Raw genomic sequence first — 126,607 nt, 5'->3', positions numbered from 1 at the left:
GAGACAAGGCAAGGGAGCTGTTAATGCAACGTGATCCAGTGGGTCTTGCCCTAAAAATACCTCGGGGCAAAAGAGTAGCAGCTATGTCTATTTGCTTAATTACCTGGTGATCAACAATTTATTTTTCTTCTTTGGACAACAGCTGAGGTCAGACAACAGCAATTGGAGGAGAATTAACCATTGTAGATATGTTTCAAAAAATCCTAATTGATTTTTCAAGTAATAGAAGCTCATAGATAATCTTATGTTAAAAAATGTGACAGCCATGTTGATTGTAATTTATATGTAAAGCTTACTCATAGACTAATGCCCTGACTGGTTTTAGATTTAGATCACTACAAGAGAGCCCAGCTAGTGTTATAGTCACCTGGTTCAGGTGGACAGTTGTAGAATCTACTAGAGAGTCGAACAAGTTGGTTGAACCATGAGAAAAGCTGAGGTGCAAATGACCCTGAAAAAGGGGGCAGATGAAGCAGGGGCCCCTCCGAGTCCCATCATACCCCCAAAACGGTCCAAAGCGAGCCCAGAGCAAGTTGTTCCAGAACCTCGAGGACCTGGCTATCCTGCCCCATCTCCACCTGTTTTTGTACGCAAAATGAGGAACGCCGCGGTGGGGACAGGCTGTGATATCCGTCTCAAGGTGACTGTGGTTGGAGACCCCCAGCCCTCTCTCTACTGGTACCACAACGATGACCTCCTCAACATGGAGAACCAAGAGTATGGGGGGCTATGGATTAGGGATTGCAAACCCAGTGATGCTGGTCTCTACACCTGCATTGCCAATAATCACCTGGGAGAGGCTCGGAGCAGTGCCGTGCTGGCTGTCTTGGATCTGGGTGAAGGTAATATCAGCAAATACACTCCAAATTCCACTTGCATTTAGGCTAGTTGTCTAATAGAAATAATTTAGCTGTTTCTAGATTGAGTTTGTGTCGGTCAAACAGTAAGAGCAACAAATAATTCATTAACTTTTGTATTTTTTGAAGTAAGTAGCCTGCCAAGGTGGTTGTTGTCATAGTCACTAGAAATCTATTTCATATCATTTCTAAGAAAACTACCCAGCATGCAATTGTCATCCAAAAGGCCCAGCCCCCTTGGTGATGACATAATGCAGGTTTGTCTAATGTCCGATTCTTCTGCTGATACATAAAATGGCAATATCCTATTAATATCTGCATCTTTATCAAATGATTGTTATGAAAGATTAATGTGACTTAGCTCTGAATTTTTGTTCAAGTATGTCTGTAAATGTCATGATTGACTTCATCTAAATATTTCATTTTATTGACTATTATTTAGGAAAAATACAGGAAGCACAACACTTAAAATATACAGTGTCTTGAAAAAACACAATCAGATATTCAGTTTATATATGTACAGTTAACAAATGCAGTCTATAAATGAAACTCAGCAGACACAAGATGTCATTTGTGCACTGCATTTCTACATTTTTCATACATTTTCTACAACTAGATACGCAATATTTTGCCTATGAGGTGTGTAGCTGTTTGAGATTAGAATATATCAGATTTTCACCGTGCATACTGAAATAAATCATTGTTTAAACAGATACTGCTTTTGACAGATGTAGTCAAAGTGAGTCCCTGAGTGTGTGTGCAGTCAGATTCCTCAGTGTCTAACCAAGGATGCTCAGAAGGCCAATGCAGCATGCATTCTGATCAGCAAAACCTCTTTCTATGCTTCTTATCGTCTTCAGCACTGATCTAAATTCAGCTCACCTGAGTAGTTTGACCACCTCAGCTGCTTTGAAAAATGACATTACCGGCTCCTCAAATATGCCCTTCATATATCAGCTCGAGCACTTTGTCACTTTTCTGCAGTGCTCAGCATATAGTGGAAGCTCTCTTCAATTTTGAAGTGCCTTTTCCTGCTGATAGAATATATGTGACACGCACGGAGATGTCAAAACTCATCGCTGCAGAATACTGTTCAATCAGTTAAACATAAGGGGAATTTTGGAAAATGAAAGCTTTCTCTGATTTTGTGGGGGGGAAAAGACTGTGTGCTTACATAACAATCCCTTCTGATGTCAAGCAACAACCGTCCTTTTGGAAACCTAGGACAAAAATTGTGGGCTAGGAGTTGTGATGTCTGCAGACTGGATGGCATGATGGCAAGCATCCCTTCTAGTTTAGGCAGCGTTTCTGATCCTTGAATAGAGTCCAACCAGGAGAGAATCCATTGAGTATGTGACAGAACCCCACCACCTCGCTTCAGGAAAACTAGTAACAATTTATGCTCGAGTCAAAATTTAAGTATGACTGTTGGAAAAATAATTGAGCCTTTCCTCTAAATTTTAAATGCTTTTGTTATGAATGTAAATGACCAATACCAATGAAATATGGAAACCTGCAAATAAAATAATTCTGCTGTTACGTGCTTTCTCTGCTTTGAGTTATTAGCATAGTTGTTGTTGTTGACAGAATAAATATGTTGCTTTCAGTTTTTAGAGTTCTCTAATTGTGTCAACACTTCACTTAAGTATTACAGACGTCAGAGCAGGGCGGCTGCCATATTTAGAAATACACTGCAATGGAGAAGTGCATTTCAAGTGCTTTTTCTTCATACCTGCATGATGCTGTGTATTAATGTTTGCAGCCATAATATTATGGTTTCATGTAAGCAGGCAACACAATTATAAGTAATCAGTTTTCCAACTTGCAGCAGGACAAGAGCTTTGTTAGCATTCATAGTTTGTGAGGATTATGAGTCCATTGCTATTTGGAAGTTTCCGTTTGACACACCATTTTAACCTTCAGTTTGATTCAGCTCTCTGCTGCTTTGCCATGTGCGTAGTCTACAGCTGTCACATCACTCAATGATACTGCCTGAACCCTTTCTCTCTCTCTCTCTCTCTCTCTCTCTCCGTCTTTGAAAATGTCTCTCTGTCCCGCCCCCCTTGTCCAACAACTCTCCCTAGTTATTTATACAGTGGAATGTGCCAGGCCTTAGATTTTTGTGATGTTAGCAGGCCAGCATCTCTCCTGTTACACAGGAAGACATCACTGCTAATTTTAGCCCAGCCCTGTATGACTTCCCCCGCCTTCACCAATTGGAGAAAGGGTCCAACTTGAATCCACATCATCTGAAGACACAAGCATAAAATGTCTGCTACATGCTGTATGATGTCCTGCGTCTTCCACAATCCATATTATTTATGCAGTAATGTCTCAGCTCTCTTTTGAAATCTAATGGTGATTGATCATATCAGTTGTTAGTTGCCTATTTATACAGTATTTATTCATTTGTAGATGTGTTTTTGGCCAAAAGATGAATATAAGACCAACATTTACTCTCTTTTTTAGCTTAGTTACTACCACTTCCTGTGTAAAACATTAAACTCTTAGCTGTTAAATGCTGTCATTTGGGGCTGGTGAGGTGGTTGACAGTCAGTTTCTCAGAGCTTTCTATATTGTAAGTTTCAAGTGTAGAATCAAACAATCAGCTGGAAGATGCTAAGACACCGTAGAGTCAGGTTATGATTCTTTGTAGGTTTGTCACTAAATGACACATTGATCTATGTATGTAATCATTTGACATGATCAGCTTGCAACCTGCATTAATGAGATTTTTTGCCCATTTTTGGACCGCACACTCAAGCCATAAACATGACGCTGACATTACCCTTTGAGGTGATGTGGCAAACCGGTTAGCAAACAGCTGTCTTTTGACAAATTCAGCTGATGCAGAACATTAACTTTCATTCTGAGCTGTGTTTCTAGAAGTGCACAGTGAGACTGAGCCAAACAGCGCACTGCAGGCTGCAAATCTAAAATAATCTTCAAGATGCTGAAAAGCTGCGCAGGAAGAAACTGCAGGGTTTTGTCGATTCAGCTCAGGAACTGACTGATAGGGATTTCATGAAGAAAATTATAAAGCCTGTCTAAAGGGGGCAGAGTAATTATACTGCTTGGCAAGGCTTATTTCTGGGAACTTTAGATGTTGCCACTGAGTGTGACTGTGGCCCCTTTCCAGTGTGTTTGGATAGTTTCCTCAACGTGTTGTCTTCCTCCTGAACTGTGAATGTGAGTGAACAGGTGGGGCCACAGTTACTCTGTGGAAATCCCCTACACCGCCATGTTGCTTCAGTAAGTAGATCAACAAATCATGTTTTTTCACTAGACAAGAAATCCTGAAGGGGTTTTGTAAACTACTCATAGGCTGTTATGTCTGAATTACAGCCACTCTAAGCAGTCTTTTTTGCATTATTAGAGGTTTATTGTTTCTGTGGTCATATTTTTTATAAACATAATAGTAAAGGAATAACCGCTCATAACAAATAGAGAAGGGCATGGCTATGAGTAAATGTGGTTGAAATACTGAAGTCTGTCCCAGGCCTTGAATTATTAAACCTCACAGACACCAGCAGCCATGTTCTAAAGCGTGGATTGAAAAGTAACTCATACATCAGTATTGTGTTTGATAAATGCTTTACGTAACAATGTGATGTGATAATGGTGGCTGTTTTTATTTATAACCGCCTCTCTTGGGGGTTGATTGTATGTGATCCATATTGTTCCTTAAAAAACACCATAAAGCATTTTGAAAAATAGTCTTACAAGATGAGTTTTTACCACACAGCTGAAACCTAACCACAACAGAACTTCCTCATACTTGTTTGCGTTACACAAACTAAGCATGCAAGCGATGTTGTTAGGTTCCTCCATCTGTGTTGTAGCTTTATTTCCCTGGACTTTGACAGACACAGGTGAATTCAAGCAAGGCTTTAACGAACATATCATTTATTCAAGACAAAGCTGATTTTGCTGCAGCTCCATGAAATTAATTAATGTCCACTTTTTAGAGACAGAAATCATTTTTATCTGAAAGAAATGTACAAGCCATGAAGTCAAAACAAAACTAAAACCAGTGTGCTGAAAGAGGCAGAACATCTCCGTAAAGATGACAGGGACTTCAGAACTGGATACATCCCCGTGGGCCCAGGAACCCATTTCACATTTTCATTTATCTGTTAATAAGAATTTCTCATTAATCCTTATTCGTAGTGTTGTAGCTTGAATAAATCATTCAAGCAGTCCATTACCATAAGACACCTTAGAAGAAAAGCTCTATATACTGGCAGCCTCTGCATTCATTGTTTTGTCACCAGCAGGGTAGAAAAGCTGTGAAATATCACATAGATGTAGGCAGTCTCATATTTTATACGGTTACATGCACTTCATCTAATATGGACTATTATTCCAGTACATAGCTTTTGTCAAAGCATGCTGTGACTAACAGGAAAATTTCATGTCATCATGAACGTTGAAGTCATTCAGTATATTAAAAAAAAAGTCCACATAAGGTGCAGCTCCCAAAGAAACAAAAGGCGCGCTCCACGACCTGACATTACATAATCAACAGACCATGTAATTAAGCCCGTAGGCATCTGCATTTATGGAAATTATGACAATCATTTCATTGTTTTGTAGCTACAACCATTGGATAGATGAATTGTTACTTCACCTGTAACCTATAGTGTTTTTTTTTAGCATAGGTTTATTTATTTAAAAATGCCAATTTTCACCACATTCTGGCAGGGTTATCTTTTCCTGAGCACAGTGTGATTCTCTGTGAAGTGAGATGTCCTTTTAAAGTGTCGCTATTTCTGTGCAATGATTTATGCTCTTGGTGAAATGGAGAGAAAAAAAAATCTTAGATACTGAGCTATTCAAAATACAGCATGTAGCAACATTCAGAGAAAAAAAAATCAAGCATTAGCAGCAACTGAAATGATCACGTAGAATATTACAAAACCTCCATCATATTTTAGACGTACAGCAGTGAATACAGCTTGCGTACTCAGTCTGAGCAGCCAGTAACACATTTTGTGTGAGCGAACAGTGTTCCAGCAATGCAGAGGAGTGAGGAGGTCCCTTTAGCTGTTGCAGCGATTCTCTCCCTCTCTGCCGACAACACAACATTGGCTCATTACACCAGTTGAAGAATAAGACACAGACACATGGGGAGGAAGGGAAAAATGAAAAATGTCAACCAATGCTGTAGAACACTGATCTCAAGAGGGCTGGATCACTCCCACTGGTTTTTCTGCCTATCGGTGTGCACTGCCTGTGGGGTGGAACACAGCGGGGGAAGATGCTCACACTGTCGCTGGCTATTGTGTGGACAGAGGGGCTTCCTCAGAGTGGATGATATGCATTCAACAGACATTTCCACCTGCGGATGGAGGTCTATGCTTTATGCTTTTCAGCAATGGATTCTCTCAGAAGAGCTGCTGAGACTCTGACTTGTTATATAATGGACCAAAGTGCCTTCTTTTCATTTTTTCTTTGCGTTTGACTGAGAAGCTTTTACCTGTATGTAAGCAGAGTGAGAGTATATATCAAGTTGAAGCTTTTGCATCCACACTGCTGATATCTTCATAGAAAATTTCCATATTTAGGCGTGTAGTAATGGCTCGGAACCCCCAGTGTGTATCGGGGAATACCCTGCTGCTGAATGTAAGCCAAGACAAAAAATACCTGTCGAGGACATACCAACAGTGGCCATGAAAAAAATTCAGACCAAAGAAAGAATCAGGCAAGTGCTATCTCAATTTATCTTTCTCTTTATTTTCATTCTGCTCTGGCTGGACCATTTGCTGTGTATGGAGCATAAAACCCTGTAAAATATTCCATTTGAAATGTTGCCTGAAGCATTTTATTAGCGTTACAGCTGAACAACCGGCCACACAATGTTTTCTCAGCTGACAGTTTCAGATGCGGTGGCAGTGCTTAAGGGAGCTAAAGCTACTCTCCACTCTCTTCATTGAAAATGACCAGTATTGCTGTGCAATATAATCATTTTGGTCATGAGAAAGTAGCCTTAAAATTCTGATATAAAAAGATCACGAATCTCAAAGCCACCTTGCTGAGCTTTGAAGCAACTTCAGAGAATTGCAGAAAACTTTCCAAGTTTCACAAAAATGATTAGAAACAGCACTATGGCGTTGGAGGGGAAAGTTCTTAATTCTGTTATCACACTTATGGTTTTCTTTGTTGTTAAATAGTGTCCAAAGGTATCTTGAACACTGTATTAAAGCAGATTATTATTGTTGCTGTAGTATAGTATAGTTAGTATAGTATTTTGAACATCATATAGTACTGTATGTGTGTGTAGATATTTGATCAAATTTGAATCAGAATCTTGAATGAATATTTCAGGCAAGATTTATTTCCTTCTTCTCTTCAAGATTTCACACTGACACTGCGAGGTTGTTCTCACCAAAATATACTTCTCTTTTTGGAAGCTGTAACTTGAGCTTTGTGGTTTTCTGCAGGATTACAGTCACAGTCACAGGTTTAAGAACCTCCACTGTCCTGGGACTGTAGTGGGTTATTTATAGTAATACCCAATGCAGTCTCTTATCGTGTATCACTGCCTTTACAGCCATGACAGACTAATTAAGCTGTGTGATGCCTAGTCGCTTCTGCTTTGGGGAGGAGTCCTTTAAGGCGGACTTGAAAAACCCAAACCCTTCATCTCAAGAAGATGATCATAATCGAATGTGCTACCAGGGTTGTCTGATAGAAAATCTTATGATCACTGGCAACTAATTAAATTTCAGCAAAATTCACTCTGTGTATCGATTAGGAAAAACAAACAAGCATTATTTTAAATGTATATTTATGATCAATAGGTTCTTGTCTTCTTTGACTCCTTGCCTGTTGCGCTCCTGGATTTCTTAATGGATTATCACCATCAACTGTATGGACAACCAGACAGAGATCTGTTAATAAAAACACTGCTCCATTGCACTACTAGTGTTCGACTACATGCTAGTTGTATAATGTATATAGTACATTTTTTACTAGTTATGCAATCTAAAATATACAATTATTTACACAAATGTATTGTCAATTATAGTCATACTGCATCAAAGTCAGTAGGATAAATCTCATGACAACTGTAAACGCCTGTGCAAAATGTACTGACTGTCTTTATAGTTTTTTAAAGCATGACCATAATCATTCACAATAATTATGGTTATTATTGTAACCGTGATGACAAAAGTCCTGATTGATGAAAACACTTCCATTTGTTATTTCTGAAGAGCAAACAGTGCATTTTATTTAACAGGTAAAATGTACATTTGTGTCACTTTGGTATGTGAATGCTGCTTGAATATTTGAATCTGGGATGAAAACTGCAAATGCATATAAATGCTTTGGGGAAACAGCTTTAAATGCTATGTAAAATGTTTTATACTGTGTGAAATAGACTCATGGTCTTGTTTAGGGCGCATTAGCAAACATTTGCATCATAATTACAAACAACTTTATTAGATATCTGTACGCTAATCTAGATAAATTTAAAATAAAGGTTTTGTTACAAATATCCAAAAGAGTTTTACTTTGAAATTTAAAAGGTATTCATTTGACATAAATATTGCATGACTGCAATGTAATTTCGCAGTGTAACTGAATGTAGATTTCGTAATTGTAGCGAAAATGAGCTTGCCACACAGACAATATATAAATCATTTGAAGAAAAAAAGTCACCAATGTTCAGAGAAACAACCCTCCTGTGTAATATACTAAAGATTTTTTCTTCACAATGTTTCATACAAGTTTTTTAGCTTTTCTCTGTCACATTCAGTAGAACTGACATTAGCCTATTGTGTTCTTTTACTGCAAGGGAACAACAGATAGACTCTGTTTTTATAAGCAATTCCACCTACTGTGAAGCAAACACCTCATGAGAGCTGCTGGGAAGCCAATGACTCAATAGTGCTTTCTATTTTGAGTTGTACCGATGACTGAATATTCTCTCATTCTGAGAAGAATACTCAAAGCTGTCAGCTGGAACAAATTTTTAGGATTAAAAGGATAAAATAAAACAATGCTGATTTTTTCAGAAAAAAGACTGTCACATTTGTATTTATTTTGCTCATGTATTGCCTTCCTCCCTTTCATCTAATAATATACAATCTAACAAATGGAATGGAAATCTAAACTTCAGCTTGAAGAAAGTTTATTTTATCTTGGACATACATCGTTTTAGAAGAGCTTATCTGTTATACCTGCAATGTATATTACACATATACGATCAGCTAGTAGTAATTATTGCCGTGATGCTTCTGAGCGAGGTTTTAGAGATACAGCCAGTGTCAGAAATACTGTTTTTTCAGTGATGCAATTAAAATGTATCTTCTCCAACATGCACTGGAATCATCAGTTATCCTTCACCAAACATCATCAAAGTGTCAACTAAAGAAGATCCACTGGTTCCTATAGTAACAGTGTGCTCTCTTTGCATCTTCTGCTGCCACTATGGAAACACTGTTTTCCATTAGTGCTAAATGATCAAATATGGTAGAATGTTTCATTGAGTCAATGGTTTTTAACACTCCCTGACTGTCTCTGCACTTTTTCCAAGTAGCATATTAACTTATACGTTTTTTCTCAGCAAATGCTGCTCTTCAGAATTTATGCAGTTAAAATGGAATTCAGTGACAATTAGTGTCCAATTGTTTGTACATTTTCAGATTCCGAAACAACAGAAGATGAAGGGGGAGACCAATCTGAGACCAAAGATAGCGGGGATGTTGAGGACCAGGCTGTGCATACAGGTAAAGGCAGCTTCACAGTTTAGACTCCCATTATCACCACAATATTGTAACATTTATAGAACCTAATTTGAAATATAAAATGTATTGCTCCTTTGCACTTTAAGCTGCGTTGTCTGATTTTTGTTTTGTTATTGATATTTTGTGGGGCATGGGAACAACTAGCATAGGCATCCAGGAGACACAAAGAACGGAAAGCTTTTATTTGATAAGCTTACACCGATCAGGCGTAACATTATGGCCACCTGCCTAACATTCTGTTGATTCCTTTTATGCTGCTTAAACTGCTTGATCTGCAATGTTTATGTGGATGGTACATATCAGAGATTCACATGAATATCAGGGCTCAAGGTTTCATTGCATTGTAACAGTTTCGATTTTCACTGTCCTTGTAGCTCTAATTTTATGTCCAGCCAACTTCTAAGGAAATATTTGGTTCTTTAGGTCCTATTTCTCCACAGTGCTTACCAGTCAGTTTCTAGTCTCCTCCTGCAGTCAGTAAAGGTTTCATGAGAGCAATGTGCTGTGGAATTGAGAGAGCCTGTTGTCACTATGAGCAACACCTTTACAATTACTTCTGTGATTGTCACTGTCCTGTCTTTTGCTTTTATGATTCATCTATTTATCTCTTCTTTTACATGAAATAGTGATGGACAAAGGTGCAGAGGATGACAATAGCACACAAGGACATGAGGATCACTCTAACAGGCAAGCAAGAAACATGCAAATAATCCTAGCATTTTATAAATAAAGACATTGGTGTTTTACTGTATCAGTGGACTCAAATTTTATACTAAACTACAGTTGTCAGCAAGTTGTGAATTACTAACCGGCTACTGACTCCAATAGAATTTGCTTTAAATCTTCTATTTCAGACGCCAATCAGAGGATTTTTCAAGAGAATCTCCCCCACAAGTCCTCCCACCCCCGTCGCCAAGACTGGTCAAACGTACCTCCACCTCTCCAATGCCAAGTCGTTCTGGTTCAACTACTCCTCTCAGCTTGCGGAAGAAAGTTGTTGTGCCAACTGAATATCAAGACACAGTGCCTGGGGAATTTGAAGAAAAGGTTAAGCAGCCAAAATCTGTGTCCCAAAGTAACACTCAGGACTCCCGACCACAGACTCCACTAAGTGAGTACTCCCGGAAAGAATTTACTCTTAGACCCTCGCCAAAGCTTACAAGGGCAAGCTCAAAGGTTTTTGAGAAGGTCCGTGACTTAGAGGAAAGGAGACGAAGTCTTGATATTCCAGAAGGTTCCATTTCAGGAAGATCCTGGGCAGGGTTCAATCGTGCTGGGTCTGTAGATTCAGATGATGGAGGAAGCCGGTTGGGAATCTCGAGAGAAAGTTCAAGGGAAGATCTTCGAGAGGCTCTGAAAGAGGATGCTGCTGAACGGAGATCTATGTTTAGACAGAGAGCTGCCTCATTGGAGGACAAACCTCGTTACTCCCAAAAAGTTCAGGACATCGAGAATAAGTTCACCGAGGAGCTCCAGCGCATTAAGAAACTTGTCGGAAAACCTCATCTGAAGAAATCGTTTTCAACTGAACAGCTCACCCTAAAGAGCAAGCAACGCCAGCCTTTTAGGAAAATTGAACCTATTCCCCCACAAGTCCTACAAAAGCTCCAAGAAAGAGAACGTGTCCAGTGGGCAAAGGAACAGAGAGAAAAGGAATTAAGTCAGCAACCAATGCAGCAACAACAAACACAGCAAGAACAGCATAAATCCCCACCCCAAAAGACAGCTGGTTCAACAACTGTAACGGTTAGTAGATTTGGAGAGGTTGCAGGTACCCCAGAGTCAATGCAGTTATCTGACTTACCTGGACAACGGTCAGTAAGAGAATTAAATAGAGTCAGTCCAGTTACAGAAATCATTCAGAGATCATCGTCACCAGCATTTTATCATCAACAAAGGGAAGGTTCGCCAAGCAGAAATGTTGCAGAAATGACATTACGTAAGGTTGAACGAAGGCCACCAAGTCCCCTTGTACAAAGAGTATCTCGGATGCAAGAATCCCCACACATCCAAGACTCTCTTGTGCCGACAACACAGAAGGATGAGACTTCGGGGAGAAAGACGCCAATAGAAGTAGTACTAAGAAAAATTGAAAACAGACCTGAAAGTCCACTGGTACAAAAAAGGGCTATCATTGTGCAAGATCTTTCTCCTCAGCTGCCTGCAAACCCCCCAAGAACACCAGTTACTCCAACAGAAGACATCTTGGAAGTGGAGCTTTCTAAAGCAGCCTCTAAAATACAAGTCCCTGCAATTGTTGTTGAAGATGAAAAAATGGAAGAGGATGTCCCTGCAAAAACAAGTGAGCCTCATCAGAAGAGTACACGTGCCAAAGAGGGACAACAGCAGAAGCCCAAAGGGAAGAACCGCCGCCCTCGACCCTTGTCTCCAGAGTTAGGTTAGATTCATTGTGCTTTTTTCCTTAAGCTTTCTGTGTCAGTGTGACGCTCCATTCTGTTTGCTTTTCATGTTAAATCAAACTATATTCTTTACCAGAGTGTCTTATGCTCTAGTGTGGGCAGAGGAAAATGACTTCAGGCTTGTTTTTTTTTTTTGTTATAATGTGCAGATTCTTCAGATGATTCTTATGTGTCTGCTGGAGAAGACCCAATGGAGGCTCCTGTGTTTGAGTTTCCCCTCCAGGACACTGTAGCATCTGCTGGTGCAGATGTGCTACTAAAGAGTATAATTGCTGGAACCCCTATTCCTGAAGGTAACATGTTGTACTTTGTGTTTTAACAGCAAAACCCTTAAAGGTGACATTCAATCAAAAGATTTGCAAGGGGATTAATTTTTCTGTCTTCTCTGTTCAAGTTACTTGGAGTAAAGACAACACTGAAATCACTGGAATTGCAAATTATGCAGTCAAAGTGGAAGGTGAACGACATACTCTGCTCATCAAATCAGCGAAAACAAGTGATGGTGGAAAATTCTGTGTAACTGCTGTTAATCAGGTGGGCAAAGCCTCCAGCTGTGCCACACTTATCGTCAAAGCAGGTAAGTTTGACTTCAGACACATCAGATCACACATAATTAGGTATATATGGTACTGTGTTTTGATGATTCACTTTTTTCAATCTTACATGATTTGATTAATGTTATTATGCTGAGGTGAGCCTATTACTGGCTTGGTCAGTAAAATGTAGGTTTTTATTGTGTGTTTACCAAAATCAGAGTTATACAGTTATTACAGAAATCAACTTGAATGTTGTGTTTATAGTTTTAATAGTAGTCACACTGTAAGATCAGTCGACCCATTTCACTTGGATAAAGTCAGTTATTAAAAGTAGTTGTAGTCTCTCAGAATGGAACGTAACATGTATTTTTTCTCCTTTAAATTAATTTAAAAACAGTCCATTCAAAAACAGGTCAATGTATTAACAATAATTTTCACTTTGCGCTAATTATTTGAAAAGCCTCTTTTCTACATCATAAAAAGAAACATATTGTTGTCTCTTCCCACACGGGCATTGTGTTTCAGCTGATTTCTCTCCTGCTCCCTTGTCATTATCTCTCTGAGCAAAATGTGTGTGCCATATATTCCGGCTGAATAACCTCACTTATAGTTACCATAGCAACTCAGAGGCGAAACTGAACCTATAAATTGCCCACTGAGGCTCACTGGCTCCACTCACTGTGAATCCACTATTGTTTGGATTTCACATTTGGCATCTCAGATTCTAATTATATTTTAAGGGGTTCTTTGTTTTTCGTAATGCATAAGCTCTTGAACTCCTGTGTTCTCGTTGAGTTAAGTCTCAGTAATAAAAAATAAAAGTTTGCAGAGGCAAAAGTACCGTATTTGTACCAATGATTGACTTGATTGTAAGCTACACTGTATCAGACAGTAACAGGAAACATTATGGTACCTTTTTGCTTTAACAGAGTCTGTGCAAGAGTCAAAGGGAAACCTGGGTGTGCCGATGGATATTAGCAGCCCTATTACATCTGATGAAGAGTATCTCAGTCCCCTGGAGGAAGCCATGGATTACGGAGGGCCAGAGCCAAGGCGAACTATTGATGCACGATTCAGGAAACCCCCTGCATTCCTGGTGAGACCGCTAATCTACTGCTGATCTAATTCACGTTCACCTTCAGACTTTAATATGTTTAGCCTTTACCTTTAACTGCATTTTTGACCAGACTTTTGCAAAATACTGCATGGAACGGTGTTACTGTATGTATAGGTCGTCGCTGATTTTATCAATATTAATTTTCGTGTCTGAATGTATTATCTGCTGTGTGATCATTCCATCAACACATCTGTCAAATAGAACTTACATGTAAAATGCATCTTTCAGCTTCTAATGTGCATTACATTTTTAACAGGTAACAATGAGTGATCAAGCTGTCATTGAAGGACAGGAAGTCACCATGTCTGTCCGAATAAGTGGACAACCCAAACCCATGCTCTATTGGTAGGTTCCCTCACTTCATCAGACTACTTAAAGTCATTGTTTGCATGGGACATGGAAAGGCTTTCCTATAATCACAGATCTTAAACAAATTCACTCGACTGCATAGTTTGTTTTTGAGCATGCTGCTTTGATCATCTGTCAAAGGAGGTGGAAGCATTACGTGTATTGACTCTAGCAATCTTCAGGATAACAGAAACAGTCTTAATGGGGAAATAGAAGAAGGACATGCTTTCTGCATTTACTACGGAGCAGCTCAGGGCCCAGAAACACAAATCTGGCTGAACTAATCAGCACTTACAACAATCAGGAATTCACGTGCGGTGCTGAGACTGTCCAAAAGAAGAGCTGATTGCTTTTTATTCCCCCTTCACAACCATCAGGTCTTGCAGTGTTTGCAGAACACTTGCTTATATGTTCTGCCAGCCACTAGTTATTAATTGCTTTTGTTAACTGCAACAGCAGCTCCAAATGATAATATAAACGATATAACAAACCCCATGAAAGGCCAAAGCCTGATGTAATTTATTTCTATGTGCCATAGATTTTAGTTGTTGAGAAACTCCTAAACCCACACTGCAGAGGCACACTGTTAACCTGCCGATGTATTCCTTCATGAGCACGGGCAGTTTAATTGATTTTGAGCCAGTGTCATATGTTAATACTACAATCCAATCCATTCAGCAAATTTTCTAGGCGCAGTACTGTTTGATATCAGGTTTTACTTGGTAATTTCCCCCTGCAGTTTACAACAAAACATGCTGATAGAGCAATACATTGACATTCCATCCGAAAAAGAGGTGTTTTTTTCAGGCCTCCCCATTTTACTTACATTAATGCGACAATGTAGCATTTTTACTCTGTAGTGAATGAGGCTACTGCTTTATGAAAAAAATCTAAATTAATTTGAACCAAAAATGATGGCTGATTGCTTAAAATTCTGGATTCAGACAAATTATCACAGGTAATGTTACATAATGAAAAGTGACAGCCCTGGTAGGGAAGTTTGAAAGAACCGAGAAATAGGTGCGTTGGTTCTGTTGTTTTGTGGGATTTGCTTGATGATGAGATAAAGACAAATATAGGATATTGCCTTATTCTTTAATATAGCAGACAATAATAGGTTGAATCATTGAGGCAGGTTCTGACATAAGAGTTAGTCATGAGTCCTAAGAGACAATAGCAGAAAAGACAATCCTGGACAATGTATTCCACCACCTACCTCTTTCTTACCAGCCCAAAGAGAGCTGATGGTAGAAAAAGTGTGCACTTGGCCATCGTTCATCACATACATTACATTTAAAAAGCTCTGGATGCTTACTGTGTGAGCGATTTACCTCTTTTCTTCCTTTCAAAACACTAACAATAGTTCCCTTGTTTCTTCTCTTTGTAGGCTGAGAGACAGAGTCACAGTAAAAACAGGCCCACGTCATGTCGTATGTGAGACAGAAGACGGCACTTTTGTAATGACAATCAAGTCGGCAGTGAGGTCAGACTCTGGGATTTACACTTGTAGGATCATTAATGAGTATGGGACAAAGCAGTGTGAAGGAAGGCTGGAGGTGAAAGGTATGTTTGATTTTTTTATGTCTCATGAATTTGTTTTTAGTTGTTGTCACTTTTAAGAATGTAAAAATTCACATTTGACTCTTGCAGTGACTATTTTGTTGTCAGTTTTGTCCAAGTGACTATATTCTAAAGGCATTCATTGTGACCTGTAATTATCTCACAGCATTACGGTAAAGGTATCACTTAACAGCACTGTTCAGAAAATGTCCTTTATTTATCCCCAGCACCGCCAGTTGAGCCAGGTTTAGCTGTCATCCGGCCGGTCAAGGACATTACAGCCAAGGCTGGTGATACAGTTTTGTTTGAGTGTCACGTCATTGGACCTAAGGACACCGATGTAGACTGGCTTGCAGATGGGAAGCTGATCCAGCCGGCATTGCTCAACTGTAAGATGCACTTTGATGGAAGGAAGTGCCGACTGCTGCTCAACTCTGTACATGAAGATGACAGTGGGACATACATGTGCAAGCTCAGCACAGCCAAAGGTTGCTCTCAGGAACATCTATCACAATAGCTGTGATTACAAATGAAAGTATTGTATTCAATGTCCTTTCTGTCTCTTCTCCTGCTAACGGTATTACATTTTTGCTTTTCAGAGGAAGTGACTTCATGTGGCAGACTTAAAGTCAATCCCTCCTTGGAACCTCTCTTCACTCGCAAGTTAGATGTTTTAGAAGTGATTGAAGGGCGCAATGCTCGATTCGACTGCAAAGTCAGTGGAACGCCATCTCCCAAGGTCATCTGGAGTCACTTTGGTAGGACCATGCATTATTGTGGTGTCAGGATCTTTATTTGATATGTGAAAAAGTTTTACACTTTCACAGTTACCTGTCCATCCAAATTATCTGTTAAAATTGTTTTTAGGATTCATAAATTGTTGCTAGCTAGGTCTATGACATAACTTTCACCATAATATCTGTGTCTTCCTTGTCTTTGTAACCATCTCTGTTGTTAATTTTTGAATTTAGAACACAAGTTATAATTTAACTGACATATAAATATAGTCTCCTTTATCTTTTCAGACCATCCACTCATAGAAAGTGAGGACATTCGCATTCTTCAGGAGGGCGGCCGCCATTCTCTGATCATTTCTCATGTGACCAACGAGGATGAAGGTTTCTACACTGTCACAGCCCGCAACCCTCACGGCGATGCAGAGAGCTCCGCTGAACTCTACATACAAGAGCCAAGGCCAGCCATCTCCTCACAGATGTAAGAGTGTGTTGTTTCTTCTCATGGGTGCTTCCTGAACTTTTCTACATTTTGGATTACAGAATCCACTTACCTTTATTACTAGCTTGTAGTAAAGTCTGTTGGTATTTTTGACTCAACATTAGGGCGAAACTTGAGAAAATGCCATCCATCCCAGAGGAGCCAGAGGTCCCAGAGAACGAGGTGGAGCGTTTCACCATGCCTGACTTCATCAAACCCCTTTATGACCTGGATGTGATCGAAGGAAAGGAGGCTGTGCTCAAATGCAAAGTGGCAGGTTTGCCTTACCCAACCATCGTCTGGTTCCACAATGGCAAAAGGATTGAAAGCACAGAGGACAGAAAGATGACACAGTGTAAGGTTTTCAAAATGCATTAACGTTCACCTGATATCTACTGTTATGCACCATTTAGAATGTATTCCTTTAATTTTTCATATTTGTAAACACTGCTGTTTAAAAGTTTGGGGTCACCCCGAAAGTTTCATGTTTTCCATGAAAACTCACACTTTCATTCATATGCTAACATAACTGCACAAGGGTTTTCTAATCATCAGTTAGCCTTTCAACACCATTAGCTAACACAATGTAGCATTAGAACACAGGAGTGATGGTTGCTGGAAATGTTCCTCTGTACCCCTATGGAGATATTCCATTAAAAATCAAACAATTCCAGCTGGAATAGTCATTTGCCACATTAGCAATGTCTAGACTGTATTTGTGATTAATTTAATGTTATCTTCACTGAAAGAAAACTGATTTTCTTTCAAAAAATAAAGACATTTCTAAGTGACCCTAAAAATTTGAAAGGTAATACATATATGCAACACTTTAGCAGCATCACATTGCTTCTACCTTGCCTGAGGTCACCTTCAGAATACTAGGTTGTTTTAAGCAGCTGAATAAAAACCCACTGCATCTTCCATCTTCTTCTCTCTGCAGTCCGTGATGTCCACAGCCTGGTCATCCGGTCTGTGTGTCATGCTCACGGTGGCGTCTACAAGAGTGTCATCTCGAACAAAGTAGGCAAGGCGACCTGCTATGCTCACCTTTATGTTACAGGTGATTTTCTTTTCTTCTTTTTGACATGCCCTTTAAGGAAAGACACATTTTGATTGCATAATCATGATCAATAATACATAATAGATCCATGCATTCTGTACCAATGCCTCTGGCAATGCCATATCAGTGAAATATGTCTCTAAATCCATCCCTGTGGTTTTCAGACATCCTTCCTGATCCGCCTGATGGCACCCCAGTGATAGAGTCCATCACTGGTAAAACCATTACCTTAAGCTGGAAGAAACCAAGGAGGCTGGACCCTTCCATTGGTATGGGAGAACATTAAACAGATGTTTTTGCTCCTCACATAAGACAAGTAAATCGTATTTAAAGGTTTTATAGCTAATAATAATGCAAATACATCGAACATAATACATCTGAACAAAAGTTCCTTTCAGACATGCACCTGACTGCAATTTTACATATCACTCTCTTGTTTGAATAATAACCTTTTTTTCATACATGTGACAGCAGCAATATAAATTTGGACTTCTCTGTATCATATTCAATATGGAACAAGTCTGTATTCAATGTAATTAGACTCATGTAAAGACTGCAGCTGTGCAAGGTGCTGGACGTTAACAGAAATAAAGAAATGTACACCCTCTGGAAGGTCATTCTAATTAATCATACCAATCTTCTCCTCTTATTCACAAAATCAACTCAATAAATGATAGCACACCATGAACGAGCCTAATTTAAAGCACTGAGAAGGTTCTTTTTAGATATATTTGACAAACTGTACTGCGCATATTACATAAACTCTAATTCTAGATCAAATTCTATAAAAAATAAAGTCTTCTTCAGAAATATGAACTACAAACTAGTAGTTTTGGGGCTTTAAAATAGTTGTTTTTGTTTTGTGGTGAAGCATTTTGGATCAAAACCCTTTTCTTCCTATCAGATCCCAGCTCCCTGATGTATGCCATCCAACAGCAAGCCCTCGGCTCCATCCAGTGGATCATCATCGCTTCTGGCCTGAAGGAAACCACCTACACCATCAGCACTCTCTCCAAAGGTGTGCGCTATGCTTTCAGGGTGCTGACAATCACCTCCAAAGCCTTCAGCAAGCCCTCACCTGCCACCGATCCAGTGCAGCTCCTGGACCGAGGTAGATCCAGGTTTTTAGAGCATCTATTAAAGCACCAGTGTGCATTACAAATTAATTAAAATTTATCTGTGATTTTTCTACAGGACCCTACCTTCAGGAGGCTCCAGTGATTATTGATAAGCCAGAAATTGTATATGTAATGGAAAATCAGTCAGTGACAGTCCCTGTTACTCTCAATCATGTCAACGCTTCAGTCATCTGGAAAAGGTATCTGTCTTCTTTTGTCAAGTTTATTTTAGTCTCAGAAAGTGAATTACACATGTTGAAGTATAATTGCACAAATTTACTGTCCAGACATTTTGCTGCTATATTTTCTTGAACACAAACTGTATATTTAGATAACTGTTTTTTTTCTCAGTCTCACTGAAGGAAAAATAGGTTTAGAGACAACACTGCAGTTGCATTTGCAGTGGAAACATTACATCAGTGCAATTACCGTGATTAATGAATTAGTTTGGTATGTTGCAGTAAAGTCCCCACCTTTAATGCCTGCTGCATTGCAGGATAGTCATAATACATAAATACCGTATGACAGTGCATACAAGCAGCTGTTTTATTCCGAGTGATTATCAAAGATTCCAGAGCAGTAACAAAAAACTCTTTTATTATGTCCTGACTCACACTCACGCAAGTGCCAAATATGACCACTGACAGATTGTTGCCCTCCTACATATACACATATTGATCCTGGTTTTGAAATACACTTCTTCCCAGGAGAGGAGTGATCCTGGCCAGCAAGCCAGGCCTGTACGAGATGACAATGCCAGATGATGACCAACACACACTCAAGCTGCTGAAAGTGAAGAGCACCGACATCGGAGAAATTTTGTTTGTGGCCTCCAACAAGTATGGCAATGACAGCTGCACCTTTAATGTGGAGATGGCAGGTGGGCACAACGTCTATCATTATTATATCTATAAATCCATTTATCCATCTAAATGCCATCTAGCTTTGTATTGTGTCTTTGCGTTTCAACAGCACCGCCAACATTTGAGACCATTATGGAAGACTTGGATGTTTGTGCCGGGGAGACTCCTCGCTTTGCTGTGGTTGTGGAGGGCAAACCTATTCCTGATATCCTCTGGTTCAAGGTTTTTATTTATTTATTTTAGCTGTATATTGCAATGAACCTGTTTGTTTTGTAGAGACATAATATTTTCACATTAGTTTTCAGCTGATTGCAACTATAAATAAGGAATACAGTGGACTAAATTGGGAATTCACCTTAAACACATTTTGAAGTTTTTGTGGTAATTATTTGCTTTCAGAATGACATCCTGCTGTCGGAGAGCAGTCATTACACATTTGTGTACGATGATAATGAATGTTCCCTGGTGGTCCTAAATGCTCGTCCAGAAGACTCCGGGGTGTACACTTGCACTGCTAGGAACTTAGCAGGATCTGTGTCCTGTAAAGCTGAACTCACCATTCATGAAGGTAAGAGGTCAGTCAGCCGGACTGACAAAACATAATTTCATTGCTGCACCAACAATAGAATGAACTCACATGAATAAGCATCCCATGTACGCCTGACATATGCCTCCCCAAAAATGTAGCCATATGTGCGGCAGTGCAGATCAAAACTGTGAGTGGTTTGCTTGGTCCTTAGCAGTAGTGTGCTTACGAAGCATGTCAAATTATCTTTGTGAAAATCAGTATGCTGCCTTTACATGATGTATTGATTTAAGCAAAGATAATGCTTCTGCGGGAATGTAAAAAAGTATCATATAATATGTTGTAATTGTATGTGACTCGGTCATAAGGCAAACGCAACAGCAAGGCTTTGCCAGTATAGCTGTGTGTCATTTTCTAGCTTTCCTAGTTCTACCAATCTGTGCATAGATTTAATTAGCTGTGATGTCTTTGCTTCTGTGTCGGCTATGGCATCAACTCTGATTTAACATAGAACTATAAATCAAACTTTACATGTAGTTATTTACAGTTGAAAGTGCACTAATTGTTCTAATTAATACTTGCTGATTACTGCAGCTAAAAGTAAAGAAGATCCGATGGATGATGAGCAGACTATTCTCAGGAAAATGCGCAGACTGACTGACTACTACGATATCCACAAGGAAATTGGAAGGTAAATCATTTTTCAGCTCACATTTGAGATCCTGTAAATGCAATATAACACGACAAAACCACTCTCTGCACTGGAACCTGCTTTCAGTCAATGTCCAAAATGACATTATATTTCTTCATCCCTTCCTGCCTCTGTTGTGCTACTTTCATTTTATTTGAAGTTATTCGGAATTAGAACAAAAACTGGGAGCTAAGGTTGAAATGATTATTTCCTCCTGATTTCTTTTCTCCAGAGGGGCATTTTCCTATGTGAAACGTGTGACCAAGAAGGCAAGCAAAATAGAGTATGCTGCAAAGTTTATCTCCACACGGGCCAAGAAGAAGACATCTGCTCTGAGGGAGATGAACCTGCTTTCCAAGCTGGACCAAGAGAGAGTCCTTTACTTTCAAGATGCCTTTGAGAAGAAGAATGCAGTCATCATCATCACTGAAATGTATCCTTGTAACACAGCTATAACATAAGGGTTAGATGCAGAACATACGATTTCTCGTGGGAATAAAAAAGGAATGCAGATTTGATGAGTAAAATGCTGACATGTTGCATTTCGAAGAAGATTTAAATATTCAGTTCATCAAGTGAAATAATAAATAATCAAAGTTTTGAATTAATTAAACAATGCTTTTGAAGTAACATAAAGAATACCCTTAATTAATCTTTAAAGATGCCACGAGGAGCTGCTTGACAGATTTACAAGGAAATTCACAGTAATGGAGTCTGATGTAAGTCCTGTGTTCTGGGACTTCACACATTTAAGGATGAATTTCAATTTGCTTTTCAAATGTATGTAATTAATGCATTTGGGACCATCAGGTACGCTCATGTATAAGACAGCTGCTTGAGGGAGTGGACTACCTTCATCATCTAAACATTATACACCTGGACATCAAGGTAGGACCTCATCCCATTTTGTTTATAAAAAGGTTACATGAAAATAGCTTTAAACAACACTGGAACTGTTTTTGTTGTTGTTTTTACATTTTGCAAATGATGATCCAAAATACATTCCGATGTTAGAACATATCATTCATTCATTTATTTTATTTAGCCTGAAAACATCCTCATGGCAGACCCCCATGGTGATCAGATCCGGATCTGTGATTTTGGTAATGCCATAGAGCTCACACCGGATGAAGCTCAATACTGCAAATACGGCACACCTGAATTTGTTGCACCAGAAATTGTCAATCAAACTCCCGTGTCAAAAGCAACGGACATATGGTAGCTATAATGTACAACCTATTTTTAATCTTTCTTGATCTGCTCTGTCTTAAAACCTCCTTTTTTTTAACTCTTCTCTTTACTTTCCTAGGCCAGTTGGAGTTATAGCATATCTGTGGTGGGTAAAATTAGCATTATTATTGATTTTATTTATTTGTTGAATTTATTCCACAATTTTTGACACGTTTGCCTGTTCAGGACAGCCTTTACTTTTTAAAAAAAATGTAACTATTTGTCTCTGTTGGTAGTCTGACAGGAGTTTCTCCATTTGCTGGGGAGAATGATCGCAGCTCTGTGCTGAACATCAGGAACTACAATGTGGCCTTTGAGGAGAGCATGTTTTCTGACCTTTGCCGAGAGGCTAAAGGTTTCATCATAAAGCTGCTGGTAGCTGACAGGCTGTGAGTAACACCTCTGCATATCTATTAGACTTGATCTTTTAATGTAAAATCACTGCATAAAACACAGATGATATTGATTGCAGCAACAGCCCCAGGGTATTATTTATAAGTATATTAAAGGAAACATTTTCTTTCAATTATAATGTGGAACATCCTGACACTGTTTCCAGAGGCTTAACCTAGATATGTTAGAATATGTGTACCATGAAATTGAATTGTTTCAATACCGACTGGATGGATAACTGTCTTTGTTTAGTATGTGTCAATAAACTTTACATAATCTGGAAATGCGCACAAATGCAAACAAAATCTGTAACACTGAGGTGATTAGGTTTGTCAATTCAATGTCAGTACTGTTAATATTCAAAGGTTTTTATTCTGTGTTTTCAGGATTTCATTTGAATTATATTTCTCACATGGTCTGTGTTGTATTTTTAAAGGCTTTTTTTTTATAATCTGGTAATTTTCCTTAATTGTTTAAACCAACATGAAAGTTGTATTGCTGTCATACAGTCACAACTGTGGCATTTTCTGCAAGAGGTTGTTACAGGTTACTCTTTGAGCTTTTTTCCTCATATACCTTTTTTGAACAAGTAAACTGTTAAATCAAAAAGGAATGTCATGATGATGAATTTGTTTCAATATTAGATGCTTAGGTGTGTTCCTGATTTGTATATTTTAGTTTATCTAGTCCCTGTTGGAAATTCTCCTACTGTCCTCTGGTGCTCTTCATATCACGTAAATAGCTGAGACTGCAAAGTTGAGTTAGACAGTGTAATGTGTGTAGAAAAACAAATAACTGAAATATCCCACAATTTTCTTTTAGGAGACCCGATACGCAGGAATGTCTCAGACACCCCTGGTTCAAGGTAAGGAAAGTCAGTAGTATGTAATGGTATAGTGTAAATCATTCATAACTTCTTTAACGTGACTTCCACTTGACAGGGCTAAGCAATGTTCTATCCCTAATTTCCTTGTCTTAATTTAATGTCTATTTATTGTATAGACACTTAGTAAGGGGAAGGCCATCGGTACGGAGGCTTTAAAGAAGTTTGTATCTCGCAGAAAATGGCAGGTGAGGATGTTTGACTTCTTACTGTTTTCTATATTGCACTACATGCAGAATACATTTTAAAATTATCACATTGTGGTTCTTACTGTGTCACATTTCTGCTTTTTCAGCGTTCTCTAATCAGCTATAAATCCAAAATGGTCATGAGGTCCATACCTGAGTTGCTGAATGATTCCTCCAGCCACATCTCCATCGCAGTTCCTAGGCACCTTAAAGAGGGTTCACCTGTCCCATCGTCATCCTCTGATTCTGATGAAGACATTGATGAACTTCCATTTATCCCAATGCCACTTAACATGGAATTTTCAGGATCAAGGATGTCATTAAATGACATTCAGACCAGTGAACAGGAAACAGGGAAGCCGAATGAAACAAACAAATGGTCTGGACCTCCTGTTCAGGCCCAAGAGCCAGTGGAATGTGACCCTAAAGAAAAAGACAAGGAAGGAATTGAACTGGCAGGTAAAAGCCGCCAAAGAAAAAGATCATCACAAGACAATGACAAGGGTTCCTCAGACGAAGAATCCCCTGCTGAGCTGCCCCAAAAGTCAGAGCTGACTAGAAAACCATTGAGAAGGGGTTCAAGTATGGAATCTGACAAACCAGAAAGTGGACGACGCAGGGGAGAGCTAAGACGTGGCGGATCAGCTGACAGTGCATTGTTGCTCCGGATCACGCCTGAGGAAGGAGCTGCAGAGGGAAACCAGGAGGATGGCAGGAGAGTTCTCAAGAAAGCTGTCTCTATGGAACTACCAAGGAGGAGCACCAGCCCAGGGACTGCCAAGATGAGTCAAGAAGACTATGCTCTGAAACTGGAGCTAATGAGACAGCGACTGCTTCGTGGTGGCTCTGTGGACAACAAGATGAGTGGACTGAGAGGACCTCTGTTGGAAACATTAGGGATGGGAGATGAAAACCGTGCGATATCCTCCGATCGCTACTCTCGTACCGCTCGTTTGGGCCCACCGCCACTCACTAGAGCTGCATCCAGTGATTTCCCAAGGGATGAAGTTCCCAAACCTAAAGTTTTACGCAAAAGTACTTCTTTCAGTCAGGGGGATTCAGAACCTATAGCTTTACACCGTCGGTCAGGAGCTCCTCTGGAGATTCCCTTGGCACAGGTTGAAGAGAGAAGGCTCAAGGAAGCCATATCTATGTCTGCTCTAACGGAGCAAACTAAGTTTGACTCTCGCCCAGTGACTCCAAGGGAACCGTCACCAAAACCGCCAACTCCAGAGTCTGTTATGCAGGAAAGTCCTACCAAAACAGAGAGTGTGGAATCCTTAATGGAGAAGGAGACAAGGACTGATGATACTATAAATGAAAAGATGGATGGGCTCACTACAGACAGTAACTTTGATGAGAGATCCAGCACTAGTGGTTTCTCTGAGAAAGACATGAGTATTTCAGAAGAACCAATGATTGAATCAGAGTCTATGGGCCAGAGAATTCCTACACCTCCTCTTATGGTCCAAAGCTCTAAACAAGAAGAGAAAATGGAAGAGGATGAAGAGGGAGAAAGGGAGAAAGAAGAAATAGAGTTTATGAAAGAAGAAGAAGAAAGAGTTGACAGCATTGATGAATCAAATAAAGAAAATGTAGAGGTTTCTGTAGAACATGTAGAAGAGAAAGTAAATGTCCCTGTGAAATCTTCTGAGATGACCATATCCACAAGCTCAGTTATGGTGAGGCCAACACAAGAATATACCCCTCCACAAGGGAATGTTGTCTCAACATATGTAACACCCTCACCTGCTTCTAAAGTTGTTCTTCCTGATGGAAGAACTTCAGCATATGCCAGTATTATGCAGACCATCATGGTCCCTTCACTTCAGCCTTTTAATGACCCACCTTTGGGCCCCTCTACACCTGTTGTAGTTCCAGCAGCTTCATCATCCTTAGTATCAACGGACACATCTTCACCGACTGGCTTATCCTCTGATTACCCTGGTCCATCGAAACCAGTCATCGTGTCAACCACGGAGCACCCTGCTGTATACTCTAGGGTAGCATCACCAGAAATGATTACAAAAGAACCCAGTCCACCAAAGGATATCACACATTCCTCATTACAACAAGAGCTCTCAGCAGGAGCTGACTTTGAGGATATTACGTCTGAAGAGGTCTTTGAAGCCCGCTTCAAGAAACGTGAATCTTCTCTTTCAAGAAGTCTAAAATTTCTGTCACGGTCAAAGAATGATGATAGAATACAAGCTACTTCATCAGATTCTGCAGAGCCAAGTGAAGAGATATACAGACCAAGGCCAATTGGTGCACCATTGGAATTTGCACCAAGGAGACTTGAAGAGAAGTCAAAGTCAGTCCAGGACCTGCGTGAAGCTCAAAAGGACCAAGGCTTTATGAGAAGACTCTCTATGCGATTGAAGAGAACTCCATCGACAGAGCGCAAGGATGAAATAACAAAAGAAGAAGATTCAGTCGCTTCAAGGCGTAGGCTTTCTTGGACTCTTGGCAGAAGAGGGTCTCAGGAGAAGAAAGATCTAGAGATGACACGAACAGATGGTGGAGGTGATAAAATGGTGGAACAGGATGAAAAGGAGCTGAAGAAGCCTAATGAATCACCAGTGTTGGCCATGCGCAGGAAGATTGAATCAACAGTGGCTGAGATCTCCACAAGAATTCGAAGCTACTCAGAGGAAAGGAGAGCATCAGAGGAAAAAGACACAAAGAGGACACCCATTCTTTCCATGCTTCGTCGTTCAACATCAGAGAGCCGTGCCATGAAGGGTACCAGTGTTCCTCAAAACCAGCTGGCGTCTCAGGCCAGTAATGGTGCCTCATCAGAGTCTATAGACTCTATGTCCAGCCTTAAATCAGATACATTAAAGGGTAAGGGGAAATACTTTTTCTTCTTGACTTGACTTTGACCAGAAAATTATCAGTCGCAAGATGAGTTATGAAGCTGTTGATTTTCTTCCTGTGAAGGTGTGGAAGTTGAGCGCAGGTCCCGCTGGGATCGCTGGGGCCTGACTAGAGGAAGGCGAGATAAGACAGTGTCACAGCCTGACATACCAACAGCCATCTCTAGAGAGAGCAGCTCCTTACGTTCACGCCAGTACTCCAGACTGGCATCTGGTACGTCATACAAGTGTATACGAGACAAACTCGCGACGGCACTGTGTCAGGCAGGCTAAAAAGTACTTGAAGAAATAGTTCGACATTTTAAAAGTTAAATTACTTTCCTGGCTAGATAGGAAGGCTATTCTTTTTTTTTTGTCTATTAAAAATAACCTTAGGGACACCAGCCGGATAGCTAAACTTAGCAGACAGACTGGAACCTGTTCAGCTCATTTGCTTCTGTTGCTGCTGTTGTCAGAATGCTGTAGTCAAGCAACCAGTGGAGATTCTATGAAATGACTCCCAGACATACCTGCTAATAATAACAGTGTGATGTTTTCGCATCTTTTCCTGCATTAAACAAATTAGGTATTATGTGTTCATCTGCACAAGACAGGCTAACTCTCCACTATTTGTCTTTATGCTAATCAGCTGCTGGTTGTTGTTTGATATATAAATGTATTTCATTCACACACACACACACACACATATATATATATATATATATATATACACTGCTCAAAAAAATTTAAGAAACACTTTTTAATCTAAGTATTGCATCAAATCAGTGAAACATGTGGGATACTGATCTGGTCAAGTAAGTAAAAGAGGGGGGTTTCAGTCAGTTTCAGCTGCTTTGGTGTTCATAAAGTTAACAACAGATGCACTAGAGGGGTAACAATGAGACAAGCCCCAAAACAGGAATGAGTTTACAGGTGAAGGCCACTGACATTTTTTTCTTTCCTAATGTTTACTGACTGTTTTTCACTAGTTTTGCGTTTGGCTAGGGTAAGTGTCACTTCTGGTAGCATCAGGCGATACCTGGACCCTACAGAGCTTCCACAGACAGTCCAACTCCTCCAGGATGGCACATCAATGCGTGCCATTGCCAGAAGGTTTGCTGTGTCTCCCAGCACATTCTCAAGCGCATGGAGGAGATTCCAGGAGACAGGCAGTTAGTCTGGGAGAGCTTGACAAGGCTGTTGAAGGTCCTCAACCGATCAGCAGGACAGCTATCTGCTCCTTTGTGCAAGGAGGAACAGGATGAGCACTGCAATAGCTCTACAAAATGACCTCCAGCAGACCACTGGTGTGAATGTCTCTGATCAAACAATCAGAAAAAGATGTAATGAGAGTGGTCTGAGGGCCCAGCGTCCGCTGTGCTCGCTGACTGGCACCGTGGAGCTCGGCTGGCATTTGCCATAGAACACAGGAATTTGCAAGTCCACCACTGGTGCCCTGTGCTTTTCACAGATGAGAGCAGGTTCACCCTGAGCGCATGTGACAGGCATGAAAGGGTCTGGAGAAGCCGTGGGGAGCGTTATGCTGCCTGTAATATTGTTCAGCATGACCGGTTTGGTGGGGGGTCAGTGATGGTCTGAGGAGGCATATCCATGGAGGGACGCACAGACCTCTACAGGCTGGACAATGGCGCTCTGACTGCCTTTAGGTATCAGGATGAAATCCTTTGACCCATTGTCAGACCCTACATTGGTGCAGTGGTCCTGGATTCCTTCTGGTGCAGGACAATGCCCAGTCTTATGTGGTAAGAGAATTCATGCAGTTCCTGGAGGATGAAGGAACTGATACCGTTAGCTGGCCCCCATGCTCACCTGATCTAAATCCAATAGAACACCTTTGGAACATTATGTTTTGGTCCATCAGACACCATCAGGTTGCTTCTCAGACTGTCCAGGAGCTCAGCGATGCCCTGGTCCAGTTCTGGGTGGAGATACCCCAATACACCATCTGTCGTCTCATTCAGAGCTTGTCCCGGCATCGTCAGTGATGCATACAAGCACATGGAGGCCAAACAAACTACTGAATACCATTTTGAGTTGCTGCCAAGGAATTTCAGAAAGATGGACTAGCTTGCCACATCAGTTTTTCACTTTGATTTTGGGGTGTCTTGAATTTAGCCCTCCTGGGGGGTTGATAATTTTCATTCCCATCAAACAATGTGGTATCTTTTAATTCCCAACACATTATCCAGTCCATATCAATGCTAATATCCAGTTTGTTTTCCCCCGTATTGAAATATGATGTATTTTCAAAGTGTTCCTTTAATTTTTTTGAGCAGTGTATATAAAAAAAAAAATATATATATATATATATATATATATATATATATATATATATATATATTTACTTTTCATGTTATAGTATTGATGTGATTTAACCGGTCTTATGTCTTTTGTTTACCAGATTTCCCTCCAGTATTCCATATTAAGCTGAGAGATCATGTCTTGCTGGAGGGAGATCCAGTGACTCTGAGCTGTCTACCAGCAGGAAGCCCCCACCCACACATCACCTGGGTTAAAGGTAAGCATGTCTAATGCAAACAAAGCAATATTAGCTCACTGAGACTATCACAGATGGATAATCAGAAACACTTTACTTTCTACTTGCAGTAATTTCCATAAATATTTTTCAGTCCTTGAGAGCAGAGACATATTTTGCATAGCAATTCATACTAACATGGTACCATGACTTGTATATAGTGCAAATAAATGTTCCTGAATATACAACCTGAGATTCCTAATTATTGTACCTACAGTCTGAACCCATTCTGTGTCTATATTCAGATCTTATTAGTGTTGACCCTTTAACATGTGTTGTAAATGTAAAAATATATCTTCATTCTTACATCTCATAATAAAATGATAATAGAAAAGTCAATGCACATATGTTTTCTCAGACAAGAAGCCCCTTGAGATTGATGCCAGGATGAATATGATCGCCTGTCCTGATGGCCGACAGCTACTGATGATCATGCAGACCACCAAAAAGGATGCAGGGGTCTATGAATGCGTTGCTACAAACCCACTGGCTGCTGTGTCCAGCTCTTGTACAATATCACTTGCTCGTAAGAACTGAGGCATTATTTGCACAAAAGCATATCAGTTCCATGTACAGTACATACAGTATATATACATGCTATGTGTGCATATGTTAGAGTGCAGTTTTATAAATAAGTTATATAAATTTGTTTGTTTTACAGGCCTGCCAAATCGTCCTGGGACCCCTGAGATTCCTCAGAAGTATAACAACACAGCGTTGGTAGTGTGGAGACCCTCAGATACCATGGCCCCTTGCACATACTCTCTGGAGAGGAGAGCAGAGGGTCTGTGTTTACAATTCATTCATGTTTAATTGTTTATTTTATCCAGATTAATTTTCTAATATCAACAGGATTTTTTCAGGGATTAGAAAGACCAGAGCATATGCTTTAGGGTCAGACTATATTTGTAGAGTAAAGCTTACAAAGATTGAATCCAGAATCTTTCTCCCAAATCAGCTCATAGTCTTTATGTACTGTAGGTATTCATATGCCTGACTATACAACTTATCGATTAAAATTTTACTCAGGCTTACTAAACAACAAAACTGTTCTGAAAATTAAATCATCAAGAATATATTTATATCTGTGCATTCCTGTTTTACTAAACACTTCATTCAACACTGCTTATAGGTGAGACCAACTGGCTGATCGTGGCCACTGGTGTGGCAGACTGTTACTATAATGTGACTGATTTGCCAGCTGGGGGCTCCTTCAGGTTCAGAGTGGCATGTGTGAACAAAGCTGGCCAGGGCCCATACAGCAACCTCTCAGATGTCGTGAGCTTGGATGCCTCAGGTAAATACTATGTCAAAAAACCTATTCAGATTCGAGTGTATTTTTTATAGGGCTATCAAATCCACATAAAATAGCACTGTATGTACTATTTATACTGCATGGGCATTCTTCAAAAAATACACATATTGAAAGGATTACATTTTTGTATTTGTTCTTCTGTCATCATAGGTTGTTATGTTTTTATGTGTATTATGTTTTTGTCTGGTGATAATGTAGATTACAAATGATTGAACCTTACTCCCTTTGTGAAAAGGGCATCACTGTGTTGCAAGTGTTGTATTCATCTAGTCAAGTCTTTGATGAGAATCCTCTGTCTCATTATCCTCTGTTAGAACCAGCTAAATCTACTGCTACTGTAGTGGTCAAGACTGTTCCTGCAACTACACCTCCTCCCCCCGTGGTAATGATGTCATCCATGAAAGTGCCTCCCATTAAGCCAGCTCCGACTAAATCCACTACTGTGTCAATTGCCCCATCTGCCCCTCCCTCAACTTCTGCTCCTGCTCCATCAATGGCTAAATCTGCCTCTCCAGTAACCATCAAACCTGCTGTGCAGGTTGATCCCAGCCACCCTGCTGTTACTCCCCCTGCTGCTACTACATCCTCCACTGAACAAGCTCCTGTTCAGGCCCCGACAACTGTTCAACCTACGCCAGCCAAAGCCAAGACCACCATTAGCATCAGTGTAAGCAAACCCCAGACAAAGCTGACACCTCCGCCTGTTGTTCCACCCAAACCTCAGAGTCCTGCACACACAGTTCCTCCTAAATCCAGCACCCCTCCTTCTTCTGTGCCACCATCTGCACCTGTCATCGGGAAACCTATTTCATCCGTACCGATGTACGTGCCAGCTGCAACAGCTCGCGTTACTCCGCCTTCTCAATCTCCTTCCACCCCGACAACTACCACCACCTCAGTCGCTCCTGTAACCATCTCCCCACCTGTGGTGGTGGTGCAGAGCTTGACACCAGTGCTGCAGGCAGGGGACAGCCGCAGTACTCCGTCTGGACGGGTCACACCGTCAGGACGGGCCACACCTTCAGGACGCAGGACACCACTGGGCAAGCCTGGAGATGGATCTCTGCGCCAGGGAGTTCCACAGAAACCTTATACATTCATGGATGAGAAAGCCAGGTAAGGATTAGGGGTGGAACAAGACTGTAACTGACAATCTGTGAAACAAAAATAACTGAAATGTGAAGTTGGCAGTGGTATAGCTTGATGACAGGATGATATAGTTACCATGTTAAAAAAAAACAGTACAGCTAGACTATAAGAAAGCTGATGGAAAGATTTACTGTGTATGTTTAGAAAAAATTAAAAATAAAATAGTTTATGTTCAGGATTAAATATATTGAAACGTGGCACATTCAGTAATAGTGTTAGTAATACTAGTGTGTTTCGATTTAGATTTTTTTTGACCATGCACAAAAAATATCATTGATATTAGAGATAGTATGCGTAGCTATATCTTTATAAGTCATTGTCGGCGCTCCTACCTGATGAATTTATAACACATCTTTATGACACAGGGGTCGGTTTGGTGTGATCCGTGAGTGTCGGGAGAACGCCACAGGGAACCTCTTCATGGCTAAGATTGTTCCATACGAGGCGGACAGCAAGCAGGCGGTGCTGCAGGAATACGACATCCTCAAGTCTCTTCACCATGACAGGATCATGGCTCTGCATGAAGCTTATGTCACACCACGCTACCTGGTCCTCATCTCTGAGTACTGCAGTGGGAAGGAGCTGCTCTACAGTCTCATAGACAGGTGAAGCAGCATTGAAAAACTGGTTCCTGGTGTGAATTTGCTCAATAGAAGCACCATTTTTAAAGTTCTTTTTAGAATGTATGAATTTTCACCTTAAAATACCATACCAGAAGTGATTTAGCAAGATGTTTTCTGCCTTCTCTCAGGTTCCGTTACTCAGAGGATGACGTGGTGACCTATATCGTGCAGATCCTCCAAGGTCTGGACTACCTTCACACTCGACGCATCCTCCACCTGGATATCAAGCCGGAGAATGTCATTGTCACCTACATGAACATCATCAAGATCATTGACTTTGGCAGTGCTCAGACATACAACCCTCTCTTCCTCAAGCAGTTCAGCCCTCCTATTGGAACACTGGAATATATGTGTAAGAGTTTTGTTTTTCACGGTTCACTTGGACAGCATTGGGTTTATTTACTTATAAAAAGATGGGACGTAATATAAAACGTCGTCACTTGTGAATCTGCCAGACTAAGTCGGTATGAAATGTCAGACAGCCAAAGTTAGTGATTTGTGAACATAGTGGAGCATTCAGGAGACAAAGAGCAGTAGTTGGAGGAGACCACAGCAGAGCTAAAGGAAGAGGGAGCATTGAACTTGAATTTATCAGGTAGCCATACAGACAGCACTAAATCAATGCTAATGCTGTTCTGTAGCAGACCGATGTGTAAGTGAGTGTCTTTTTGCCAGCACATGAGCCTTGTCAATTTCATAAGGACTGTGTTTTATTTTGAGCTGTGATCAAGAACTTTCGAGACTGTTCCTACAAAAAAATCTGATTTCAAATTTGGCTGCTTTCCACTTTGAAATAGTCTTCTTGTCCAGTGATATGACGTTTGCTCCCTGGAAGGCCTGTTTTGACCATTTGCAGCTGTGCATTTGTGATTTCACCATGGATTTCAAACTTGCAAAGACATCAAACTCTGCATCAATATAACCCAGACATCATGTTAGAGATAGCTGGGTCAGTTTTACTCAGAGACCAAGCAGCCATGGATGGACCTAGCATCTTCAGGTTTAGGCTGAAGAAGGCACATTTGGTTTAAAGTGCAACCAAAAACCCGTTTGCTTTGTTTAACATTCAGTTATTTCATGCCAATGTGCAACCACTCAGTGTGTTGAAGAGTTTAGCTGCACCATTACAATTGACTTAATCATCTTGTTCAAAAATTAGCTCAGATTGAATTGTTGCAGTTTTTGACATAATGGAGGACATCCAGATAGTGCTTCACATGCATTCCAGACATAGCAGGAACACAGAGCTGTGTATCGCAGCACAAGAAGACTACTTTAAAAGAGATATCGGCCAAATTTAAATCCTGAAAGGTTTTCTTTTTATAGACAGTCTTCAAATCTCTTGATTGTACTCAAAGGAGCTTGCTGCATGTACCCATGTGGCCAAAAAAATATGAATTATCCATGTACTGAAAATACTGTTTAGTCAATTAGCCATTTATACATTGTATTAAGACACGAGTCCTTCAATATCAAAGCTTAGTTTATTCATTTACACAAAGCAAATACCACACCACCTCAGCCTTCAGTGTAAGTCACTCTGCGTCTCATTCCAGTAATAAGGTTCACATTCTGATTAACTATTGAATTGAAATGACTGCTCCACTAAATAGTGTTAAGGTCAGTCCCCTAAAGGATAAAAAATGAAGAATTCACTACAAAACTTTTTTAAGATATAAATATTATAGCCATTGTATGCACTGACACTAGCAGAATACAATCTATGTGAGCCTAACTGGGAAGACTGAACAAAAAAGTTAAGTATAAATGAAAGATTTGATTTCTTGTTGCTTTTGAGTTTATATAAATGTTCTGTTAGTACCAATCTTCATTAATTAGTGTTTTTGAGGAGATTTATGTAAGTGTTTTCTCAGTGGGCGTGCACCAACTATGAAAACAAAGGAGAATTAGAAACTAGGACCAAGCATTCACACATATTTAGTTAATGTAACACAAACACGTATACTGTGTCAGAAGTCACAAACTGTTGTAAATGTAGTATAAAGTCTATTTGCAGATTACAAAAGCTGCACGTTTTTCCTTTCTTCCCCTTGTAGCTCCAGAGATGCTAAAAGGGGATGTTGTTGGCCCTCCAGCTGACATCTGGAGCGTGGGCGTACTGACTTTCATCATGTGAGTACTGTTTTCACAGCTTCCACCCAGCTAGTTTTCTTTAAATAGAAATGTTTTTTGTGTTCTTTATGTGAAATAAGGCATATGGTTGAAAAGTGCCAGCTGAATTTGTATGTGCTACAGTTTTGCATGATAGAGACATCTTGCTTCTCCTCTTATGCTGGTTTAATAGTACGACTAATCTAAAGTAACTTTTATTGTGCATTGTTGATATGTTTTGTTTATGTCCTTCTGATTTTCCAGGTTGAGTGGCAGGTCGCCTTTCATGGAAAACGATCCCCAGGAGACTGAAGCCAGGATCCAGGCGGCAAAGTTTGACCTCTCTAAACTCTACCAGAATGTGTCCCAAAGTGCCTCTCTGTTCCTCAAAAAGATCCTCTGTAGCTACCCTTGGTAAGCAAAGAACATTTGTCCTCTCTCACACCATCTGTCATCAAGTTTACAGTCAAATAAATTGTTCACTTGATACAATCTGGTCCGTTCATTTAGTATTCATTTAGAATGATCTCCTCTCTTTACAGAATACTATATGAGTCCCATATTTAAAAATCTTGAATTATTTATGTTTCAATGTCATTGTCATCAGGGCCCGTCCATCCATCAAGGACTGCTTCAGTAACTCCTGGCTTCAAGATGCCTACCTGATGCGCCTTCGGAGGCAAACTCTCACCTTTACAACAACCCGTCTCAAGGAATTCTTGGCCGACCAGCAGCGTAGGCGAGTGGAAGCGGCCACCAAGCACAAAGTTCTCCTGCGCTCCTACCAGAGCTCGCCACAAACCCCCACCAGCCCCACCACGCTAAGCGTGCCAACATCACCCACCACACCTGTCACCCAGTGAAAACAGGCTTACAAACACCAGTTGGCAGGACTTTGTGGGGCAGGGTGGGCGAAACGAACATCCTCAGAGCGGGACAAGACTTTAGGCCACGAGGTGGGGTGATGCCTTCAGGTCTGAGTTGTCGAACTTGGTCAGAAGAACAGAAACTCTTGAAACCAGCAGTGGCTGAGATCTACAGATACATCATTTCTTTTTCTTTTGTGGTTCTGAAAGAGGATCTTAAAAAAAATGCTTTCATGCAGAAGGGAACTCTTACAAAGATGCAAGAGCCTGACTGCATTTTATAAAGCGTGAACCTTGTTCATACAAGGCTGGAAGTTGTCTTCAAGTTAGTACCTCAAGGTTTGTAACTTTGCATACATTTTGGATTAATTACATCCTTTCTTACTGTTACCTCTACACTGATGAGAGAGGACACTCTAATATAGTGTAGTAACCCATCACGAAAGGCCTAAAGTTGCAGTTATAGAGTATTGATGTAAAGTTTTGTTTAAGAGAAGAATTAAAGAGTTAATTAAATTCCAAAATAGTCCTTAGCACAACTTCACGACAAGAAGTGCTCTACAGAACTCAATGTAAATTCTGAAACAACTGATGCCTTTGTCATTGGAGCACCTCTCTTATCTCAGTCTCATATTCAGTTTTCTATTCAAATGTTTCCTGACCAGCTAAATGACCAGAATTTCATCCTGTGATGTCTAATTCTGAGTCCTTGAGTTACAGCAACCTAGAATGGTAAATATCGCTCTTCATAAACCCATAAACTGAATCCATCTTTTACTAAAGTAGTGTGCTTTGTGCTACGTGGGTTTTTATACTGCTGTAGCACCTCAGTGATTGTCAAGATTGTAGCAGTTCTAGAGAGGACTTTTGTTTTGATTGTTTTTTAGTTATCGAATTCAGAAGATACACCAAGGGCTATTAGGGTAGAACAGTTTAAATCTGTGCATTTTCCCTCGTGTTATTAAACAGGATAGTAATGAATCTGAAATCTCAAAATCACAATTTATTTTTAAGATTTTTTTACTAGATTGTCATCTTTGAGCTTCCATTCAAAACAATTTTTTCTCCCAGTGACACAGTGGGCAGCATAATTGTGTCCCTGCAGGGCTCCCAGACACTGGTTCCTTCACCACAGATAAGCTAGAAACCTGCTCACTGGCTTCCACTTAAACTCAACTCTTCCTCTCAGAACAGCGTAGTTATTTCAGCCATGCAGAGATATTTATTTGCTCATCTCTGAGGTGTAAAAAAACAGGTCTACAAGTTTTCAGAGTAGGTCCATGGCTGCGCATGAAGGAGTTTAACTGAGACACTAATTAAATGGAAGTTTATTCAGGGGATTAGTGGTAAACTGAATCACTTTGTGAACCCCCTGGAGACGTTGGGGTGCCTCTAAGTGCCGTTAAGGAGCATTGTCAGCATAAAACCAGCTGAGAAAGACACTGCTGAGTGTATTATTTTAGCTGTCATTTTCAATTGCTAACAGCGACTGCTTTGAAAAGGGCGTTTGCTTTATTTGTATTGATAAATTACAGTTAAATGGCAGTAACTTACAGAAATTGAATATAGTTACATTTAGAATTCTTCTAATTAGCATTAGATTGCCAAAGGTAATTTATTCCCCATAATTTAGTGTCATATTTTAGTTTCTAGGCCATACAAGCTAGCTAGACAGCATACACAATGATCCAAACATAAGTTTAATATAGAACAGCAGCCCCTCAGACCTTAAAACAGATTGAATAATAAACGTTTAAATCTAAGACAATCCTTTGCAACTCTAGGAAACACTTCTTACTCCATGCTCTATGTATAAGATATATTTAGGTAAATTAATCAAAAGTTTTTGTTCATCATAAAGAGAACGTAAATGGAAGAAGCATGACTCCTTAACTATTCAGAGAAAATACGAAATATTCGAGAACTCCAACTGCAGACCTCCCTCCTGAGGCTCAGGATATGTGAGCAGAATGAGTAGTTTTCTGTTATACGATGTAAACTTCACCTTAGCAATCCATCAAAGTGTGTTTCTGAGCAAATTTGAGGCAAGAAATAATCATTCCATCTGTTGGATCTTCCCTCACATTAGTCTACGCGGTCAAATTGAAAAGCTTGTTCTAAATCTTGTAAGGGAACGGCTCGACTTTCTTCTCTTGCTTGTGGGGGAACAACAAAGCAGAAGGGTAAAGCCCCAAACAGCTACACAGGCAAGATTCTATCAGACTAACTATACCAGGCCACACTGAAATTGGTATTTTTTTTAAAAATCTGATGGGGTTTACGGAAGTGGAGACATAACGATCAGGTGTTTCAGAGCTTATACTTCCCATGTAGTTTGAAAATTACTGGAAAGTTACTCATCCTCCCACCAGCAGGGGGCGATAATACCTGTATCAGCGAGGTCTGAAGTGCTGCAGTTGGACACTCTTGAAATATCCCCCAGTATTTATTTTGACATCTGTCCTCTGCCATATTTAAGAGTATATTCTACTGCATCAACTATCAATTTTTGATCTGCTCTGATCACATAAAGAAATGATTTTATATACAGTATATTGCTTTCCCTTTAAAGGGCAAATCCAGTTTTCAGACCAGCATGTAAATCATCAGATTTGTGATGCTGTTGCTGCCACATGCGTTGATATCGAGCACAGATTTGCACACTTAACACTCAAAGCATAATGCCTGCGGACAGTCTGGATTACCCTAAAGAAATATTCAGGAGATTCGAGGAGTCACAAATAGACACTGATGAGTTTTTTGGGTGATTTGAAGCTGCATCATACATCGAATCTTGAGTTCTTTTAATATGTGTATTGACTTACAGAGGTTGTTGGTAATGCTATGAAATTATTTTAGTAGTTCAATATATTCTAACGCTATTGCTAGATAAATACTGCCCTTTTTTCTGCAGCTCTTTGTCTTTTTTTGGCTCAGTCATTTTCCTATGCAGAGTAGAAGTGAACTAATCACAGAGGGAGCTGTTTTAAACTGGAATGAAAACATGCAAGATCAGCATGAGAATGCCATGTTGCATTCAATTCTAAATGTCTGTGCAATATCTTCTTTAGTCATATGAAATGAAATGGTAACTGTTTGTATGCAGACAACAGGGTTTTGAAAAAAGATGTTGAACGCTCCACATTTTGTATTAAAATCCTATGCCGTATTCTTGTGGAATGTGTTGCAGTGCCTCGTGATGGATATTAGACCCACAGAGAAAATAGTTTGTTAAATGAATGACTAGTTCTTTATTTTGACTCTATGAATGTGACTGCTTTGTGTGTGTGTGTTTCGCAAACTGTTTATTTATTGGGTGACTGTGTTTGTTACCGCTTCTGCTTTTTATTTGTGAAATTTCTGAATCTGGCATGGAAAAGGCATGACAGGTGTTAAGGTTATGAACAATAAAAGGAAATATGACAAAATATACGGAGGCAACGAGCACTTTGTTGGATGAAAACGTGGACCTGAAAGGCTGTAGCAGAACAGTGTCATAAACTTCACTATAAACCGTTCTTAAAATTGGTGTAGACATTACCACTGAATCATAATTATTGGTATTTTTATAGACTGTGCTCCTTCTGCGTGACCCTGAAGACCAGCAATTATGTGTTTATTCTCACCGGGGATGACTCATATTTCAGATTACTCCTTCTACTATATAAACAACAACTAAACTATTAAATGCTCCACAGATTCTCAGGAGTATTTCATGTGAATTCTATATAAGGATGGGAAAAGATCTCTGGAACATTTGTTGCACATCTTCAATCAATCTCATCATGTATTTCCTGTTACCCAAAGAAGGAGAATGAATATCTGGGTGATGAGTTGCCTTCATCCTTGAGGACCTACATAGCTCCTCCTGACCTCTACATATAAAGCATCAGGTCCTTTAGGTTTGCTGATTTTGCGGAGTGCATCTCTGAGAGGATCTCCAAGGTAAGATCTCCAAGGTAAGAGCTAAGGAATTTACTTCCAAACAAACAAAAACTGTTGGTAGTAATAGGAACAATTTGTTGTTAGCTTGGTTTTACTGTGTTCTATGTTAGCAGTAATCTCCTCTTACTGCTGCAGATGTCCAAAGCTAAGACTGCACCTCCTCCTGGGTGCACTCTGAACATCAATGATCCTCAAGTCCAGGAGGCTGCTATTCGAATCCAGGCCTCATATCGCGGCCACAGGTACCAGAATCTTTTCTTCCTGTTTACATCATAGACATTCAAGAACCTTTAGAACAGAATGTAAAGTGTATCATTGCATAAGGTTTGGATAAATTCCTCCCACACCTTTCTAATTCTGCATCCACCAATTTTTGTAGCTATGAAATCAGCAGTTCACCAAGCATGCCAACGGGCCAGATGTGTCCAGTTCACAGTCCCATTGGATGCCTTTGAGGGGAGGTTGTCCTCAAGAATATGACACTTACCCCATCAGAACAATCACAGACTCTTTCTGCTCTACACAGGGACAAACATTCTACCCTCTTTATACTTGGCATGGTTGCCATTTTTAGAAAGTTTGTGGAGCTTGTCCCTCATATCGTTTCTCATACAGGTCACGCAAAGAGCTGCGAGAGAAAGGTCCTCCTAAGATCCTGCAAGAGCTCAAAGATGTGGTCCTTGTTGAGGGCAGCGCTGCAAAGCTGGAGTGCCGAGTCAGTGCCTTCCCAGATCCTTTCATCGTCTGGTACAAGGATGGCAAAGAGCTGAAGGACGGTCCAAAGTACCGCTACGTTTTTGAAGACCCGGATTTTGTGGCGCTCGTGGTCCGAGACGGGGTTCTGACTGATCTGGGAAAATACACAGTTAAGATTAAGAATCCATTTGGACAGACATCTGGATCTGCCTGTATTCTAGTGGAAGGTGTGTACAGATTATGAGACTATTATATGAAGCAGACAGTTGTTTAGTTTTTTTGTACTTTGCAATGAAGCATGATTTTAAATTTTGTGGATTTGTCAAGGTTGGTAGAATCAAAAACATCTTAGTCTGTTTTGCAGATTATGCAGTGAAGGATTTCTTAAACAACCATCCAATATTATAACACCAACTAAACCTGTATCTACTGGCAATAAGTTGATGCTAATGTTTGTCATTGTTGGGAACTTTGTCAGAAATGCCTGATAAGAAGGTTTTCCATTGATTATGAATGTCTCTTATAGGACTGTAGTGTTTCATTTCTTCACAAAATCATATCGCTGACAAAGTGTTTGCTCCCCTAGTTCCTGCTAAAATTTCTAAAGGTCCAGGCAGCATCAAGGCCAAGAGAGGGACAACAGTGGTTCTCAAGGCTGAAATTAGCGGAGAACCTCCTCCAGATGTTGCCTGGCTCAAAGATGGAGATGACATTGATGAAGATGACAGGTGGGTTCACTTAGGGAAATCCTGTAGTTTCTGATCAGCCTGTCAGACGTAACATATTCAAATGAAATGATTCAGATCCTACTCCTAACAAATGGTGATAAAAACTTCCCTCCAGGCTATTCTTTGACGTTCGAGAAACCAACACAATCTTGACCATCAAAAATGCAAAGTCATCCGACGCTGGCAAGTATGAAGTGTTTGTGGAGAACAATCTGGGTACAGACCAGTCCTTCGCACGAGTGGACATCCTCTGATGAAGCCTCACAGCTGTGGTGCTAACGCCATGAACACGTTCTCTTACAGTTTAACTGGAGTAACGTTACATCCAAAGCTATACATAACTTAAACCATGCTCATGAGAAGAAGTAAAGGATTTATTCACGAAGATCTTGTTTTTCAGATTTCTTTAAGTGTAATAGTTCATTTGATGTTGCAAAAATGGCAAAGAATACATTAACAATTAAACAGACATGATTTTATTATGATAACTGGTTCACAATGATGCATTTTTGTTTATCATTGAGATAAGAGTTATTAAAAAGGTAGGTGAAAGTGGTCTTTTTAAAATAAGTAATCATTAATTTATGCAGTGGATCATTTGGTTGAACTGCATCCTACAGGTATCTTAGGAACAAAATGTTCATATGCCTATTGTAAATCCTTGATGCTCGGTTTATCACTTGTTGCCTCACAAGAGTCACTAAATCTATGAGCATTAGCATTTTGAGCACAGAGCCAAAAAGAAGAAGGCAGTATCACAGACTTTTGGTTGCAAGCATCTAGTGGCGATAAGAGAAACTACAGCTCAGCAAGTCAAAACAGGAAGTTCAGTACAGTATTATTCCACAGGTCATACACGCTGGACCAGGACACTCATTTACAGCTGTGTTTCACAGTGTTTCTGAGCTTTTAAGTGCAACAAATGTTTCCCTCTTGAATCGGATTGCATATGCCTATATTAACTAGTTGAATGCATTGCATATAGTCAAATCTCCTTATTACTCAGGAATAAAATTCTAAAAGCAGAAGAGAATTGGGTAAAACCACAACAACAAATATGATATATTTAGTAACACAAAAGGGGGATATGGAAGACAAGTGTAACACAACTTAAGATCAACAATAAAAATAAAACCAGATGTAAAAGAAAAGTAGATGAGATCAGAAAAAGAACTAAAAAAGAACCTTTACATAAAATGAACCTTTGAGAAAAGTCTTCTAAGATGATACTAGCAGCTACAACTCTGGGGACCAGCATCAGTGAAGCCTACTGTTAAAGAAGAAACTGATGCTGTGTTTATATAACTTTGGTGAAGCTAGATTGTAGGTGCAAAACACTGCTCAGTGTAACTTTTGTCCATCAGCTCCAGGCAGCAGATTTGTTCATGTTATTATAACTTAACTAGTTATCTACGTGGACTATTGAGTTATGAGATGTTATGTGAAAACTGTTTTTTTTCACAGACTCATGCATCTCTTCCTCTGGACTGTATAAAAAGATACAACAATCTCACCTCAGCTGACACCTAAAAGTTTCAACTCTCTTCTAGCTTGTTTGCTAACATTCTAGTCACAAGGCACAACTTTACATGCGATCATCAGCTGAAAGTCATCATAAATAACACAACTGTACTTTATTCTGAGCACAGTGTCTCACATTTTAGTCATTCCACTGTGAAATAACTTCAATGTGGAGCAATTAGGAGAATAAAATGTAAAGAATTGTAAACCGAGACACTGATGGGGCAAGATCTGAATAATGTTTCTGCAACAAACCTCTGTAAGTACTAAGGATGTGATCGTCTCTGTCCATATCAGAATCAGAAGCAAGCTTGCATACACAAGAAATTTGTCTTGGTAACAGAAAGTTACCTCGATTAGGCATAACATTATGACCACCTGCCTAACGTTGTGTTGGTGCCCTTTATGCTGCTAAAACTCTTCGGACCCAGTGGGAATCAAGGACTGACGTTGCCATGGGGGGTTGGGGGGTTGCTTGATCTGCAATGTTTAGGTAGGTGGTATATGTCAAACATCCACATGAATGCCAGGATTCAAAGTTTCCCAGCAGAACGTTGCATTATAACAAGATGATCGATGTTGTTCACTTCACCTGTCAGTAGTCATAATGTTGTGGTTGATCAGTGTACAGTACTCATGAAAAGTTAGTTAAACAAGAAGATATCAGCAGGGTTAGAAAGTGTCCATCCATCCACCACCTATACACTGTTTAATCCTCATAAGGGTCGTAAATGGAACCTTTCTCAAAGGTTCCATTTATGTAAAGGTGCTTTTCTAGTTTTTTTCTGATCTACTTTTGTTTTACACCTGGTTTTATTTTTTATTATTGATCTTGCTATATTACGCTTGTCTTTCACATCCCCCCCAATCTGAAATTAAAGTAATCTCACATTGAACATCATGTTGGGTTTGATGACTCTTCATGGCAGTGTTTCAAAAAGAGGAGAGTTCCTTTGATCTTAGATGTGGATACTTCACGTACTGTCCCTAACTTCCTCCTCCTGCAGGCCGGTTTCAAGGCGGCCCCCAACCTCAAAGTGGTCCCTGAACAAACTTTAGTAAATAATTAAGTTACTGCAGAAATGGAGGAAGATTGAAAAATGTTCGCTTTTGGCACAAAAAGCACAGAGCAAATTTAATGTCTTAGCGCGTTTTTGCACTTAATTTACACTCAAATTTTAATTGAAACTTCCACAAATTCCCCTTTTTGATCGGTCTAGTGGGTATTTTCCTCAGAACGTGTCAGTAAACGGACACAGCGTTAAACTCACAGGCGGTTCAAAGCTTCACATCCTGCATTGTGGCTTTAAGAACTGGGCTTCCTTGAAACCGTCAGCCCCCATGTTAGCATGGGCAAATTGATGAACTTCTACGATAACTACTTTTAGAAGAACTTTTTAAAACTCCTTTAACCTCTAAATCTCCCCGTTCTTCGCTCCTGTGCGCTTTGTTCCGTCGTCCTTTAACAGACTTTCTGCGTTTTTGCGCTCACTATGCGCAGACAGGGAGTGGCAAAATATCAATCTTTTTTTGTTTTTTTTCTCCCTTAACTCCCTCGAAGTAAGCTTAAACAGCGCCGTGTGTCCCTGTGAGTGGAACTAATGGACAACTCTTCGTCGGTAATCACGCAGGTCAGAAGAGACGACGAGGAAAATGCGGGGAGTCGCGAGGAAGGTGAGTTTGAAAGTTTTTCGGAGCTGCGCATGACGCACGAAGTGTCGGTCCGCCACCGTGTCACCATGTCAGCCCCGGTCTGAGGACACAGACCCGTGTCCCCGTCTCTTCTCACACACTCTCACCGGCTTCCTCTGTGGCTGAAGCCGGCTTTGCTCGGTCAGGTAGGCCGGAGCCTCGGAGCGAGCGGCGGAGAAGTTTTAGGAAGTGACAGGAATGTGGGTTTAAAGCACGCAAACAGAGTTTAGCCGAGGTGTGTTGCAGAGTTTTTAAGCAGAATGAAAGTTCAACTCCAGAAATAAAGCATTGAGAGGGGCGGGGTCAGTGTGACAGCTGCTGGTGGAGACTTTGATGCTGAGCTGCATCACTTTTATTACAACTCACTGTCGTACAAGGAATATGGTTCGGGCTGATGGTGTCAAACTCATTTTAGTTCAGGGGCCACATTTAGCTCAATTTGACCTCAAGTGGACCGGACCAGTAAAATCATTACATAATAACCAATAAATAACCACAGCTCACATTTATTGAACTGTCTTTTTACGAAACGTTGTGATCGAATTGGAATTTCTTCAGAAAAACAAGTTCAGTTTCAACAATATCATGCCTTAGTTTCTTATTTACACAGTACAACTTTCAGATCACAGTGTATCTACAAAAAGCACAAAACATTTAGCAACTGAACAATCCAATATTTTACTTTATGATCAAAACAACTTGTCAAGACGAGGAGTTATTTTTGATTTACCCTCATTTACACATCTGTATCCTGAGCACCACACCACATAAGCTAAAGTGGGAACTATAAAGAAAGAAGGTTAAGTTGTCCGCCTGTGTTGTAAATGTATTAAAGTTATACTTAAAAAATACATAAAAGTTGTGGCAGTACAGTAGACAAATTTAAAATAGCAGTTGCTTTTATTGAAAAATTGCAGTTCATGTCGTCTCTGTAATTTTTATACTTTGCAAATTATCCCGCGGGCCGGAGTGGACCCTCTGGCGGGCTGGTTTTGGTCCGCTGGCTGTACGTTTGACACCCCTACTTCAGGAATAAAGAACAGAGAATAACAAAATAACTACAGAGAAAATAGAGAGAGATATTTACACATCTAGAACAGAATATACACTACTGTTGAAAAGTTTGGGGTCACCCAGGCAATTTCATGTTTTCCAGCTTAAAAGCTCACACTGTTTTTTACGGGGGCGGCATGGGTCAGTGGGTAGAGTGCCCGTCTTGTAACTGGAAGGTTGCCGGTTCGATCCTCGGCCCGTTGAGCTCATGTCGAGGTGTCCCTGAGCAAGACACCTAACCCCTCCTGGTGGGTTGTGATTAGCGCCTTGTATGGCAGCTTCCGCCATCAGTGTGTGAATGGGTGAATGGGTAAAGCGCTTTGGATAAAAGCGCTATATAAATACAACCATTTACCATAATAACTGCACAAGGGTTTTCTAGCCATCAATTAGTTAACACCATTAACTAACACAATGTAGTATTAGGGGCCTTTTACACGAGGACCATCTTAACAGAAAATGCAAAAGTGGCGTCTTGTCATTTCACGTTTATACGAGCGGTTTTGAAGGAAATCTGCGTATATACGGTGACTCTATAGTGTGTGGAATCCGATTGGATATGCATGCCAGGCAGCTGGGTGGTGCTGTCATAAAACTCCGCCATGTCTACGCGCATGCTTACTATCTCCCTTTTCGGATCTCCGCCGCGGTAAATGTTCATGAATGGAATCTGTACAGATTCTGTACGTTTGTTGGTACGACTCCTGTAGTGTACATAGAGCTGCCAGAGTTGCTTGAAGGTACGAAGGATGGAAATAATCACACATCTCTGTTTACTTCCTTGTACCGGCCGGCAAACCAAAGCACCGGCGCACGTATGTGACATAATCGCGTACGCGACGTGGTCAGATCTCGGCAAAGTTTTGCGTTTTGCTGTTTAGACGGAAACGTAACGGCGGAGCGTTTTCTACTTTTCCACTCTGGAGGCTGGTTTCAAATTTTTGTGTTTTTAAGCCCCCAAAACGCCGTCCTCGTATAAACGATAGGGTGTTTTGTTGAAATATTTTGACGTTTTTACCTGCAAGCGTCCTCGTGTAAACGGCCCCTTAGAATACATGAGTGATGGTTGCTGGAAATGGGCCTCTGTATACCTATGTAACTATTCCATTAAAAACCTGCCATTTCCAGCTAGAATAATCATTTAGCAATGTCTACACTGTATTTCTGATCAACTTTGTTATCTTCATTGAAAAAAACAGCTTTTCTTTCAAAACTTTCTGGCCACTCAGATAGCTCAGCTGGCTGAGTAGACGACCTATAACCAGGGGCTGTAGTCCCTGACACAGCAGTCATAGGTTCAAATCTAGCCCATGACCATTTACTGCATGTCATTCCCCTACACTTCTACCCCCATTTAATGTCTCTTTCTCCACTTCCCTATATGATAAAGGAAAAAAACATAATTTTTGAAAAAATAAAGACATTTCTATGTGAGCCCAAACTTCAGCCACTGATAAGCCACAACATTATGACCACTGACAGGTGAAGTGAATAACATCGATCATCTTGTTATAATGCAACGTTCTGTTGGGAAAATTTGAGTCCTGACATTCATGCAGATATTTGACATGTACCACCCACCGAAACATAAGATAGGATCAACTTTATTCATCCTAGAGGTTTTACAGTATAATAAATAAAAGTTTGGGGGAAATACACACAATTACACAGAGGTTGGTGGTTAAATAGAAATCAGAAAAAGGGTACAAAACGGGAAGTGTCTAAGTAGAGGCCAAGGAATAGTGTCTGGAAAAAATGAAAATAAATAAATAAAATAACACAAGTACAAAATGAAAGCTGTAACTTAAATAACGAGAAACAGATGAACAGAAAGTGAACAGAAAGCAAACAGATGTATTGCACTTGACAATGATTATACAGATTGTCTGATGATATTGCACATGCAAATAAGTCTGTTGACAAACATTGCAGATTGAGCAACCCCCCCCAGCCTCCTACCCCTCATGGTAACATCAGTCCTTGATGACAGTCGCCTCCCTCAGCAAGACAGTGCACCCTGACACACTGCAAAAACTGCTCAGGAGTGGCCCGGGGAACACAACAGAGCTAAGGTGTTCACCTTGCTTCTACACTCCCAAGATCCAAATCTTACTGTGCATTTGTGGGATGTTGCATGATAAGCCTGATCTAGATAAGTCCCACCCTGCAACCCACAGGACCCACAGAATTCACTGCCAACATCCCGGTGCCACAGGACATCTCCATAGGTCCTGTGTCCATGCCCCACTGGGTCAGAGGAGTTTTAGCAGCATAAAGGAGACCAACACAGTGTTAGGCAGCTGGTCATATATGGAATAAGATTACTGTCAAAAGTATTCATCCACAATTCTAACCATTCGTATTCGTAATGTTAAACATTTGTATGTTAATAAAAAACTTGTACACAAAATTCTGCTGTCATATGCATGAGTTTGATAAATTAAGGGTTAGGATTGTTTTTACGAGTATGAACCTAAAAGTTGTGAGTGCAACTCTAATTTCTACGACTACGAAGTCTTCCCTGTGAGGACGAATTCAAGTTTATGGGTACGAGTAGAAAAATACTGGAATGACGTCACATAGGTCACAGGGGAAGGTAATCGAACACCGATTGCTTCAAACGCGCATGCGCCATTTATAAAGAGTAGATGCCGGGTGGACCCGGTGGACCTACCGGGGCAGGTGACGCCTCACAGGTCAAGTAAATAACACACCCAACTTCTTGTAATTTATTTATTTCATGAAACTGTACTGTTTTAATTGATATACAGTTTATGGACGAAAGACGGTACTGCTTAGCTTGCACGCTAACGAGCCGGGCCGGTGACACATTAGCCTTCTAATGCAAGGAGGCTAATGAGGAGGCTAAGGAGGCTTAATAACAAAACAAACATAATTTGAGATTATGAATCGTGGCAATTGGCGTATGAATCAGCCCATTGTACAGCCTAAATTGCTGTAAATTAAGTCCAGTTTTAGTTCTTTGCAAACTCAGACGCGTGCATTAGTTTAGTTTACAATGAATCTGGCGGAGTTCGGTAAAGTTGGAAAGATATTCACACATTCGGACTTCCGGCATCAATAACTCATGAGATATATGTTGTCAAAACATGAACGATGCCTCTTTCAAATCGTTGTAAGGTAGACAATGTGCTACAAGGTCAATTTTATCAAAAGTCGCTGTCTTTCAAGCTACAGAAATAACATTGGCGTCTATGAGCAGCCGGCGGTGCAACGAGTGAACAGGGACCGTCTGCAAATAGCAAAACCGCTGCAACAGCGAAAAGAGACACTACACATATAATCAATAATTTCACTGTAGAGCCACCAAAATCACTGGAGCCATGAATGGGCTCTTGCTGGTCAAACTACAACTCTTGCTTTGGCGCTAAATTAAAAATCTGAATTTTAAGGAATTTTTATGTTTTGTATGATTATTTTATGAGTATTAAAATGGCACTTTTCTTCATGTATGTGGTATATTTTATATAACACACAGGAAAAATGGCATAAGGGCATAATGTACTTGTTTGTCCAAACACATAATTCTGTATAGTAATGGAATTTACAATCCTTACCAAAGAGAGTATCAGATAACACCAATATACCAAACAAACTGTTTAGACTGTCACCTCAAGTACTGATGATTGAGAAGAAAGACGATAAGACACTTTATTGCAAAGTTTCAGTGTCAATTGATTCATTTATACCATAATGTTAAATTGAGAGTAATATTTTTCTAGTTAAGGACTGTACAGACAATACTTGGAGGTAATAAACCTGACGGTCTGACCAGCACAGGTCACAGCAAGTACACTATGCCCTTATGCCATTTTTCCTGTGTATTATATAAAATATACCACATACATGAAGAAAAGTGCCATTTTAATACTCATAAAATAATCATACAAAACATAAAAATTCCTTAAAATTCAGATTTTTAATTTAGCGCCAAAGCAAGAGTTGTAGTTTGACCAGCAAGAGCCCATTCATGGCTCCAGTGATTTTGGTGGCTCTACAGTGAAGTTATTGATTATATGTGTAGTGCCTCTTTTCACTGTTGCAGCGGTTTTGCTATTTGCAGACGGTCCCTGTTCACTCGTTGCACCGCCGGCTGCTCATAGACGCCAATGTTATTTCTGTAGCTTGAAAGACAGCGACTTTTGATAAAATTGGCCTTGTAGCACATTGTCTACCTTACAACGATTTGAAAGAGGCATCGTTCATGTTTTGACAACATATATCTCATGAGTTATTGATGCCGGAAGTCCGAATGTGTGAATATCTTTCCAACTTTACCGAACTCCGCCAGATTCATTGTAAACTAAACTAATGCACGCGTCTGAGTTTGCAAAGAACTAAAACTGGACTTAATTTACAGCAATTTAGGCTGTACAGTGGGCTGATTCATACACCAATTGCCACGATTCATAATCTCAAATTATGTTTGTTTTGTTATTAAGCCTCCTTAGCCTCCTCATTAGCCTCCTTGCATTAGAAGGCTAATGTGTCACCGGCCCGGCTCGTTAGCGTGCAAGCTAAGCAGTACCGTCTTTCGTCCATAAACTGTATATCAATTAAAACAGTACAGTTTCATGAAATAAATAAATTACAAGAAGTTGGGTGTGTTATTTACTTGACCTGTGAGGCGTCACCTGCCCCGGTAGGTCCACCGGGTCCACCCGGCATCTACTCTTTATAAATGGCGCATGCGCGTTTGAAGCAATCGGTGTTCGATTACCTTCCCCTGTGACCTATGTGACGTCATTCCAGTATTTTTCTACTCGTACCCATAAACTTGAATTCGTCCTCACAGGGAAGACTTCGTAGTCGTAGAAATTAGAGTTGCACTCACAACTTTTAGGTTCATACTCGTAAAAACAATCCTAACCCTTAATTTATCAAACTCATGCATATGACAGCAGAATTTTGTGTACAAGTTTTTTATTAACATACAAATGTTTAACATTACGAATACGAATGGTTAGAATTGTGGATGAATACTTTTGACAGTAATCTTATTCCATAGTCATAATGTTATGCCTGATCGGTGTGTATACACAGTAGTGCAAAATTGGTAGAGTGAGAATAGTGCAAAAAGCCAAGAATATTGCTCATAGTGCAAAAATATTGTATAGGTACAATATTATACAGAAATGTAATAAAACGTCAGCAGTATTTTAGCTGAGTGTCATTTCTGTGACTATAGAAACAGGACAGGTGGTAAAGTTAAGATATTAAACTCTGTGGGGCATGTCTCACCTTGAAATCCAACCTAAAAAGTCATCTCTGTGTATCCAAGTCACACATTTAGCAATTTCTTTTTCTTTTAAAATTGCCATTTTGTATCTTAAATTGAGTTCAATGTAATTCTATATCTCACAGGATGTAGGAAGTAGGAATAAGTCTGCCATTGGCTGCTCAGGTCAGTCAGCTTCCTCTTTCCCTTCTTATCTCTCTCTGTTGCCATTTTTTTTTTAAAAACCCACACTACTAGAAACGACAACCACAAAGCCAGCAACTTATCACACTGAAAACTTTGGATTTTGGATTTGGATCTTGCAGTCAGGCAGACCTGTTGATCCTGTCGGTGGATTCTCCATTTTAATGACAGCGTTCGTTTTCCCGCATGCAAAATGTTTCCCCAAAACACTTTCACTTGTCACTGTTTTGAGCAAACACCAGAGGAGCCACATCCCGTGCTTAGCTTCATCAAGACAACTGTGATTGGTTTAAAGAAATTAAAACAAGCCAGTGTTTGCCTGAATACTACTTCTGTCCTACTGAATGGGCTGGCACAGTGAGATTAGATTAGATGTAACTCTATATTCCTTTAGAATGTGTACATCTGGTACTAAACTCTGAAAAGGCCAATTCATGCGTTTCACATCCACAAGTCCACAAGTGTCTACATGATGTAAATTTTATCATCCACCCAAGTCCATGACGGTCCACGTGGACGTCCATGTTCATCCCAAAATCGGTGACTGCACATGTGCGATGAACACAAATAATGCTGAACAAAATAGGTGTTATGAGGAAAGGCTGTACAAGGAGATTCTCTGTCATCCACACCTTTAAAATTCATCATTAAGAAGTAATTAAATAGGCCAGACATATTAGGAAGTTCTAAATTCTTTAGAAATCATGTGATTTCTACTCAATCAGTGGGAGCCCCAGATGTTTTTCTGCTTTGTGACTTTCTGCTTAGTCGTTGTAATATAAACATATGATGTGCACAACTACTTTTAAAGTCTGAATCGGACATTTGGAAGTGATATCTTTGCCTATAATCCACTCTTTGCCACACAGCAGCAAGTCATAATATTGCAACTACGATAATAATGATATAGAAAGCTCCAAACTGCAAGTTGATAGGATTGATTCCATGGGTTTATTACACATGAAAGCCTGGAAGACTGCTACATGTTTTTAAGACTGTCACCAGTACTCTGCAGATTCAAGGTGGAAAGGCTCAGTCATGTTGTTAAATGCTTATTTCACTCCTGATGTGTCCCCCAGCATATAAAAAGCACCGTATGGTCATGTAACACATTAAAGAATGTGATATCTTGAGCAGAATATAATTCTAGTGTGTAATGAATGAATATAAATGACATAAAGAAAATTAGAATTATCGCCCCAGATTCCCCTGATATGTATAGCCTGTCTGATCATTTTAACTAATTAATTCACTCAGGAGCGGCTTCACTTACATCATAACATCACTTTTATGTGCAGCACTTTTTTCTCTAGAGTCTGGCTTTGGGAAATGCATTGAAGTCCTGTGTAGATTGTGTTATATACAGACTGGTGGCAAATCAAAGGGAAAAAGAAACTTAAAGTATCCGAGTCAGATGATGTTCCACCATTTGCTACTTCAGTGCTCCTTGACACTAATTCTGCAAATCTCTGCATCTCTGTTGGAGAGAAATGAACACCATTCTTCCACACAATTTTCCCTCATTTTGCATTTTCGTAGGGGTGGTTGAGAGTGTTTGGTCTGACATGTGGTCCAAAGTCTCTGTTCAGCTCAGTTGAAATCCAGTAACTATGAAGGCCACACAGTTTGACTCGAATCATTTTCATACTTAAACCACTGAGCCCCTCGTGTCCTATAGATGGGAGTTGTTATTCTGGAAGAGACCACTCTTATCAGCACACAAATGTTTCATCATAGGGTAAAGGTGATCACTCAGTCCATGTTTGTATTGATTTGTCTGTTCTGTCTATGCAGACTCATTCCAGAGTTTGGTTAACACTGGCATCATAAATAAACAGAAGTTTGAGAAGCAGCACCACGTAAAATATCCTCTATATGCAGATGATATTTTTCACACAGCTTCTGTATTTATCACTGTGTCACACTCTTGCATTTACATAAGGATATGTAACTCTGAAATCCCTTTAGCCTCAGATAAGACTCCTTGTACAAGATCAGTTTTCAGAATCGGATATTTATCTGTTTACTAAGAATGTATATATATATATATACACTGACAATCAATAAAAACTTTGAGACCATATTTTTCAACATAATTTTTATTTTGAAGCCCGAAACTGGATTTTCTTCATATGAATCATTTGTTTAGCATATTGGCATACAGAAAAAAAAAAAAATCTAAAGTTTCAAGAATGATTTCAAAATAAAGAATTTCACAAAAGAAAACGGCACCTGCCAAACACAAAGTCACAACAGTCAATACCGAGTATGGCCTCCGTTTGCTTCGATGCAGGCAGCAATCCGTCGGCGCATGCTTTGGACCAGGCTTCTGATTGCAGGTTGGGAACAGCCCATACGCCTGGCTACATCACTGTAGCTCAAACCGGCCTCCACCATACCCAGTGCCCGGAGACGTTGTTCATGTGATAGACGCGGCATGATGCTGTTCACTGGACTAACAATGGTGGCCTTTTTGGGCCTTTATATAGGCCTTCAAAACCATTCTCAAATTGTGCAGATACTCACCGAGTAATGCTTGGTGTGTATTTGGTTCACTTTTGCAAAGTGACCAACTCATGTGCAATGAATCATGACAACATGACAACTCATCATTATCTCAACTACCAGGGCACTAGATCATCAGTAAATCCACAATGAATAATTACAACCCCCCTACAAGTAGAATTCTGCGTACATTTCTACCTCAAAGTTTCTATTGACTGTCAGTATATTTTTTCCTGGCAGCTGCAAGACTAGTCTTACGACAAACCACGTTGTTGGTCACAATGTTGATAAATCCGAATTAGATATGAATTTTAGCTTTGGTTAAAAGTCCAGTAAGGTTGTCTTGGTGTAAACTAGAGCCATTCAAATATGTTGGTCGGCTGATATTATTGGCTGATATTGGCCTCAAACAGGTAGATCATGTTTTGTACACTGTGTGTAATTATGAAGACCGTTCTTAAACACCATATCATTAAGTGGCTGGTAATGCTGGATATGTTCAAAACAGATACACAAGGAGATTCATTATTTTAGTCATGCTAAAGAGTGACTGCTGCTGTGCTATTGGCTGCTGTGTTAAATTATGTTGGACATACCGTATAGCCACTGAAAACCAAGACTACGCCACTACCAAGACCTCTGGGGGAATGGAGGAGTCACACTAGTGCCTTCAATTGCTCCTACAAATTGCATTCCTTTAAAATCAGCTATAGTGCTTATAAAGTCGTATTGCAAGTACGGTGTCAGATATGTAGCGCCATTTCTTTTTAAAATCAGAACATAATACAGGAAGAAAATGGTTGGAATAATTTAGAAATTCCATTAATAATGTAATTTGTCCAGCAAAGTGGGTCTAACTCCACTGTTGACAATATTGAGCACCGTCTTCAGCGCATGTAGCAGAGTACATTTAGCTGAGCAGAGTAAAGCATCATCTTCATGTCAAGATGCTAACTAGCTTGTGCTAGAAAGTTAGTGACGTGTTAGAAAGTGTTCTATGGCACTTATCCAGGCCGTTTCTACTGACTAGGTCAGGGGTCGGCAACCTTTAACACTCAAAGAGCCATTTCGACCCGTTTCCCACTGAAAAGAAAACACCGGGAGCCGCAAAATCCTTTTGGCATTTAAAATGAAGACAACACTGCATTTATCGCTTTTTTTTTTTTTTTACCTCTATGCCCTTGTTAATCAGTCGTGATTAATTAATTACAAAGCCTCTAAATAGATAGATTCATTTTTTAATTGTGTCCTTCCACTAATATTTATCTTACTTGGTTAATGTCATTTTTGCTCCTGGACCTCATATGTTACGTAATGTTAGCTGGAACTCAATATTTTGCGAATGTCTATTTAACTTGTAAAATCTATTTATCTATTTATCTTAAGCTAATAACTTTTCTCCGGTAAGTCGCTGCCCTATTTTTCCAAGACGACACTCCTCTGACTCTCTGACCTGCTGCCTGGATGTGACATCGAGCCGTGTTCTTGCGAGTAACGTGTATTTATGGAGGTATTTCAGGTGCAAAATGTTTGAGCACCTGTAACATCGAATTTGTAGTTGTGTACATTGAATTTGTATGTGTACATTGAATTTGTATGTGTATCAGCAAATCTGATTTCCCACACTCTATGAGTTGTGTACTTGTAAAATAATTTTTTGTATGTGTCGATTTTTTTCTTCCCACAAATACAACACAAAAATACACATTCTCAAATCGTAATTACAGGTGCACAAATCACATTTACAGGTGCACAAATCATATTTACAGGTGTACAAATCCTTCTCTACAAGTCACATATTTCAACACTGACACGCTCACATTTTGCACCTATTGTTGCAGCACACTAAGTGCAAAACATACTTGTGCACCTGTATTGTACGAAGTGAAGTTGAGGTCAGAATTTGAATATGTGCAAATCTGAATGTGAACTTGTGCAATAAGTATGTGAAATAATTTACCACGAAAATGCACAAATTGCTACTTACAACCACTCGAATCCTCCCCATGAGTCACACATTCTCTGTTTTCTACAGGTGCAAATCAGAAATGTACAGTTGCAAATCAGAAATCTACAGGTGCAAATCAGAAATCGTACTTCCGGTCCCGCTGAGATATTTGGTGCAAAACTACAAAACGATCCGATCTGTGTATAAATTCTATGCTCTGAGATTGACAGACTTTTCAACCAGTCAGGGAGACGCTTTGCCCGCCCAGCCAATCAGAGGTTTTTATTCCGTCTGAGGTCGCTTTACCGACTTCCGGGTGTGAAATTTCACGATGGAGAGAGGGTAGGGAGTTCTTGTTTTGGACGGCTGGTCTGCTCTAATCTCTATTATGCGCATTTCCCAGTGACTCAAATAACTTATCCATTCCTCTTAGTATATTGAAATCAAAGCCTATACCAGTGGTTGGCGACTGGTGGCTCGTCAGGAATAATATCTGGCCCGCCAGATGATTTTGAAAATTTGATTTGGCATGGAGCCAAGCCGGTCCGTCACCGCAACACGAAACTCGTGTTGTCGGCTGCTGCCGGGCATTTCTGCGTTTGCACTACTGGTCGGACACGGTTGTACCAGCCAGATTTCACTGAGCAACAGTGTGTGCAAAACATGTGTGTGTCTCGGGAGTCATTTTTAATACATCTGTGATCACAGACGTGTGTCCCAAGCAGCGGCGATCAGCTGTAGAAGCTCCGCTGCTCGCGGTATCGCCAGCCCCCCCGCCGCTCGCGGAATCGGAGCGCACCCGCCCGCAGGTTGGCTCGCTGTGCGATTGTTCACAGACATTTTGGCCCGAAGCCACATCTACTTGCCGACCCCCTGGCCTACACTCTCTCCATCGTGAAATTCCACACCCGGAAGTCGGTAAAGCGACCTCAGACGGAATAAAAACCTCTGATTGGCTGGGCGGGCAAAGCGTCTCCCTGACTGGCCGAAAAGTCTGTCAATCTCAGAGCATAGAATTTATACACAGATCGGATCGTTTTGTAGTTTTGCACCAAATATCTCAGCGGGACCGGAAGTACGATTTCTGATTTGCACCTGTAGATTTCTGATTTGCAACTGTACATTTCTGATTTGCACCTGTAGATTTCGGATTTGCACCTGTAGAAAACAGAGAATGTGTGACTCGTGGTAAGGATTCGAGTGGTTGTAAGTAGCAATTTGTGTATTTTCGTGGTAAATTATTTCACATACTTATTGCACAAGTTCACATTCAGATTTGCACATATTCAAATTCTGACCTCAACTTCACTTCGTACAATACAGGTGCACAAGTATGTTTTGCACTTAGTGTGCTGCAACAATATGTGCAAAATGTGAGCGTGTCAGTGTTGAAATATGTGACTTGTAGAGAAGGATTTGTACACCTGTAAATATGATTTGTACACCTGTAAATATGATTTGTGCACCTGTAATTACGATTTGTGAATGTGTATTTTTGTGTTGTATTTGTGGGAAGAAAAAAATCGACACATACAAAAAATTATTTTACAAGTACACAACTCATAGAGTGTGGGAAATCAGATTTGCTGATACACATACAAATTCAATGTACACATACAAATTCAATGTACACAACTACAAATTCGATGTTACAGGTGCTCAAACATTTTACACCTGAAATACCTCCATATGTATTACCCTATCATGAGTACTTTTGACTCAAAGACAAGACATGTCTTTCTTGGAGTGGAGCTTTAATATACAGGCTTGCCATTCTTGAGTACAAAACGATGTGAAACTACAGGCGTTTCTTCTCCAGGAGTAAAACAAAAAAAAGGCATGAAACGTGTGGGAATCGGAAGCTCCGTGTTGTCTCTCTGCATCAGCTTTGCGCTCTCATGTCACAGGCACAGCACATCCGGTGGAGTGACACGTCAAAGTAAGAGCGGTAATTTCACAATAAAATTCTCTATATTAAAATGCATTGAAACGCGCCTGAAAGGCATAACAATGTATTTTCCAAAGTTACAGGGAGCCACAACAGAGGGCTGAAAGAGCTGCATGCGGCTCCGCAGCCGCGGGTTGCCGACCCCTGGACTAGGTCCTTACTTGTGTTGTATCTATTGTCAGATGTATGTTGCTTTGGATAAAGCGTCTGCTAATGAAATTGAAGAATTGTAGCTTTGGCCCCACTTTTTTTCATTTTCAGTATTATTCCTCTCAGAATTTCTTATGCCTTAAAGCTGCTGTCCGGAGTTTCCGTTTGTTTTCAATTTATGTGTCATTTTTTAACAAAGCTTAAATGTGTTAGTCTAGTTCGATACTATAATATAAAGTTAGTATAACGCGATATGAAAATTTATTCCTGAGCTCTGCCTTCCTCTCATAGACCCCCATGTTATTCCAAAAAGCGCCGGTTGCTGCCGACCAATCAAGTTCGAGCTTCAGCTTTGTCATGCTGTCAATCAACGGTTACGCGCACAGCAAGCAAGCCCATGCAGAGGTGGGCGAGCTACGCACTACGCAACCGCGCGCACATTTGTTTTGCTTGTGGAGGAGAGAGCATCAGGGCTCAGCAACTTCCAGAAAAGTTACCAATCCCACGGCTTGTCAGGCCAAGAGACTGCAGGACGTTTTTTGGCTCGGGGTGCTCGCGTCGCTCCCCGACCACGGCCTCCATAGCCCGGCTGACGGCTTCGTTTAGATGCCGTGGTCGGGGTGCTCGCCTCGCTCCCCGACCACGGCCTCCATAGCCCGCCTGACGGCTTCGTTTAGATGCCCGACCTCTGGAGGAAGATGTTGGGGCGTCTGGGACATACTCTTCGTCAGAGGAGTCATGCAATTCTGAACTCTAGATAGAAATAAATAAACAATGTAACACATATACACGCGTAAATGCACTAAGTTTGATAAACAACGTCATTGAGAGAGATACACGAGTGTAATCACATATTGAAACTTTACTAGTTCGTCCTAGCAGATTCATGTTATTTTGGTATTAGGACAAGTTAGACTCAATACAGCATTCTAACGTAATTCCTTTATTATTTACTAAATGTACTAAATGTAGAAGAAGGGAAAACAGCAAAACAGGCGAGATGCTGCAGCACTCCGGGCACTTCTCTCATGTACTGCGCGCGTGCACAAATAAAGGGGCGAAATCAGAGGGAGGGAGGGTGGGACCACCAGTGTTTTGGGAGACGCTGCGATTCAAACTCCGGACAGCAGCTTTAATATTGGTATCGGCCCAGACAAACCCAGTATTCGTCTATAAATGAACAGTTTACTGAAAACTCCAGTGCAGGATGGAATAAGTGGTGCTTTTGTTTGGACTTGCTAACAGTCTGGTGTCAGGAGGTGCTCAGTTAATGAAAATATCCAATACTGGTCCCTTAAATAGATGGTTTTTAAAGTAGTAATGCTGCTCATAGCCTAACATCATGTCATTGCACCTTCATGAGAGAGACCTGAGGCTAGTGTGGTGACTCTGTGTCTCCTTCTAGAAAGACTGTCCTTGGTTGATCTGCTTGACTTCCATTAGTGTTCTCATTCACACTAAGAAACAGAAAGGTTAAGTGGTTAGGAATACTAATGCTATTGCACTTTAAAGAAGATAAGATTGATAATTGGGAGTACCAACTTAGTAATTAACTGTTAATCATTGCCCACAGTAATGGGATTTGGCACAGTCCTTGTGGCTTTCCTCTCAGCAACTGAATCTAAATGAACTAATTAATTGAATTGAATGAATTCATTAAATGACCTATCCACAAGCAAGCACTGTGGAAAAGGGCTGCATATGAAGAAGCAGCATGAAGAAAAACCTAACCAGTGTTTGACTGTGCGTCTTCATGTTGTGTTTAGCTTTCTCTGGCCCAGTCACAAGGTGGCAGCACTGTCCTTTTTCTGAGTAAAGGCCAACTCCAGCCTGCTCTCAGATTACTTTCCTTTGGCCAAGAGGTCATGAGTCCAAAACATGGCTGCTGTTCAGAAGTGAGGGGCCAGAGAGGAAGGAAAGGGAGAGCTTCACTTTGGCCTTTCTTTAGTTTCATGAGTTGCTGCAGCCAACGGAGATGTTATAAAACCTGAAGGCAAAATGTCTAGCACAGTTTTTGCCAAGTTCCAGCTTTTCAAACATCACTTTTCTTAATGTTTTGTTGTTATTGATTTCTATTATATCACTTCTGCAGTGATATGTAATATGCAAGTTTATCTGCACAACAACCCTGTCTTTAATGTGTATCTTCTTCAAACCACAGCACATGTCTCCAAAGTCACTCCACTAACTCTACCTTCACTTTTTTTTTTTTTTTCTTTGCAAGGAAGTTGAGACAGGCTACAGGGTGAATATTTTCCGATGCAAAAAATGCTTAAACTTTGATCTGACCTGACCTACGTCCAACTCGGCCATACCATTTGCTCTGGAGTGGTGTGAAGCAAGTTGTCAGATTGTAGCAGAATATCAGGTGTCAAAGTGGCGGACAGTCGGTCGTGAGGGGCCTCATTCTTTCTACGTCTGGATAGAAATAGAAACAGCCAGGCACACAGGCATGCCTAGCCTGAAAGGGTCCCAGATAAGCCTGCTTTCAACTAAGTAGGCTGAAACATGCTGATGTGGCGCGAGGTCATTGCTGCCCCTTGGAAATGCTGTAACCTCATTATCAGTGTCTGAGCCGACTTGGACAGGGAAGTGTGAGGAATGTTGCAGAGCAGTTTGCTTCTTACTCATTTCTGCTTCCTAATTATACATGTGGCACTGATTAAATGGAGGTACGAGGAGGAAGTAATGTGCAATTGAGGAATCTAGCTGCAGTGACAAATGTCAAATTAGCGATAAATTATAAAATCGCTGCTAAAGTGAATCTGTAATATCCCCACTGCTTTTCTGAATCTGGTCGCGGAGGATGTGATCAGTGTGGAGCACTTAAATGCTCGTCGAGTGTCGGTGTGAAAAGGTTGCCACTGCTCCGACATACCTCGTAGATGAGCCACCTGCATATCAGGATTCAAACATATTGATGGAGCTGCTTAGTGAGAAACTGTTAATGCTGCAGAGGCCATTTGTGCGAGACGCTGTCTTCACAGTGGATGTTGTGCTCTCTGCTGTTCAATGCTTTAGTCCACTTCTGAACACAAAAAGACTATTAGATGAAGTCTAAAGTCTATTGTACATAGATTGACATGTACACTACTGTTCAAAAGTTTGGGATCGCACAGGTAATTTCATGTTTTACATGTAAACTCACACTTTTATTCATGTGCTAACATAATTGCACAAGGGTTTTCTAATCATCAGTGAGCCTTTCAACACCATTAGCTAACACAATGTAGCATTAGAGCACAGGAGTGATGGTTGCTGGAAATGCTCCTCTGTGCCCCTATGTAGGTATTCCATTAAAAACCGGCCGTTTCCAGCTAGAATATTCATTTACCACATTAACAATGTCTAGACTGTATTTCTGCTTAATTTATTGTTATCTTCATTGGTAAAAGTCTTGCTTTTCTTTCAAAAATAAGGACATTTCTAAGTGACTCTAAACTTTTGATTAGTAACAGTAGCAGTAAGCCAAGAATCTCTTTAGCAGTGGCCAGTCGGGTAATGAATGCATCAGTGAACTCTCTACATCACAGCTACACTACCATGCAAGTATTCTTATTTTGTTAAACTGCCTATCATTGCTTTTAAGTCCTATTTACTGCTGCTTCCCGTTGTATCAAGTCAATGGGTGCACCCATGCCACTTACTTTATTTTTAGCCATCTCTAGTTGGACTTTAGGGGTGGTAATGTAATGCTCAGTTAATCCACCTCTTTAGTCCACACTGTTGGCCGTTTATAAAGATGGATGAACTGTCTGCGATATCACCCAGAGGTTTTCTGAAGAGCAGTTTTGATACTCAGGGTGCGTTCCAATACCCATATATTGTATGTATAATTTACATATATGATGTCATGTGGTCTCCTTTTGCAGTATGCAAAGACAACATGATTTTGTTACCCATTCTTTCCCACAATCTTCCTCACAACTGAAGATGCATCACATATGTCTCAGTGTCTCTTTGGACTAACAGCCTAGAGCCGACAGGAGCACACAGCACAGCGAGACTGTCATGAATGTATAGATGAGTTCCTGCCAGTATGGAAGTGTATAGAATTCATCAAGCAAGAAGAGTTTTAAATTTGTTGTATTTTGTTCATTGACCTAATTATAAAATTTGCTGATCATAGGTCAGGGTTTAAGAGGACAGGACATGGGAAACCATGGTTCATGATTTTCATGGTGTTTGGAGCAGGCAGCCAGTGCAGCCAAAATGTTTAACAGTGTGTGAGAATGTGCTGTCCAAAGTGAGCTTGACGCTGTTGAAAGCAAGCGAGAAAAGCGTGACATGCGACTGAATGCAGCTGCAGAGCTGCCTGTAAGCCACGGCCTGCAAAACAGCTCTGCACCGCATGCCTTAGACCTGCACATAGTGCACATATAACCACATATTAAGCTTGTCTGAACACTGAGTCACAGAGATGCTGCCGGCCTTTATTGTTTTCTGTTGACACTGTGAATACATGACTGTGAAAACTTTTTTCAACTCATTTTTGGTTCTTATTTATATGTATTTGTAATATATACAGCGAAAAGACACACTATTTGCTCACAGTTTTAACACTGCAGCTTGAATATGATGCATTGAACTTCTCTGGCTTCGTCGTCAGCTGACTTGCATGAACTTCACTACTTCTCCTGGTATTTTTTCCAGCATCTTAGCAATCACACGGTCAGAGTGTAACATACATTTTAGCAGCTGGATTTTAAAATCATTTATTTATATACTAAACATGCAGAACGTCAAATATGGTTTAAGTTCACGTTTTAGCGTGGCACATGGGTAGCAAATATTAGAAATGCCTGGTCAGCATAGATATGTATGTATCTGTATGTACTGTAAGAGCTGCTTGCCTTAGATCTTTTAAAGTCTTTTTTTGTTTTAAACATTTCATGACTAACATGACTAAAAAGAGAAAAACATGTCTGGATGTTCCTTTCTTTTAAACACTTTCCCGGTACTCCCGGTGATTTAGCTTGTAGTCCTCAGGCAGAAGACTTGTCTGGATGTGACATAGCTGAATAGAAATGCTCCTTTTAATAGTACGCTTTTCCTTGTCATCCCCACAGAATGTTAGCTATAAACAGATTCTGTGGTTGGTGCTTTGTGACCTCTCCACTGCTCCATGTGCAGCCTGGGATTGTGTTTATGTTGACATTTGCCCTGTAAGCATGATGGTACTTAGGAGGCTTTGGGAATTATACGACGTTGCAGAGTATACAGTGTCAGTTTAACTTAATTCAGTTTTCTATAAGAGCACTGAAGTGATACTGCACAGTGTAAACACACAGCTTTTGCTATTTCCTGCTGTGTGTTGTAAGTGACACAACAAAGTTTTTGTTTGTGTCTGTTTATGGCCTGCTGTGAGCTTGCTGCACTATGCACACGTATACATAGGATCTCATCATTAACCGCTGTCGCCAGCTGCTATAGCGGGCTATTTTAAGCACCCTCAGGAGAGGTAATGCTCTGGGCACTGAGGTCTTTTTTAACCGTCTTCACCTGCCTGCTCCTTCAACACGTTTTGCTCACAAACCTTTCATCGAGGGACCAAGAGGGGCATGTCCAGAGCCAGCATGCCCTGTTCATAATGATCGCTCTCCAGTGGCATCGGCCTCCTTCAGCCCCAGTTGAATGAAGCAGTCAACAGGCCTAAGCCATAGGGACTAGCTGTCTAAAGTAGGTCAGACTTGTTCAGGGATGCAGCTGAAAGTGGGCCAAATAGAAAGGTCAATAAAGGTTGCTATAAAGTAGCACTGCTTGGTGTGATTTAAGGTAGTCGTGCACACATATACAGTAATTCAACTTTTGAAGCACTTTTTCTTCATCTAATGTATTTAGTTGTTACTATATTTTCAGGATTCTTAGTTTTATATACCCTAGGTGTGTGCTTAAAGCCAGCTTTTGCCCTAATAATTCTGAAATTGTTACAATAACAGACAGCTTTATCACACAACATGCTTATTTATTACAGAGACATGTCAGTGTCAGGTTTGGAGCTGCTTTGCTTAATTTATGCAACCTAAATATTAAATGTATTTTCTTAATAAATAGCAGGGGCAGTTGATCCTTATAAAAATAGCATGTAATAAATTTTACTTTGTTCAAAGATCAAACTCATCATTGCTACTATTTAAGGAATCAATCATTTTTAATTGGTTGATTCATTTATTTCCTGCTGCTTGTCGAGGTCAAGGTAGTATTAAATTCATTAAGTATACCAATTTACAAGGAATTAATGTTTTTTACAGCTTGAGAGGTGACATAATAATAAATAATTGCAGTTTCTGTCATCCCACTTGTTTTCATCATAATTTAATTAATAGAGGAAGCCTTTTAGTGTCTTGTCTGTGTGTTTCACGATTGAAATTCATTCCTGCCATCCAGGCTACAACGCTGGCACCAACTGGTCTATACATCCAGATAAACAGTCAATAAAGAGTATGGTGTTGGAACTTGGTGTTCATTGATTCATTTGGCCAATAGTTTTCCTGGAAATGTTTTTTTTTTTGTCTGTGAAATTGTCTAAAATAGAAAAATATGCTCATCAAAATGTCCTTAAGGTCAAAGCAATGCCACCAAGTTGCTTGTTTGGTCCCAGCAATATTCATCATTTGTCATCACACAAAACAAACAAAAGCAGAATTTAAAAAAAAAAAAAAAAGCAACTTAATGTTTGGCTTTTTAATCTTTGTGTCCATTCTGGTGACACATCCAGTACTGTTCACACAGAAATTAGTTTTCACTGCCCGTTGCTTCGTTTGTTGTTCGCTCAACAAGGTACCCATAGCCCATCTGTGCTTCTTTCGCAATCATCACACATTTACACTCAAAGCAGTCTGACAGGTCCATGATATGCACCATGCTGAGGCAACAGATTTAGTCCTGTCTGTGCGGCATGCTAATGCTTTAGCTGACAGCTCTGACTGGCCATCAAGACTCAGCTAATTTGTCAGAGATGTTTCTTTCTTTGTAAACACTGGCGCTCGTCGCTGTGACACCAGCTGATGAGATGTTTTCTACCACCTGCGTGTGCCAATAGTGGTTCCTGCTGGGGGTGATGATGTTAGCAGATATAAAAGGTAGTGTGCTATAAATTGGGCGACGTTACCACATCATGTGTAACCAAACACAAACAAAAGTTTTGCTTCTTTTTTGACTTTTGAAGTAGTATTAGAACTTTACAGTGAACATCTTTTTCACGTATGGTACATTTTTGCAGTGATCTAATGTAGTGCTTTTACCATGCAACTTTCTTTTTTAATGTAACACTGTTATTTGAAATTAAAAAAATGTAAAATATGTTGTTTTTTAAACAACAATAATCACACTTAATGTTCCTTTGTAAACAAAGTGTGTACTGCAGTTACATGAGGTATACTGGAAGTGCTTCAAGGCTACGTTCTGTGAAAATCAGGTTTTTTTTTTTTACCTTGGTAACATGTCCATGTGGTGATTTTTTTCTATATGCTGGAAGATACAATATTAGCGAAATAGGCAGTCAACACCATGGTTGAGCTTTTTAGCCTTGAAACTTCAGATGTATTGATGACAGTCTCAGAAACACAAACTACAATTTCTGGGCTTTTATATGTGACTAACCCAAGAAACTGATCCTATTAACTTGCAGCTTGGGACTGTCTGTATCGACATGGTTAGTAGAGAGAGACAGGGACTTTCAAGACTAGAGGTTGGGCGGTGAACCTCCCCAGGAGGGCTCTAAACTGTTTCAAAGGAGGCTTCGTGAGTGAAAGTGAAAATAAATCTTAGTTATCAAAAGATTACTTGGTGAAAGAGCAGTTTTTAGATACATTTTTACTGTTTTTCTTCGATTTCTCTGAGTCAGAAACTACTAAATGCCTTAGTACAAACAGATTTTTATGTCTTAGTGTAAAGTTATATTGAGCTTTAATATTAGGCTATCTCAGCTCAGTTGTTCAGTGGTCTATGGGAATGAATAATGCAATCACAATCTAATAGGCATCCAAGAATTCAGACAAACTAATGAATGAATGAAAGACTATCTTTTCTCCAAGCTTCATCTGATTGGACGACCTTAGTCTCAAACTTTGAAAAGAACTTTTAGAGACAAATAAACAAATGTGATTTCTTTAAGCAAATTCTCGGTATTTAAATCAACAAAATATATGCTGGAAAACCAACTGACACAGGACATCTCCACCTGACTATTTTGGGGCTGAAATATATACCTGCACTTTCTTATGCAATGGGTAGTTAAAATAGCCAAACAACTTGGCAGGACACAGTAGGGGTCCTACTGACAGAACAGCTGGAGGGATGCGCAGATCGGATGTACTGAATGAGCATAGGGAGCCAATACTGACATCATGGTATCTATCTGTCAGATTGAAATGCAGTCACTGGAATTTCCAAGTCAGTAAAATTGCACAGTTATACAAAACAAATTGCAATAAGGCTGGTGCCACTTTTGATTTACAGTTGTAATTTTATGTTACCTGACACACACACACAGTGATCGTAAATCAGTTCCACTTGTCGAGGTGTGTAGGTTTTAAAATGAAAAAGACGGAAGACAAATACAAGAACAATGAACATTAATATCAATATCAGCTGAGGTACTGAAACTAGCTATTGAGAAGAATTGTTGTAACACTGTATCCTCTGTCTGTCTCCTTATGATCCAGGTTCCAGTGAAGTTTCTGTCTCAAAGAAGCATCGCAGCAGAGGCCTTTTCCACAGCCTCTTCTGCTGTCTGTGTCACAAAGAAACCGAGCCCCCTTCAGCAAAACACAACGCCCCGCTCTTGGTAGAAGAAAATGGGACTCTGTCAAAAGTAAGTTCATCTCTTAGCGTCCCCCGCTCACTCTTCCGTGAGATATCATCTTTCTCCCACCTCCCTCGTCTTTTGAGCAGCATGTGGTCAGCATGATTGACACTCGTTTGATGGAGGAAACACATGCTTTCTTGGCTCAGAGCTTTTCATGTTTACAAGAGCGTCTCTCCTGAGCTATTATGTATGGCAAGGTGAAAAGTGCTCCATGTTTGTGCATCAGTCAGGGAGTTATAAGGAGCAAGGAAGCATTGCAAAAATGTGTGTGTGATCTGAAGATAACTATTTTGCAAAACCTAAGAACAGCTACTACAGAGGCACCACTGAGCAGGACACATGACAGGGTAGGCCCTTTGACTTACTGGAGATACATATAGTACAGTACCCGGTATCAGGAGTGATTGTAAGAGCATGTGCTGTCAGCAGACCTTCCGTACATTCATGAGGGTTTGAATGCACAAACAGAATGACAGATTATTCAGTAGTTTATAAATGAATCAATAGAGGCTTTGTGCAAAGGACGTTTGCTGTGCATGATGGATGTTTGATACAAAACATGATGTAAGTCTTACTGCTTGATTATTGACAAGCCACTACTGCTTTACATACAAGTCTTTGGACAATTGACAAAACCCCCCACGGTTAAAGTGAGTGTATTCTCAGAAATCAAGATGGCTTTTGGCAGTTGAGGTCTGAAGATCAAGTGGTCAAGACGGTCTCAGGTGTCAGTTTCAGATTTATGCCTTAGTTCAGCCTTTTATAGAGATTTGATATTCCAGAAGTTATTTGTCACGTCTTTCCAAGCCCCCAAAATAAATTGCTTGGTCTTTGGCAAAGGGAGGGTCGAGTCAAGTGCTAGTCTCAGTTTTGGTTGTGACAACCTGTCATGTCAGGAGCACACTGCTCCTGTTGCTGTTACTGTCTTGGGCGGGCCGTGGTCTCAGTGACTCCCCCCACAGCTCTGTGAATACCCACTCTGAATGGACCTGACAGTTACCTACCTGCCATTTGGATTTGTACTCAGCACGAACCAATGCATGGAGTAACTACTTGGAGGAAGCTTAGTCCAGATTGAGAAATAATTTCCTCATGTATTTGGAAAACTCTGAACAAAGCAAAGGAGAAGGGGGGTCATCTACTGAAGCCATGCTTACTGAACAATGCCAGGCCTCTAAATTAACAGAAGCTGCAGATTTAACCATCCCTTTGAAGGAAAGTGCTAATCAAGGCATGAAGGTCTTTGTGGAATACCATGAGCAGCCCATCAACGGAGACATGGACCCTTCTGTCCTTTGTCTGGAACCCTGCAACATCAACACAGATGAGACTGAATCTTGCACATATTGCAATGGACATGCTGAGATCTTTGAGCAGCGTTCAGCAAGCAACGGATTTTTTGAGTCCGACCAAACCCTCGATAAGTGTGAGACATCAGGGTTAAGCCAACCATTTGACAAATGTGCTCAACACTGTGAGTGTTTTAAACCTTGCAAGTCCTCTGAGCACTGTGCTAATCATAGCTTAGCTTCCAAATGTAGTCCTTGCTGTGAACAGTGTGCAGAACACCTTCAATTATTTCAACAATGTATGCCCACAGATCAGCAGTCGGAGTCTTCTGACTTTGAACCAGATGAATTGGAAGTCAGCTGTGGCAGTTTTGGTCAGTATGAAATGTCTAATTTGGGGCCAGAATGCACAGAACACCTACAATACGAGCTATCACATCAGCAGTGTGAGTCCTTTGACTCCGAGCCAGACACATCAACAGAGGACTTTGAGCAATGTGAAATGTCTATCATCTCTGACTCAGGGGACTCATTGGATTGTGGTGGTGAATATTGTGAGTATGACGAAAATCAAAATCAAACTGAATGCACAAATAATGATGATGATGATGATGATGATGACGATAGCTATGAAGGTGAACAAAATGAGTTGGAGCCTAGTGATGAAGAGTCCTCCAGATCAGCAGAAGACAGTGAAGACAGCCCCTGTGTAGGGGATTTCTTTGAGACCCATGTGTACACTAAAGAAAACTCACAGCAAGTTAGTACATCAGACATGTCTGCAGATCCCAGTGAGCTATGTGGAAATGATAACTCTGAAACAAGCCAAGAGTTCGAACCCACTCATCAATCAGAGCGCAACTATGAGAACAGCTTCTGCTCTGAGGAAGACGGTTCCTCAGATTGCTCTTCTGTGGAAACCAAATCCTTCAAGACTTGTCCAGATGGCAGTATTCCTTGTGATCCCTGCTCCGATTCATCTGGAGAATCTGAAAAAGGTGCTCAGGAAGATTCAAGTGATGAACAGACGCAGTGGGAGTCTTTTGAAGAAGATGAAGAAATACAGCAAAGTAGCATTAACAAAAGTAATGAGGACCAACAGAAAACTCCTTCTGTTGATATTGTTATTGAGGATTACTTTGACTTGTTTGACAGAGCTGACTACCACAGACACATGTTTGCACAAAAGCAGCGTTACATCTCCTGCTTTGATGGGGGAGATATCCATGACCACCTGTATCTTGAAGAAGAGGCACAGATGCATAAAGCCAAAAATATGTACAAAAGTGAAGAAGTAAACGAGGAAATAAATGTACCACAAACCGATGTGTGTTCAGAGGATGCACACGAGGAGAGCAGTGAGGAAGATACAGGCCAGAGAGACGAGGAGTGGATCGGACAATCAGAATCAAGTTTAACTGGAGATGAAGATGAAGAAAACGAAGCAGAGACCCTAGCCAGTTACACAGAGAACAGTGACGAAGCAGAGGATGATGAAGAACCTTGTGCATTAGATGTTTCTGAAGTCTGTAATGAAGAAGATGAGGCCTGCCTGTCCACTGGTAACGAGGAGAGTATGTGCGCACCATGTGCCAAGGAAATCTCTGTTGAAGGTGATGCTTATGAAGAGGAGGTTTATGATACTCAAGAGAAGTATGAATCTCTTGGTGGTGTAACCTGTACAAGTGATGAGACTGAGTTAACTGCTGCTGATGACAAAGATGAGCCTGCGCCTGAAGACGACGTATTTATTGCATGCTCAGAGATGGAGCCCTATTGGTCACTTATAGATGATGAAGAAATTGGAGAGTTTTGTGAGCTGGATGTCGAGGACTACTATGCCTATCAGATTAAAAGCATTCAGTCATCTATTCAGCAAGCCTTGAATGGATTTATTGTGGGAGAAAGATCATACGATGCTTCTAGGAACAAGAGAAAAGATGCTCTTGTATCTCTGGAAGAAGAACAGGCCAACCCACAGGAGTGCAAAACGGTCACGTTTCAAATTACTGAAGTCATTGAACTGAACTGCTCTGTTGTGGAAGAAACAGTCGATGAGGACTGTATGTTGAATGAAGGTTCAAGACAACTAAAACTCCCTTCAGATATTATTCACAGTGTCTCAAAACATGCCAAAATCGAGGGAGGGGATGTGGCGGTCAAAAGGACTGAGGATAACAAGGCCTCCGAACAAACCAGGCATTCAGAAGAGGAGAGTGACGATGAATCCTGTGAGCTTTGTGAATGCGACTACTGCATTCCACCAACAGAGCAGGTATTATGCCTTTGCGCCTTCACAGTGAACTACTTCTTCAGAACTGTGGGCAAAACGTAAAATAATCCTTTTCGAGGCAAATGTTCGTGGTCTATTTTTACATCAGTTAGACTGTACCGCCAGTAGTGGCAGTGAATAAGTTACAGATCTCCACTTGGCATATTATGTGGTATGTGTGTCAAATTCCTGTTCTGTCATTATGCTCACGTGGTGGTTCACTCTACACGGACAAACAGATGCTTCAGTGTTATGGGCCGCCTGTTTGTTCATGCCAGCTTGTTTTTAGAAGCAGAATCACATTAATGAACCATGATCACTGACCACTTGCTGAAGGACGGGACACCTTAGAGTGTTATTTACATGTTCCATCAACGTGGTAGCAGCTGTAGCATCCAAAGTTTCCTGTAACCCCTCACCGAAACACAACACAATTTAATCTCTTAACTGACAAGAAACACACACACAACAAGCTGGATGACTTCCACAACATACTGAGGTGGTCATTTTTGTTTTAAGTAACTGTTATCCTGCTTATATTGCTTCTGCTGCTCATGCTATAAAAGGTTAAAAGAGCTTTTTAATTGGTAGCAACCTTTGCGATAAATGTTCTTCAGGTCTTGACTGCGTGTTTTTGTCTTCAGGTTCCCACACAGCCGCTACTCCCACAGATGAAATCGAATGATGCAGGGAAGATCTGTGTGGTCATTGATTTGGATGAAACACTAGTGCATAGTTCATTTAAGGTAAGTTTGCCTGTGTGTGACAGCATTAAAACCATCAGTCTGATGTTGTGCAAGTCTACCTCGTGCTGCTAAAACAGATCTGAACCGTCGTGCAATGGACACGGGACCTCTCAGGGCGCCCTGTGGTGTCTGGCACCAGGACACTGGCAGCGGTCCTGTGGGGTGGGGGGGCATCCTGTGGATATTTAATCGAGTTGGGGTCTGGGGATTTGGAAGGCCGGGTCAACACTTTGGTCTCTTTATCATGTTCCTTCCACCATTCCTGAGTAGATTTTTCAGTGTGGTGTTGTAAGTGTCTGTTTGATAGTACAGGTGAAAATACTGTATATAGTTTTTTGTTAACTCGTTGTGGGAGGGTCTGACCAGTATGGGCTGGTGGGTAGAGTCATGCAGTGTTGTCGACCATAACTAAGTTTAAAGGTTTGTTTAAAAAAAAGAGTTTAACAATTTAAACTACAACAAAAAAATTATATAAAAATATTCCTTCCCCAATATCCCCTGTAAAACTAGGATCCAAATAAGTAGCATAAATAGCTGTGAGCTTGCTAAGTAATCAGCGATGGCTCCAGAAAAACAAGTAAAATAACATTTAATCCACCAAAAAACAACACATTTCTGTTTTAGGCTGTGATTGTTGTACAAACAAGACAGAGGCAGGCTCCCAGATAACTTGGCTAGCTGTTCGGGTGATCCATAAACAGGAGCTATAGTCCCCGGTGCAGCGGTCAGAGGTTCGAATCCAGCTCATAGCCATTTACTGCATATCATTCCCCCACTCTTCCACCCACATTCCATGTCTCTCTCTCCATTGTCGTAAATAAATAAAGACAAAAAGTCCATAAAATTACTAAAAAAAAAACACAAAACAAAATCTCTGCAGCGGCTCTGATAAATAAGTCGATTTTGTAACCTGGAATCCACCAGGCTTGCTGCTTCCCTTGCTCTCCAGATTTTAAGCTAAGCTTAGTAATTGGTCACTGTAGTTGTTACTTTTTCATGATTTTTCCCTAAAAATGAGAACAACTAGTCTGAGTCTAAATTTTTTCAGTGTGCTTAGAAATTTGTGTTCCGACGCTAGAGTATAATGAGAGCTGGGCAGTTGTCCATCAATAGCAGATGTTCATTAGTAGCTCATGTTTGTAATGCCATCAGAACAGTTGACTCTACTGTAGTCTAATGGCAAGTGGAATGTTAACATGCTAAAGCTATTTGGCTCCTAAAAGGTGTTTTAATTGCAAAACAGACAGTATCTCATACTGGATAACGACCTACTTCAGAAAAATCCTGCAAATATTTCATTGTAGAAGACATTGCACATTTTCTACTTAACTCTTAAATATAAAGAATAATCATTGTGCATTTAATCAAATTATTATTTATTTAATGTGTTCTAGTTGGTCTAAAAGTTCCTTTTGCCTACCCTGTTTGCTGTATTTAGAAGTCACCTTTTTAGTATTCAAACATAGGCAGGGAAATATGGTAAATATCGGTACATTTGTGCTGTAGGGCCTTAATGTTAATATTTAAATTATTTAGTTACATTTTTATGATCAGTATTACTGTATGGTCTTTACATTAACATTTCATTTAGTCAGGTAGATTATTTAATTTTTCTGCGATATTGTAGGTTTTTAACCTATTATGGATTTGTTTAATAAATTCTTAACACCACTGCTATTTCTGTATTGCAAAGCACTGTGGTTTAACTTGTTGCTTTGAATGTGCTCTATGTGCATATGGCGATGACTTGACTTGATATCTTGACAGCATGGTAGACACACTAATGTAAAGCTTTCTTTGCAAAGCATGTAATCTAATACCCAAGTCAAAAATAGCACAAAAGTAGTCAAAAATAGCAACGGGATTTGCACCTTTTCCAGAAGCGCTTAATTTATTTATCATAAAGGACTTCTACATATTGCTTCCTGAAAATTAACTCCATATTTTGAGTGCTCTAGTTTCATGAGATAGAAGCTACTTGCAACCTAAAGCTTATATGAGATCTCTGCAAAGCCAATAAAATTAGATTTTCTAGGAAGAAAAAGTATTAGTTTCATGTATGCTTTATAAGAAAAAAAAATGCAACTATATACACTTTTAAAAAGAATATTTCACCACATAATTTGCTCAACAGTGTAAATCTGTTAGTGTTAATATATTACATGTAAACATGCTTTTAGAAAATGTATTGAGTTTAACATTGTTCATGCTATTACATGGCTTCCTTTTGATTAGTTTGATACCTTTTAAGGTAGCATTCAGTGAACAAAGTAATCAATGCCAGAAGAAGTCAAGGCTCCCATCATGACAAATTATGTAATGAATGCCATGTGGTGTTCAGTCCTTCTCAGGTCACAGACTGTCCTTAAGGATGTCACTGGATATTGCCGTTAGCTCGGCGTAAACAGGGTCAGACTCTGTTCTAATGTTACATTGTGTTAGCTGATGGCGTCGAAAGACTGATTGATGATTAGAAAACCCTTTTATTCATGTGTTAGCACATGAATAAAAGTGTGCTGAGCAAAATATTAGAGACACTTTTAAATGTAACACTGTCTGGTACCAGAACTATCTGCCATAACCTCAGTAATACAGATGAAGTAGATTTATCGTGTTACATCAACAAGAACTGAAAGTGAAGACGCTTCATTAACGTAGAATTTATGGCAGAGCTGCTGAATTGGTTCGCATTAGATTTCACATATCACAGTGTTTGATGAGTGTATGTCGGCAATTTTGAAGAACTTAGTCGTTTTTCTGTGGAAAACATTTTTATTTTTACAAGTGGAAAGTAACTTCTGAATTGAACATTTCAAATTGTTAGATTGTCAAACCAGGAATATCTACAAAGTTGTGTGGAGGCGGTTTAAGGAGTTGTAGGCCGGAGGTAAACAAAAAGGCTGGTGCAGACATTTAATGTCTCACAAAGCAAAAAAAACTGCTGAATTTGCAATAAATTCGATGGTTAGACTGAGTTCAAGCCACTTCATTCCAGTAGGAGTAAGAACAGACAGAACAAAAAATGTTTCACTGACTGACATGTCAGTCAAACTCATATCAGGCAGTTGGTGTTCAACGTGTCATGAACCAACACATGCGACCGAAAGTACACGTGCATCATTTATGAGGGCATACTTACACTTTCTGTTTGCATCTCGTGATTCTGTCTTACTTACATGACCTCATAATATCCCAATGTAGGCCATGGTGCTACGCCTTACATAGAGCATGCTTCTCGAATACATGCACATTGCAAGTGTGAGAACCACTAAAGTAAATCAGATATTATATGGGCCCTGTCACTCTCTGTGGCACCTATGTTTCAGTGATTGAAGGGTCAGCAATGAAATTATTTACAGTGTTGTGTTATTTAGGAGAATCTGAGGTGGCGTCTGCACGTCTTTTTTGACACATCTTCACTTTTGATTTATTGCCATCATCTTCGTCTCTCTGACAAAGTGTTGATTTACTTTGGAGATTAAATAAAAATGATTATTTGTGTCTTTCTGTTTTTGTTTCCAACAGCCAGTGAACAATGCAGATTTTATCATTCCAGTGGAAATTGATGGAACAGTTCACCAGGTAGGCACTCGGCATGCTTGCATTATAATTTCTTACTATTTCGCTGCAGTGTTAAAGCATAAACCTGTCATCATGTAAGTTACACAGTACTTTCTGCAAACCTGCTAGACCTCTTTGTAGAAGATTTGTATCAAATTGTGCAAGCAGAATTTACACCGAGCACCATTTTATAGGAACTATGTGTCACTGTGTTGTGTAAAAATGCCGGCAAACCAAAATCTCTGCTATACACAAACTGATTCTGACAAGTTTATGAACCCACAAATACAGAAAAAAGGCAATAAAAGTTAAAAAAAAAGTCCCAGTCTCTACAGTCAGGAACGCTGTGCTAGTGGCCTGACAGAGCTGTAGGCCTTTCTGTTGATGGCTCCAAACAGCAGGTGTCTATTTCAGTGAGCTGACGAAATCCTGGCAGGCTTCTTAGAAATCACTGGCCATCAATCTCACTCTCTGTGCATATTATGTCCTGCTCATTGGTGCTTATTGGGAAAGGCAGTGACTTTTCCCTGCAGGCTTTAAATGGTAACTACAGTCTGTTGTGCTTGGCCTTCCAGAAGACAGAGGAGCTTTGTTGTCCAAAGGGCCTGGGTCTGTTTCAAGTAATCCAGGATAGGCTTGTTAAAGTGGGGAAAGCCTATTCGGGACGACTTGGTTCAGAAACAAGGCCGCCAGCGTCTTAGTGGAAGTAGAAATTAAGTACCGTTGAAGTGCTTTTATGTATGTTTTAACCCTCTGAACTCCAAACAGTTTCTGGACGGTTTTTGCCTCTTCACATTTAAACAATTTACCCATATTTACATATGCAATACCAAGTCCTGCACCTCTATGAAAACGGCACAGCAATCTCTAGAAGTAGAGAGGACTCATCAATGTCTTCAGTGTAGTATGACATGGACAAAATGACTTAATTACTGAAAAAAGAAAAAATTAAAGGTGAATTTTTTTGATTATTTATTTGACCAAAAATCTCCTGCCATCACCATTTATAACTTTGTTACTACACTAGTGGATCTACACACTATAGATATTTTGCTGTTTTTATTTAAATTTTTTTTGGCAGTTACCTCCTCTCTGCGCTGTGTAAACACAGCCTGCAGTTGAACCAAAAACGTCTTGAATTTTTGTCATGTGACTGCTGGTCACAGCTGGGTCACACTAAACATTCAGCTCCATCAAGGACGGCAGATTTTTATTTTTTATTTTTATTTTTTACAGAATCTAGTTAGTGCAAAATGCAAAATCAGATGTAGAATAAAGTGGTTCTAATGAAATATTACGATGTTCAGCTTTGAATTGGTTAACTCCAAATTTAATTACATCTGTATATCACACATAATTAGTTCAGGGACCATTAGAAAGATGAAAATCGGATTTGTGTTGGCGGTTTCTAGCTCTGAAAAATGCTGTGATTTTAATGGATTTTGGGGTTCAGAGAGTTAATGTAAATAGTAGGCTACATCTTTGTATTTATTTCATGTCACTTAAATAACATGCAGGTACACTGCTGTTGAAAAGTTTGGGCTCACCCAGACAATTTCATGTTTTCCATGAAAACTCACACTTTTATTCATGTGCTAGCATAATTGAACAAGGGTTTTGTAATCTTCAGTTAGCCTTTCAACATGATTAGCTAACACAATGTAGCATTAGAACCCAGAATAGTCATTTACCACACTATCGATGTCTAGACTGTATTTCTGATTCATTTATTGTTATCGTCATTGAACAAAAGCAGCTGCTTTTCTGTCAGTGATCCCAAACTTTTGAACGGTAGCGTACATACAAAAAGAAAATGCATACTGTTCCTTTTCAATAATTAACATTAAATAGTGATAGAACTGTTATGTTTAGAGACTGTTTCATTTTATATGTGAGATAGCACAAACACAAATGACTTGTAATAAACAGTGCAGGGGCTGTATGTACAGATTTTGTTCAAAGAATTTCCAAACACATTAGATTTCAATTTTATTATTATTTTTTTTACCTTGAGTTGTTTGTGTTTCTGAACCAGTTCCTAACAACAGAATCATGTGCACTAATTTAGTATTTATACTGCTGTGTCTTTTGTGCCCAGGTTTATGTATTAAAGAGACCCCATGTTGACGAATTCCTCAAGAGGATGGGAGAGTTGTTTGAGTGCGTTTTGTTCACCGCAAGCTTATCCAAGGTCTGTTCTCAATGTCTGTTCTTGGTTCAAATTTTACTTCCATGTGTCGACTGGATTGTTGGACTAAAAAATAAATCAAAACATTACTTAAGTTGCAATATGGTGAAGTGTAATATCCCAGTCAGAGCTGAAATAATATGTTACAAAATGCTATGTTAATGAAGAATAGTGCTGCTACACACATTCTTAAACTGGCAAATGATATTCTCCAGACATGACAGACCATATTTGTTTGATACAAACTGCAGCAAGATTCACATCATATTTTTTTCAGTAGAAAGAAAATATTAAAATGACCACTACATGTGTATTATCTGTCAAAATATTCACAATATTCAGTTTTTTTGCACATTGTTCAGCCTTACTAGATAGCATGTTGTCTGTTGTCATTTTGCACATCGACGTTGATGTGCAAAATGACACCCGTAGTTGCAAAACATTATGCTTTGGATTACTGGAAAGCCAGGCTCATCTTTGAGAGTGATTTAGAACCAGCCATTCACATCCAGATATCTGTCAGGGGATTGCGCAGACATTTTAACCTCCAACATTTACTTCAAACTGTGTTAACCTTAACCTTATCTTAACTTTATGAAGCATCTGGTCAGCCACACTCCAGGATTAGGTTTTAGTCGCTGTGTTTGTTCCTCTGCAGCATCTCGTAGTAACGTACCAGTAATGTAATAACGGCCAATACTGTACTAAGTTATGACGTTATTGGTTGGTTGTCACGTTAATGGCTTAGCATTAACAAGTCTTTTCAAAAAATCCTTTGAAAATGTAATAGCTGCATCTGATAATGTAATAATACATAAATAGGACTGCATTTCTTGAAAAGAAAAGATTTTTGTTGCAGTTTTCGTTCAGTTTGTTCACCAAAAATAGGTATAATGGAGGGCATAGTTGTCATATTCATTCATCAAAGATGCATCTTATATGGGTCTCACTCTCCAATTTGAGAATTATTTATAGTGCAAAATCTTTATTTTGAATATTATTTATTTGTTTAGATCTGTAAATTCATAATTCCATGTCAGTGTCAGTTGGATGTTGCTTTCTCAAATGAATTTACTGCATTTGTTTTGGGAAAACATTTCACTAAAATGTTTTTCAAACATTTCTCAAAGGAAAAAACGATTCAGTCCTCACTTGAAACTGTTTTTAAATAACTGGATTGGCACAATGATGGCACTTAACTCCAAAAACCAAAACGTTTTATGAACACATTGAAAGTTTTATGAGCACATTGAACTCAAGGGAAAACATCAACATAAAATTGGCACGACTTCTCCCAGTAAATGTCCTTAACTTTGTACATTACTGAGAAGAATCCAGACTTCATCCACTGGTTGTCATTCCCAAAAAATTGTTTATGTGTAAATACGGACCACTGTTGGTCCAGCAGCCTTGTAGAGCTTCATAATACTAAAGAAACAGTCATCTTCTGTGTCTAGTTCTAGGCTCTCTGCCAGTACTTCTCTTTTATATCAGAGAAGAAATGCTAGCACTATTTACTGGTACGTTATTCCGGTTTTGGCTTTATTGCGTTTAAAATGGCTAAAATTATAATGTTATTGGCAGGTGTTACATTATTGGTTGCTACACACCTAATGGGAACATTTGGGATTGAATGCTGTTATTAGTAATCACTTCTTTATGGTGGACACAAAGTGAATGTGCTTATACTGCACATTAGCATTTGATGCATTGGAAGGTTGTAGCTCCATGGAAGCCATAATGTTCATGTTTTAAAAGCTTACTGTGAAGAATAATTCATTTCAGAGCTTGTTAAGTGTCATAATCTTCAGACTAATGTACAATATGCACCAAGTTATAGTTTTACAAATTAAACGCCAGCTCTGTGGGGACACGAGACACACAACGGAATGCTAATAGCTGAAACTAAATGGATTCACACTGAGCTTTGTTTTTGCTTGTTTAGAAAGCGAATGCTCAATAATAACCCTGTTAGAACTGAACAATCTGTGTATTATTTAATTGCAGTTTTTCTGACTAATAATATGGTTTGATTTGCAAAAAAATAATATAACCTAATATAAAAATACACAACTCTGGCTCTGATGCAGCTGCTTATCTCTATCTGTAGTCACTGATTATACAGTCTGGTTATAGAAGAAGGCTGACGGCCTTTTAACACACAAGGATGAATGTCAGAAAGCTCTCGTAATTAAACGGACATAAAATATACATTTTTACTGCATGTGTATCTTAGTTCCAGTCACCATTTCTACATCTTAATAACAAATAATCATTATCAGTATTAGGCTGGAAAAAAACAAACATTTATCAACCACTGGCTGTTACACAAAGAGGCCAGCATTAATTTGTAAAATCCTTGACACGACCATTAAAAGCCTGAGTTACACGTCCTGCATCTCATATCCTAATTTGCAACCTTTTTCATTTGCTAATTGCATTGTTTCAGACAGCAATTTTGATTTAAAATGGATTCATTCTTCAGCCCTAGGCACTTAGCGGTTGCTCACTTAATTGAAAATACATCATTTAAAAGAAAATTAAACTATGATAATGGTCTATCTGATAAAGAAATGTGTTTGTTTCTTACCTGCTCCCTGGCCTTCTGTCATTTTGCAAAAGTGGCTCTCCGGCAAATCAAGTGGCGCATCTCTGCCCTACAGCACACACCACCACCTGTTATCTGCTGTTTAATTCAGTAGTCTGTGCTTGTCTTGTTGCTTTTGACTGGAAAACAATTTAATGAACATACCCAAACATAACTGTTGTAGAGCTATAGATAAACATGCACTACCGTTCAAAAGTTTGGGGTCACTTAGAAATGTCCTTATTTCTGAAAAAAAAGCATTTTTTTTTCTGACGAAGATAACATTAAATTAATCAGAAATACAGTTTAGACATTATTAATGTAGTAAATGAGTATTTACCACAGGAAACGGCTTATTTTAGTGGAATATCTGCATAGGGGTACAGAGGAACATTTCAAGCAACCATCACTCCTGTGTTCTAATGCTACATTGTGAAAGTCTAATTAATGATTAGAAAATCCTTGTGCAATTATGTTAGCACATGAATAAAAGTGTGAGTTTGGGTGATGCCAAACTTTTGAATGGTAGTGTTGCTCAGCTGTGTTTGAAGCTGGTCTCTGTTTTATCATTGTATTTACTGATTTATTTGCTTCTATAGTACGCAGATCCTGTCTCGGACCTGTTGGATAAGTGGGGGGCCTTCCGGAGCCGGCTCTTTCGGGAGTCGTGCGTCTTCCACAAAGGGAACTACGTAAAAGACCTGAGTCGCTTAGGAAGAGACCTGAACAAGGTCATCATCATTGACAACTCCCCAGCCTCCTACGTCTTCCACCCTGACAACGCAGTATGTCATTTCTATTTCTTTTTCTGACATACAACATACATGTGATTAAGACACCAACAGTAATGTCCCACTTTCAAAACAATATCCACATAATTGTTCACATCATAAAGTGCTGTAGAGTACTAAAAAGGATTTCTAACTTTGCCAACTTGTGCTTCTTCAAACGTCCAGGTTCCTGTAGCGTCCTGGTTTGACGACATGTCAGACACTGAGCTCCTCGATCTCATCCCTTTCTTCGAGAGACTGAGCAAAGTGGACGACATCTACGAAATTCTCAAGCAGCAGAGGACTTCAAGTTAACAGTGGCAGGGTTCTGGGATGGAAATAATCACCAGCGGCTGTTGTCTCGGGGCCACGGAGGCTGGTGGGCCAAGGGCTCCACACTGCTTCCCACTACAAGGACCACACTGCGAAAATTTACCTGCCATTTAATCTCATAGTCTTTGAGTAAGTTGGATAAAATAAAAGTAAAAGCAGCAGGGTTATGTGTGACTGCACTGACAGTTACCTTATCCATCCGTGCTTGTCGTAATGCCGGACTTAATATGAGATTAAATGACTTCTGTAGATATCTTTTGCAGTGCAGCTAGTGTGTTGTTGTTGTCGTTATGTGACAGCAGTGACCTTTGTAAGTGTGCTGTAAAGCTAGATTGTGTGAACAGATGTTCAGTGCCTTTCTACACGTGAACCGCCATCAGTCATTTTAATTCAGTACAATGATGCATTTCTAGTGAGATTTCAAGCGTAAACGCACAGAAAAGAACAAGAATCCATTAACTTAATACAAACACAGTCGACAATCATTAACTCTGGAGATTTTAGGTGGAATCACTTCTTGAAATGCACATTTTGACATGTTCCAAGCACTGTGCACTTACTGTATGTCTTTGGAAAGCTTTGAACAAAATCTACCATTTACTGTAGCATTTGCATTTAAGTTTAAAAGGCTCCAGAACACAGTAAGGAACTGTCACTGAATGTGTTTATTCTCTACATTCTAGGTGACAACTAAATCCATTATTACAGTAAAGTAATTATGAGTGTGTAATAACCCTTTTAGAAGTTGTTCAGCTGTGTTCAGTCATGAAAACGTAATATTTTAGCTTTATAATTGCGTAACATTAATTGTTGAAAACATGAAGCTTTTAAAATCAGTTATATATAAAACTCTGGATTAGCATTAAGATTATTGGACCTTTCACACACAGAGACTTACCACTGCAGAAATGGTGAGATTTTTCTTGTAAATACAGTATATCAGGATTATCGTTTTGATTTGGTTTTAATGTTATTTTGTCTAATGTTATTTTATCCAGTTGTATCAGCCGCCACAGTGTGCCGTGCATCAGTAATGCAATGTTGTTGTTTAATGTGTGCAGGAGCGGGTTGTGACCTGCTACAGGATCTTAAATAAGTCTGATTTGAAAGCACACTCTGATGCCTCCTATCGGTAAACTTGAATCCGAGCTGTAAGACGTAAATGGAGTCGAGTGCACTGCCTTATTGGTCTGCGTGTCCAGTTTCATGGGGGGAAACTTGTGCCAGACATGCTTGAGTCCTGCTCTACTTTGCTTCAGTCTGGAGCGAGTGTGTGTTTTTGTATGCGTGGAGTTACAGTGTGATTGCGTCAGCGTGAGTATTTCTATGGGTTTCAGATTAAACAAAAGATACTTTGACAATACGCGGACAACTATAACCTGTCTTGAATAATGATTTAACTTTTTTTTTTTTTACTGTATGCATCAAGAGTATTAACATTGTGATTTAAACTGGTTCAAACAAGTGAGTTTTTAAATTGCTGCTGAGACTGAAAAACAAAACAAACAAAAAATAACAGACTAGAGATATTTTTACCGTGCATCAATAAAGCATGTTTTATTGAAACAGGTCATATTTCACTACAGTACTTGATTTCACATACCTAACGCTCAACACAACATGGCAGAGCTGGAAACAGGTCAAATGGAAAAATGGAATATGGAACAGATTTCATATGAAAACAGCTATCATTCTCCACTCATCAAATGTAATACCCACTCAACAAAGCATTTTAGTAAATCAAGCACGCCCTGATTATCAATCAAGGTGATCAAGTACATTTTTTTTAACCTATTTCTTTCTAAATTACTTCATTTTTGGCCCAATGTATTTACATTACAAGCCTCTTGCTGCAAGACAGAACTTTCCTCATTCAAACTTGTCATCAAAACATACAAAACAATTTCTATACAATGAACTGATGATGAAAATAGACTTGAACTGTGAAATTGAATGAGCTGTTGTTGAAGTGATCCATTCAGCATATTGATTGATCTGATTTTGGGGAGTTGACTGGAAGCTAACACTGCTAGTACGTCATGCTGGTGTTTCTGTTTTCTAAACCCAAAGAATTCTGAGTCTCTGTCACTGCAGCCACACAAAACCATGCTTTGATATATGATGAACCTAAACTGAGTGCAAATCAAGGTATGTAATATTACAAAATGCATATCTAGTCTGTAAGTTGTGGTTCTGAAGCTCTACAAAGGACCAAAATAGAATCTGGAGCACAGAAAAGAATTTATGAGGGGAAAAACCACATGTACAATCAGTGTGTGTAGGCAGTCTGAACAAGACCAGATATCTGCAAATATAAGAGATTTTGGTTTTGATTTATGCCAGTTTGGAGCCTTAGCATCAGTCCTGTTAATTAAAATGTCTCAGGTAGAACTCTTAATGTGGATTGTATTGATTTTAACTATACACTCCTCTTTACAGAATTTAAACCAGATATTTATTGGCACAAAAAAACACAAAGCTGAAGCTTTTTTTCAGCCAGTTAACAGTCAAACCACTTTCACACAGGGCATTATTTACACTGAAACTGCTATTTGTGTAATGACAACGGAAAAAAATCAAGTCATCGAAATATCTTCACACTACGACACGTTTTACATGAACAGGATTCTATGAGACAATTTAAAGAACTGCATGAAAATCCATCACAACCCTGTTTAAGCCAGTTTTATAGACGGTTTGTAAATATATAAGCAATGTCAATGTTACAACTTGAAATCGATCAATATAGTTGTCAGGTGACGACAGATGAGAGATTTCACTCAGGGGTCACCTGTGAAATTTGAGCAGAGAAAAGAAAAGATTTAAGAACAGAAAGTGAACAAGGCTGGTCTTATTCTGTCAACATATCAGTAAACCTAAGTTCTACGTGAGTAAACTTGAGTTGAGTACTACTCAAGTTTACTACAAGAGTCTACTCCATACATATTGTAGTCATTATTAGACATGATGTAGACTCTATCCAGCAAAGGATGTGCTAAAAAAAACAGTTGCTAATAACTGATGAAGCTAGGGGTGTAACGATACACGTATTCGTACCGAAACGTTCGGTACAGGCCCGTTCGGTTCGGTACAGAGGTGTACCGCGGTATGAAAATTTTAAGACCATTAAGAATGGCAAATGTACAGAATTGTTTAAATTGTGAAACCTAAAACTTTGTAGTGCCCACAGTTGCAACGGACCTTCTCTGGCTCACACAGTCGCGCAGTATTGCGGAACTAAAAACAAGTAGGAGTTTCCAGGGAGATAGGCTCCAGCACCCCCCGCGACCCTAATGAGGATAAAGCGGTGGAGAATGGATGGATGGATGGAGTTTTCAGGGAACCACAGGATGTGATGGATCGTTATTCTCCGGCTATGGCTGCCGGCGCTTCCTGGCTAATGCTAGCAACAACGGGAAGAAGCTAGTGCTGGAAGATGCTCCGGCGTCATTAAAATCACCCGTTTGGGATCACTTCGGTTTCCCAGTGAAGTACGAAAAAGTAGAAAAACAAATGGACAGGACGAAAGCCATATCCTGGCACTGTGAAGTGGTCCTCAAGTATGCATCCCACAACACGTCAAACTTAGACACACATTTGAAAAAGCACCATCCAAGCGTAACTATCCCCGCTGCTAGGAAAAACAGCGGATTGTACAAACGATGCTCCCAACATCATTTCATCAAACCCTGCCTAGCAATTCAGAACGGGATTAAGCAATAACCAAGTCCACTGGTGTTTTCATAGCAGCAGATCTACGGCCATGCTCCGTTGTTGAGAAATGAGGTTTTAAACTCATTATGAAGGTAAGTGTACATTAACTTTACTTTGTATTATTGCTTTGCTCTTTGCTATAGATAAATGACTATATTGTGTATTTTTTTAGCCTACTAATATATTTATGCTGGTAAACTAAATGGAGTTTTTTAAAAAAAATCAGTAGGGTTGTTTTCTTTTCATTTTTCCCCTTAACTGAGAACCGAACCGTGACTTCCGTACCGTAATACGTACCGAACCGTGATTTTTGTGGACCGTTAAACCCCTAAACACCTCGAAAGAATGTCATATCTACTCGTGAACCCCTACAAGTTATGGTCCGAGCCATGTTACAATGAGATCTGAGTAGAATGAATGATTTTTTTTTCCATCTCACAATTCATTTCAGAGATTACAAGTGATTTATAGAGCCAAAACAATTGAGTATTTAACCCAAAGAAAGCAAAAAAATTAGAGTAAGTCCTGCATATTGTATGTTGTGCAAGATAATCTGTTTTTCTCTCATACTTATTTTGGAAGTCATCAGGTTGATCCTGCTCAAAACTTTCACTTTGCAAAAGCAGCTGCACAACAGAAATATTTATACTTGACTAAACTTAACACCTGAGGACAAAGACATTTCCCAATATTTACAGTAAACAGCACAAGTAAGTACACCTCTGTGCAATATCACCTAAAAATCAAATGATTCTGCACTGACATTACTTCTCATTTGAACAGAAGGTATTTGTTCTGAATTAAGAGTTTAAATTTACAGAAAAAACAAATATATATATATATATATATAATAATAAAAATGGGGCTGCACAGTAGTTGGGCAGTTAGCATTGTCGCCTTGCATCTAGAAAATCCCCGGTTTACGTCCTGACCTGGGCCTGGGATCTTTCTGTGTGGAGTTTGCATGTTCTCTCTGTGCATGTGTGGGTTTTCTCTGGGTACTCTGACCTAATCTATCTTGATTTGATCATACCAAAAAGTGTGTATCAGGCTTCATTTCATGATATTTAGCAAAGTTTAATCTTGCAGTTTTGTGTTGAACAGCAAGCAGGGCTTTTTCCTGGATTCTGTCCATAGAGTGATGCTGTAATGCCCTCCACCCAGCTGTCACATAAAGTGATTTTCACTGATAACCCCAGAGCCAAGTGTGAAGCAACTGCCCCACTGTTTTTCAGAGACAGATTGTGCACCGTTTATGGCATGATTTTCGGAAAGTGGTACTATGGCTTGTTCTGTACCTCCTGATTACTGCTGCAACTGTGTTTCCACAGATTTTTAGTTGGTTGCTAATCTTTCTGGTTCCTTTTCCAGCTTTATAAAGTTGAGTTATGAAGAAGGTCTGATATTCATAGCTCATTTATAACTATGTTTACGCTAATTGGAGATCACAGATGGAATTAGAAGTAGTGCAGTTATTGAGATGGGAGGCAGTTTTACATCATTTGACATTCAACTATATATTACACACTCACTTCTACTTCTACTGTGTGCACTAGTAGTACCTAACCTACATTTAGCTCAAAAACATTCAGAGCAAAACCATCTGCTTCACCAGTGTTATTCTGTATACTGACATGCATGACATGTATCACACTCTTATGGGGTTTTCCAACATTTTAATTTTCCCTGCTGTGGCCGAGTTCTGGTTGACCTACATTTTGCCCTCAGTTTAAACCCAAATGAATGTACAACAGTTTTACCACTGAGTCCAGATAATATAACATTACATGCTTTCATTTAAAGCCAATATAATAAAACTATAATTAGTTTACGCGTCTACACGTTCAAAGGGCTCCAGAAGGTTCTATGGTATGTGCTCTGGATTGCTCGACCTACATCTCTGTTGATAGGGTAGGCCCATAAATACCCTATATTATTTACAGATTGCAGCACTCTTGGGGCCAAAACATTTACTGTATTTATTGCTTTGGGTTGCATGTGCCGCGCCAAGTCATGCAACGTGCTTAAACATGCCACCTGGGCAATTTGGAATCAGTCCGAAGGGTTTGTCTTTTTGCTGCTGCAGTTTTAGTTTTTTCATGCTACTGCGAATAGGGCTTTTTAACTGATTTGTTTGGGAAAAAAACTATTACAGTTAAGCACTGTTTGCTTTTGCAAGGATGGAGCATTCCTCTGATTAATCTAAAGACATTTCTATCCAGACAAATGAAGTAAACTCAAAGCTTTGCCATTACCACCATCTAGTGGTTAACTGTTGAATTACATTACTGGGTTCTACAGTATATAACACATTGAACCAGCCTGTGAACTAAATTTGCTGTTATTCCTGGTGCTAATGAGGTGCATCACTTTTCTAGCCTATACACCTGTAAAAGTAAGTATTAGTTTCATAGCCTTTGATTGTCATAAAATATTTCTACAGCAATTTGTAAACTAAATAGATTACTTTGACATATTTGCAAATGACTTCCTGTTAATTTTAGGAAGTCGCAATCTCTTCCTGTGGCCCTCTATCAATCTTAAATGTACACAGATATATCCTTCAGTCTATATATCCATATCTATGTCATATTTAAACTGTTCAGAAAATTGCAGTTAGTAAATGGTGTTCTTCTCTGTACTCACTACCCGAAGCTGGGCTCTGCTCTTTGTTTTCCCAAAGGTGAACTCCACCACTCCACCCATATCTGGGGAGGTCTGCCGGAGGGTCAGCTTGTACACTGTTCCCATCTTCTCCAGGCGAACCCGAGAGCTCGGCTGCAGGGCCTCCCCATTCAGACTCCATATGGGGGATTTAAGGACAGGAACTGAGATCTCACATTCAAAGCAGGCCTCATCAGGAGCCATGACCTCCACGTCTTTTAGCTCTCTGATTATCAGCAGAGACTGGGCTGTGTCAGTAAACAGCAGAGAGGGAGCAGTGTTAGCTGTTTTTTAAATTAATGTAAACACATATGTGTTTTTAACAAGCTCGCTGCTTGATATGTAAGAACTGAATGGTAAAATTAGGAGTATTTTAGAGGAAAAGGAACAAAACTAAAACTTTGACAACACTGACATCTACTGGTTAATAATATATAGTATTGTATTTAGCAAATGCCATGCGATAGCTCGTTCCCAGACATTTACAGTGCATATAAGTGAAACATGTGTTGACCTGTACTAGTAGGGAAAGTACAGGTAGTACTAATAATATTCATTAACTTTTTCACCAGTAAGTCATAGCAGTCTGATAGTGAACTGGAATGCTCAATACTATGGCAGCTAAATGGAATTCAGTGGGTGTTATTCATCGTGTGGCTGTGGGTTTAAGCAGACCATCCATTAGAATGCAGTGTTAAAGATTCCACTACCTATTAACAGTATCTTGTTCTTCAAATGCAAAAACCTAAAAAAATTAAACGCCAAGCCTTTTGCAAAGGCCACTATCTACAAAGCCAAGTGTAAAAGGAAAACATGCAAGTAAAAACGTGATTACAAATTAAGAGTAAGTACCATGAGACTAATTTCTCTATTTTGGGCCTCTTCTCCTTCTACCTGCCTGTGATCTAGAAATTGATCTTAGCCTGCCATTTTGAGGGACGTCTTGATTCAAACGATGCACCTCAAGCATTGAGGAGGCTTGTTCCGTGGTCCAGTTCTGATGCTCATGTGCCCATTGTTGGTGCTTTCGGTGGTGACTGCTCTGTGGCTATGCAGTTCCACATGCAAAAAACCGCAACGCAATGTATATTGTGACATCTTTCTATCAGAACCAGCATTAACGTCTTCAGCAATCTGATCAGCAGTCGTCTGTTGGATCAAACCAACCGGGACTGCCTTCGCTCCCGACGTGCATCAATGATCCTTGGCCGCTCATGACCCTGTCACTGGTTCACCACTGTTCCTTCCTTAGACCACTTTTGATAGATAATGACCACTGCTTATCGGGAACACCCAACAAGAGCTGCAGTTTTGGAGATACTCTGATCCAGACAATTTGGCCCCTGACAAACTTACTCACATCCTTACGCTTGACCATTTACCCTGCTTCTAACACATCAACTTTGAGGACAAAATGTTCACTTGCTGCCTAATATATCCAACCCACTAACAGGTGCCTTGATGAAGAGATAATCAGTGTTATCCACTTTACCTGTCAGTGGTCAGAATGTTATGCCTGATTGGTGTATATCACTCAATCAAAATACATGTAGCTCTTTGTGGGCTGTTCTGCTCACATGACAGAGATCATGAAACACAGTGGTATAACAAAAAAAATAGACTGATAATGCAGCTGTGGGTATTATCTGAAGTAAGGATGTCTCATTTTGTTAAATGCCTGTTGACCTGACTCCTCTCTCCTCTTTGCTTCATCTGCTTAGATGTCTTAGATGTGACAAGAGGAGTTGAGGATGTTCAAACTGAGAAATAGGGGGCTGGTAATACTCTCCTCCACATGCAGAAAACACATGTTTTAACTTTGCTTTTCCGGTAGGTGGTGCTATCAGGCTAAGTATGTATTTACAGTCTGGGGCTCCCTCCGTTGCACCACTACATTACTACTATAAGAGAGGGGTCTCAGACAGTTGCTATTGTTATCTTATAACAGCCTTGGATATGTTGCTGGGGAAAATTAAATGTTGTTGAGCTATGATGACTGAGGAGTGCCTATATAATGAGAGTGGCGACAACTGGGGATTTGACGCCATTTTGTTTCCATTCACTCAATATGGGATGCGCAGCGCGAGGTGCACATTCACGAAAACGATGAATTGTTTACTGATTTCAAGACATGTTTTGGACAAAATAATTTACTGGCTTGTTTTGTCTGGATGTCCAAGGTTGGATTATGGCCGTTTTTAGTGGAATATTTTCATATGTGACTAGTTTTGAGCCTTCAAAGGTGAGTTGTGCTGTTTACGTTATTTGCTGTTTGTTGGACAAATGTGTTTATATTACCCGCTGTGGTAATCACATCTGAAAGTGGTTTATACCGGCGGATTCATGAGAATCTAAGCTTTCCATGGGTATATAATGTTTCTATCATCGAGTTTGCAGCTTCGGTCAATTTAGTAAAATACGTTTTCCCGTCCGCCTGTACGCTGCTGCAGCTGTAAGCATATGGCTAACAGCATCTTCATGCTAACGGCGGCTAACAGCCCAGAAACAAGTGAACAACACGGAGCCTGTTCGGGTCATATGAGGCTGATAAGTGACTACAGGTTGGACGGAAAACAGAAAATAGGAAACAGAAAACTGTCAGCTCTTTGTTGAATTGGAAATCATGTGAATGAACAGGGAGGCTGTTGTCGAAGCTCAGATGGGCCGCTGAAGTTTAACGGGTTACCCCGTTAAACTTCAGCGGCCCGTATTTCATGCATGAAAATGGTCAAAGTCAAAATAACCACAACTGCCTAAAATCACATCAAACTTTTCTATCTGTCATTCACCCATACATCATAACATGAAAGTACATACATGGGACTAACCTGGCACAAAAATCATGATGAAGTCGGTTTCCATCCCACTCTCCGGACTTTATTTTCCCCCAGTTTCATTCTTTCACTACTCCTGGGAAATCTAAACATGTGTAATCCCTTCTCCGATCGATTTGTGCACCCAAAGGCACAACAGCCCGTCATTTTTCAGGTATTTATGAAGCCAAAAAAGACCTAAAATTACTCTCTGTGTTGTAAACAACGTTAACAGGCATAACCGGCGTTCATGAATTGGAAACAAAATGGCTCCTACAGATCACGTGACCAAAATTTTTTGAACCCGTCATGTCGCCACTCTCATTATATAGGCACTCCAGTAGCGACTATAGTCAGTATAGGATCGCCAATGCCATTCACATACCAGTGACAAGAGCTGCACTATATACACAGTAATTATATATAAAAAGCTGGAGAACTCTTTCATATATGATTCCATTTTGCTGCTAAACTAGGATCAGTGTGTTGCCAAATGGGATTATTGTTCAGTAAAAATTTTTTAACAGGTACATTGAAAGTTTTATTTGTAAAATATCCAGCTAAACAACAGTTTACAGACTAAAATACAACTGGTTTCTATGCTGATATTGTCAAATGAATTTGCAAAATCAATTTTCAAAGTTTTCCTCTAAACTACAGAGTGCTTTATTCTTGAAATCTTACCCTCCACTGTCAGTTTTGCAGAGCATGTGTACTCTCCAACCTGCACACTGTATGTGCCCTCATCGTCTAGCGCCACCTGCTGGATGATCAGTTTGCGATAGCAGCCTTCACTGCAGATCTCAAAGCGCTCAGAGGGCAGGATGACATTGCTGCCTTTGTACCAGCGGATACTGCATCTGGGGTTGGACACGGTGCAGTCCATGATCACACGGCTTTTCTCGAGGGCGGTCTTGTCCTGCAGAGGTTTGACAATGTTGACAGGAAGCTCTGAAAAGGAAGAAATGTAGATCAAATTTAGGACCCACAATAGAACGGCATGACAGAAGAAATCATAACACACTGTGACAGTATGTAGTGCAAGACTTGATGAATAATTGTACCTAAAAAAGATTCATGTCAAAACACATTTCTACAAAACAATGGCAATTAAACATATATAAGTTGTAAAATATGTGATTGCATAAATATCCACCCCTTTCAAGTCAGTATTTAGTAGATGGACCTTTGAATGCAGTTACAGCTTTGATGATCTGTGGATGAGACTCAGTCTGCAAAATAAGTTGTAGTTCTCTTCCTAACTACATCAGGTAGTCATCCAGAATTTTCCTACACTTCATTTTACCCTCTACCTTTACAAGCCTTCCAGGACCTACTGCCAAGAAGCATCCCCACAATATGATGCTGTTACTACCATGCTTCATGGTTAGATGGTGTGTTCACCTAGTCTGATGGCCATAAAGCTTAATTTTGCTCTCATCAGTCCAAAGAACCATCATCTATTATAACAGTGGCTGTCTTTGGGAGAGCACTGTTGCCTCACAGTGAGAAGGTCCAGAGTTGAAAGGTTGGCTTTCTGTGTAGATTTTGCATGTTCTTTCTGCGTGGGTTCTCACTGGGTGCTCTGCCTTCCTCACACAGCCCAAAAACATGTTTAGGTTAACTAGTGGAGTCGGTCTCTGTGTAGCCCTGTGATGGTGGACTAGCGACCTGTCAGCTGACTCCAGCCCCCCGTGACCCTACAGAGGACAAAGCAGTGTATCGAAAATGGATGGATGGATGACTGTCTTTGTAATGCTCCCCTAAAGCTTTGACTCATGAAGAACCAGTAAAAAATGTATGTGCAGGCTCCCTTATAAATGGTGTTGCAACTAGTAACTTCTTCAGAAGAGTCATAGGTGTCTTGGTGACTTTTTCTTGCATTGTCGCTGAGCTTTAGATGATGACTTGTTCTGAAGAGCTTTACACGTGCCACATTCCTTTCACTTTTTAACGATGGATGTAATGTACTCCAAGGAGTTATTCTATGATTTGGAATATTTTCGACTCATGTTTTTTTTTTTTAAAAAACTATTCACAGAGTTAAATGGAGTGTTCTTTTATTTTCATGGTGCATTTATCACCATTAGTATTGATTCACCAGTAACTGGACATTCCAGATACTAGTGGTTTTACACTACAACCTTTGAGACACATTAACTGTCTCTATTTCACTAACTGTGTGACTTCCAGCACCAGTTGAATGCCCCTATGTTGAATTAGGTGAGTCGCTTTAAAGTTGTGTATAGTTATGCAATCAGTTATTTGAACAATGAATGGGCATTGCTTTGTAAAAGTAGTTTTTTTCACTTGAAAGTACCTTTTCAACTAAAATCCTCTGAAACAATCCTAATTGTATTGACCATGATTCAATGTTGAAAGGTAAAAAAAAATAGCAAAAGAGGAGTGAATACTTTATAAAGGACTGGAATTATCATTATTCTAATACCTTCCACGTCCAGGTAAGCGACAGATTCAACATGTCTGGCAACAAACTTGATCTCTCCAGAGTCCTCTGGTCGCACATTGCACATAAGAAGAAAATGTTTTCTCCCTGAAATGAAAGAAAAATTGTGAAAAAATAAATAATGATCAATAATTTTTTTTTAGGTAGACTAGTAGTAAGCGGCTTCATTCTACTGGCTAAAAATATGCAATTACATAATGTTTTTAACAATATTTACTGATAGGTCTTATACTGAATTGATACATACACCACTGTTCAATACTTTGGGGTCATCCAGACAATTTCATGTTTTCCATGAAAAGTCACACTTTTGTTCATGTTCTAACATAATTGCACAAGAGTTTTCTAATCACCAATTAACCTTTTAACACCATTAGCTAACACAATGTAGCATTAGAACACAGGAGTGATGGTTGCTGGAAATGTTCCTCTGTTCCTAATGTAGATATTCCATTAAAAATTCCAGCTAGAGTAGTTATTTAGCACATTATCAATACGTAGCCTGTATTTCTGAGTAATTTAATGTTTACTCATTGAAAAAAGCTGTTTTTCTTTCAAAAAAAGGACATTTCTAAGTGACCCCAAACTTTTGAATGGTAGTGTATATTTTCACATAAAAAGTAACAAATCCGTTTAAGCCTCTGTATTGTTACAGTATTTAAAGGTGAGCATCAGTTGGCAAGCTGACCTTCCTGGCGGATCTTGATGGTGCTAGTGGGTTGTATCCGCTCCCCGTTTTTGTACCATTCTCCTGGCACGTCCTCCACTGAGATTTCACAAACAAACACAGCATTCTGATCCTCCTGAATGTCCAGGTCCTCCAGACGCTGCAGGGTCAACAGTTCACGCTCTGCCAAGAGAATTAACATTAGAGAACTATTCAACATGATATTGGAAACAACCTGAGAAGCATCTATTTCAGAGCAAGAACTTCTGTTTCCTATTCTGAGAAAAAAATATGTTGGAAGTGTAGACATCATGAACTCTGTGCATTTTAGTTCCTGCATGCAGGCAGGTGGCAGCATTGTGCTGTATTTGCAAGACTGAAAGACTGGTCAACATACAGTGTTGTCTCTACTGTAAGCGAGCTAAAAATAAGTATCACATTTAAAAATTTACATACCATATTAAATTCTATTGACAGTAATATAAATATCATAGCAAATGCCATTCACTACTTGCAATATTGATCAGAAGAGTTGTACTCAATCTTCCTTTCTATACATTAAAACTACTGCCAAAGTAAAACCAATGCTTTCTAAAAAGCAAAGTTGAACAACTTATCCACACACAGATGTTTTTTTTCCCTATCTGCAACTTATTATTAATTTGACTAAAAGATGCGGCAATTGCCAGTTTACAGTTGGTTCAAAGTACAGCAAATAGATCAAATTTGTCTCTGACTGAAAAACAGTGGCTCCCTATTTGCTGCAGAATTCAATGTAAGATTCTCCAGATTACTTTTTTAACCTCTACATGGTCTGATTCCACTCTACATCCAAAAACTTTTATTCTCCTCTTCCGGACATATATCCCTCAGATAAAAAAACAAAACAAAAAACAAAACAACAACAAAAAAAAAAACTGGCTATTGCTTCTAAAAATACCACAGCCCAGGCTTAAAATAAAGAGGGACCATACTGTTACTGTTTTAGCTCTATTGCAAATGTGTACTGACTGGCATTTGTTTAATCATTTCTAATGTCATTTCTAATGTTTAATTGTTGCTGTTGAAACACCTTCTAACTCCAGTTTTGCTATAGAAATAAAGTTTATTATCATTATTATACTATAGTCATAGACTGCATACTACTCAAACAAGTCTTAATAATAACAACAACAATAATAATAATGGGTGATAAACTGTTACTGAAAAAAAAACATACCCTTATATAAAAAAAATGCATCCAGTGTACTGAAATATAATACTTCAGAGTATTTTGTAAAAGTAATACTCAACCCATACATATTTTTCTATCAGAGTTTCAAGTGTATTGAAAATCATATGCAGCATCCTGCACACCTGCACAGCTGTTTTCTATTACTCTAATTAGACACCAGGACAAACAGGTGCTACAAAGCTAACAGCAGAGGCTAGGATGAAGGCCTCAAGCCTGCAACTGGTTTCAACATTTTTAGGGAAAAACTAATTGTTGGGCAAACTTAGATATTATCTAAAGAATGCCCCTAGCCCAATGGAGATATTGCAGTTTATTTATTAACAGAAGAATGAAGCTGTAAATACAACAGCAGCTAATGAAGAAGTGGCTAACAGTGGCTAGCCCCAACATAGATGGTGGTAAGTGTTGTGCAGAAGTTACACATCCACAGTCTTGTTGCTCAGGTTTATTGTATCTAACATTACCAAGCCTGCTGTATCTGCTGTAAAGGAAACATGCTAAGCATTGACAGTTTCTAAAAGAGTCTCTTCTAACCTCAATGTCTGAAATACTGTGGAAAAAAATAGCAACATCTCTGGCAGATCTCCAAAACTCTACTGTAGGCTGCTGTGCTCCTCTCACAACATGGTTTTGTGAGATGGAAAAAAACGGTTCACTAAGGAATCAGAGTATCTTAGACATCACTTCCTTTCTTTTACCTTATTCGACAGATTTGTTTTGCTTGTCTTGGAAAAGCACAGACAGGACTAGTATTCTGAACAAAGAAGTAACGGTGAGCCATTATGCACAAGACAGAGCTAAAATTCATCTATTCAGTATTTATTTTTTGAATACATTGTATATTTTTTCTGCCAAAATATGTCAAAAAACATTTTGGCAGAAAAAAAAGCTTAGTACCCAAAATTTGGATAAATATTTCTGCATAGTTCAGCACTATTACGGTAGTATCACATGTGAACTTCTTATTGAGGAGTGGCAAATGGTTAATGTGGGGTACTGGAGAAAATGCTACTCTAACATGCAACATATAAATTAATGAGACTATATTTTGAAAAAGTAATAAACAAATAATACTTGTTCACTTGTGTTATGTGTGTGGTAGGCAGGCCAGCATTTATTTTAATAATGTCTCGGAATTTGTTCTGGTGCAAAAGGGGATCATTTCTGCAAGCAGGTGACCTGAGGCTGAACCTGTTTGGTTTCTTCACATTTTCTATGGGGCAAAGGAAACTCTCACGTTAATTGGTAGTGTATGTTGTAGTGTTCACTGCTTTGAACTCATGTGACTGGACAGTGCTCAGTGCATTTTCTCTGCCACACATACAATTGACAGCATGTGGCCAAGTGTCGCTTAAACTTGACAGTTTGTTAGTTGAGCAGTGCTGCAGAAGAAGCCAGTTCAAGCGAAGCTACCTAGCTTGAAGTAGGCACAGCCACTGAAATGAATGAAAATTCAATTTTATCTTAAAACTAAGAAAAATTTTCACCAATTCCTACAAGTGCTGAGTCTAACTTCTGAGTAACAGCCAGCTGTAATGTGAATCGACTAGAATAGCTCATGCATTCAGTCAGCAATTAGGTAAATTAAAAAAAAAAAGATTATTCCATTTTAAAGAACCCATAGCTAATAAATATTGTTTCAACTTTCCATTCAAGGAATCATTTTTTGAATAACTTTTGTCTTTTATTTGATAAATGTTGTAGAGACAGATGCATAGCATGAAGAGAGAGTGGAGTGATGGGCAACAAGGGTCCCCTGGAGTCATACCATGGATATTTCATTGATGTGGTATGTGCCTGAATCACCACCGTGAGTGTTTTTTCAGTTATATCTACTGTTACTGCATTAAATTTGGGTTAGTCACATTGTGCATCTTATCCACCATATGCCTCAGTGGCTTCTAGTTTGATGGTGATAATTTCACTGGACTTGTTGACCACCTCAGTGGTTTGTCATAGTTAGAGAGCTCTCTTTGTGTGTTTTGATAGTAAATCCTGCCATGTCTCGCTTACAGTTTTACTGTGTTTTTGTTGAATACTGTAACACAGCTCATGCTGTTTTCATGACACAATTCCCATTCTTTGAAGAGTAACTTAACACCCCAACTTTGCTGACCTCCTGCGTATAACTTTACAGTTTGCTGCAGCTCTTCTCCAGAACCCAGTCGCATCACTATTGGGTGTGGGTACAGGTTTAACAGAGCACAACTCTAACTACATTCATCTACACACCATTGGAGGTGAAGCAGGCATAAAACCTTCAGCCACGTGTCAGCATAATACTGGTTTTCAGCCTGACATTATCAGACTCTTTCAGCCTGTTTAGACCATCATATAATACCACTAAAAAGCTAGAGTTAGAAATTTGTGGTATTAGGACAGCAGACCTTACCGTAGACCTCCACAGAGCAGGATGTCATAGCATCTCCAGCATCACAGCTGTATATGCCAGAATCACTGACTTGACATTTCATGATCTGAAGAAATCGTTTTCTTCCCATTGCATAAATCCGCAAGTCCTTGCTTGGTTTCACCTCAGTGCCATCCTGTAAAGCATAAAGAATCACACACACACTGTATGTCATATGTTATGTATTGTCCTAAACAATAATTTGTGCTTCTTTACTGTTCCACACAAATCAAACCAGCCGAATACAAATGTTGCAAAAGGTCAAAAATTTAGGCTTATTGCTGTTACAACTTTATTTGTTTACATATATTTTGGATATTTGTGGGTGTTTATAATCCCTAAAAGATTTTTTAATGCTTTGAATATTTCATTTCGTGTGTTTTAAGTGACAATATTAAAACAGGACTCCTGTCAGTATCATAAATGCTGCTTATGAAGAACAAGAAGGCTCCAACACTCGCCTTCATCCATTTCACGTCAACGTTGTGTCTTGACAGCTCACACTCGATAGAGATCACTGCCCCTTCAGGGAATTTCTGATCCTCCAATTTTCTGAAAATGGTGACTGGAGGCTCTGGTAGAGAAAACATCTTGCTTAGTTAAGCAAACAAAACCTCATTCAAATTTCTCCAAAATGCAGCAATGCTAAACTTTAAAGTAACCTATATGGACATATGGACTAATTTATTGTGATGACATTTTCATCCAATTGCCATCCACAGCATTTCATCGCGAGCTCAAGGGGATGATGCATACTGAGTGACAAGGCATGGAGTGGATTAAATTACAGCATGAGGTTAAACTAGCACCTGACAGAAAAGACTGAGCAGAGCTACTGCTTTTCATTGGGTCATGCTAGACTATTTTGTGTTTGTAATGTGAGCCTGGATAAAAGCAACGGTAGCAGAGCCGTCACTCCATTCTATTATCATGCCTCCACCAGCTGGCATTTGGCCTACGTTGAGTAGACCACTTTAGCTACCAGTCTGGGCTCATAACAAAATGAGTACAGTAAAATGTTGTTTTTGTTGGTAGTGCAGTAGACTGTACATTGTTTGCTGTGGACAAAATGTGCAAATAATTCATTGTAATTATTAAGTTGGTTTTTCTTTAGGATGTTGGCAATGCATTTACTGCTTTTCTAAATTGCCTACCCTTCACAACAAGTCTTGCAGATGTCTTCAGATTCTCTACACAGAACACGAAGGTGCCAGTGTCTTCTACTGATAGGTTAGAGATAGTGAGGCTGTGGACTTGTCCTTTGGCACTCATACGAAAGTGATTTGTTGGCTTAAGCTGGATTCCGTTTCTGATCCAGGTGCCTGGTACATTGGGATGGGAGAGCTCCACTTCAAAAGAAGCCGTTTCTCTCTCTGTGGTTTTAATGTCGGTCAGACCCCTCTTGATTGTGATTCTGCGTGCTGCATGGGCAACAAGGAAAGAAAAGTTATGTTTGACAGACTGGAGCCAGGAACAAGCATTTTCATTCCAATTTAACACTGAGCAGACATGGTGTCATTTTTCTGTTACGGCTTGGAGTCTGTTCTGTTTCCAGCAGTTCAACAATACAAGCTGGCACACACTGACAAGCTGATATTTTAGCCATTTGAGCACTGGGCTTTACACAAAAGCCAGCTTTGAAACTGCCAACATTTTTCACTTATTCTAACACAGACAAGCATTCCCTGTGGAAAAAAAAGGAGTGTTTATTTTGGAGACCTGATGACAACAACCTTAGTTTTGAAGGCCAGGGTGTAAATTTAGATGCAATGAGAGGAGATCCAAATTCATAGGAGGTGCCAACAGCAGCCTGAAGTCCTGACTTTCCCCTTCCCACCCACACTAGTGTTGAAAGAACAGCCTTTAATTCACCCACTGGCCTGTGGATCACAGAACTGGGAAATATAAGAAGCATGCACAAGAAAAACAAGCATAAGTACATCTTAATCAGTACAAGATGCTGTTTTTACAGTGAGCCATGCTTGCTGCTTTCGAGAAAAGTACTTGAGGCTTATTCTTAAGAAATGTTTACTTTGTTTACAAAATATAATTCTATACCTTGAATAGCAGCATTTCCCTTAAAACAGTGGGCTGACTTCTGTGTGCTGAAATCATATTTACTGATTCTGTGCCAATACAGAAACTTTGGACTGAAAGTCATCTTGCGCTGTAGGGAAATCACCTGTTCATTTCCATCATTTTCCAGTTTAAGTGCCACCCTGGTCCCCAGTCACTCAAATTACTCTTACTCAGTTAATTGAGCTTTTGCCTTCACAAGAAGCAGTGATGGAGGGCGCGCTAGAGATGGAGTCGTCAGCAACAGCAGTAAACAAACAACAACAGCACATAGTGAGAACACGTGCACACTCACGTTCCACTGTGAGCTGGGCTTGCGTGCGGTCATGGAGGGTTTCACAGCTGTAGGTGCCCCGGTCAGACACAGCCAGTTTGTGGAGGGTAAGACTGTGCTTTCGGCCCGTGTGTTTCAGAGTATACTTGGCCCCAGGGTGGATCAGCACCCCTTGTCTCATCCACTGCACTTCTCCCGCATCTAGACTCACTTCCACCTCTAGAGTTGCCTCACTGTACTCTTCAGCTACAACTGGTGTCATTTTCTTGGTGAACAGCACCTGTTGCTCTTAAAATGAATGTCAGGAATTACTAGATAGCAGCATCTATGGGTATATGTACTTTCTATGCAGTTTATGCACTATATGAAAGAGTTATGTATGTGCTCTTTGTTAATACTGCGATAAAGCCACACTGAGACAGAGTGAAATACGATACAGACCAAAGAAAGCCAGCAAAGCTACATGGCAAGTTCAAGCAAAGTGAACACGCAAAAAGCTCTGAGGAGCCTTGCCTCCTGCAGCGTAACATACGCCAAAACCACTGAGCCACTTGTCTCTGTCAGTAACCAGAGGAATTCTAACAGGAGAATCTGCTAAGTGTTAGCTGTGAAAAACACCTCTTCAATAATTTAAACTTGTTTGAAATGATCACAAATTCATCAAATATGTTTTGTGGTGTTAATGGTGTACTAGGATGATTTAAATGCTTACTTATATGTTCATATTCACTTCAGTCTTTCTGAATGTATCTCATAGTTGAAGTATTTGTTAACTACTAGAGGGATATGAGGTTATTACACAGTAAGTGACTGTGAAATAGTGTAACTTCTGTGATCCATAATGTTAATGGAAGGGACAACAACTCACCTTGAACCTGAAGTTCTGCCTCTGATACCAATCCCTCTGCATCAGCTGTCACTCTGCCGCTATCTGAAACCATGCAGTTGTTGATGCAGAGCATGTGGCATAGTCCATTGCTAGAAATGACAGTACGCTCATTCAGAGCTACTTGCTTGCCATTTAAACGCCACACCAACTTTGTGTCCTCTGGTGAAACCACACACTTAAATACTGCATCTTCTCCTTCACAGACGGTGATGTTACGAAGCTCTGCTATGAACTCAACAACACGAGGAGCTGAAAAACATAAAGCGGAATTAGATTAATCATGCTCTAAATATTACTGTGGCACATTGACAGTAGAACAATTTTTTATTAATAGATTGTTTCTCTTTTTAACCCTTCTCAAAGTTGTAGAATTTGAATGGACATACTTTCTACAGTGACAGTTGCTGAGGTTCTGTCATCCGTAGACTCACAGACATATTCCCCAGCATCTTCTTCCACTAGTTGGCGGATGGTAAAACTTCGCTCTCGACCTTGTGCCCGTATTGTATGCCGACGGCTTGGGGAGATCTCCTGGCCATCTTTTAGCCACTGGACATCTCCCTTTGGCTTGTTGATCTCACATTGCAGCATAGGGCTGCTGCCCTTCAGAGCCACAATATTTTCCAGCTGTCTGATAAACTTCACCTTCATGTCTGATGAATAAAGAAATGCAATTTCAGAGATATTAACTTTGTGACAGTTGTAATCAATTAAGTGTTTATTTGGAAGTAGAGGTCACCTTTTGGTAAGGAGTGCCAAATTCTTACCTTTGACTAAAAGACTGAAATACATCTCATCTGTGTTTACGTCACAGACATATTCCCCTGAATCTGACAGCTGCAGAGGATTAATGGTGAGCTTGTGGGTATTACCCTCACTGGAGATGTGAATGTTGTCCTCGTTCAAAAGTTGGCCATCTTTCAGCCACCGAACATTAGCTCTTTCACGACTCACAATGGCACACAGTGTGACACTCTCATTTTCATAGGCCAAAATGTTCTTATTTGATTTTTTGTTCACAAACTTGGCTGGTGGCTCTGAAAAAATGTGATTTACCTAAATGTTACTTGCATTCCAAGTACATACAAGGTACAGCAGTAAGATACATGAAAACCAGAAGCACGTTTTAAGCTCACCTTGGACCTCCACTACTGTTATTAGTTTGTCATCGATGGCATCACAAATGTATTCTCCAGAGTCTGACGGCTGCAGTCCAGAGAGAACAAGCTTCCTCACAAGCTCATAGCTGTCAATTTTTATTCGAGTGTCTGGTTTCAGTATCTCGCCATTCCGTAACCACTGGACAGTGGCGTTCGGCCGAGACACTTCACACTCCAAAATAAGGTCATCTCCTGCTACCAGTATATGATGCTCTGGGTGGCCTGAGTTTCCAACGATCTGCACAGGAGGCTCTAAACACAAAAGATGGACTATCATTTATTGTTTTTCTAAGTGGTGAAATATAGGCTACATTTATTAATTATTAATTATTGAGATGATTACCTTTGACAGTGATATAGAACACCATCTTATCATCCACTACATCACAGGTATACTCCCCCGAATCCTCGAGCCCAGCATTGAGGACAACCAGCGATCGGAAAACACCTTGCTCCTCACTACAGTATCGCTCGGTGTCAGTAATTAGCTGATTATCTTTGTACCAAGTGACTGAGGCATTGGATCGTGAAAGTTCACACACTAGAATAATATCATCTGATACTAAGAATTGTTTTTCTGTCTTTGCATCAGTTTTTCCAAGTATTTTTACAGGCAACTCTGAAAATGAAAAGAAGAAGAGAATTTCTATTGTAACATAGTCCCAAAGTCTCAGGAGGTGCTAATTATGTCAAAGTTTAGGATGCACCTACTCATCACAGGGAGCTGTAAAGTTGCTCTGCACAGCACAATGTCAACTTGTAATACTAGAATAATTCAGCCATACACTTTTCTACTGGAAACCACTTGTCAGTTAAAATAAGGATATTGAAAGCCCCACCTTGCAAGTTCACAAGATTGATTCTCTGGGTTTCTTAGGTACGAAACCCTGGAAGTATGAATCTGTGTTTTCTGTCTGTCTGTCTGTACACATATATGCAGTAACATCTGGTTTAAATTCAGTGGGAACTATCATTTGTTTTTCAACAGGACAATGACCCTAAACACACCTTTAGGCTAAGAAAAGGTATCTGATCAAGAATGTTAAAGAAATTTATCCTAGTGTTCAGATGAAGTCAGTGATTGCATTTATATTTCTGCAGTCTTGCAGATGGTTCCTTCCTAGCATAATCTCTACTTTTTTTAATGCTCGAGAGAAAAAAAATTATTTTATGCAATCTAACTTGAAACTTTATTAACTGAGTTCTTCCCCTTGAGAGTGGGAAGTGTGCCCACTCTATGAACTGGGGTGCGACAAGGTAGAAAGCATGTCATGTTTTCTGACTTTGGGGCACCATGAGTTATCATGTGAAAGTAGATTCTTAATTCTGGAGTGAAATAGCATACCTTTCACTGTCACACTGAAATCCATCACATCGTCCTTTGCATCGCAGACATATTGCCCAGCATCTTCTACACTTAGAGAGTGAATGGTTAATTGGTGCATGACACCATCCTCAAGGATAGTGATATTTCTGGAGTCCTCTACTTCTTCCCCATTCTTCTTCCATGTGACTTCAGCATTGGATCTTGAAACCTCACAGTCAAGAACCAGAGTCTCCCCAGCTACTTTCTCTACTCTACTTGCCATCTTCCGTGGACGTATGAAACGAACGGGGGCTCTGTTTAGTAAGAAAATTTTGTGTTAAAATAAACAAACCGTGACACAGCAATGCAATTGTTTTAAATGTGCATCCTTTGTCCAGTTATTCCAATATTATCAAGTATTACAATTACCTGCTATGTTTACAAAGAACGTCACTGAGGCGTCTGCTGTGTCACAAACATATTCTGCTGAATCTTTAACAGTAGTTTCAGGTATAATAAGTCTTCTATAGACCCCATCCACCTCTAGAATTAGGTTGTCATTCTCTTCCACCTCGAGTCCGTCTCTATACCAGCGCACCACTGCATTGGGCCGTGAAATCTCACAGCTCAGTACCATCCTCTCAGAGGTCTGCTGACACAGTTCCATTTGTGATTGACTTGGGGATACAATTTGCACTGGAGGTTCTGGAAATAGACATTATGACCAATGTTTATCAAATATTACAGGAAGTGTACGATCATATAAGTGCAAACAAAAGAGGTCCATGTCCAAGAGAGTTTATACTACTCTACATGTGTCAAATGGGAGTCCGCTACATATGCTGTAAGTTGATCTACATTTTTCATGCATGCACACCACTGCTGAGCATCTGCACTATTAGAGGCAATAGACCCCTAATAGCGCAGACTCTTGCAGGCTCAGGGAATGATGAAATTTACATCAGACCATACTGGACCCTTGCTTGATGATGCAGAACATATATCACTGGACATCGACATGTTCTAATAACACATGTCAGTGCCTTGTTAGTTTGAAGTTTCTTGATGCCTTACATACCACAGTCAAAACACTGTGCTTTGGTGATAGAATACTGAGATGTGTTACTTTTAAAATCAGAGATTTTACCTGTAATACTGAGGTGGAAGAATATGGAATCGTCAGCTGTATCACAGACATATTCTCCAGAATCTTCAACTCCACTAGAGATGATCTTTAGTCGCCGATAGGGGCCTTCTATCTTCAGTTTGATGTTCTCACTCTCTTGTAGCTTTTGGCCATCCTTGTACCAGCTGACAACACCACTGGGACGAGACAGTTCACAGCTCAAAATAATTTCTTCAGGAACGTGACGGTCAAGATGGACATCCTCCTTGGGATAGATTATCATCACAGGAGGTTCTTTGAAGGAAGAATAAATTAAACTGAAATATCTGTTTACATTTTAATACAGGTAAAATCAAGTTTAAAGTGAACATGTTATTAATTTTCATGTAATGTATTTTTAGTAAGATATATCAGTACCTCGAATGGTAACCTTGAAGATTAAAATGTTGTCACCTGCACGGCATGTGTATGTGCCTGTGTCAGACAGCTGGGCTGAATGTACAGTCAAATTTCTTTTGGTGCCATCTGCTTGGATTGTGACATTACTGCTTGGTTGCATTTCAGTTCCATCTTTATACCACTGGACAACGCCATCAGCCCTTGATATTTCACATGACAGCATGAGCTGTTCATGTTCCACAACACTCTGGAAAAGGTCCGTCTCCGGGACATCTGCAAATGTTACCGGTGGCGCTGCAGAAAACAGCACACAAAAAAGGTAAGTTAATGCGTGAAAGTTTAACTCGGTGTTTATGCTCATGCATGCAATAGCTGTAGTGTTTTTTCACAGCTTAAACATGCTGATCTTAAGCCTTGCTCTCTAAATGACAACTTGCAGACATCATAATCATCAATACGTGTTAATTCACTTGTTCAGCAAAGTGAAACGTTATTTGAAGCTATGCCTTGTTGTAAAGCAATTACCATGGGTATGGTGAAAAACACAGGGGCTAATCAAAATACATGCTACTTTTTAAGACGCTGTCCTCGTGTGAAGCATGTATATGAAAAGCAACTAAATGTGTAATGAAATTAGGACACTTAGAGGAAACTCAGCTATGATGAATACGATGATGATCTTGGTTTTGCTTTTTTAAATATTAGAGGTCATGGAGGTGAACAAAAATGAATAGTGAAAACATTTTGCCAAGAAAAAGCTTAGCACATCACCTTTAACCTCCACAAAGAAATCGCTGAAATCTGAATCATCATCAGTTTTACAATCGTACGCCCCAGAGCATGAAGATGTGGCCGACGTCATAACCAGTGTCCTCTTATTGTTCTCTGAACTGATGCTTATTCTCGATTCTGGCAAGAGTTTAATTCCATCCTCATACCAGTACGTCTGGATTGCAGGGTCTGAGATCTCACGCTGCAGTTTGGTGAGGCTGCCTGCTTCAACAGAATTGTTCTCCTCAGCCTCTGGAACAGCTGAGAATCAAACCCATGCTATAGGAATTTCAATTCATTAAACAATAACAGATAGTGATCATATTTGTTATGTTTTGCTACACTACACCACATTCTTACTTTGATTAAGAGAAAATATGTCAAAATTTTGGCTCCTGATTGAACAGACAGCATCAACATTAGACTAACGAAGTTTGTGCTTATGCAGGCTAAGAGTGCAGTCGCTGAGTTATTTTAACATTGTGCTGCTATGTAGGGATATACATGTTTATGCTATAAACATGTTAGTAAATAGCAGGGTTTGACCATTAATGGATTTGGCTGAATATTAAATCCAGTATTCATATCTTTTTCTTATTATTGGTGTTTTTTTTGTTTTCTTTTTTTTAAACTAATTCCCGAAAAACAATAAGTCAATTAAAAAATGTTCCTCTCTGACTCTCAAACTGCCACCTGCCTGTGTAGTCACAACTCTATGGCCATTATGCCACACCCACAGCAACCAATCAACAATGGATAAATATTGAAAAGCTATCTTTGAAAAAAAAAAACCACACACGTATATATAGGCTTCTTAGTACAATTTTGTGTTGGAGTTTGTGTTATTATTACTCCGCCAAGAAATGCAACAAAGTTATGTGACGATCGGCGTATGTTTGTCCATCTATCTGTTTGTCTGTTAGCAACATTAATCAGAAACAGACAAACAGATTTGGATGAAATTTTCAGGGAAGGTCAGAAATTAAACAAGAACCAAGTGATTCGATTTTAGCAGTGATGCAGCTTATAGTCTGTATCATTGTGAGATGGGTGTACAGTGTCACTGTAACTATGACAACAAGTCAACACTACTACAGCTGCCTGCTGATGTTCATATGATCGCGATCCTACTACAAATCCACCATTGTAGAGTTATCGGTCGGACATGATATAAGGAGCAATTGATTACATTGTGGGGGTGTTTCTGAGTCCCATCAATTCCCACTGCCCGCTCCATATTTAGGTCATGCGATTCGGTATCCATATATAACGTACACATGCATACCACATGCCTGCGCTCAGTGCAAGGTCATTTTGTTTGTGGGTACATCTATATTAAATGGCCACATTCTATGTTGCTGTGATTTTTTCACAAATTCACAAATTTTTTTAAGATTTCAGCCATTGGAAAGGATACGACTGAGCAGCCTTGGTGGAGTACTGTGCTCTGAGTGTTTATCTTGTTATTAATATTATTGTTGTTGTTATTATTATTTTATTTAAATTCCAAACATCTATCAGTTTTCTTGATTAGTAATGTACTGCTAAGTATGAGAGAAAACCACTTCAGTCGACCCCTAATAAATAGTTGCCTATTGACACAAAAGCAGACAATGCAAATGTAGCATTAGTTGGTGTTGTGGTTGCATCTCTTCAGTAAAAATAAGTTCAGTATTCACTCTCTTTTTAAGACTGTTTTGATGTCTACCAAATCGTAATGAAGTCTGGCTCTTACACTGTGTAATGTGCTAAAGTGTTCTCCAGCTACCTGCGAACTATGCCTGTCTATTCTTTGGTTCAGGGCTGGTATACATGGTGCATCTGTAAACAGGGTTGATGAAACTTTAAAGTTGCAGTGCTAAAAACCAAAGTTTTCCACAGAAAAACACTTGTAAATATTGTAGAGCTGAATGGAGCAGCCTGCCTGTTAAAAGGTAACTGAAATTCATTGCTGTGAGAAAATCCTACCATTACAGTCATTTGGTAATATAAAAATATGGATTAGTGCAATTTTAACAACTATCAGAAATGACATGCAGAAACAAATCACTGTTGTTACTTAAACTATTATAATTAAATTATTTATTACTATGATCAAATTTAAGGAAAAGCTGTCACAATACATTTTCTATTAGGGTGAAATATGTTTACGAAAAACCATGAATGACTAAATAGAAGTACATAATTAAGCATTAGTGGCCATTGTCTTCGAATACTACATTATAAAATTAAATGTTTTAGCCTATGTTGGTCTAGTAGCCAAGCATTAATTGAAAGTTAGTAATTCTGACAAAGCTCAAAATACTTAGATCACCTGCAACATCCACCTTGAATTCTATTTGGTCATCTGCGGCCTCACAGCTGTACAGCCCAGAGTGCCTGACTTCTGCTGATTGAATAACCAGCCCTCTGAGTTTGTCTTTTGTCTGGATTTCATATTCACTCTTTGGAAGCAGCTGTTCTCCGTCTTTGTGCCAATAGACCTGGGCAGCTGGCTCTGAGACTTCACACTGCAGCCTAACCGGTGAGCCTGCTTCAACAATTTTTTTTCGTTCGACATCTGGAAGCGCTGAAAATCTCACAGGAGTAGCTGGAGGGGTATTATAAGACTTTTAGAGCACTGCTGTTTAGCTGACAGAACATCATTTATCAAGTAGTGCTAAATATAGGACAACAAACTTTTTGGCTATTTTAGCAGTCACTATTGGGAGCTCTGTGTTTTCATACACTGTTAATAAATACATTTTTTCAAGAGCTCTGTCAAAAGTAACTTGTACAGAGAAGTGCATAGTTAAAGGTAACTGAGGCCATGTTAGAATGTTTGTCTTGTACCTGGAAGCATATTAATCAAAAGTGAATACAAGAAAATCACCTTCGACGTTGACTTGGAATGTCACAACATCATCAACGAGGCTACAGCTGTAGAGGCCAGAGTCAGAGACCTTGGCAGAGTGGATTATTAATTTTCTGAGGCTGCCATCTCTTTTCATATCCAGGCCTGTTTTGCAAAAAAGCTCCACCTCATCCTTAAACCATGAGACCTGGGAAACAGGGTCTGATACCTCACACTGGAGGATAATTGGACAACCAATTGCAATCAACCTGTATTTTTCTGACAGTGGGATTGGCATGATCTGTGGCGATCGGCCTAAGAGAGGGGAATAACAAGGGTTTGGATAAGAGACTGATTCACTAACAGTGGAAAAATAAGCACTACCCGCCCAGTCATTCCATTTTCTCATGATCATTCAAAACAAAGTATGTGCCACTCACACCACAGAATAAGATGGATTTAGTAAGTACCATAAGAGGATAGCAAGGATAGAAATAAATCACCTTCTACTTCCACTTTGAAGATGATGGCGTCATCTGTTGTTGAACATTTATAGGTACCAGCATGTGAGTTTTCAGCTGAAGGGATCAGTAGTGTCCGCGTCAAACCATCTGATTGTATTTCCGCATTGTTTTGTGGCAGGAGTTTCATCCCATCCTTATACCAGTCGACATGAGCAGAGGGATCATGAGAGAGTTCACAGCTGAGGACAAGAGGAGAGCCTTCTTGGACGGACTTGGTCCTGTCATTCTCTTGCAGTTGTGAGAACTTCACAGGTAGAGCTAAGGATTTTGGATAGTGCAAAAAGAGTGTCTAAGAAACTTGACAAAGTAAATTTCTGGAAGTAATTAAATATCCAACCTACTGGCAACTTAAATTCAACCACAACAGCAAACTGATGACAAAGGTCCTTCAGAGAAAAATGCATTTGACAAAACGGATAGGAACTGACATAACAAAGACAATAAGTAAAACGGAAAATGTCTCGAAGAACAACAAGCGTGTTGTGAAGTTGAAATGTTCAGTGTTAATACGAGTTATTGTACACCAACAAAAATACAGGTAAGACACAAGAAAGTGACAAGTGTGTATGGCACAGGAGGTGTAATTTGTTAGCCACATGTAACAATGGCTCCTTAACAAATTGGAAATGATAAATCAGAAGCTGCATTGTGAAGCTGTGTTTAGTAAGATATTTCAACAGACGACGTTTTGCATTTAATTTTGCTTCTGTTAAATAGTTAAAATAATGTCCATCACTATTAGGTGTCATATGAAGTAGTATTTCCATAACGTGACGTGCAATAACCAATTTGTACAAAAAAGTTTAAGTTGCTTAAATTGAAATTTACATTTGTGCCAGGAATGTATTGGGGAAGCAGAAGAATTAACCATTTTTGGTAGGTGATTAGACAAACATGACTTAATCACTGCTGTTAGTGTAAATGTAAGACAATGAAAGCGCTGCAGGATTTTTGAGCTTCACCTTTTACTTCCACTGCGAACTGGATGTCATCATCCTTTGACTCACAACGGTACATGCCAGTGTGAGCCTGCTCAGCTGATGGGACAACAAGACTCCTCAAATTTCCCTCTGACTGGATGTCTACTCCACTTTGAGGTAGGAGCATTTTTCCATCCTTGTACCAACTGACTTGTCCACTGGGGTCTGACAGCTCACATTGTAGAGCAATGGGACAGCCTGCTATAACCGTCATTTTCTGGTCAGCCTCAGACATAGCTGAAAATGTCAGAGTTGGAGCTACAGGATTGAATGTAAAATAGAATTGGTCAATAAAACATGGACTGTTATGAAGCAAAGCACAATCCTGAAACTAAAAACTTCATAATCATTCATTAAAAACATTGTTTCTCTCTTTGTTGCTTTTGAATTATAATTTATAACAGTTAACAAACAGACGCAACCTAAGAGAGAAAAACATTGTTTCTCTCTTTGTTGCTTTTGAATTATAATTTATAACAGTTAACAAACAGTAGCAACCTAAGAGATCTGAAGTAAAAGATAACAATGTTGTTAAGAATTCTATTAATACTCACACAGTCAACTATATTGAATATTGAGTAATATTGAATTAGATCTGAGGCACAACAGATATATTTAGTCAAACTAATTTTGCTAAGTCTCACACAATTCTAAGTATTGTTTTAAGCAAATCTGTACATTTATTTTATTTTGCACTGAAAATTTTCTGTCTTTGAAGGGGGAGCCAGGCAAATTGATCCGATTTGGCCAGATTGTTCCATTAGCCCCTACCAAAGAATACATTTTTTGAAGAACATATATTTATCTGTCTTACAAAGGCATGGCTATCCCCAGATATAAAAGGCAGAAGGTTTTAGTTAGGACCTTAAACTTCCTAAAGATGAGGATAATTGTCAGGTTCTAATTTGTTATAGTTTAGTATCATAGTATATAACACTGATTGTTTTTGTGCAAACAGCATATAATTTAGCATTCACCACTAAAAGCTCTTACTCTGTGTAGATTTTATATGGTTGTAGTAAATGGATATGGTCCAGTTCGTACCAAGACAGTGTCTTAATTTTTGTTAGTGTTCTGTTCTTTGAAAGCTGAAACTACTGTATCGCTCCTAACTTATGAGAGAACGAACTTTTTAGGAGCACATTAAATGTATTTAAATGCATTTAACCCTCACTGAAATGTATTTGTAGAAAATATGAAAATAACTTTTGTCACCTTTAACATCCACATGAAACTGCATTGCATCATCTGTTGTCTTGCAGTTGTAAATCCCTGCATGAGACAGCATCGCTGACTGGATAGCCAGTGTTCTTATGGAACCTTCTGCCAGCAGGTCTTGCCCAGCTGCTTCCAGTAGTTTTATCCCATCCTTGTACCAAGTAACTTGAGCGTCAGGATCTGATATTTCACATTGCAGCACTATGGGTTCATCAACTTCAACAGACTTGTTCCTCTCAGCCTCACCAAGTGGTGTAATTCTCACAGGCAGAGCTGGGGATGTTTGGGGTAACATCAAAAGAAAATTGGATCACTATTACTGACTGCAACAAAAATTATGCTTTAAAAATAACAAAAAAGCAAAATCTCAAATCAAAATTAGCCATGCCAGTAATTCTAAAGAGTTAAAATAAGAAATTGTAAAAATAAATCCTGAATTATTAGTAATCTAACAAGAGGTCTCTTTGGTTAGATTTGAGGTAACTAGGCATTCAAGTTAGAATTTGAGGCTATTGTATTTACCTTTTTTTTTCTCTATCAATAATATTCCTTACAGACCACCCAAGCTCAAAGTTTTACATCAGCTATAAAATAGTTTTAGTATGAACAAAATCAAGTAAGTTAATGTAGAAATTGTCAAAATGTCAAGGATTGCAAAAAGCAATCGCTTCATTTTGCACAATGTCAACATTGTGCCCGTCCATTTTTGTTTGATAATGCTAACCATTTAAATCACCTTCAACAGCCACCTTATTTGCAGTGACACCGTCACTCCAGTGACTGTCACGTGTCCTTGATAGATAGAGCTCTTCTGATTGGACATCAGATGCTTGCTTGATATAGTAAGGCTCTGCAAAGCGGATGGATGATGTTTGCCCAGAGGTAACTGTGCTGTCTACTTGGTCTTTTGTCGTCTCCATGTCGTGATGACACTCTGCTTGGTCTGTTGCTTCTTGATTCAACTGATACAGCACCTCTGAACCGTCAGATACTGCTTGTGCAGCGTGATAGATATCATCCAAACTGACATATGTAGACTGTCGCAAGTTGTAATGCTCTGGTTGGACAATCTCTACCTCTTTAGGGTCAAACGAGTCCAAGGATTGAAAGGGTGCTGTGTTAGGAAAGTCACTGAGCTTCTGTGACAGGACAGTAGATGTTTGTAGGCATCTGTTCAGCTCCTCTGATTGGTCCATTGCAGTCCATAAAGAGTTACAGGGCACCGCTGAATAGACAGTTTCAGTTTGTAAGCAATCAAGAAGCTTTTCTGAAATGACAGCTGGTTTCTGCATCGAGCTATAGGCCCCCTCTGATAGGACAGTTGCAGTCTGTAAAGATGTTAAAGGCTCCTCTGATTGGACAGTAGCAGTCTGTAAGGATGTAAATGACTCTTCTGATTTGACATTTGCAACCTGTAAAGATTCAATGGGTTCCTCTGACTGAGGAGTTGCACTTTCTAATGAGTGACACAACGTGTGGGATTTGGCTGTTGAAATCTGTGAGGTGTTAGTAAGGTGCTCTGACATTGCAGTTGAAGTCTGTGGAGGGTTACCTAGCTCTGAATGGACAGTTGGTATTTGTACTGAGCTGCGTAACTCCTCTGAGTGGATGGTTGGAGTCTTGAGAGTAGTTTCCTCTGATTGAACAGTTGCAATTTGCATAAAATTACAACATTCATCTGTATGGACAGCTGTCTGCAGGAAATTATCAGGTTCTTCATATGGGGCTTCTGTATGCTGTACATAGTAAATGAATTCCTCACCTTGTGACTCAGTGGGCTGTTTAGTGTGATGGTGTGTGTCAGACTGAATTATTGTTGACTGTACAGAGTTACAGTACACTGATGATTGGGCATCTATTATTTGCGGATTGTTGGAGAGTTCCTGTGGCCGTTTAGTTGCAACATTGTCAGTCACATATTCATATGTTGACTGAGACATTTGCATATGCCTGGAATGGTCTTCACATGTCAGAGTATCTCCTCCCTTGCCACAGAAGATGCCAGAATTGCATTTTGAGGACATCCGGATAGCTTCAACAGGATAAGCCGCTTCAGTGGATTTGTTCTTCTCTTGGTCAGAAGAGAGCCTTGGCGATGTAGCTATAAGCATTGTGATGTACACAGAGAAAGGTTTTCAGTGGTTGATGGTGTCAATACTTCTTCTCATAACAGAATTGTACATTATTGTGGGTTAGCATGGAGTTATGGGAAAATCCATTGCAAAGACAAACAAGAAGGTCGACCAGGTCTGGTCTGAAAGTGAGCTCCAATATATTTTCCTTCAACTGACGCTTAATAATGCCATGCCATCAATCTGTACAATAGCACCTTTAAAACCTAAGAAGTACATCAATTTTCTTCTCTTTGATAAGAGTTCGTTGTCATTGCAACGGGGAGAGGTTCAGGGCAGCAATGTGAATGAGAGAATCTGGTGATGAAGACATAAGATGAACTTAAAGAGTGGTAAGTTGCTTGTTACAAGCAAAGATGGCTGTTAAAATGAAGAATGAATTGACAAACACAACATATATGTTAGTATGAGAAGCAGCTACATAGCTACTAAACAACCACATGGTTGATTAAGAGCCAAAAACAGCAGGAAATGACCTGAGACCAATGATGACAATGTGACATAAAGCAATTTTCTAAGGGGAAAAAAGATTTACAGATGCCTCAAATGATTGAGCTAATGATAAAATACACCACTATTGTTAGTGGCATTTATGTGCTGGGTTAAAATGGATGACTGATGTTGAAATATCAAATCACCTTTGACATCCACAGTGTATTGGGCAGATGCATCAGCTATCTCACCAATCTCATCACCATAGTGACACTGCTCTGCTGTTTGGACAAAGCCAAAGAGAAAACAATGAGCTGGGTGATAGCTTCACGTATGTAACTAAATTTTTGATTCTTAATTGTGCAGGTACAACGAGGAACACCACCTTTCATGTCCTCATTTAACTGTGAAGCACAAGATGTTTCACAGTCAAACCTCTCATCACCAGACAAGTACTGTGACTGGAGGGGCAAGATTCGGCTGCTGCGTTGTGAATCACAGTCAGCTTCCATTTTCGGATAGATCTGGGTTCCATCTTTGTACCAACAGGCTTTGGCAATGGGATCAGATATCTCAAATTGCTGAACAATTGGGCAGTGTGCTTCAGCAGATGCGGCCTTCTCGACATCAGGGCCAAGCAGATATGTTGGAGGTGGCACTACAAACAATCATCGAGGGGATAATTTTAGTTCACGTTAGCCTAAATTTGAGAACAGACTGACTTTAAAAAGAAACTGTGACAGACATTAAAACAGAGTAACACCTAAAAGCTGAATAAAGAGTTAAACATAGCTAAAATAGAAACCACACTTATAAAAAAATTATAAAAATGAATTAAAAATTAAATCACCTTGATTTTTTACTATTAATTGGGCAACATCATCTGCTGTTGCACAATAGTATGCTCCAGAGTTTGAAGGATGAGTTGGTTCAATAACAAGGGTCTTCTTGATGCCTCCCATTTCAAAATCAGGTTCTCTATTAGAATCAGGTTCTGTATCCCTCTGCCATGACACCTGGAAAGCAGGGACTGAAGTTTCACAGGCTGGTGCAGTGGCACAAGTTGCTTCGAGTGACTGCGTCTCCACAACCTCCGCTGAGTGCGACATTGGCAACGTTGGAGCTAAAGATGATGATTCATATTTTAACTGTTGAGTTATACTCTGAAGAAAGGGGTTATAGGTTCGTTTTCCCAAAACAGGGAAGTAATCTGTCATACCTCAAATTCAACGAGAAATACATTTTCAAGGTTTGCTTATTATTTAAATATTTTCACTTTGTCAGTGGTTTAAGACAGCTTCACAGAAAGCACCACTTAAAACACAGACAGACAGATATGCATTTTGTGAATGTTAGTTGCATCTCGTCTCCATGAAGCTCTAGGATTTGCTTTAAAAGTGTAACAGTTTAATTTAAAAAAAATCACCTTCAATATCCACAGTGAAGTGGATAGTGTCATCAGAGGTCTCACAGCTGTAAAGCCCTGAGTGCAAGAGCCCAGCAGATGGGACAATGAGTCTCCTCGATGTGCCATTACTCTGTACATCCCAGCCACTTTGCAGGTTGAGCTTTTTACCATCTTTATACCAGCAGACAGGCACAGTGGCGTCTGCAACCTCACATTCCAGCTCCAAAGGTTTACCCACTTCAAGTGACTTGGTTCTCTCAACGTCAAAGATAGTAGAGTTCGTCACTGGTATAGCTAGCATTGGGAATTCAGAACAGCTAAATAAAATCAAGGCTGTGGAAATGGATACCTCACAAAAATGTAACTGCTGAGCAGAAGATATAAAGGGCTTTGGAGACGTTCAATTCAAAGAGCCACGGTAGTCACAAAACAAATGAATATAAATAGTAATCACCCACTGGGTTAACAGTTCTTTAAAGTTATGTGCATGAAACAGTCCTTCAAACCACATAGTAGAAGCGGGGATTATTAGTGGCATCTAGAAAGAGGGGTGGGGTTACAATATGAACGCACAAGATAAGAAGTGTAAAGTCACCTTTGATCTCCACTTGAAACTCCATGGCATCATCCTGTGTGGTGCATCTGTATACACCAGAGTGGCACAGCTCTGCAGACTGAACAACTAATGTCCTTGTGCTGCCCACTGACTGGATTTCTAACTCAGAGTTTGAAATGAGCTGCATTTCATCCTTGTACCAGCAAACATGGGCCTCAGGATCCGACACCTCACACTGGAGTACCATAGGGCAGCCAGCTTCAATCGACTTGGTCCTCATATCTTCAGGAATAGCTGAGAACTTCATAGGTGGAGCTATAGATATGTTTAGATTTTATGTCAACCTTAAATCAGCTTCATGCCAGTCTTTAGATTATTCATCATAATCTATTTCCTGACAACTAAATTGCTAACATGCTATAATACAGTGAAAGAAAAAAGTGACAACTTAGCTGCACATTTAATAAGCACTAAGAAGAAAGGCAATGGACAACATACAAGAGTGTCATTAGAATTAATTGCTTAGCTGAGTAGGAACTTGTTAATGCTTCATATCACTTAAGATAAAACAAATCACCTTTGATGTCCACACTGAATGTGATGGTGTCACCCTTTGTCTTGCAGCAGTATAAGCCAGAGTGGAAAACTTCTGCTGAATGGACAATCAGTTGCCTTGCCATGCCATCAGTTATAATATCTACTCCACTTTGAGGATGGAGCTTTGAGCCATCTTTGTACCAGTGCACCTGGGCAGAGGGATCTGAGAGCTCACATTGCAAAACAATGGAGCAGCCCGTTTGGACAGTTTTGTTCCTCTCAGCATCTGGAATTGCTGAAAACCTCACAGGTGGAGCTATGGATATTTAAATATTTTAATGGACTGTTAAATTGTAAGAGTTATGTGTTTTGAAAAGTAAGACTTTAAGAAAAGAAAACATGCCTTTTTTACATAAAAAAGATCAGATAAGAAAAAGGGGTACAAAGAAGATGGTTAGTTTCTGTGAAAGACACTAGTATTGTCAGAAACTCTCTCCACTCACCCTCAACTTCCACATTGAACCTGATGACGTCATCAATGGCATCACAGCAATATACTCCTGAATGTGAGAACTCTGCTGATTGGATGACAATTCGTCTCATGGTGCCCTCTGATTGGATGTGAAGACCCTCCATTGTTTGTAATTCCACCCCATTCTTGTACCAGTGCACTGGAGCCGCAGGGTCTGACAGCTCACAGTAGAGTACAATGGGGTTCCCAATTTCTACAAATTTGTTTCGATCCATTTCGGACAATGGGGAAAACTTGACAAGAGGAGCTGAAAATGTTACAAAAACAATAAGAGCATCACTGAGTCTTGTCACCACAGATAAAGAACTGAAGGGCACTGTATGTTAGTGCCATCTTGCATTTTCATTGCCAAATGTTTTTTTGCAAATTTGTCCTACCAAATTCCAGTTAAAACAAAACAGCACAGTAAACAATGGTGTAAACCAACCCACATACTCAAGCAAAGTATTGAATGGATCGACACATACCTTGAATGTAAAGTGCTGCAGAATCCCGGATGCCATAGGCAATAAATGTAATCTCAGCTCCATTGTCTGTATCGCGTACTCCTCGAATGCGAAGAGACTGGTGCGTTCGAGATCGACGAACGGAATAACGCTCATCCTCCTGAATCTGAGTCCCATTTAAGAACCACGTACCAATAACTGAAGCAGAGAGTTCAATAGAGAAGAGTGCATCTTGCCCCTCTGGCACCAAGGCATCCTGTAAGGGGGCTTGTATTCTGGCCACAGGAACTAAAAAAAAAAACAAATCATTTTGTTCAGGATTTAGCAAGTAATATCCTCAGCCATGTTGGAAATAATCAACAACAGCAAAGCATACTAAATGACTCAATATTGTTTTAGTATAACTGAACTCACCTAAGTGAACAGTTCTAGGGAACTCAACATTTTTGCTCTTTCCATATTTGTTTACACTGCAAATCCGAAACCGATAATCGGCCTCACATGGGACACTGTCACCAAGGATCTCCACCGAGGTTGCGGAGTCGGTGGTCAGACACTGTAGCCACTCCTGTGAACCAGTGCCCACTTCTTGTCGCTCAAGCACATATCCAGATGGAGGGTTCTTTCGTGAGTCCTGAGCAGGAACCCATGAGAGAAGAGCTGCATTAGCTCGCTCTGTGTTGATCTGCACTCCCACTGGACAACTAGGAGGACAATGTCGAGCCGCTGAAACAAGAAAAAACTTTCATGCATCAACATTACTTTGGACTGGAAAAACGGATAAAAGTAAGTGAATTCCAGAAATATACAAGTGACACTAATAAAAAAATTCATGGCAAACATTGCAAAAAACACTGCTACAATTTATCTACCTTTAACTCTGAGCTGAGAGGAAGTCTTGGATCTCCCTACAAGGAAGGTCACAAGGCCAGAGTCTTGGGGCATTGTATTGACGAAAACCAAGATGTGAGTTCGACCGAAGGATTTCAGGATGGTTTGATGGGTTTCACGGAGCTCTACACCATCTTTGTACCAGTGTATGTCCATCTCTTCTTTTTCCACTTCAACACAGAAAGCTGCGTTTTCACCTTCCAAGACATCTACTTTTCTTGGAAGTTTCCGCAATATTGTACCTGCAAGAAAATGTGAATGGTGCTGTGTCATATTTACACGACAAAGATTCTGAATATTTCATGGACAGCTACTACAAATGAAACAACAAAGTACGTAGGTAATAACTGCCCATCAGTTTGACACTTCCCTTTTTGTCTGAAATGACACCAATCTTCAAGTGACAGGGTGACATATTTGCTTCTAACCTGGTGTGGTTTAGGTTTGGTTGGGTTTTGGCAAAAATCAAGCAAACAAACAAGCACAATAAACACACTGGATTTAAGATCATAGTTTAAATTAAAGCTACTTTGTTAAGTTTATAGAACCTTTGTTGTTAATTAGTAAATGAATCTACTTGGTTAGCATTAGGGAATAATTGTGATCATGGATGAAAAAACTCTGCTGACTGACTGTAGGAAACAGGAGGTGAATGGTGAACATTTTAAAGTCCATTGTTTTGTTGACCAATCCAGAGGTCCCTCTAAAATGCCTGACTCTTCAGATTTTGTCGGTGGAAAACAGCATTCAACTGTTTCTTCAGTCATAGTTCAAAATGCAGGCACAGGACTTTGACACTGGAATGTAAATATATCTTATTTTAGGCATTTGTTGTGAATATATTCTAGACTCATTACAAGCAAACTGAAATATTTCAAACCTTTACTGTTTTCATTTTGATGATTATGGATTAAAGGTAGTGAAAATTAGAAATTCAGAATATTTTTTTTGTTATAGTATTTCCTAAGCTCAATCAAAAAATGATTTACAATGTTAAAATGTCCAACCTCTGAAAAACACCTTAATTTTTACACGTAATACTTGGTTAGGCCTTTACCATGAATTACTGCATCAGTGTGGCGTAGCATGAAGGCAATAAACCTATTGCATTGTTGAGGTGTTACTGAAGCCCAGGTTGCTTTGATTGTTGGGTGTTTCTCATCTTCCTCTTCAGGTCAGGTGAGTTGGTTGGCTGATCAAGTACCATGATACCATAGTCAGAAAACCATTTGGTACTATTTTTGGCTCTGTGGGCAGGTGCTAAGCCCTGCTAGGAAATTAAATTGGCATTTTTATAAAGCTTGTCAGCAGATGAAAGCAAGAAGTGCTCTAATCTCTCCTGGTAGATGCTGCATTGACATTAGACTTGATAAAACACTGGATCAACACCAGCAGATGACATGGTACCCCAAATAATCACAGACTGCAGAAACACCTTGGATTTGGTGCCTCCTCACTTTCTTCCAGACTCGAATACCTTGATTTCCAAAGAAAAAAGCAAAAATTACTTTTATCTGAAAAGGGGACTTTGGAGCACTGAGCAACAGTCCGTTCTTTTTCCTCTTAGTCTAGGTAAGATCCTCTGACTTTGTCTCTGCTTCAAGAATGGCTTGATATTAATAATGTGACAATTGTAGCTCCATCTGTGCTCATCTATGTTTGGTGGATCTTGAATCTTTTTTTTTTTTTTTACCATACTGTCAAGGCTGCAGTCATCGCAACTTTTACCTTATTTTTTCTTTGCAGTCAACTTTCCATTACTATGCTTTAATACAGTACTCTGTCAACAGCTAACCTTTGTAACAAGACTTTTTGTGGCATACTTTCCTTGTAGATGATGTTGATCATCATCTTCTGGACAATATTCAAGTCAGTAGTCTGACCCATGATTGTGGTTGCATGAACTAAACTAGACTGAGAGATGCTGAGCGGTATGTGTATCGTTTGAATTGGAATTTATTCAAACTCAAAATTAAATAATCTGGATTTCTGATTCTCTTGAGTTTTAATCCATAATCTTTAAATTAAAACAAAAAAGTCTTGAAATGTTTTACTTTATTTCTAATGAGTCTAGAGTACAACACATTTTCATTTTCTTAAATAGCTGATGGGAAATAAATGTTTTTATGATGTTCTAATTATTTGAGATGCAGTGGTTTTCTGGTTAAACATTGTTAAAATGTATCTATCCCTCTCCTCCCAAAACAAAAGTAAAGGCATCACATTGTCTGAAAATCCCACTAAATGTGTGTGCTTTTTTATTACTGTTCTAAAGCTATTTTACAAACAAACTGATTCTGATTTACCTTTTACAGCTACCTCTGCAATGCTTCTACCCCCATCAGGCATCTCACAGAGGTAAATTCCATCATCATCGACTCCAATGTCACGGATTGTTAGCCGTCGTTTTGTTCCCCACTCCTCCATTCCGTATTTGGCCCCTGGCTGCAGTCGTCTGTCCTCCAGATACCATGTGATGGGAACAGAGTCCTCAGGAACTTCACACTCGAGAACAGCTAAATCTCGTTCCCATACTTCCAGATCAATGAGAGGCTGCTTAAACCGCACAGGTGGCTCTGGAACCAAAGGACAGGAAGAATATCAGTTTAATTAAAGCAACATCGCCTACTGTAGTAAAACAGAACAGCAAACTTAAGATATTCATATTTTATCTACTAAATGACAGCAATGCTTACTATAAATTCTTCAACAAGTTGACACTGCAAAAACTCACAAGACCTAAGTATGTCCTTGTAGTTAACACCATAAACTGAAACATATTTGACAGTGAATTCTAGTTAAGCAAACAAGAGGAACAAAATCATGAGATAAGTGGCTTATTTAGTTGAGGAATGGGAAGGTCATTAACACATCAGGGTGTTAGACAGGAAATAAACTGTTTGTAACTGACACCGTCAGACAGTACCAGACAGTTGTAAACAAAAGAATGTGGACTGTATTTAGTGGCCTGTGTGCAAAGCTGTTCATTTCCTTATCTTACTAATGTTTTAACAAGGCCAATTACACACACAACTGCTAATTGAAGAAAATGTTCACTATCTTCCATTTAAATTTCCTTTATATTTAACCATTAGACAATACAGACCATTACTACCATCCCTATGTTGTTTTCCCTATATCTAATTGATACAGTACAATACTTGGGCAGTGCCATGAGTTTGGACTTCCCTGGGCCATGTGAGAAATATGATCTCCTTTCCAAAGATTTTGATCACATGGACGCCCACCCCTAGGTCTTTCACAAGCTAAGTGACTTTGCAGACATCATACTGCTGTTGAAATCTACCTCAAGCTGATGAACTTTGCTTGTTTAGATATCTCTTGAGTCATATTTCAGATCATTAATACTTTTCGTTAATCGTCCGGGGGACCCTGGATAATTTGATTACTGATCATATTTACAGCTCACTGAGCTGCTGACGTGCTATTTTATAAATTCAACTGACTGCTGATGCAGAGGGATATGCATGGCACTTAACTGAATTCCCTAGGTAGGCATTTTGGGCAGCAAATGAACCATAAAGTAAGAATTACTTGTAAATTTCGTCTTTACTTTGTACATGCACTGATCACCATTCTAACTGAATTAAAGAAATAACAACTATATATATAATTATTTATGTATTTATTTTTAAAGTTTGATATTGTGCTTATCAAATTTGTTTTTCAGAAGGCTCAATGAAATGAAACAGAACACAATCTGTTCCCAGTATTGGAGTATTTTACTTGCAACTCAAACTCAAACTAATGACAGTGGGTTTTTTTTTTTTTTTAGACATTAAGCTGTTTTCATGTTTGAAAGCTTTCTATAGTGAAGCATATTATTATTATTAAACCACAGGAAAACTTCAGATTTTAACATTGCCATCTTTCTTTGGCCCAACCCCAGTAAATGATCTCAGAGTACCACTTTATCTCACTGACATCATCCTAGCATCAAATGGTGCTATTTGAGCCAAGAACACACCACTCCCTACTCACTCCTTTAGTCACTGAAAAAAGAAGGTCCCAGACAGGCTGGGACTGTGTCTGTATTTGCTGTCTAAACAGTACCTGATTATTTTCACATTTTTCATAACTGAAACTCTGAAGTCAGGGAAAATGATCTTGACTTACCCTTGACGGAGAGGTGTACAGCACTGAGGGTTTGCCCCGCGGTATTTGATGCAGCACAGACATAAACTCCATTATCCTTTTGCTTACAATACAGAACTTTAAGTGTGAAGTATCCTTCTCTGTCCTCATATAACAAGTAACGTCTTCCAGACAGTATAAGCCTGCCATCTTTCCTCCAAATGATTTCTGGTTTGGGTTTACCAGTCACAAAGCAGCGAAATTTGGCATGTTTGCCCTCTGTCACAGCAAACATTTTTACTTTAGTTGACTTGGTCATGGTGTCATCTTTAAGGCGGTTTGGCACTTGCCTACCACTCCTTTGTTTTCCCTGGTGGGCTTTCCAGTGGCCATTTGTGTAGCCATTACGATTTCCTTCTTCCTCATGTCCTGGACCTGCATCAACGAGCAACACAGCTCCTGCCAGTGCTTCCCCAAACTCATTCCTTGCTTTGCATGTATATACGCCACCATCAGGAGCACGAGTCTTAAAGATCTTGAGCTGGAACCATCCCCCGTCCTGGTAGCCCACACTGAAATGTGTGCTTTCAAATATTTCATTGAGTTTTCTACCATCCTTTTCCCAGACAACCTCTGGACGTGGGCTTCCCCAAAGCTTACAAGAGAAGACGGCATCTTCCCCACGACCAACTCGAGTGGAGAGAGGTTTGATGAGAAATCGAGGCTTATTTTCTTCCCGAAACTCCATCTCTTGTGCTTCACCTTCCACCTTCAGTGTGGCAGCTGCATATGTTTCACCAATGCTGTTCTTTGCTTTGCAGATATACTGACCACTGTCCTCGGTGGTAACAGCTGAAATGATTAGATTGTAAACATTGCCATCCTCAAAGACCCTGTAGCGTCCTTGTGGGTCAATCTTTTCATTGTTTCGCTCCCAGATAACAGCAGGCCTTGGATCACCACCAATTTGACACTTTAGGACTGCATCAGCCCCACTTTGTACCATCACAGGTCTTGGGTAGGCTAAGAAACGAGGTGCACCACCGAACACATCCATTTCTGCTTCTTTGGCAGCCTTCCTTCAACTTAAGCAGTCCAGGAGAGCAACAAGAGGCTATTCCCTGAGGCAAGACTGTCCAGCTTCTGCACTGCAAGTTTCTAAACAAAAAATAATAATTTAAAAAACAGATGTATTCATTAATATCAAACAGCTGTTGCATTTTTGATAACACTGACATATAAAAATATTGAAATTGTATAATTTATTAGAAATACTTCTGCCTTACATGCAGTAATGGTGTATGTTTTGAGATTATACCTTCAGCTTTCCTGTAGGAAATGAACCGTTGACATTTGGAATAGAAAGCAAAAGTTCATTCAAACACTCAGCCACCACCCCTGTTAAGTACATGCGTTTCAGCACAAACAGATGGTATGATTATTAGGACTAATTGAATTAGATCTGTCTGCATGGGAGAAAAACACAGCCCAGCAGCACAAGAGGGAACAGCCTAGTCCTGTTGCAACAGCAGCCACAACACATAGCCAGTACAGCTGGTGCTGTATTTCAATGGGAAAGTGCTTAATATAGTACACCCTAAATAAAGACCTGTGAGGGAGTGTGTGTCAGGTATCACAAAGATGGCTCACAAACCCGCGTGCTCACACAAACACCAGCAGAAATCATAGTCTGCCCTCCCAAGAGACATTGCTGTCAAAATATGCTGAGCGTCCATCACACCCTTTGTTGGCAGCTCTGTTATAGAATTCATTCTTTAAATGTCACTGTTTAGATTATTTTTCTGTCACGTTCCCAAATGAATATTAGTTCGACAATCCTAGAAATGTGTTTTTACAAGAATTTGTTTACTCTCTCTGTCTTCCGCTGAAAACTCTGCTCTTCTTAGGACAGTTTATGTAATTTTATCCTTCAGAGGATATACTCAACAGTATGCTGAGTGTGTGTGTTTTGGGACACATCCTAGGGTGTTGTAACTTTGTGCATGTGAATGTAGAAAACAAAGTTTCAAGTCTCAAAGAAGATAATATTAGAATTTTGTTTTCGAAGCCACCAAGCTGTCCATCATAACATACCTCTGGATTTCTACTGAGAGATCATTTTAACTGAAACATTTAACAGTATCAATATATTAATGTCAATAATCATTAAAAAACTATGTTCTTAACCCAACACACTGGAAAATACAACAAAACCTATCTTGTATATTTTACATATTTAAAACTGTCTATATGTATGTGAGAGACAACAATAGTAAAATTAAACATACAGCTTACGTTAAAAATAAAATACTAAATCTAATTCCCTACTGAACTGAATGCTGATGAAAAAGTTGAATATTTTCCATAATTCTTCAGTATTTTGTATAATCAGAATCTTACATGTTGATATTATATGTTACATCAAAAACTTTTTTTAACATTGCAAGATACTTTATTAACACAGCATAGACAGTGTGTTATAAGTGTGTTCGATATTCCCCCTGGAGGTTAAAAGACAGGAGATTAACCCCTGTGTTTACTTGTCTGATTTAATTGGAATGACCTCTGCCCCTTGTGAAGTAGTGCTGTGTACCCCTCACATGACCTACCTCGCTTCAGTCGCCAGGAACGACCGTCAACATACATTCCGCACTTGCAGTCTCCGTCCGAGTTAAGAAGCAATGCCACCCGTCTCCTGAAGGCTGAGTAATGTCCCAAGTTGACTTCAGATTCACGCACATGCTATCCTCACAGGTCCAGAGTTCTACTCCAGTACATCGTTATAGAGTTTCGTCCAGCAGAAGAGACAGAAAACAAAACTTAAGTATCCACAACTGCTTCCTGTTTAACAGCTTCAGAGCGATCCCCCAATCTCTGTGTCGTTCAGGCCTTAGACACCCCAAGTATCATTGTTCATGGAATACCGTTAAATGCTTTTGCAGCTGCTGCTGTCCCCTAAAAATACTGGCTGCCTCGATGACAGCAGTGAAGATAAGTCAGGCACTTCCATTCACTTGCCAGCAGGGGCTAAAGATAGTTCAGGTGACCAGTGCAGGGCTGCTTAGCTTACTTGAGACTTTGCAATAAAAATCTTAGGAGAAGAGCAAGCTTTTAGTCTCCAAATATTTTGAAGCTCAACTTCAGTAACACTCCCTACATTTGTTTGATTCTGAACTTACACAGTCTTTCACATTAAAGTGTTACAAAAGTTTCACCTGTTACTCATTTCTTGTCAGGCTTGTTATTAGCAGATAAAATTAACAGATAAAATAAGATCAGGTAAGATAAGATAAACTTCATTGATCCCTCACTGGGGGAATTCACATGTTAGACCAGATGGATACAGATGAGGCACGGAAGAAGCAAGACAAGAAATTACAGAGTGCAATAGGGCTAAAAAATAAAGATATAATATTAAAGGTATCATGGAGACTATATACTAGGCATGATGAATATACATTGAATATACATTGGATGTACATTCAATGTTTATTCATCATGCCTAGTATACATTGGATGTGTACGTGTCTGACATAGTGAATTTACATATGGATAAATACAGCTATGACATTTTGAGTTTACATATGGATTTGTACAGATATAGTTTGATGAATTTACGTATGCACAGAGGATAATGTGCCCACAATTCTGTTATAGCAGTAAGAAGCATTGTCTGGGGAAAGACCAGTGTGTAACATGATGTTATTACACATGAAAAGCTGTAAGAGAACACTGTTAAATCTTGTTGATTGATCTAGAAGATCTGTAGAGAGAGAGCACAATTTTATTAATTGTTGTAGGGTTGAATGAGAGAGAAAGAGAGAGAGAGATCGTGACCTGTGGTAACGTTCCTTCTTGCATTGTGGATGTAGCAGCCTCTTGCTGCAGGAACAGCTTAAAGTCTCCACAGTCTCATGCAGGGGGTGAGAGGTGTTGTCCATGTTGGATGTCAGCTTGGCCAACATCCTTGATTCATGCTAAATCATAATTATGCTACAAATATGCAAATTAAATATATGCATTTTCAAATGAAAATATTGTGTTGTTCTATTTCTTTGGGTTTGATTTACTTAATTTTCATCTCATAATTCAGTACTTTCAATGAGGACATTTGCTAAAGTCATGCCTGTCTTTTCCCGATTGGCATTAGCTGTTCCATTTATGCTATACCTGCATCTTGGCTACCATCACTCTGCTCACCATGTTTCCTGCTGCAACTCACTGGATTATCCAGCATTTGCTAGTAGCATTGTTGATTGAAATGTATATACTCATTAGGTTATCTGGAAACACCAAATAGCTGATCGCCCAGTTCAAAGAGAGGTTTGACTGGTTGCTTTTATGTTTTTTGGTGAATCGAAATCTAAGCATCGAGATACATGTGAACTAGACTAGAAGTGTCACAATCCAACGGGGTAATTGGAGCATAATATATTATTTAGTTTTTCAGCACTGTTCACCAGGACAGCTGGGTGTTGAAACCTAATTTTAATATTTGCCAATAGCACAATATAGAAAAAATCTTTATCCCATGCAAATGTCCTGCTTGATGTGCAGGATCTTGTCTTATTGGCAAATTATAAGGCTTCCTGCATGTGTGGACAAGTGTTATGGAGCTCATCCTCACTATCTCTGAGACTAAAATACACTGACTTCAGTTTGAATATGTATGGTATTAGCATCTGCACTGTCAGTTTTACTTGTAAGCCAGAATATACTGTATGGTAACTCAACCTTGGTGCATCTCCAACAAAACACAGCACAAAATGTGGCATATACTGTATTAAATTAACCTTTTAAATAATTTCTGTAATGGATGATTGTTAGAGTAGCCTAGCCGCACTAGACAACCCACGGCAACGAATTTAATTCTCTGCCAGGGTGGGTCTAGTTACCCTCCATAAGGCTCCAGGCTGGATTCTCCTAAAACTGTCTGGACGAATCACCATGAAGTGTAGAGTCAGAAGGCGGGCGTAACTAAGTGACGACAGAGGCGTGACGATTCTGACAGAAACAACTGGCGCACAATAAACAGTTATCTTTCGACTCGGCTTTGGCCACAGCCCTTAAAGATTTGAAGCTAAAATTCAACTTGAAAGATAAACAAAGGACGGCACTGAAGTGTTTCATTGAGAAGAAAGACGTATTTGGACTTATGCCAACGGGATATGGCAAATCCTTAATATACCAGTTGGCTCCGCTGGTTGGGAAGCTAATGGGACTTAGCCACAATCCGCCGGCACTCTAGAAACTATGTCAGCCTATTTGTTGCACTGATTGGTTGTATACCTACCCAATTGCTGCAGAGTGATTTGAAAGACAACCTTTTAGCCTGCCTCCCTCCCTGTCGAGCGGTCCTAGACCCTTGCATCTTCAGAACATGGGTCTAGCGCGGCTAGGCTATTGTTGGAGGGTAGCTATACTTGATCTTACCTTTTCCTTGCAGAAAGTTATTGATCATTTTCACTGAGCTGTAGTGTAAAACCATTATCTTACATTGTAACACTGTTCTCTTAATAGCTCTCCGAGGGCATTAACATAATGGAATGATGTTTATTTTCTCCATGTAACTATTCAAATGCATAAACATAATGAAGCACTGTTACTATTGTCTTATATACAATTCTACACACAGTGTGTCTCCCACAGTTTGGCTACAGTTATCCAACATGCCTATCTATACATTTGAAAGGTACACATAGTCTTTAGTATCTATTCATTTTTATCTTTATTTTGCTTTTTGTATTTCTTATCTTGTTTCTTACTCTGCTTCATTTGTATCCAGTAATGTTAAATGTTAAAATGTAATGTAAAATTTCCCCAGTGAGAGATCATTAATGTTGATCTTATCCTGTTCAACTATTTAGACCATATAACAAGCAGGTATATACAAAATAGCAAACACATACATACCATATAACACAAGCACACACTGTGTGTTTGTGTGCGTACGCATGTGTGTAGTGTATGTATGTATGTATATATATATATATATATATATATATATATATACTCCTGTATCAGTATCAACAGTTAACACAATTTGACCTTATCTTTTTTTCTTTACAGTAGCCAGTGGGCTGTATTTGATCCTATGCCTTGTGGTAATGAGGGGATTGTACAGCACGTGGGCCTGGGTTTTTCACTGTGTGAGGCTGTTGTGTGATTGTGAGACCTGTCCTCATGTGGACTGTGGTGTCCCTTCAGCTGTTTAGTGGCTCCATAGCCCACACTCCCTCCTCCCTGATTTCAGCTGTTGGAAGTAATCTGATATAACTCAGACCCCTGTAGCTGGTTATGAAACGTTTTGTGCCGAAGACTGAGAAACAGCTTAAAGAGTTGTCATGCTGTAGAATTAAACAGCATTTGGGGCCTCATAAGCTACTTAGAGCACAAAGGGGGTGGGGGTTACTGCATCAAGAAAAACTGCCAAATGATATTCTCTCTCAGCTAACTCTCTTATTTCTTGATATAACCTTTGCAGATATTGCACTAGCACTAGAACCAAACTAAAGTTAAAAGGTATTATCTCACTGTGGAACATTTACCATTTACAATAAATGTGGCGTCTGTTTTGTATTTTGATTGCTGAGTGAGACCACCCCTGTTTCATTTGATTTGGTTTATTTGC

The 126,607-nt window shown here is 39.6% G+C and overlaps 5 protein-coding genes across 5 annotated transcripts; 3 read left to right on the top strand and 2 right to left on the bottom strand.

The window, feature by feature from the left end:
• The first annotated feature begins 5,853 nt into the window (after positions 1–5,853).
• spegb (striated muscle enriched protein kinase b) lies at positions 5,854–38,668 on the top strand. The gene is made up of 41 exons (XM_022191861.2): positions 5,854–6,561; positions 9,509–9,592; positions 10,237–10,297; positions 10,465–12,008; positions 12,180–12,323; positions 12,425–12,607; positions 13,496–13,662; positions 13,940–14,028; positions 15,419–15,594; positions 15,819–16,079; positions 16,191–16,349; positions 16,617–16,806; positions 16,932–17,161; positions 17,747–17,866; positions 18,031–18,135; positions 18,771–18,977; positions 19,061–19,184; positions 19,692–19,864; positions 19,957–20,069; positions 20,247–20,415; positions 20,968–21,064; positions 21,297–21,497; positions 21,726–21,783; positions 21,875–21,952; positions 22,110–22,282; positions 22,374–22,400; positions 22,531–22,683; positions 23,510–23,552; positions 23,690–23,758; positions 23,866–26,605; positions 26,702–26,851; positions 29,039–29,155; positions 29,532–29,699; positions 29,835–29,957; positions 30,306–30,470; positions 30,803–31,604; positions 32,003–32,242; positions 32,389–32,612; positions 34,318–34,393; positions 34,637–34,786; positions 34,980–38,668. Exons 3-41 carry the CDS (start codon positions 10,239–10,241, stop codon positions 35,233–35,235), a joined length of 10,323 nt encoding a protein of 3,440 aa, XP_022047553.2. The 5' UTR covers positions 5,854–6,561; positions 9,509–9,592; positions 10,237–10,238; the 3' UTR covers positions 35,236–38,668.
• Positions 38,669–39,318: 650 nt separating this feature from the next.
• Positions 39,319–40,949, top strand: spegnb (SPEG neighbor). Its single transcript, XM_022191862.2, has 4 exons — positions 39,319–39,425; positions 39,799–40,106; positions 40,466–40,607; positions 40,723–40,949. The coding sequence occupies exons 1-4, from the start codon at positions 39,319–39,321 to the stop codon at positions 40,859–40,861; spliced, it is 696 nt and encodes a 231-aa protein (XP_022047554.1). The 3' UTR covers positions 40,862–40,949.
• Positions 40,950–43,429: 2,480 nt separating this feature from the next.
• Positions 43,430–80,992, top strand: LOC110949674 (carboxy-terminal domain RNA polymerase II polypeptide A small phosphatase 1-like). Its single transcript, XM_022191838.2, has 7 exons — positions 43,430–43,802; positions 65,534–65,682; positions 69,882–69,983; positions 73,509–73,565; positions 75,643–75,735; positions 78,919–79,104; positions 79,276–80,992. The coding sequence occupies exons 1-7, from the start codon at positions 43,730–43,732 to the stop codon at positions 79,402–79,404; spliced, it is 789 nt and encodes a 262-aa protein (XP_022047530.1). The 5' UTR covers positions 43,430–43,729; the 3' UTR covers positions 79,405–80,992.
• A 4,760-nt stretch (positions 80,993–85,752) lies between these two features.
• obsl1b (obscurin like cytoskeletal adaptor 1b) lies at positions 85,753–99,281 on the bottom strand. The gene is made up of 7 exons (XM_051959426.1): positions 99,017–99,281; positions 98,610–98,879; positions 97,763–98,029; positions 96,546–96,812; positions 91,769–91,930; positions 89,298–89,564; positions 85,753–86,048 (listed from the first exon to the last, which is right to left on the bottom strand). Exons 1-7 carry the CDS (start codon positions 99,279–99,281, stop codon positions 85,753–85,755), a joined length of 1,794 nt encoding a protein of 597 aa, XP_051815386.1.
• Positions 99,282–119,701: 20,420 nt separating this feature from the next.
• On the bottom strand, positions 119,702–121,194 carry LOC127537190 (obscurin-like protein 1). The gene has a single exon (XM_051959147.1). It carries the CDS (start codon positions 121,031–121,033, stop codon positions 119,975–119,977), a length of 1,059 nt encoding a protein of 352 aa, XP_051815107.1. The 5' UTR covers positions 121,034–121,194; the 3' UTR covers positions 119,702–119,974.
• Positions 121,195–126,607: the final 5,413 nt, after the last annotated feature.

This window comes from Acanthochromis polyacanthus, chromosome 14, assembly GCF_021347895.1.
Source record: "Acanthochromis polyacanthus isolate Apoly-LR-REF ecotype Palm Island chromosome 14, KAUST_Apoly_ChrSc, whole genome shotgun sequence".
Taxonomy (NCBI): domain Eukaryota; kingdom Metazoa; phylum Chordata; class Actinopteri; family Pomacentridae; genus Acanthochromis; species Acanthochromis polyacanthus.
This window is presented reverse-complemented; position numbering and strand designations above follow the sequence as displayed.

What these genes read in the sequence shown, in the direction of transcription:
- obsl1b (XM_051959426.1), bottom strand. Translation starts at nt 99,281, where the DNA reads ATGAAGGTGAAGTTTATCAGACAGCTGGAAAATATTGTGGCTCTGAAG. An exon ending in AGCAACTGTCACTGTAGAAA is followed by an intron (nt 98,880 to 99,016) that starts GTATGTCCATTC and finishes TATGTTTTTCAG; the next exon opens with CTCCTCGTGTTGTTGAGTTC. An exon ending in GGCAGAACTTCAGGTTCAAG is followed by an intron (nt 98,030 to 98,609) that starts GTGAGTTGTTGT and finishes ATTCATTTTAAG; the next exon opens with AGCAACAGGTGCTGTTCACC.
- spegnb (XM_022191862.2), top strand. Translation starts at nt 39,319, where the DNA reads ATGTCCAAAGCTAAGACTGCACCTCCTCCTGGGTGCACTCTGAACATC. An exon ending in GCCTCATATCGCGGCCACAG is followed by an intron (nt 39,426 to 39,798) that starts GTACCAGAATCT and finishes TTTCTCATACAG; the next exon opens with GTCACGCAAAGAGCTGCGAG. An exon ending in GACATTGATGAAGATGACAG is followed by an intron (nt 40,608 to 40,722) that starts GTGGGTTCACTT and finishes ACTTCCCTCCAG; the next exon opens with GCTATTCTTTGACGTTCGAG.
- LOC127537190 (XM_051959147.1), bottom strand. Translation starts at nt 121,033, where the DNA reads ATGGATGTGTTCGGTGGTGCACCTCGTTTCTTAGCCTACCCAAGACCT.
- spegb (XM_022191861.2), top strand. Translation starts at nt 10,239, where the DNA reads ATGGACAAAGGTGCAGAGGATGACAATAGCACACAAGGACATGAGGAT. An exon ending in TATCTCGCAGAAAATGGCAG is followed by an intron (nt 23,759 to 23,865) that starts GTGAGGATGTTT and finishes CTGCTTTTTCAG; the next exon opens with CGTTCTCTAATCAGCTATAA. An exon ending in TCTGGAGAGGAGAGCAGAGG is followed by an intron (nt 29,958 to 30,305) that starts GTCTGTGTTTAC and finishes CACTGCTTATAG; the next exon opens with GTGAGACCAACTGGCTGATC.
- LOC110949674 (XM_022191838.2), top strand. Translation starts at nt 43,730, where the DNA reads ATGGACAACTCTTCGTCGGTAATCACGCAGGTCAGAAGAGACGACGAG. An exon ending in AAAATGGGACTCTGTCAAAA is followed by an intron (nt 65,683 to 69,881) that starts GTAAGTTCATCT and finishes TTTTGTCTTCAG; the next exon opens with GTTCCCACACAGCCGCTACT. An exon ending in TAGTGCATAGTTCATTTAAG is followed by an intron (nt 69,984 to 73,508) that starts GTAAGTTTGCCT and finishes TGTTTCCAACAG; the next exon opens with CCAGTGAACAATGCAGATTT.